We start from the raw sequence: 144,179 nt of genomic DNA, 5'->3' as shown, positions 1-144,179 counted from the left end.
GCTGGCCGTTGTGCCATATTCTTGTTGAAGATGAACTGTAGCACCAGAGCCCATTCTTCCTTGTCAGTCTTGACTCAAAGATGTCACCTTTCCTGGTTATTTGTCACCATGTAATTGGTGTTGATTGGAAACTTTTCCTGAAATGGGGCAGAACTGCTTGGTTGTCCTTTCCGTGTAACTTAAGCATAGTAATATAAATAAAGTAATAGTTGAATGTTAAAAAAAAAATTTTGTGATTTGAGCATGCTCACTCTTCGTAGAGCATGCCTGCTCAAATCTTATCTTCAGGTGTTCTTTGCTCTCTCTCTCTACTAAGCACCAAGGGCCCTTCTTTTGCCTTCGTAACTTGTTTCCTAAGCCCACGCTACCCAGTTGGCTCACTTCTTTCATGGCTCACTTCTTCTACTTCTATGACTTTTTTCTTCTTCTTCTTTTTCCAAGTGAGAGAAGAGGAGACAGACACACTCCCGCATGCACCCCAACCAGGATCCACCCAGCAACCTCCATTTGGGGCCACACTTGCAATCAAGCTATTTTTAGCACCTGAGGTGGAGGCTCTAAGGAGCCATCCACAGTGCCCAGGTTGATGTGCTCAAGCCAATCAAGCCATGGCTGCAGAAGGGGAGAAGAGAGAGAGTGAGAAAAAGGGAGAAGTGGAGAAGCAGATGGTAACTTTTTCTCTGTGCCCTGACTGGGAATTGAACCCGGATGTCCACATGCTGAGCCAATGTTCTACCACTGAGCCAGCTGGCCAAGGTCTCTGTGACTTTCTAAATAAACTCTTGCTACAAAAAAATTATGTGATTTGAAATACCAAGTAACAGTAGTTGCTCTGAAATAGACATCGAGACCATCATATTATAAGGCAAAGTAGAGGTGAAATAAAAATGACTTTAGATAGAAAACTGTTAAAGACCATGTCCAAACTATTAGGATATGAAACATACCAAATCATTGTCTATATCCCTGAACTCTGTTTTCCTGATGTTTGGTTATAATTCTACCCCCAGGAACTTCAAACACATTTTTTTTAGCTGATATCTGCACCACAGGAGAAAATACTAAGCCAGGGTCCAGTTCCCAGTAACCACTCCTGGATGAAAGCAGTAAATATCTTACAGACCAGACCCACTGGAGCATATAACACACATAAGAAAGCAATGAGAGCTTCTTCAAACCTTGCATAAATATGTTGAATTTCAAGTAACCTTAGCATTAATATTTTTGGCCCCTTCTAAGAATCAAGAGATTCTGATTAATAATAATAGGGTGTTCATAACATGAAGGTGCTTTCATTATCTCTGAAATTAAGCATTAAAGGGTATTATACATTCAAGGTATTGAAAAAGACTAAATTTCTAATGATTTACTTTCCATTACTTTGAACATTAGGCATATGCTATACTTGACAGAATAATACATTAAAAGCACGTGTGTCTGCACACACGCACACACAGAACTTATTAGGGAATAAATCTTCAAGTAGATTGTATGTACTCCTTGGTGTAGCTCTATAGCATTAGGCATTGTTTCATTAGAATCTCATTATTTTTAGCTCTTGACAATTCTTTTACTTAATTAGTTCAATCAATTATAGATTACTGCCAGTTATGTATGCAGAAACCTGGGCAGTTTATTAACTCTCATAAATACTAAAAGATAAGAGAAGCACTAGAAGACTGGTCATTAAATGCATCTTTTAATTTCTAGGCTGTAAAGGGCACTTAGCTCATGGTAGCTCGCAGGTTTTTGTCAACGTGTGGACTCTGGAAGAGCACCTTCCCCTCAAGTCTAGGCTGTATGTGCCCCAGGAGGGGGAAGTCATGAATTACGGTTAGCTGACTCTCTCATCCCCTCTAGGATACTGTGCCAGACATTGATGTTTTACTGTTCACCATCAATGAGCAAAATTTTAAGATATTTAAAGGAAGATTTTTATTTTTTACTACTATATTGTTACAACCTAGAACACATTTGGCACATGGTAAGTGTTCAATAAATATTTGTCAAAAAGATGAACAAGTTTTTTTTTTTTTTTATTTAAATAATTTTATTTTTTTAATGGGGTGACATCAATAAATCAGGATACATATATTCAAAGATAACAAGACCAGGGTATCTTGTCGTTCAATTATGATGCATACCCGTCACCCAAAGTCAGATTGTCCTCTGTCACCTTCTATCTTGTTTTCTTTGTGCCCCTCCCCCTCCCCCTTTCCCTCTCCCATTCCCCCCTCCCCCCCGTAACCACCACACTCTTATCAATGTCTCTTAGTTTCACTTTTATGTCCCACCTACGTATGGAATAATGCAGTTCCTGGTTTTTTCTGATTTACTTATTTCGCTTCGTATCATGTTATCTAGATCCCACCATTTTGCTGTAAATGTTCCGATGTCATCATTTCTTACGGCTGAGTAGTATTCCATAGTGTATATGTGCCACATCTTCTTTATCCAGTCATCTATTGATGGGCTTTTTGGTTGTTTCCATGTCCTGGCCACTGTGAACAATGCTGCAATAAACATGGGGCTGCATGTGTCTTTACGTATCAATGTTTTTGAGTTTTTGGGGATATATACCCAGTAGAGGGATTGCTGGGTCATAAGGTAGTTCTATTTTCAGTTTTTTGAGGAACCACCATACTTTCTTCCATAATGGTTGTACTACTTTACATTCCCACCAACAGTGTATGAAGGTTCCTTTTTCTCCACAGCCTCTCCAACATTTGCTATTACCTGTCTTGCTAATACTAGCTAATCGAACAGGTGTGAGGTGGTATCTCATTGCTGTTTTTTTTTTTTCTTTTTTTATAATTTTATTTTTTTAATGGGGTGACATCAATAAATCAGGATACATATATTCAAAGATAACAAGTCCAGGTTATCTTGTCGTTCAATTATGTTGCATACCCACCACCCAAAGTCAGATTGTCCTCTGTCACCTTCCATCTTGTTTTCTTTGTGCTCCTCCCCACCCCCTATCCCTCTCCCATTCCCCCCTCCCCCCCCCGTAACCACCACACTCTTGTCAATGTCTCTTAGTTTCAGTATTATGTCCCACCTACGTATGGAATAATACAGTTCCTGTTTTTTTCTGATTTACTTATTTCGCTTCGTATCATGTTATCAAGATCCCACCATTTTGCTGTAAATGTTCCGATGTCATCATTTCTTATGGCTGAGTAGTATTCCATAGTGTATATGTGCCACATCTTCTTTATCCAGTCATCTATTGATGGACTTTTTGGTTGTTTCCATGTCCTGGCCACTGTGAACAATGCTGCAATAAACATGGGGCTGCATGTGTCTTTACGTATCAATGTTTCTGAGTTTTGGGGATATATACCCAGTAGAGGGATTGCTGGGTCATAAGGTAGTTCTATTTTCAGTTTTTTGAGGAACCACCATACTTTCTTCCATAATGGTTGTACTACTTTACATTCCCACCAACAGTGTATGAGGGTTCCTTTTTCTCCACAGCCTCTCCAACATTTGCTATTACCTGACTTGCTAATAACAGCTAATCGAACAGGTGTGAGGTGGTATCTCATTGCCGTTTTGATTTGCATTTCTCTAATAGCTAAAGAAGATGAGCATCTTTTCATATATCTGTTGGCCATTTGTATTTCTTCCTGGGAGAAGTGTCTGTTCATATCCTCTTCCCATTTTTTTATGGGATTGTTTGTTTGTTTGTTGTTGAGTTTTATGAGTTCTTTGTATATTTTGGATATTAGGCCCTTATCTGAGCTGTTGTTTGAAAATATCATTTCCCATTTAGTTGGCTTTCTGTTTATTTTGTTATCAGTTTCTCTTGCTGGGCAAAAACTTCTTAGTCTGATGTAGTCCCATTCATTAATTTTTGCCTTCACTTCTCTTGCCATTGGAGTCAAATTCATAAAATGCTCTTTAAAACCCAGGTCCATGAGTTGAGTACCTATGTCTTCTTCTATGTACTTAATTGTTTCAGGTCTTATGTTCAGATCTTTGATCCATTTTGAGTTAATTTTTGTACAGGGGGACAAACTGTAGTCCAGTTTCATTCTTTTGCATGTGGCTTTCCAGTTTTCCCAGCACCATTTATTGAAGAGGCTTTCTTTTCTCCATTGTGTGTTGTTGGCCCCTTTATCAAAAATTATTTGACTATATATATGTGGTTTTATTTCTGGACTTTCTATTCTGTTCCATTGGTCTGAGTGTCTATTTTTCTGCCAATACCATGCTGTTTTGATTGTCGTGGCCCTATAATAGAGTTTGAAGTCAGGTATTGTAATGCCCCCAGCTTCATTCTTTTTCTTTAGGATTGCTTTGGCTATTTGGGGTTTTTTATAGTTCCATATAAATCTGATGATTTTTTGCTCTATTTCTTTAAAAAAGTCATTGGAAGTTTGATGGGAATTGCATTGAATTTGTATATTGCTTTGGGTAATATAGCCATCTTGATTATATTTATTCTTCCTAGCCAAGAACAAGGTATATTCTTCCATCTCATTATATCTTTTTCAATTTCCCTTAACAATGGTTTATAGTTTTCATTATATAAGTCCTTTACATTCTTTGTTATGTTTATTCCTAAGTATTTTATTTTTTTTGTTGCAATCGTGAAGGGGATTATTCTTTTGAGTTCCTTCTCAGTTGTTTCATTGTTGGCATATAGAAAGGCTATTGACTTCTGAATGTTAATTTTGTATCCTGCGACCTTACTGTATTGGCTTATTGTTTCTAGTAATCTTTTTGTGGATTCTTTGGGGTTTTCGATGTATAGGATCATATCATCTGCAAAAAGTGATACCTTTACTTCTTCTTTTCCGATATGGATGCCTTTTATTTCTTTGTCTTGTCTGATTGCTCTGGCTAGAACCTCTAGTACCACATTAAATAAGAGTGGAGAGAGTGGACAACCCTGTCTTGTTCCTGATTTAAGGGGGAAAGCCTTCAGTTTAGTGCCATTTAATATGATGTTAGCTGATGGTTTATCATATATGGCCTTTATCATGTTGAGATATTTTCCTTCTATACCCATTTTGTTGAGAGTCTTAAACATAAAATTGTGTTGTATTTTATCAAAAGCCTTTTCTGCATCTATTGATAAGATCGTGTGGTTCTTGTTCTTTGTTTTGTTGATATGGTGTATTACGTTAACCGTTTTACGTATGTTGAACCATCCTTGAGATTCTGGGATGAATCCCACTTGATCATGATGTATTATGTTTTTAATATGTTGTTGTATTCGATTTGCTAGTATTTTGTTTAGTATTTTAGCATCTGTATTCATTAGAGATATTGGTCTGTAGTTTTCTTTTTTTGTGCCATCCTTGCCTGGTTTTGGTATGAGGGTTATGTTGGCCTCATAAAATGTGTTTGGAAGTATTGCTTCTTCTTCAATTTTTTGGAAGACTTTGAGTAGAATAGGAACCAAGTCTTCTTTGAATGTTTGATAAAATTCGCTGGTATAGCCGTCAGGGCCTGGACTTTTATTTTTGGGGAGGTTTTTAATGGTTTTTTCTATTTCTTCTCTACTGATAGGTCTGTTTAGGCTTTCTGCTTCTTCTTGACTCAGTCTAGGAAGTTTGTATTGTTCTAGGAATTTATCCATTTCTTCTAGGTTGTTGAATTTAGTGGCATAAAGTTTTTCATAGTATTCTACAATAATTCTTTGTATATCTACGATGTCCGTGGTGATTTCTTCTCTTTCGTTTTGGATTTTGTTTATATGAGTTCTTTCTCTTTTTTCCTTGGTAAGTCTTGCCAAGGGTTTGTCAATTTTGTTGATCTTTTCAAAGAACCAGCTCCTTGTTCTATTAATTTTTTCTATAGTTTTTCTGTTCTCTAATTCATTTATTTCTGCTCTGATTTTTATTATCTCCTTTCTTCGGCTGGTTTTGGGTTGTCTTTGTTCTTCTTTTTCTAGTTCCCTAAGGTGGGAAGTTAAGTGGTTCACTTGGGCTCTCTCTTGTTTGTTCATATATGCCTGAAGTGATATGAACTTCCCTCTTATCACTGCTTTTGCTGCATCCCATAGATTCTGATATGTCGTATTGTCATTTTCATTAGTCTGTATAAATCTTTTGATCTCTGCACTTATTTCTTCTTTGACCCATTCATTTTTTAAAAGTATGTTGTTTAGTTTCCACATTCTTGTGGGATTTTTTTCCTCTTTTTTGCAGTTGAATTCTAGTTTCAAGGCTTTATGATCAGAAAATATGCTTGGTACAACTTCAATTTTTCTGAATTTGCTGATGTTGTTTTTGTGGCCCAACATATGGTCAATTCTTGAGAATGATCCATGTACACTGGAGAAAAATGTATACTCAGTCACTTTGGGATGAAATGTCCTGTAGATGTCTATCATATCCAGGTGCTCTAGTGTTTTGTTTAAGGCCACTATGTCTTTGTTGATTCTCTGTTTGGATGACCGATCTAGAGCTGTCAGCGGTGTATTGAGGTCTCCAAGTATGATTGTATTTTTGTCAGTTTTTGTTTTAAGGTCAATAAGTAGCTGTCTTATATATTTTGGTGCTCCTTGGTTTGGTGCATATATATTAAGAATTGTTATGTCTTCTTGATTCAGTGTCCCCTTAGCCATTATGAAATGGCCATTTTTATCTCTGAGTACTTTTCCTGTCTTGTAGTCAGCATTATCCGATATGAGTATTGCTACACCTGCTTTTTTTTGGATGTTATTTGCTTGGAGTATTGTTTTCCAGCCTTTCACTTTGAATTTGTTTTTATCCTTGTTACTTAGATGAGTTTCCTGTAGGCAGCATATAGTTGGATTTTCTTTTTTAATCCATTCTGCTACTCTGTGCCTTTTTATTGGTGAGTTTAATCCGTTTACATTTAGTGTAATTATTGATACTTGTGAGTTCCCTATTGCCATTTTATATCTTGCTTTCTGTTAGTTTTGTGTCTTGTTTGATCCTTCTGTTTCGTTTTTCTATCTTTTGTTTTTATTTGGTTGTATTCCATACATCTTTCCTCTGTTGCTATCTTTTTTATCTCATGTGCTTCTGTGGTGGTTTTTTCAATGGTGGTTACCTTTGAGTAATGAAAAGGGACCCTACCCTGTTCATTGTAGCAAACTATTTTGTGAGTACTTTTGCACTCCATCGTCCTTTGCTACTGTTAATCTCCATCTTCTCCCCCTCTTTCTTTTTGTTGTTGTCACAGTTTAAATTTGGTTTTATTGTGTTCTTCTTGGAGCTTTTACTTGTGGCTCTGTTTTTTTTTTTGTTCTTTGTATCTGATTGGAGAACCCCCTTTAGTAATTCCTGGAGTGGGGGTTTTCTGATGATAAATTCCCTCATCTTTTCTGTATCTGTGAATGTTTTTATTTCTCCTTCATATTTGAAGGATAGCTTTGATGGGTATAGTATTCGTGGCTGAAAGTTTCTCTCTTTCAGGACTTTAAATATTGGGGTCCACTCTCTTCTAGCTTGTAGAGTTTCTGCTGAGAAATCTGATGATAATCTAATGGGCCTTCCTTTATATGTTGTATTCTTCTTTTCCCTGGCTGCCTTGAGAATTTTTTCTTTGCTGTTGGTTTGTGTCAATTTCATTATGATATGCCTTGGAGTAGGTTTGTTGGGGTTAAGAAAACTTGGTGTTCTGTTTGCTTCTTGAATTTGAGGCTTTAGTTCTTTCCACAGGCTTGGGAAGTTCTCATCTATTATTTGTTTGAGTATGTTCTCCATTCCATTTTCTCTCTCTTCTCCCTCTGATATACCTATTATTCTTATGTTATTCTTTTTGATGGAGTCAGATAATTCTTGTAGGGCTATCTCATTTTTTTTAATTTTTGAGTCTCTTTCTTCTTTTCTCTGTTGTGCCTCAAGTTGCTTGTCTTCTATTTCACTAATCCTCTCTTCTATCTGACCTGTTCTATTAGCTAAGCTTGTTACTTCGTTTTTCAGCTCGTGAATTGAGTTTTTCATCTCTGTTTGATTTGTTTTTATAGTTTCAATTTTTTTGGACATATATTCTTTGTGTTCATTGAGTTGTTTTCTGAGCTCCCTAAATTGCCTTTCTGTGTTTTCTTGTATATCTCGGAGGATTTTTAGGATTTCTATCTTGAATTCTCTGTCATTTAGCTCCAGGGTTTCCAATATATTAAATTTTTTCTCCATAGATTTTTCCTCATCTAGCTGTGTTACCTCTCTTTCTTTTGTATCCATGATATTCGATTTTCTCTTCCTTAATGGCATCTGAGGGTGGTTTTGTTGATAGTATTAATGAGATTTAATAAAGAATAAAAAGTTAAAAAAAATAAAAAATCAAAAAGAGTTGTTTTTTTTTAAAAAAATTAATAATGAAATAAAGAAAAATAAAATAATAATTTTTAAAAAAAGGAAATTATTCCCCCCCTCCTTTTTTCCTCTCCTCTCCCCTTTTTCTTGAGAAAATCTTGTGGTGAACTGTGAATTATAACAAACAATGCCTGTGATGGAGGTCCTGAATTGGGGAAAAGTAATAAAGGGGCAAAAAAAAAAAAAAAGAAAAAAAAGGAAAAAAAAAAGGGGGGGCGGTATGGACCCACAAAAAGCAAATAAGGAAAAAATTTGGGTCAAGAATAAAATGATTTGCTTTTAGGTGTTGGTGTTGTCTAAGAGTTATGATGAGAGGAATAAGAGAACAGAAAAATGGGGGGACAAATTAAAAAAATACTATTGTATTTAGTGGAACAAGAACTAGATAAAATGGAGAGCCAGGGATGGGAGCACTGCTAGTGAGTTAAAAAGGTGAAGTAAAAAACCCCCAAAATGCCACAAACATAAGTTTGAGTCCCAGATAAGATAATTTGTTTGTTATTGAGGTTTGAATGAGAGGAGATGTAAAGGAGAAAGGAAGAAACTAATATAGAGGGAGAAAAGAAAGAGAGAGAAAGAAAAAAAGAGGGAACCAGTAAAAGAAGAAAAAAGAAAGGAGAGAGAGAGAGTTAAGGGTTTTGGAGTGCAACCCTCATAGAGAGAAAGGAAGAGGAGAAAAAAGATAATGGGAGATGTAACACTTATGGGTAGTATAGTTCAAGGAGAGGAGAGAGTAAGACCGGCAGAGAGTTAATCGGCCAAATTGGAGGAGGAAAAAAGTATCAAGAATGAAGATAAGAGAAACAAATGAACAAATATAATAAAATGGGATAGGTTATAAAGTCTGCAGATTATTCTTGATTTTGAGAGGTTTTCTTGTTTTTTCTTTTCTCTCCCTCTTCCTGGTCGGTGACTCTGTACCCCAGGTTCTGCCCCTTTGGCACGCTCAGGTAGAGGTTTGCAGTTGATAAGTCTCTATGGCAATGTCATGTATTGTGCTTTAGTCTCGTTGGGAGTCAAGGCTCATTAGCTTTCATAGGCTCCGACAGTGAGAGAGTCCGTGTTCCTGGAGCCTTTCTCCTAGTCTTTCCTTCCTCAATTAGTAGCCTGATAATCCAGCTATGGGGTTGTTGCTGCCTCTGCCTGGATAGTAAGAGGTTCAAAGAGCTGGCAACTCCCCACTCTATTTCCACTCAGCACAGGGTTCTGGGTAAGGCTCAGTCAGTCAGAGCTGCTAGCATAATCAGGCGGGCTTTCCGCCCACTCAAAGACCTCTGGCTCTGCCACTCTGTCCGGTAACACAGGCGGGCACCCACTTCCGGGGTGCTTGGAGGAAACTCTCATTCACTATCTGTGCGCGCAGACCAGTATATCCGGCCAGTAGTCTCACGCTCTGAGTGAAACCCCCAACCGCATGGAAATTTGCAGCGCTGGAATTCGCTCTCGCTCTGTCCCCGTGCACGGCTTTTGCAAGGCGCTGGGGCGGCCCGAGATTCCTCTTTTGCCCACACAAAGGCCCCTGACTCTGCCCCTCTGTGCGATAACATGGGCGCGCCCTGCCGAGGCACTTGGAGGAATCGCTCACTACCTATCTGCGCGCGCACACCAGGATATGAGGCCAGCCGCGTTTCCCTGAGTGAAACCCTCACCAGCACGGAAAATTTCCACCGTTGGAATTAGTTCTCGCTCCCTCCCGTGCGCGGCTTTCCCAGGGCGCTGGGGCTGCCCAGAGATTCTGCTTTCGGCCCACAGAAAGGCCTCTGACCCTGCCTCTCTGTGGGGCAACACGGACACCCACTTCTGGGGCTTCGGAAGAGATCTCTCGCCCACTAACTGCGCACCAACCAGGAGAACGGGTAAAATGGCTGCCCTGCTTGTCTTTCTTTGTTTGGGTTTGGCGCGAGTGTTAGCTTGTATTGCCCGGCTTGCCACAGGAACAGTTTTTCCTCCGCTAGGATCTCCGTGCCACAGCCTGGTTCGGCCTTTTGTGCGCGGCCTAGATGTATTCACCCCCTTTGCCCGCCTCAGTTTCTATATTCACAGTTACCAGAGAAAGCCGCCCTGTTTAGGTTAGTGAGGAAGGCGGAGCATTTCTTACTCCCTATTTCCTTCAGGATTTGGTTATATATTTAGCCAATTTTTCACTCGACCATACCTTCGGGTGTATTGTGAAGCATCTGGAGGCTCCAAGTATAGGTTTTTCTGTTTCTGGTTGAAGATCTTGTTGAGTTTTGGGGGAGATTTATCGGTATCGCTTCCTACTCCGCCATTACTCTGACGTCATCTCACAAGTTGTTTTTAGTTCTGTCTTTGAGAGGACATTTATATATTTGGTTTCCAAATATCACCTATCAGATATTTACTGAAAGTAAGTGTTTATTATCCAATGAATAATAATAATACATGCAATTTGTTACTAGAAAGATTTATTCATCCAGTCTAAAACTAAACTCAAACAATAAAAAATTACTTTTTTTGGTCTTTGATTCTTAATATTCCTTAAGCCACAGAAATTATGGGAAAAAAACTAAATTAACCACCCTAGACATTTAATAAAAAATATATTAGTTTCTTTTTTCCTCAGAATAAATTATTCTAAGTCTGAGAATAGATACATCTTCATTAACCTTAATGAAATATTGATGGGCCTTAATTTTCAAGATGCAGAATCATACTTAGCACTCCTTGGTATTCTCTTCAAAGCTTTGATGATGGGATGGCCATATAAGCCAAACACGTGTCGCATGCAAAATATAAACCAGCAAACTCACTGTGGGTTTGCAGTAATTGCTGGTTGGAAGTGCGTATTGTTTGTAGAAGCCATGATTAGTACTCTACCCATTTCCAAGTAACATGTTGATTTACTGAATGAGTTAAATGGGTGTTCTTAGATCAGAACCTGTAAAAGGGGAGAAGAAAGACAATCACATTCTTGTGTTCAAAATGAAAAAATAATTCTTTAGGGAGATTATATTATTACAGAATTTAGAGAGTCATTTTAAAACTTACATATGGGGTGTATGGGTATGGTTTGGGAATATTAGTAGACTATTCTGTTAAAAACATATAAAGGGGCATCTCTCTTCTCCAAAGTTGTTATATTATTAATTAACTTACTGCTATTTTGATTTTGTGCTATTTGATACATGCCTAGAACAATTTGAGTTTAAGGCAGAGTAGAGACACCTATGTCCCTTGTGATAACACAAAGAAGGCTTGAGTTATCAAATTAAACTGTCTTGAATTCTAGCTCTTGACTGATGATTCAAAGGTCCGGCAAACGCCAGACACAAATAAAGCAATCTTTTCTTGGAGAAGTCTGAAACCACTCAGTACAGTTTCCTAAAATGCCCCTATTCTCGTGCAGTAGGATGAGCTTTGGTTTTAGATTTAATAGACACATTTCTCTCTAAGCCATGTATGCAGATTCATTGTTCAAACAAAGGGAGTAATTTTGGCGATGGAACATCGCTTGTTCATACCCCACTGATTGACTGCATGATCAGCCTTCATTTTTAGCAAGCCACACACGCATAAATCTGTAAATTTTATTTATAATAAACAACATACATAGTCAAGATATATCCACATAACAACACTTTACTGATAGACTTTCCATCCTTAAAGACCATCAGTGTGTTTATTGGGAGGTTTGGTCATTAGCATGTGCGCAGGAAAGGGTTAACTCAGCAGGCCTGGTTCTCTAAGACCCTGCACATTCCCAAGTAAATCCAGTCTTAGGACGGACCCTTGGCTGGCTCCTGGGAGATGACCTGAGTCCTTGTAATATTCTGCTGGATAAGTGTTTACTGGCCTCAGTTTGACCAGATAATTTGCACTAACAGTGCGATCTATGGTCAATGTCTGTTTTTGGTTAAGGTGGGGGTGAGCTAGAGCAGGTGAGGTCAACAACAACCTTGGACGACAATGCCGGATGAGCTTCCCTGGTTGGTGGTGCTTCACACAAGTGGCCATGCATCACTGCTGAGAGCTGTAAGCCGGGCACGTAATTCCACTGGAAGCTCATGGCTGGTTTCTCCTGCACTTTACTCCATGTGCCTTTCCCTTTGTTGAATCTGAACCAGAGCCAGCAGCATAACTCCTTTTGAGAACTATGAGTCCTTTTTAGCAAATCATCCAGAGTGAAGATGGACTGGGATTCTCCCCATCCGGCATGTTTACAAGGAGATCTGAGGTTTCTCTTTCCTCTTTGATAGAGAAGTTTGTAGGCCTGCTGCTCACCTTTTCCTGCCTAGCATATAAAGTGGAGCTCCAAACCTCTGCTAATACTTCTCCAGCCCTTAATATTGATACTTTGTCTCTGGAGGCTTAAACCTTCATTAAAAATAGCATAGAAAATAAAACGTCATTTCCATAGGTCTCCAGTTAAATCACTTGGAAAATGAAACTTTTCCTTAGTCTCAAGCTGCTTTCTTTAGTTATTTGACCTATTCTGTTTTTCAGATAACACTACAGTTTATAGCTTACTAAAATAAATATTAGATTATAGTAGTTCTATGTCCAGAGACAAGTAGAGTACTTGTTTATTGCAAACAATCTAAATAGTAATCCAAATTCTTCAAAATACAAATGTTAGAATTGATTTTAGGTTTTTTTTGTAATATTATAATATCCCGAGAAACAGCCACCAAAAAATTCTACCCAGTTATTAAATTAATCATCAGTACTTATCTTTGGGACCACCTAAAATGAAGGATATATCTATTTACTGTGCAATGGGATATTCTTATTCTTGTAGGAATAATAGTAAGTGTCTGAATTTCTCATTAGAACATCTTTTTTTTTAAATGTCTAATCTGATTTAAAATAGCAACTATGATCACTAAGAAATGATTCAGAATAAATTTTATTGGTGGTTACTTTGGTATTGGGTTCATTATATTTTCTATAAACTTTTTATAAAGATTCTATTGACTTAATAATTTAGGAAAAATTATTTTAGACATGATAAAATGAGATAGTAAATTTTATCTAAATATTTTCCAAATTAGATCAGAGAGAGTTCAATATGTAATTAAGAACAGTTTCTTCAGCCAAAAAGCCCTTCAATAGAAGACTGGATTAAGAAGATGTGGCACATATACACTATGGAATACTACTCAGCCATAAGAAATGATGACATCAGATCATTTACAGCAAAATGGTGGGATCTTGATAATATTATAAGGAGTGAAATAAGTAAATCAGAAAAAAACAAGAATTACATGATTCCATACATTGGTGGAACATAAAAATGAGACTAAGAGACATGGACAAGAGTGTGGTGGTTACCATGGGTGGGGGGGGAGAGAGGACATGGGAGGGAGGGAGGGAGAGAGTTAGGGGGAGGGGGAGGGGCACAGAGAACTAGATAGAGGGTGACGGAGGACAACCTGACTTTGGGCGAGGGGTTAGCAACATAATTTGATGACAAAATAACCTAGACATGTTTTCTTTGAATATATGTACTCTGATTTATTAATGTCATCCCATTACCATTAATAAAAATTTATAAAAAAAAAAAAAAAAAAAAAAGAACAGTTTCTTTAATTTCTAAAGCCTATTTTTGTTTTATTGAAAACATGATGCATGTGTGTTAACCAACATAATCTTTTATCAAAAAATACTTGATATCTAGACAAATATTGAACCAGATGTATTTGTATTTCTTGAACTTTTCTGTACAAGCAAAAAAGTTTTGTGGGGAAAATAAAAGCAAATTTCATAGTAGATCTTATTAAATATTTGGTAAGTGTTAACTTCATAGTTCCAGAATAGAAACTAACTAGATGATTTACCAGAGTCAGTAGATCTAGTTTACCAACATTATGCTCATTCATTAGTTGTAATCCAAATGTCTGAAGGAGGTGCACGTAGGATTATGACATGCGTACATTAAACGTGTGTAACCACACGTTCTTATGAGGAAATCATTTCGTTTTCACACATACTGAATTTCTTCAAGTAATTTATCCACTGATGTTCTCAGCTTCCACTTGTATCTGGACTATTCCTAACTGTCTTCAGTGCTTATTTTAACCCCTACTTTCCAATGTCACATTCTATTTAATCCCCAAACTCTCCCCTACCTGCCGCCTGTATGTTCTAATGTTACCTGAAATGCGGAAACGGTAGCTGCTAACACTATTTCAATTCTTTTGATCCCAAGATTTGCAGAGGGGGATTTTTTTTTAAACCCCATCATCTCTTTTACCTCCCAATGCCAGTCAGTGACCAAGTCCTGGTAATATGTATATATTTTCACATTTTCTCTCAGCTCTCTCCCTTCCTGTGTATTCCCTATCTATCATTTTCATCCTCAGGGTTTGCAGCTGAACTTCCCCTCCTCCTCGCAACAGACGTTCCGGAGCCCATCACGCTCTCCACACCGCCCTCCCTGTGCGCATGCTTTTCTTGCTGCCTTGAATGGCCTCTCCACGTCCTCCATAGACTCACACGTAGTCGCACTTCACACTCAGTTCCCATGTTTCCCCTAGAAATCTTCGCTCACCTCCCCACCCCCCAACACACACACACACACACACACACACACACACACACACACACACACACACACGGTGAATGGACTTCACCGTGTCTGCTGTTTCCTCTTGGGAACACACTGGGAACAGGACCGCATTGTTTCATCTGAAGTCGGGTGCCCAGCTCAGTCCCTGCTAGGTAGTTATTATTACACGTTGTCCTTTTACATAGCTCCCTGGTTCCTCCTCACCATGGTTGTTCTACACAGGGCAAACAGAAAATACTATTTTCTGCAAAAACATTTTCATGTGTCTGTCAACTTTGCAATTTGCATGACTAGCCACCACGTAATTCCAAATTCCATATCTTTGCCAGGTTACTGGGCTCTCAGCTTCTGTTCCTGCTCACTCTTCCAGTCTTACCAGCAAGGCAATTTTCTTCCTGTTTCCTTATAATCATTATAGAATATGGCCATGTTATATATTGTAAATATTCATATAATACACCTGGCTTCTTGGTGAGTTCCTGCCGCGCCAAACACTTAAATGCTCTCTCTCTCTCTCTCTCTCTCTCTCTCTCACGTCATCTCACGTAAGAAGCTTTGGACGTCTTCCCACCTCCTGAAAACCTCTTCAAGTGACCTTGGTCCCCAGTGATCACTCCCTCACTCTGCAGCCTGTGGCTATTTCTGTAATGCCTTATTTTGCCAATGTTGATATTTTGCTTTGTTGTAAAAATTCTTTTTTTTTTAAACCAATATCTACCGGTACTTCTTAGAGTAAGCTTTGGTGTCTAGATAGTACCTAGTATAAATTGCTAACAAACTGACATGGTTTCCTGAGTCTTAAAAGTCTTAATCTGAGGTTTCTTGCACTTAACTTTTAATAGAAAGAGAAACAACTACATTGAAATTTTCAATGTTCTTTCCTAATCAATCCCTCAATTAAAGTGTCATTCCTTTTCTTATCTAAGTTAAAGCTCTCTTCTTAGTGTAATTTGGTATATTCTTGGGAGCATATGGCTCCCTGTGCTGAAAGAAACAAAATAAATCAACCAGAAATATGTCACACTGCCTGAAATGTGACTAATTCTTTGGTTTAACTAGAATTTTTTTAAAAGTGTGATTCTATTAGGAAGTTATCTTTGTGGGGTAATAAGAAAATGGATGAGAAGACACTCAGTAGATCCATAAAGTTCCCTACGAATGCTGAAGTGTAGGCTGTATCAGGGTAGGATAGGATAGTAAGAAAACTGACAGATTTGGACACGGAAGACTTGAGCTGATATCTCCACTTGCTGCTGTGTGTCCTTCTGCAACTCACTTAGCTTCTGAATTATAGTTTCCTTATGTAAATGGATACCATCATTAAAATGGGTACCTTAGTGTTCCTATCTTTTAGAGTTACTTGGGGGACCAGAATATTTTGCTGACCCAAATATTTTGCAGATTGTAAACCACTATAAAATATGAGTTATTGTTTATAATAATATATAGTCATCCAATTATAGCCTTTTAATCCATGGTATTGGTTAGTTCAATCAGATGTTTTCCATGTAAATTTCACCACCTGCTGGAGTAGTGAGATTTTTATCATTAGAATTATTTTTACAGTGAAAATGTGGCTGTAAATTTGTAGGAGTGATTTAATTATTGGGAAGAACCTGAAAGGTTTTTTCACATACTAATATTCTATGATTCTACGGCATTTTTAAAGAATCACAGGTTTCAGAAACATTTGACAGAAGAATGAGTCAATGCTGAGAAAGCTGTATCATTTTGGAAAGAAAATAAAAAACAGAGTTATAAGAGCAGAAAGGGTTTCCTGTCCAGTCACCCTTTGGAAAGAATTGAGTTCTGATCACAAGTGCACAAACAATTAATGAAACCAAATTGTTCTCATCCTACCCCAACAGTTAGATAAGGAAATTTTTTTAAAAAAACTTATTTTTTAAAAGCAATTTTAGGTTTGCAACAAACTTGAGAAGAAGGCACAGAGATGTCTCCTACATCCCCTGCCTCCATATATGCATAGCCTCAGTGAAGTCTTTTTGGGATGTTGACCATTCTAATAGGTGTAGTGGTATCTCACTATTGCTGTAGTTTGCCTTGCCCTAATGACCTATGAAGTGGAGCAACTTTTCATCTGCTTATTTGCCCTCTGTATAGCTTCTTTGCTGAGGTGTCTCTTAATATCTTTGGCCCAAATTTTAATCGGATTGCTTGTTTCTTATTGTTGAGTTTTAAGAGTTCTTTGTATATTTTGGGTAGCGGTCCATTAGCAAATGTGTCTTTTGAAATATTTTATTCTGGACTCTTGCTTGTCTTTTCTCTTGGTATTATCTTTTGCAGAACTGGACTGTGTTAATTATATTGAAGGCCAGCTATTGATTCTTTCTTTCATGGATTGAATCTTTGAAGTAGAATCTAAAAAGACATCAATGCACCCAAGGTCATTAAGGTTTTCTTCTATGTTATTTTCAGGGAGTTTTAGAGTTTTGCAGTTTTCATTTAGGTGTGTGATCCATTTGGAGTTAATTCCTGTAAAAGGTACAAGGTTTGTGTCTGTATTCATGTTTTGCATGAGGGTATTCAGCTGTCTCACCACCATCTGTTACAAAGACGATCTTTGCTCTATTGTATTGCCTTTGGTCCTTTGTTAAAGATCAGTGACTATATTTATGTGAGTTTATTTCTGGGTTCTGTATTTTTTCCCATTGATTAATTTGGCTATTCTTTCACCAATATCATCCTGTCTTGCTTACTGTAGCTTTATGGAAAGTTTTGAAGTCGTGTAGCATATGTCTTCCAACTGTCATCTTCTCCTTCAATATTGTATTGACTATTTTGGGTCTTTTGCCTTTCCATATAAAGTTTAGTAGGTGAGATTTTGAGACCACAGAAATAGTAGTTTGATGGTGAGATAGTGTCCAGTTATTATCGTGGCATAATACTACCCCAAAACTAATGACTTAAAGGAACTACAACCATTTATTAGCTCAAAAATCTGTAATTTGGGCAGGGCTCATCTCTGTTCCACATAGCTTTAGGGATGCAGCTCAACTTGGGCTAGAGGATCCATTTCTCACATAACTACTGAGTTGGAGCTGGTCGCCACCTGGAATATCTGCTAGGGTTGAGAGTTGAGATTCTCAGTTGCCTCTCTGTGAGCTTCTCTATAGGACTTCCACAGAGCATGGTGGCTAAATTTCCAGAGTGAAAGTGAGTCCCTGTTAGTGGAAACTGCCGGTTGCTTAAGGCTAAGGTTTGTTCTTCTGTATTTTATAGGTCAAGCAGTCAAAGAGCCCGGGATGAAGAGGAGGATACATAAACCCCTTCCCCAACCCCCGGGCATCTCTCAAAGGGAAGATTGTCAAAGAATTTTGGAGACATGTTTTAAAATCTCTACAGATAGACAATGTGAAGAGGGAACAGAGGTCAGAAGGGTTGAAGGGCAAAGTTGAATTGTTAGTTAGCTATAGTAGAAAGAGTTTGTATCTAATTACTCAAGAAACACTGGGTAGTTAACAAGCCAGGGCAAGTATAGATTTAAGGAGAAGGAAATGGGATGATGCCAAATACATAATTATCCAGCTTCTTAATTTTCTTTTGGCTTTATTGTGGCTGAAGTGGGTCCTGCATTTACTAATTATTTTCTTTAATCCTTAGTAGGAAAATGTTAAGATTTGCAGTTGTTTCTTTTTCATTATTATCCTTTAAGCTGCCAATTAATTACTGAGTATTTTATAATAGGCTTTGCATATTAACAATCATGCATTGAATTTGATAGTGTTTATGGAGGTAGTCTGTAAATACCAAACTTCCTGTCATTTGTGTGCTTCTGTACAGCCGATAAAAGTTTCTTTGACTTTGTCTTTATCTCATTTAATTTTTACACAAACACTGTGAAGTGAATCTTTATTATTAATAACAACCCTTCCAGATTAAGCAGTCAGGAAAACTACTTACATATGAGACACTGCATGTCAATTTGGGGTCCAGACAGATGTTCTCTACATGTGAAGCACCTGCTCCCTTCTGTGATAGTTGATAATTGTATTTAAATGGTCAGGCTGTTTCCTGCTGCTGTCTGCCTACTTCCTGAATTTCAGCCAGGAAGCCCTTAAGATTGAGCTTTGGAGGCTAATTTCTTATAGATTTTAAGATTTAACAGATATTCAGAAGAAACATTGCCAAGTGTTTGCATGCGCCCTTTGACTTTGGGTTTGATGAGTAGGGTTTGGGTAAAATGGACAGATGTTCACCACTGCCGACCCTGCTTTAATTTCTGAACCTCTTCTAGCACGGCAGCCTGTGTGGGACTATGTTGTGATTTTAGAGCCATCAGCAAACTTTTCTTCTCTATCTCCCTTCAAAATATCCTCCCCATTAAAAAGATGGCTTCTTTAATGAATGATGCAAAACTTGTGAAATCACCATTTAAAAATCAACACTTTAACATGTCCAATTTTGAAATAATAGAAAAGAACTAGAAACAAAATCTGATGGAAGATATGCTAAGTTTTAGAATTAATTTTCTTTCTTGGCTTCAAAGCTAAGGAAGAAACTATAAAAGATTGATGTATTTAGATATATAATATTTTTTTAAACCTTCTGTACTGATTAAACATTGCAAATGTTTAAATGGACAAATTAGACTAAAAGTAAAGTTGGGAAAACACTTTGGTATTTATACTGGAAAAAGATGTGATATTCTAAATACAGGCAGTGTGTTTTTCTATGTAAAGAGGAAACATTCGAACTCAACACATACAATGTGGAGCATAGTTTCATAAACTATGATCACAAGACTAAAATCATTTATAACAACAATAATAATCAAAACAATGCTAATCATGATAACTAACATTTTAACATTTCCCCCAGACAAGATGTTCTTAGTTCATTATATTTGTTAATTAACTCATTTAATTTTTCCAACAAATTTTTGAGAGAAGTACTCTTATTTTCTTCATTTTATAATTGAGGAGATTAAGACAAATAAAGGCCATTCTATATATAATTTTCCCAGAGCTAGAACTCAGACTCAGGCTATCTGACTTTACAGTGTGTGCTTCTTTATTCCTTCCCTCAAGGCACAAATGTAGGGAATTTTAAAAAGAAGTGATAGAAGTGATACAGTCAGCCAACAGATACATACAATAGTTAATCTTATTAATAAGCTAAAAATTAAAATAAAAATAATAGTGGTGTGTCATTATTGTTAAATAAACAAGATTCTAAGAAATAATACCATTGAAAGCAAGAGTGCCAGGAAGAGACTGTAAATAGGTTAAATTTCTAATATCCATAATAAGCCTTAAATCTGAGCATAGTATTTGAAAAGGTCATTGAAAGGATGTGACCACTGGTTGACCTGAAAGCTGGACCTGGGCAATCACAGGCTCCTCAGTCCTCTCCTGTCCTTTGAGTGGATATTCTGCCCACCGTTCCTACAGTGGCGGCCATTTCAAGGGCACAGCCTTGAGAAGGCTATGTGTTCTCGAGACCATCTGGATGGTCTATGTGATTGATTCCAGGGAGAGCTTCTGTATAAACTTTGAAGATTCTAGCAGGCAGGTATGGAGACCTACTCATCTTGTGGCTGCTCTAACAAGCCTCCTAGGCAAGTTCTCTTGCATATTAAACCTGCCACCTACCAATCTGGAGTGGTCTGCCTCTTCCCTTGGTCTCTTCTCAGCCTCTGTTGCAGGGGGGTCAGTGTCTGATTTCACCCAGGGCACTCCTGTGGTTGTGAACCAACACAAAACTTTCAACTTAAGAAACTTATCTCAAAACAATATTCAATGAGATACATAAAAGCACACATTCAAGAAAAGCCATCGTGATGATTTCTTTTTGTTTTGTTTTCAGATTATTTTATCACATAATAGACATGTAGAAAGTATAGAAAAGTTAATAAAACTCACCTAGCCCAACATTCTCATCAAATCTGTTTGTTTCTCATCCTTTAAAATATTTTATATACAGTACAAGGTCAGTTTTGCTTTAAAGTAATTATGAGCAGACAAAAGATTAGGTAAAGGATATTTGACTCATTTATATTCTCCTCTTTGCCATTTAATGCATTTCAAAATTTCTTTTGAAACATGTATTATAATAAAACAAGTGACGAAGAATTTTTAAAGATGCATTTTACCCTGGGTTTCCTGAAAAGGATGAGTCTTAGAATATACATTTGTTTCTACTTCCTATTCAAAGTCCCACTGAAATTAGAAAAAAAAAGTATGTATTTTTAAATAATCAAACTGCATTATATTGTAAAGTATCAAAGAATGAGATTGGTTCTCTAAAATTTTTGAGAAATTCCTGGAATGTTAAAAGCAGACACAAACATACTCCAAATGTACTCACAGACACGCACAAACACTCACAAATATACACACACAGACACAGACATCCACACAGACACACACAGATATGTTCATTCACACAGATACAGACACTGACACACTTCCAGACACACACTCACAGATATACACACACAGACACAGACATCCACACAGACACACACAGATATGTTCATTCACACAGATACAGACACCGACACACTTCCAGACACACACTCACAGATATACACACACAGACACAGACATCCACACAGACACACACAGATATATTCATTCACACAGATACAGACACTGACACACTTCCAGACATACACTCACAGTCACAGACACACAGACACATGTACAGGCACACAACAACAACAGCTGCCATCATAACCACGCTTGGGATCAAAAAGTTTGAAAGGACTTAGAGAAATTATCAAGGCAGTTGAATTACATTGATGATTAATTAATCTCAAATTAATTAATTGATGTTAGCATTTCACTTACCCTTCCCTCAAATACAGAGCAGCTGATAGCAGGGATCTTTACTCTCAGAATAGAACCTTCCAAATTAATGTGTAGAGACAGTGGGTGGTCTGCTCAGGAGATGCTCAAGAGGGGATGCTGGAGCCTGAAAAAGAAGTTTCAGATCCTACAATCCTCCCCAACAGAGACACAGAAAGAAGCACAGCATTAAAACAAGGAAAGATATCTATCCTCAGAGATGGAAACAATACAAACAAAAGCAGTCTCAAAATGCGATCGTTCATCTCTAGTCGTGGGAGGTTGTCCTAGCCGCTTGCTTGTCCCCATGTCTCCGACTCACAGACAGACACCACTGCTCTTGCCCCTGGATGCAGAGGATAATGAACTTTTCATGGAAGGAAGCATTAGACTAACAGACCTTACGACTGCCCAAGAAGCCCATGCTAATTGAGTGTCTCAACCAGTCTAGACAGCGGTGCCAAACTTTATCTTTTTATTTTTTTTTGTATTTTTCTGAAGCTGGAAACGGGGAGAGACAGTCAGACAGACTCCCACATGGGCCCGACCGGGATCCACCTGGCACACCCACCAGGGGCGACGCTCTGCCCACCAGGGGGCGATGCTCTGCCCCTCCGGGGCGTCGCTCTGTTGCGACCAGAGCCACTCTAGCGCCTGGGGCGGAGGCCAAGGAGCCATCCCCAGCGCCCGGGCCATCTTTGCTCCAATGGAGCCTTGGCTGCGGGAGAGGAAGAGAGAGACAGAGAGGAAGGAGAGGGGGAGGGGTGGAGAAGCAGATGGGCGCTTCTCCTGTGTGCCCTGGCCGGGAATCGAACCTGGGACTTCTGCACGCCAGGCCGACGCTCTACCACTGAGCCAACCGGCCAGGGCCCCAAACTTTATCTTTTAAGAGTACCACTCAGGAGCTTGTTAAAAATGCAGATTCCTGAACTCAGCGGTGGAAAATGGGATCCAGCAAGTGTGAGGTAAAGCCGAAGAATGCACATTTTAACAAGCATGCGAGCTAATTTCAGAAGTGGGTGGTCAGTATGTGACATAGTGGACCTACTAAAGACTATACTGAAAAATAAATAAGCCATAAGGGGAAAAAAACTTCACCAGAAAGGACCATAATTTCCTTGGGGCTATGCTTTGCTTGGATTGAATCCCTTTATCATCCAGTTTTTCATTTACGAATGAGGATGATCAAAATTGTTACCTGTCTTTCATTGATTATAAGAATTGATGAGATGTCATTTGAAAAAGATCTGATAACTTGGCACAAAGGTTTCTTTTGAAGTTGTCAGTTTGTAAATAATGTTAAGTAATTATTCCAAATTTACCCATGGTGTAAGCAATTATATATTTTAAGGCATGGGTCACAAATATCTTGATGATATTACAGCAATTTGTGTAATTATTTTTAACTTTACCTGTCATTATTTATTTACCATGGTTTAATATGGCTTTAAACCATCTACAGTCCCTGGAATTATACCTGTTTGTATGAATGGAATATTTAGATAATGTATGTTTTACAAATAGTGATTATAAGTTCCAGTATATAGGCTTATCTAATTTTATGGAATGTCTAGTTAATAAACAACTAATAGTTTTGGGTACCCTATTTGCTATCATGCAGGGTTTTTCAGTATTTATCTGTCTCAAGAAGCTGTGGATTGTAGGATGTTTAGCAGCACCCCTGGTTTCTAGCCACTACATGCCAATAACATGTAATGTGATACCCAAAATGTGACACAACCAAAAATGTCTCCAGATATTGCAAGATGTCGCCTGGGGGACAAAAATTGCCCTAGCTCCAAACCACTGCTGTAACACAGAAAATTATTCTTGAGCTTTGGGAAGGGGAATAAACAATGAAAAGGAAAAACTGGCTGGAAAAGTGTTCCTTGTTTTGTATGGCCTAGGAAATATGAAAAAACCCCTGTAATAATACTATTGTATAAGTAGGGGAACAGATGATCTATAGTGCTACAATGATAGAGTATCTGCACCTCGGCAAATGACTTAGTGTCTATTTCTACACCTACAAATATTATTATATTTATATAATATATAATGCCTACCTCACAGGATTAATATTAAGATTAATTTATGTAAAGTACCCTAGAAGACTAATGGAATGTAATAAAGTGCCAAATAAATGTTACCAATCAGTATTATTACCATTATTTTCTTGCTTGAGTAGGATAATGTAACAGGTAATCATTTTAAGTAATTTAATCAAATGGAAGATTTTAGATAACAGTGACTATAGAGAACTATATTTTGAAAAATAGCACACACACACACAAACTCGACAAAACCTAAATCTTTGCTAGAATAAGTGTAAAGTGAACTCTACCTGGTAAATTTGCAGGTGTATGCCTATGGATTATGTTGTATAATTTAGATCTTGCTACTTTCAAAAAGCATATGAGCTGACATAATACATGCAATATATAATATAAACAATGTTATTATATTAGAGATAGGTGTAGATATTTTCAGACATGTAGAAATAGAAATAAAAAGTCATTCTTTTCTAGTGTTTTAGAGCTAGCCAGCCATGAATAATTTAGACGTTTGATAAGCAAACCCAGTTTTCACTTTGACACACAAATGAAAGCTGACGGTGACAGATTTCAGATCCTCATTGTCAAAAGGAGATGAGGAAATTGTGCCTCACTTACCGGCATCGTTCCTTCCTAACTGTATCAGATCCCGGGAGACAGAATATTCTTCAATTCAAATGTCTGTAAAGCATCAACCCAGATGTCTCTGGCATCTTGGTGATTTTGCCCCTAAGAAAAATAGAACCGACCTTGCTCTAAACGAAGGTATTTATAAAAACAACCTTTTAAAGAATATTAGTTGTGTCCAATGCCTGGCGTTAAAACTCACAGAACAGTACAAAGAATTTTGACACAGATTTCTGGTGGAGTAGAATCTATCTTTTTATCTCCATCTCTATCACACACAAGCGCCCGTGCACACACACAGTATTATTGCAGTAGTTACGAGAAAAACAGAATTTTAGAGGGCTGTAGAGACTGTTGAGCACACAGCCGCAGATGCAAAACGCGTTTGGCCTCAAAACATTTAACCACATGGGTCCAGTGCCTCTGGTGGCTGGTCAGCGCACGTCTGGACAATAGGGAACTTTGGAAACACTGCCGGAGGGCCCAGGGCATTTCTAGAGACGGGACGTTGGGACGAGGACAGAGTGGAGGATGACAGAGATGGTGCGACTTGCAGGTGGCGTCAGCAGTGTTCTGGGTCGGTTGCCCTCTGGGCTCCTAGGCTGCTCGACGCGGTGACAGGGAGGAGAAGGGCGAGCGCCTCCCGGCTTCTCCTGCAGGGGGCGCAGGGGGGCGCAGGCCCGCCCCCCACGCCGGGGATTGCGGGCCAGAGGCAAGGCTGGATGCGATCACTTCTCCCCGTAAGACCCAACCAAGCGACCAGTCGCCGCGCGGCAGGACCTGGGTCCGAGACGCCCGCGCGTTGGCAGACCAGCTCCGGGCATCCTCAGACCGGTGGCCCCGGGGCCGGCCACCCCATCTGCGCCGCGCTCCCGGCCACAAAGTTTGCCCGGCGCCCGCCAAGTTGCGAGCGCGGAGCTTCTCCCGGGCTGCGGGAAGAGCGTCCTGCTTCTCGCGGGGGCTGGTCCAGGCATGGCCGGGCCGGGGGCGTCGCCCCGCGTCTGGGGGTGGCTGCTGCTCGGCGGCTGCCTCCTCGCCGGAGCCCAGGTAAGAGCCCGGGACCCGCGGCACCTGCTTCCCCGAGCCTCCGGCTGGACTGGGAGTAAACTGAGGCGCTCACAGTAACACACACACACACACACACACACACACACACACACACCCGCGCGCGTTTAGTGGAGCCGTGCTTTAGGGGAGTGATGTGATGGGGCGGGCACTATTCAGACCAGCATCTTGACATCTGCTATGACATCTGTAAAGTAAGGGGACATTTAAGAGCAGCGGGTTTCTGGATCAGGAGGGCGAGGCCGGGAGGAGAAGAAACTTTTCTTATTCATAGTCTCTTTCGTCCCCATTTAATCAGTCCAAATTATTTTTGTCTGCTGGCAATTTACTTTTGAGAATTTCAACTTCTAGGATCGGATTGCGACCACTGTCTGAGAAGATAAACGGCTCTCCTTGACACAGAATCACGTATTGTCAAAGCAAAGAAAGTAGTAGGTAGAAAAAATATCGCTAAATAAAGCTCAGTTTTTAGGAATAAGTGGTCGTTGTCATTTAGAACTGCTACCGATTACAGAGTTTTCTGGGAACTCTTTCACAATGGAGCCTCTCTCAAATGTGTAGGTCAACATTTTATCCACACATTTTTCTTGTGCCAAATAAAATCTAGATTTTACACTCAGCTCTTCGGATGAGCTAGGAAGAGATGTGCTGGTGGGTGCAATGCAATTTAAAGAGCGCAGTGAATTTAAACTGAATCAATGTTATTTCTCCCTTCCGTTCGGTAGGGGGCGCATCTTGATCATCAAATGAAACCCCGACTTTTTTTTTTCTTTTAAATTCTTTCATTGTGAGAAAATTAATCACTGATTTATGTACTGCTATTATCTAACCTTAATTCTGTTATTGGTTGTCAGATGATCAATTTAATTTTCAACTATTCTAAAAGTACAACTGTTTTTTAAAACTACATTACCACATAAATGAAAGGAAATAGTGTCCTGCTAATTACTGGGCTTTACCTAATGTGACCAGGCTGTTTCTGTGAATTTACTTTGTTAAAAACAATCTGTATGTTAAACGTTGACTAATGGATGCTAAAGACTAGGGTATGCTTAAACTTAAAGAATTTCATTGACAAAAGTAATATGACTGAATGGAAAAAAAATCCTAAGAATTTGGTGACAGTTATAGAGCTCTGGTGATCTTTAATGTACTTCCTGTATCTCTATCTCATAAGATATTTGAATAATACGCTTAAAAACACTGCTTCCCTGTATAAGAGGCAAGTAAACTCTAACCATTTATTTTACTCTATGTTCTAGATTTCTTTTTCTAAAGAAATGGAAAGGTATTGATTAATACAATAACAAAAAAAAACACTCAGGGATTATGGACAAAATATTTCCTTAATTTTTAGATTTTAGTAAAACAATCAGGATATTAAACATTCTTTCTTATAATATTAAACCAAGGTTTCGCAGCCTTGGCACTACTGACATTTTGGACCATGTCATTCTTTCTGGTGGGGTTATCTTGTACTGCTTCTTTCCACTAGATTCCAGTAGCATCCCCCCACCCCTGCCCAATTATGATGCCAGAAGTGTCTCTAGACATTGCCAAATGTCCCTTTGTAGACAAAATTGTCCTTGGTTGAAACCCATTGCTTTAAACTGACTTCCATTTATGTTTATAGACTAAGAATTGAACGATATGACAGTTTGTGATAATATATTACATTTTTGGCGCTTCAAACAAAATCTAAAGGTTAAATTAAAGTGATTTACATTGACACATTGACACCTTCTCTGATCTTCAGTTTTCTCATTTCATTCCCAGCTAATACATACATATATATATTATTTTTAAAATTAATATATTGACATAACAACAAAGAGAACTCATTCAAGCAGAATGAGCTTATATAGAATAATTCTTTAATATTCAATAAACACTGGACCACATCACAAAATAGATAACATAGGCTGGTACTTGTCAATTATTTTAAAAATTTCTGTAGTTTTTGGTTGGCAAAGATGCTCTTTTGACTCAGTGCACAGTTCAGAACTCATTCCTTCATGCATCAGGTGTCATTACAGAGCCCAGCAATATATTCTCTAAAGAAGGGTTATCACATGGCAATGAGGGCCACTGTGTGCACGTGTTTAGTATTTTCTTTATTGTGTCAGTGGGTCCTCCTGGGAAGAGACTCCAAGATGAAATTAGGGGTGCAGTAGGTTTATTGGTGGGTAATGCCTCTGAAAGATAAAAGGATGAAGAGGCAGGACTGGATAGGGAGAACCTCCGACCAACATGCAAATCTGAAAAGGGCTTGGCTAACCCCATGGAGAACTCTGGGATAGAGGTTGCCTTTCACTGTTGATAATCTCATTCAACGCACAAAAACTTTTATAGGGCATGGCAACAGTAGGTTTATAGTGTTTGTATGGAAAACTATACAATAATAAATAATAATACAAGAATCAACTCTGTTTTGTGTACTCACAGCTGTAAGCATACTTTTGCCCCACCCTGTATGTGTCACATAAATGGTGGCATATGGGAGGGTAGGGAAATAGGAGTGGAGTAGAGAGATAAAAGGGGATAGATGGGTAATAAATAAAGCGAGTAAACCTACACTCTGTACCTCAATCTCTTGTGTTAATTGGAAAATATGGTGATAATAGATGGAATTACCCACAAGTCATTATTGGTAGATTTAGAAAGAAGCCACAACTGGGACATAGGCAGTTTCTCCAGAATGGTGAGTTTGGGGACTAACTTTAGCAAAATAAAGTTGGAACTTGCCTGCTGGATATCTCTCTGTTGTGCATATTTATTTCCACCAGTCCTGTTTGTTCTTCTTTCCTGTTGACAGCCGATACTGTTTCCACCTGTCCTCTAATTATGGGGAAGCCTTGTGTGCCTGCGGGGTGGCCTTGGTGACCGCACTAACTGTGTATAGGCACTTCAGCCCTGGGAGCCCAGAAGCAGCTGGGTGGATGGGAGCCACATGTGGCCTTTTCTTGGCAATGTACGAAGAGTAGGTCTCATCTCCTCAGACCTTTCTCAATTCACTGTGAAGAAAAATAAAGCATTTTCAACTGACATTCATACGTTCCATTTAATCTCCTATCTTGAGCTTCAATTAGTTTTGACACCTGCTAGAAATCATCTCCTTTCTTTCCCCTCTGTTTAGTTTTGTATTTTCTTTGAGTTATTCTCTAAATCCTTTAATGGCAATGTGACTTTAGCCAGTTCATTACACCTCTTTGAATTTCCATTTCCTCCATTCTAAAATGGGGACAATAATGGCTTTTACCTTACAGACTGTGAGACAGTATTGAGTTTGAAAATGTAAAAACAAACTAATTAAGAAAATAAAAATATACAAGTAGACAAAAGCCTTAAGGTGTCTGATAATAAAAGTATCAGCTCTCTTCTTTTTTTTCTATTAGACTTTTTAAAGTCGGGGCACATTTAAAATCCTACAAATAATTGTAGGTACACTATATACAAATTTCTGAGAAATATGTTATCATTATTAAGTCAAATATTAAAGAAAAAATATAAAGGCAAAGCATGCTTTTATGGTGATTAAGTGAAATAAATATGACACAATTAAATTTATTCTGACATTAAAAAACATTTTTATGTTACATTTTTGAGTTAATGCTTTTTAGAATTCATAAAAAAGAGGGGTTAAAAGTAAAAAAAGACAAAAAGTTATCTTTTTATATATATAGATACATTCTTAGTAAGATTTAGTAAATCCGGCAGGTCCTGGTGCAAATGTGTTAAGTTTTTTCATTCTTGTGTTTATGAGAAACATGAGCCTGATGTGTCCTAGCTTTTTCTTCAATGTTTGGGCATATATTTGAAAGGTAAACTTTCATTTCCTCCTCAATACATTGAAGAATTCCTCTCTTTTTACTCTTAATTGTGTTGAGTGCAGAAAACCCCCACCATACATATCATCTTAACTTTACACCAAACAAAGGATAGAAGAAACTTGCCTCCAGTCTTTCTGGGGAACATGGGGAGTGGTGTAAACAATCCAGCACCACAGCTTAATAGCCTTTTGCAACCTAATCAGGCAAGTGAGGTGGGGGGTTGGACAGATTGTCAGTTTACAGCCAATTCCCCACACCTCTGTCCCCCCAAAATTCTAAACTCCAAAAACCCTGTTGGTTTTTTGGTCCCCAACAGGCACATATTTCTCTGGAATACCATAGGGTGCACCTGGAAATCTTCTAGGGCGCACCAGTGCACCCTGGTGCACACTCTGAGAACCACTGTATTAGATGGTTAATAAAGGGCTTTTTAATGAAATTATTATTAGAGTGAGATGATATATAAACATGATTTGGAGCCACTGAAGGATTTTAAATGGTGTGTGTGTGAATTTTGCAAGGCTATTTTGTCTCTCTGCTACACTTTTCCTTCAATTTCTTGTGGTTTCTCCTTCAGAAAAACCTAATGTCTAATGTCCTATTAGACATTTTATCTATAGTGTTGAGAAAGGTTTTAATTTTACCTTTATTAATATAAGCACCTGATTACAGTTTATCTCCCCCTTTGAAGAAGTCATTTGAAGACAGAACAAGTAATCAGAAGGCAGCTGCAGCCATCTTAATAGTCACTGATGTGTCCTTGTTCAAGTGGCACTACAAGGAGGCAGGTGGAATCCAGGGACAGTTAGAAAGTACGTTCAACTGAAGGAAGAACAGTCAGGATGTCTGATAGTAAATTTCTAGGTAAGCTGAGCATGAGGAGCCTGTGATATATTTAGTAGGTTGGATATTGCATTGTGGAGCTTGAGAAAAACATCATTACTTTACAAGGAGTGCCTGAAGCCACATGTGAATAATACTCTCAGTGAGAGTATAATAACATTAAAGGGGCCAGTTAACTTGATTGGAAAATAACACATAGATGGGTTTTTATAAGATTATGTCTCAATTATAAATTCACAGGGAAAAGGGGCTAATAAACAATTTGGAACTCCCTAGCCCAATGAGCATGGTGCCTCTGGGAGGTAGGTTCTCCATAATTGTTTGAATCAGCTAATTTGTTTTTCTTTCATGCCAAGAAAATTTATCCTATTTGATCCTACTTAGAACTCAAGTCTCTAATCATTTACTCAAGTTTTAATTTTAAAAAGGTCATTGTATTCTGAAGGGTAGAGATGGCTGCCGTAGGACACACAGTGTAAGGGAACCTGCATCTGGTCATGAAGATGGAGAGAAAAGAGCAGCTGGTAGATATGCTTCTGAGAGTTCATGTTCTCAGTGCTCTCTTATCTTAGTCACTGACCAGCAGGCAGGCTAAGTGTTGAGCTTGGAAAACATTCCATTGGCTGATGGAATTTTGTCGACTCTCAAATAAAGAAAATCATAGCTTTCTGGAGCGGGACGTTAGTATACAAAATGGTTAAGGTTATGGACTTTATCAGAAACAGAATTTGGAATCTATTTCCTACTCATTTAGCTGTTAGTTGACATCTCAAAAATGCAGTTTCTTCATTTACAAAATGAGGAGGCCCTAATGCCAAACCCATTGGGTTGGGGTGTGGATTACATGCAAACCTCAGGAGAAGCATTTGATGTAGTGCCTGTCACGGAGTTTGCTTATTCTAAGTGCAGCCATCATTGTCATTATCATCATCATCATCATCATCATCATCATCATCATCGTTTTTGTAGTTTTTATTACATTTTCTAATTCATTATGGCTGGTATAGATGATCACTATTATTTTCAATATTGATTCATATCTATCAAGTTTATTCTTTATTTTTGTGGGTGAGAGGAGTGGAGATAGACAGACTCCATGCACCCTGACTGGGACCCACCCTGCAACCCCATCTGGGCCGATGCTCAAGTACCAAGCTATTTTTAGCACCCAAGTTCATGCTCAAACCCAACGAGCCACTGGCTATGAGAGGGGAAGAGAGAGAGAGAAGTGGGAGGGAAAGAAGGGAGAAGCAAATGGTTGCTTCTTCTGTGTATCCTGACTGAGAATCGAACCCAGGATGTCCATACGCAATGCTGATGCTCTATCCACTGAACCACCTGCCAGAGCCCCAAGTTTATTCTTGAACAGTAACAATTTTCTCCAGTATCTCCCTATGTTATTTCCTTTTATTTTTGTCTCATCATAGTGCATTAGATAGATCTCCCAGTCTGACACTGAATGGTAGTTATTATTGCAGGAATCTTATCTTGTTTATTATTTCATTAGGATGCTAAAGATTTATTATTAAATATGATATTTACTCTAGGTTTTTAATGGACATAACATCATTGCTAATTTTGTTAAGTTGTTAAATGTAGGCTAGAATAAGAGTTTTGAATGATAACATGTATGATTTTTACTTTAAAGTCATAAGTATGTTGTTTCTTTTAAAAATGTCATATTAGTTGTATTGAACTCCTGCCACAGATACTGGGCTACCTGAAAAAAAAGAAGTGATTCTTAGTAATTTTTCTACAGCATTATGGTACCTAGAAGATGTTCATTAAATATTGGTGCTTGCATGATCATAGGTAGGAGGGCTATAATATATTGCTACTTGAATTAGCAAATAAATCAAATACTTTTGTTAACAATAAGATGCGGATTAGTAACAAATTAAAAGATCTAGCAAACAAAAATGTTGTTTAATACTATTTGGCCAAATATTTTTGTGACAAGATTGGAACACATATATGTAGTGAAAGGTCCTGGCCCTACCTGGTGGCTCAGTGGATACAGCATTGGCCCAGCATATGGATGCCCCAGGTTCCTGATCAGGGCACACAGGAGAAGTGACCATTTGCTACTTTCCCCCTCCCTCTTCCCCTTTTCTCTGTCTTCCCCTTCTGCAGCCATTGTTTTGCCTGGTTCTAGCATGGCTCTGGGCACTGAGGATAGTTTGATTGGGCAGAGCTTGTCAGCCTCAGGTGCTAAAAATAGCTCAGTACCGGAGCATCAGCCCTAGACAGGGTTCCTGGTTGGGGTGTGTGTAGGAGTCTGCCTCACTATCTCCCCTTCTCTCACTTAAAAAAAAACAACCACAATGAAAGTTCATGAAGGTACACTTCTGCCTCTCCTTTATGAAACTATTTATATCAAATTGCAAACTGCCTAAATTCTCCTAAATGAGAATAATTTATACTACTTGCCATTTTCCTACTTATATATTCAGGGTAGCTCTAGCTCTTTTTTTGATGAGAAAGTTTTTTTTACTTATTTTTTAAAGACATTTTTCAGAGTAAGATTATGTTTAACAATACATTTAAACCAAGATTGTGGGCATGAGATATGTCTAAGTTTGGATATTCTCCTGCCTACATCCCAAGAGAATCTGCCTTCAGAAAAGCATTCATGCCTATAATAAGTTCCAAGGTGAAATTTCTCCTTCAACATATTCTGGCATCTTATTTTCTAGACAACTAAAGTCTGTAAGATGCAACATCTGGAAGTTTTTAGTGGTTACATAAGCAAAACTTCTGAGATTGGATGAGATTGGGCACATTCAGTGTGTTGGCCAGACACATGTAAGCAAAACTTAAGTGTAACTTTCATGTTGATTAATTGAATTTAGAGATGTCTTAGAGACATCTAAGAACTAGATGAAACCTTGAGTAGACACGTGGGACTTTCCTGTAGCCTAAAAAATGTCTTTTAAAGTCAATTGAAAGATACAACAGATTTTTATTTTCACCAGATTGGTAACATATTAGTAATGGCATTTTGTTTGTGAGTCTATTGCATTCTTCTTTTTTTTTTTTTTTACCACTCATGGTAAATGTGTACTGAGTGCCCGAGAACTGTACTGTTCTTCTTACCTACCCCAGGGCCAAACCCATGGCTTGGGTTTCTTTTGTATCTATCTTCTGCCATAGTGTCTGCCCATAGTGTCTTCCCCCGGTCAGTCTAAACAAATACTTGTAGAATAAATATGCTCAACAGTCCTTGCTGCTAAACCAGCACAAACAGTGTAGAATGAGCAGAAAGGAAGCTTTTTCTGTGAACATAAGGAGGCATCCTTCAATTAAAATTCTTCCTCCCCAGGTCTCTTTATTTTCAATTCAGTAAAATTGCGTTGGACTACTAAGACCCTCACTTGGAGATGGGGAGAGCCTGCCTGATTTATATCTAACTTTTAAGTTCAAGATTTTCTTTCTTTTTGCTTCAGTAAATTAATTTTGATCAAATATACTTAGAAGGTGGTAAAAGAATAGACTTGGTGATAATAATATATAGTTAACATTTACACGGTTTCCATTGTGTAAAAGCACTTAGTCTTCCTTCCTTCCTTCCTTCCTTCCTTCCTTCCTTCCTTCCTTCCTTCCTTCCTTCCTTCCTTCCTTCCTTCCTTCCTTCCTTCCTTCCTTCTTTCCTTCCTCCCTCCCTCCCTCCCTCCCTCCCTCCCTTCCTTTCTTCCTTCCTTCCTTCTTCCCTCCTTCCCTCCCTCCCTTTCTTCCTTCCCTCCTCATTCTTTCTTTCTTTTTATTTTTTGAGAGACAGGTAGAGAGAAGGGAAGGGGGGAGAGAGAAGCATCAGCTCTTTGTTCCACTTAGTTGTGCACCCATTGTTTCTCATACGTACCCTGACCGGGGCTAAAGCTGGTGCCCTTGGGAGCCAGCAACCTTGGAATTGAGCTGGCAACCCCAGGATCAAACCAGTGATCTCAGTGCTCCAGGACGATGCTCTATCCACTGAGCCACCAGCCAGGGCATACATTAGTTTCTTTAATCCTCGCAATTACTTTATGAAGAAGACAATGAGAATTTTTATGCCTCTTCAACATCCATTCCATTCTTCACTGATTGTGTGGCAAACACAGACAAGTAAGTGGTAGAATAAGGATACTCTGAAAAAAATGCAAAACCCCAAATCCCTGCTCTTATAAATTTTACATTCTCTCATTCTCCAGAAGCCTGCTTTACTGTGGATTTACATACATGTGCCAAGAAATTTTACTCTGTTACTTCTCAGTGGAAGTAGAAGGTTAGGTGCCCCAGCCAGATGTTGTTGACACCCAAGGTGGGGCATTCCTTGTTACTGATGGGTGAGGGTATGGGTTCTGCTCTCACCTACACCACAGTGGGGGTGACTTGTCGCTGCTAGAGACTGACTCTCCAGTAGGTCTTCTCTGATACCACCCTGGCGAGGAGATGGAAGGACACTTTGTTACTGCCAGGCTGGAGTTGAAGTCCAGGCTCCCTACATGGCCTCCAGTGACACCTGGGGTGGGGGTGGGGGTCTGTGAATGGCCTTGTTTCAGACGAGTGTGGATGAAAGTCCTGCCTCTCTACTTTGTTCTGAAACCACACTAAGGAGAGTGTAGGGGCACCTCCTTACAGCACCTCTTTAAATTGCCATACACTTGGCGTTTGCTGGTGTGGATTTGGGTTGGACTGTGGTTTACTTCTGTGGTGTCTGGGTTGAACTGTTATCATCTTTGTGTTGTCAGATGCTCCTTTTATTTCTTTGCTATAGAAAGTAGGGTTTTCCTCGGACTTTTTTTTTTTGTCAATGCCTGTTGGGATTTTAGAGTTGCCAGTTTCTAATAATCCAAGCTGGGAATATATGAAACAAAAAGAAAACCCAGAGAATTTCCCAATGTATTGTTCTTTAGGATCTGAGGTCTCTACCTGGTCTGGTTCCTGAGAACTTCTCAGAGTCATCTTAGGTTCATTTTATATATGATATCCAGGAATTGTAGTTGCACTCATCGAGAGAAATAGAAGAAATAGGTCTACTCCATCACACCAGAATTAGATGATCCAGAATGCTTCCTTTTAAGTATATCTAATGTATGGATTCATGTTGACTTTATAATGGAATAAATGTGAATATTGTAATTATGAGTATTCACATACTCTGATATTAACAATTACTGACAACTGTCGGTACTTTCAGTAAGATACACATGATCAAATTAAAGCTTCTTTTAGCTATCAAATATGTGACAGATTGGAATTCATCATTTTATTTCAAATTGCAAATGATCACTTACTCAGATAAAATTACTAACATCTATTTTTCTAGAAGTACCATTTTGTTTTGGATGCAATTATTGCTTTTGGAATAATATTGAATACGAAACATTGAAATAGGCATTGGGTATGAAAAGTGCTCTTCTCTTTTAAATCAACTATGATTTTAATGTCTGTGGGGAAGAGCACTTGTATCTGTAACAAAGGAGAAAGGAAAAACAATATAAAAAGATGTTCAGCATTTTCTTATTTTCACTTGAATGACTAAAGATCAATTTAACAGACATGAATTAGTACATCCTAAGCAAACTTGCTCCTGGATTAAACTGGCCACATTTTTTAGAATAAAATATATTTAGAAGTTATAGTTTGTCTAATGTTTATGCTCCTGAAAAGGTCATCACAGTAAAGGAACACATACACACAAAAGGAACACAAAAATGTATTTATTCAAGTAAAACTGGTACAAGGAATGATTTGAAATGTTCATATTTCATATGAAAGTCAGATTTCTCTAAATCAAATTTATAGTTCTGAAACTTGGTTACAGTATTTTCTAAGATTTAAATCAAAGAAAGTAACTCTTGAGCTGAAAAAAACATCCAGGGGATAAAAAAGCAAACAACTTGAATGTTGCCTCACTTTCTGGAGAATGAATAGGGAAGTAGACGATTTTGCTTCAGTGCCCACTCACAGATGACTCATCTGTTTTCATTTTACTTTCCCTTTATGATATGTGTGATTTTGTGGCTCTTTCAGTGTGGTTACTTCTAACTCAGAATCTGCATTGTGTTGGCCTTAGAGTTAAGTGCTGTTGTGTTTGCCAACCCTCCCCCTCATTCATTTTTAATTGTTTTCTTTTTTCATGAAAAAAATTATTAAAATAAATATGGGCATTGAGTTATGAATATTATCCAGCAATCTCCAAAACAATATATCTACTAATTTATTGAGCTACTCTGTATATTATAAATATATTAGAAAATAATACACATGATTTTCAGGACTAACACATATTTTTATACTAAAACTAGTTCTTATGATAGATTTTCTTTTCTGTGTCCTTCATTTTAGTTTAATTTGCCAGTCTATAATTTTGTGTCATTTCAAACCATAATTCTTTTTTTTAATAAATAAATTTTTATTAATTTTAATGGGGGTACATATATTCAAAGAAAACATGTCCAGGTTATCTTGTCATTCAATTATGTTGCATACCCATCGCCCAGAGTCAGATTGTCCTCCGTCACCTTCTATCTAGTTTTCTTTGTACCCCTCCCCCCCTCCCCCTCTCCCTCCTTCCCTCCCCCTGCCCCTCGTAACCACCACACTCTTGTCCATGTCTCTTAGTCTCGTTTTTATGTCCCACCAATGTGTGGAATCCTGCAATTCTTGTTTTTCTCTGATTTACTTATTTTACTCCGTATGTTATCAAGATCCCACCATTTTGTTGTAAGTGTTCCGATGTCATCATTTCTTATGGCTGAATAGTATACCATGGTGTATATGTGCCACATCTTCTTTATCCAGTCCTCTATTATTATTATTATTATTTTTTAAATTTTATTTTATTTTATTTATTCATTTTAGAGAGGAGAGGGAGAGACAGAGAGAGAGAGAGAGAGAGAAGGGGGGAGGAGCTGGAAGCATCAACTCCCATATGTGCCTTGACCAGGCAAGCCCAGGGTTTCGAACCAGCGACCTCAGCATTTACAGGTCGACGCTTTATACACTGCGCCACCACAGGTCAGGCTATTATTATTATTATTATTTTTTATTTATTTTTTTTACAGTGATTAAAGTCTTTAAGCAAACTCTTGGCCAATACAGCAAGAATCCATAAAAGAGTAGTGTCCTTGACAAGTTCACCAAGTCCAAGTTGGCCCCAACACCATGCCAACTCCCTGATAAATGCAACCCAACCCCAGTTCAGTCTGTTAGGAGCTGTCCGAAGGAGCAGGAGTCCAGGAAAAGTCCACATCCAGGAAAAGTCTACATGGTACTGAAATTGTAAAACCACAATTCTTAATCTTAACTGTACTTCCTATGGATAATGATGTCAACATCTTTTGATTTCCAATGTTCAATCCATAATGTCATATTATAAACCTAATGTTTATTATATTAAATTTATATATGAAACATCTTGCTTTTCCACTTTCCTTCGCTAATAGTTCTAGAGAATAAGTGTATTTGCAGCTGGAATGAAAGATTTGGGATTTACAAAGGATTGTATTCTAAGAAGTTTGTCACTTAGGTAAACTAATAGGTTTTATCATCTCATTTGATTTGAGAATCTCTAAATCTCTAACCGAAAACAAAACTGCAAAGCTCTGGACCCTATTATTGCTGATAAACCCACAGAACACATCATATCAGTATTTTTCTAAAAAATAAGTTGGTTAAAAATATATTTACAAATTTTTTAAAAAAGTTTATTTTATTGATTTTAGAGAGAAGAAGGGGGAGAACAGGAAAGAGATAGGAACATCTGACCAGGGAATCAAACTGGCAACCTCTGCACTTTGGGACGATGCTTTAACCAACTGAGCTATCCGGCCAGGGCTATTTACAAATTTTTAAATAATTCTCTTTAAGAGGCAGAGATTGAGATACCACCTCACCCCTGTTAGATTAGCTATTATCAACAAGACGGGTAATAGCAAATGTTGGAGAGGCTGTGGAGAAAAAGGAACCCTCATTCACTGTTGGTGGGACTGTAAAGTAGTACAACCATTATGGAGGAAAGTATGGTGGTTCCTCAAAAAACTGCAAATAGAACTACCTTATGACCCAGCAATCCCTCTACTGGGTATATACCCCAAAACCTCAGAAACATTGATACGTAAAGACACATGCAGCCCCATGTTCATTGCAGCACTGTTCACAGTGGCCAAGACATGGAAACAACCAAAAAGCCCTTCAATAGATGACTGGATAAAGAAGATGTGGCACATATACACTATGGAATACTACTCAGCCATAAGAAATGATGACATCGGATCATTTACAGCAAAATGGTGGGATCTTGATAACATTATAAGGAGTGAAATAAGTAAATCAGAAAAAAACAAGAACTACATGATTCCATACATTGGTGGAACATAAAAATGAGACTAAGAGACATGGACAAGAGTGTGGTGGTTACCAAGGGTGGGGGGGAGGGAGGACATGGGAGGGAGGGAGGGAGAGAGTTAGGGGGAGGGGGAGGGGCACAGAGAACTAGATGGAGGGTGACGGAGGACAATCTGACTTTGGGCGAGGGGTTTGCAACATAATTTGATGACAAAATAACCTAGACATGTTTTCTTTGAATATATGTACCCTGATTTATTAATGTCATCCCATTACCATTAATAAAAATTTATTAAAAAAAAAAACAAAAAACGGCAACAACAAAACAAACAAACAAACAAAAAAAACTACTACAGGACTTATTTAATACTGTTTAAAATTTTTCCTTCAAATCCAATTAGATTCTTGAGTCCAGCACGAAATAATCAATATCAAGTGTTAGTCCTTTTTATTGTCTCATTATAAGTACCCAGACCAGAAGAAACTTTGAAACGTCCTTTGAAATGGTGTGACAGATTGTTGGCAAATGTCTACACGGAGCGCCTAACCATCCTTTCTATCCCGGTACACCGGCTTCTTGCCACGTGACTTGGCGACCTCTCCCAGCCAGAGGGGGGGGGGGTCTGTTTCTCCACCCTTAAATCTGGGCAGGTCTTGTAACTGGTTTGAACCAATTGGGCTGGGAGTGACATTGTGTGAGTGACATTAGAGTGTAGGCCTTAAGACACCTTCTTCATCCACCCTCTTGGAATGCTGGAGACGAAAGACCACTTAGAAGGAAAAGCCAGGAAGATGGTCAGCACCTAAGTCCAGACACGTTACGACCTTGGACTGAACAGCTCGAGGAGCGCTTCCAGAACACTGGGACCACATCAAGGGCTCTAGGCAAGATCAGCAGAGGTCCCCAGCTGAGCCCGACCCAGATTGCTGACACACAGACTCATTAAGTAAAATGGGCTAGTTTTTTTTTGTTTTTTGTTTTTTTTTATTTAAATGGGCTAGTTTTTAATGCAGCCATAGACACCTGGTACAAATGGGTTTTGTTTGTTTTGGGGTTGTTTTTTTTTTAGACAAATGTATAAAATTCAAAAATAGAAGTACAGAAAAGGAAAATATCCCCCAGAATATTATCTCCAATGTTAACTATCATTAATATGTTGGTATTTTTCTTTCAAAGGTTTCTTTTATGTTTGCTGTTTACAAGAATAAAAGCACATTAATATTGTTTTATAAAAAAAAAAAAAGAGGCAGAAATTAATTTCTCTCTCATTGAGTAAGAGTTGGTGACTTGCTTTTAATAAACACACGATGATGGGACTGATCATGAGTGACATCTGAGACTAGATCATAAAAGGTGTTGTGGTTTTCTTCTTGCTTTCTTTCTTGAATCACTTACTCTGTGGGAAGCCAGCTGACATGTTGTGAAGACACTCAAGCTTCCTGATAGAACCATGTGGTGAGGAACTGAGGCTTGCTCCCATCAGCCCCTGAGGAACCAAGGTCCCTGTCAATAACCATGTGAGTGGGCTGTCTTAGAACTGGATCTCCTGGTTCCACTCAAGATTTCAGGTGACATCATCTATGGCTGAAGTCTTGACGGCAATCTCATAAGAGACTCTCAGCCAGAAACTCCCAGCTATGTCTCTCCCAAGCTGTGAGATAGTTATTGTTTGTTGTTTTAAGCCACCAGTTTTGGGTTAATCTGCTATCCAGCCAGAGAAGAAAAATACAGAGTTTCCCTCCTTAAAATTCTGGTCCTCTAGAATCACTCTTGGTATCAAATAAATTGTATCATGTTAGCTAGAACCATGACTTGGTTACCGAATATTTTGGAATATTAAAAGAGATGTGTACAGTGTCAGGTTGACAGAGGTAGGTATTGTGACTTTGTTACATGTAAACTTGGCTGTGTTAGACTGCATTTTCCAGAATCCCCTTCCCTTTACGTTTCTGGGTACAGTGAGCCACAAGGCATACTTTTTCCTGAGCTTTGGAAGGCAGCGGTGGAGCCACAGCATTTTGTTTTTTACACTCAAAAGGTCAAGGCAGAAACTTCTGTATCTCACACAGGTTTTTCCTTCTCTGCTGGTTTAGCTCATGAGAGAGGGGCAGGAGCCAGGCCTGCAACTGCTCTACTTTTCCCTGGGTCCTCCTTTAATTTCTCTGATTCCTGGGCCACTTACATGTCTCGGTCTATAATGAACCTAAAGATGTTGAGTGATTTGCCCAAGGTTTCATGGTAATTTTTTTAGTAGAGCTAAATTTGGTCTTCTAGTCCAGTCTCTTTCTATGTGCCAGAACTGAATACCAAAACAGAATTAATAAAATATTGAGTCTCCATAACGTTCGAGGAAATTTCCTATCTGTTGACTACTTTTTTTTCCTAATTATATTTTATTTATTATAATTATCTACTTACATTAAAATATTCTAGTATGGGATTTTTTTTCTTTAGGCAAATCAAGTAAAAATAAGATTATTCTTAAATCTTACACATTGGTGGACTTTGAATTTTGATTCAAATAAAGGACTATTTCATATAGCCTGAGATCAAAACTCTAATTATATTAGAAGGTAAAATATGAGAGTGTTTTTCATGTTTATGTTTTGTTCCTTTCTACAGCTGGATTCTGATGGCACCATTACTATAGAGGAGCAGATTGTCCTGGTGCTGAAAGCTAAGGTGCAGTGTGAACTCAACATCACAGCCCAGCTCCAGGATGGAGGTAACGACGCTGAAAACATTGTGTCCTCCTTGGGCCTCTACCTCAGTCCTCACCAAGATGACAAATTTCCCTCCTTTTTTAGTATTGGGAGACCCTCATTAGTCATTGTGGTTCCATGTGGAAGGGAGTTTAGCAGAATAAGGCTGTTCATCTCTTTAACCGCCTAGCTTTTCCCTCCCTGTGGGAAGAGTTGTTTGCCTGATTGTGAGTTTGGGAATAGCAGCTGTGCACATCACTCCGTTCCTCTGGCCTCTCTCTGGGATCTATCCGTTTGCAGAGAACGTGCATGCTGGTTTATCCTTGATCACGCAATAAGCTTGGAGGGGTAGGCTCCGTCCTTGTGGCTGTTGCCTGCAGTTTTTGGTAGTATGTACAATTCAACGGTGCAAATAAACAAGCCCTTTTATTTATACCTAGGCTATGTTCTCCAAAAAACCTTTTTCTTAATAAACTGATTATTTTATCTCCATCAGCCTGACTACGTATATAGTTTCTCAAATGGTTCCAAGTCCAACTGGGAAGAGAACTACTGTTTACTGACTCCCTAAATTCCCAACAATCTAAACGCAGCGATAATGCCCGTAAAGCTGTGCCCCATAATAAAATGTATGGTTTGTACCTGCTTCATTTTAGTCCCCAAATATTAAAAATGTTTTGTGATTTATTCCTCAATTGGTTATCAAAGAATGTGGTCTTCATGATACTGATTTTTTTTTTTTTTTTTACAGAGACAGAGAGAGTCAGAGAGAGGGACAGATAGGGACAGACAGACAGGAACGGAGAGAGATGAGAAGCATCAACCATCAGTTTTTCGTTGTGGCACTTTTAATTGTTCAGTGATCGCTTTCTCATATGTGCCTTGACCGTGGGGCTACAGCAGACTGAGTAACCCCTTGCTCGAGCCAGTGACCTTGGGTCCAAGCTGGTGAGCTTTTGCTCAAACCAGACAAACCTGCGCTCAAGCTGGTGACCTCGGGATCTCAAACCTGGGTCCTCTGCATCCCAGTCCGATGCTCTATCCACTGTGCCACCACCAGGTCAGGCCATGATACTGATTTTTAAAAATGTATTGTGACTTTTTGTTATCTATTCTGATAATTTTGCTGTTAACTGATTTATTTAGTCCAATTACATTAATTGTGGTTATAATTTACAGTCCTTGAATTTAATTCTACTTATTTAATTCATCTTATGTGGGCTTTAGCTTTTCCTCCCTTCTGCTCCTCACTCCCACTTTCTTTTAGCTTCTTTTGAATTCCTTGAGATTCTTTTTTTCTTGTTTCATCTTTCCTTCCCCTCCTAGCTTGGAAAATATATATTATATTTAATTCTTTTAATGATTAACCTAGAAAAGCCTCAAATGGAGTGCTTGCTGACCCTGTAGAATAATTTCTTGCCTCAGATTCAGCCTTTTAATTTACAACCAGCTAATACCATGTTTTAAGAAAAAATGTTTTTATACTGGTTCAGACTTTCTTGGTGTCTTGTACCAGGAAGCAATTGCCTGAATGGCCAGACTAATAGTGTTGAAAAGGGGAATCAGCCCTGCTACCTCTGAAGAACACCGAAGGAGCAATACTTCCTGAGAAATTTATAAGACTTAGTATCTATTGGGGCTGACTGATCTACCTTCTATGAAGTCTCATGAAATTTTGAATTGGAAGATCTCTCAGGAGTTGTCTAGTCCAATGTTATCTTCTTCAGGGTCCCTTTAACAGTCTGACAAATAGGTGTCCATAGTGTGTTCTTTCTGTACTAAAGCACTGGAGAAAACTTATCAGATTCTATTGTTACCTCTGTGAAGATAATAATAGAGTGAGGGAGATGGATACTTTTCAGTATGGTGTTATTAATAACTGAGGCATCACAGCTATGGACTCACTAAAAAGGCCCCTTAGTTCATTGGGGAGGGATTAGAGGAGGCTGCCTGGAGGAATAATCATCTGATCTTAAAGTGAAAAGAACAGGAACTAGATGCATAGAGGAGGACATGAAAGACACTCCTGGCAGAGGGAAGAGGATGGGTAAAAGCCAAGCGGGAAACAGTCACACAACACAGGAGTCACACATAAATAGAGTAAGTGATCTGGATGTCAACTTATATAGCATCTAAATTTCGTGAAGATATGAAATAAGTCAATGAATGAATTAATATTAAAAGAGAAAAGACACTTTCTTTGAGATCGTTCTTTATACAATTAAATGTGGTCAAACTTTGGTTTACCTTTAATAAAAAAATCTCTAATTATATGTAAATTAACTCAAGATGTATTAACTTTGTATATGGAAAAGTAGAATGATATTTTGAATTCACTAGCTAATTTAAGAATTTTTTATTAAAAATTTTTCTAAAATCAAGAGATGCATTTTAAGTATTTTGGAGTGAGCTGTTATGCTATCTGCAATTTAATTTAAAATACCACCACAAAAATATGTGAAATAATATTACAAAATATTAACAAGTGTTAATTCTAGATGATGGGTATATCATATTTTTTATTTTTTTATGAAAAAAATTATAATAAAAATAAATTTTTCTTTATGTTTGTGAATGAAAGAAAAGAAAATATAAGTGCAAATACCTAGTTATAAAACTATTCAAGTATTTAAAAACACAAATTAAAATATTATTGATCCTGGTTCTACTCACAAACATGTGGTTACATTGTATAATAGGTAATTATAATTGTAGTAAATAGGCAACTGGAGAACTGAAAGAGACCAAGTTAGAGTTTTCAAATTTTAGGTTGTTCTGTGAAAAATATCGTGGATTGACAGGCTTCACTAATTTGTTTTTGTCCTGGCACATATAAAAGATTATAGGGAATGTACTTAATGCTATTAATTTATAAAGGGAAATTGGTGAGTCATCAAGCAATTATTTTCTTGTTAAATGATGAAAGTATTTATTCACATAGGATGTGAGATGATTATCAGAGTGGATGTTAATATCTCTGTATTATTTGTGAGGCATAGCTTCCTTAACTTTTTCCCTTTTGTGAATATTTTTCATTCTCTTTTTCAAAGAACCACCAGAGAGATGAATACGATCTATAGAAACCTTATTTTGGGGAGTATTGGTGTTCTGATTTTGGGGGATTATGTCTCTGTGTGTATGTGTGTGCGCTACCTCGGAGGGAACTAGAAAATTGTCTCTCTCAGAACACGAAGAATCAGCAGCTTTTTCTCCATAACAGTTGAAAGACTACATAACTATAGAATAAACCTGTCATTAGCTTTTAGACTTATATGAAGATCTTACTCCATAATGTGACTAACTCTTGCTATACCATCCCATATAATATTCACTGCTCTCTACGTTTTAGAGAGACAACTAGTTACAAGGACACGAGAATGTGTGTTCTCCTTCAATTTATGTAGATTGCACAATAGACATCTCCCTGGTAAGGAATTGAGCAGTGCAGACAAGCAAGGTTGCATGACTTGTTAAAGACAAAATAAATGGCCGGGATGCCATATGGGATGCTATCAGGATAGAATGTCTAGGGCAAAGTTGATGAGAGATGGATTTACTACACTCTGTTTAAACAAGAAGGGAAACAGAAGCCGGTTATGGTGGAAAGAGGCAGGTAAACTGTGCATCAGAAGCAGGAGCCCGTGGGATGACTTCCTGGGTCGCTGGTGATATGTAAAGCCCAGACTTTTATTATGGGAACAGAGTGAGGCCGTTTCCAGGAAAAGGTTCTGTTTATAAGAACAATGCTGACAAGAGATGACTTTTTTTTTCTTCATCAAATATTTGTTTCCATATGATATAATGGACACTAATAAGTTACTTTTAGGTTTATGCTGAATTCTTTTTTGTAGAAATCAGTGTTTGTGTGAGGTTCTGTTATGCTTACCATTCAAAACTGAACAAACAACTTCACATAATGAACATTAGCCAGAACAAAAATCCTCAGCTGCAATTAGTGTAATTGGTAACTAAAAAATTGAGAGAGCCATAATGGATAAGTACCTATGGTGACAGACTAATGGAGCCCCAAAGATGTCCACTCGGTAATATCTGCTGTTCTGCCTGTGTATGTCATGTTACATGATAAAGGGGCATCATGGATGGATTTAAGGTTATGGGCCTTAAAATAGGGAGAATATCCTGAATTATTTGAATGGGCTCCATGTAACCACATGGGCCCTTGAAAGTGGCTGAGGAAGGCAAAAGAGTCACAGAAAGGAGAGTGGAGGAGAGACTTGATTTGTGACAAGGATTCAACCTGCTTTGCTGACTCTGAAGATGGAGATAGTGGGTCATGAGCTAAGAAATGCAGTGGCTTCTAGAAATTTGGAACAGCCCTCAACTGACAGCCAGCAAGGAAACAGACCTCAGTCCTACAACTGCAAGGAACTGCAAGGAGACAAATTATCCCACAGGTCCTCCAGAAAGGAATGCAGCCCTGCCCAGACCTTGATTTTGCCTTGTGAGTCTATAAGCAGAGATCTAACCAAGCTTGCCAGACTTTGGAATAACAGAATAATGAGATAATAAATAATGGGTTATTTGAAACCATTAAATTTGTAGTAATGTGTGAAGGTAGCAATAGAAAATGAAAACTTCACCCATTAAAAGAGGTCTCCTTTTGGGAAGTTGGAGTGTGACATGGCTGATATGCTGTCTTTTTGGAAGTTCAATACACAACTAATGAAGAGGAACCCTGGCGAACAGAGTGCTGACACTCATGAGTGTTTTGTTAAGCCCCTACCAAGTGCCCGGTGGCTGATGCATGAAACAAAACAGATAAAATCCCCCACCCTCAGGGTCCTGCAACCCTGTGATTTAAGGAAATGATAATAGAATAACACAATATTGGAAAATAAAAAAATAAAGCAGGAAAGGTAATAAGGAGTGCCATGATGTAATTTCAAATGGGAAAAGTTTACTCAGTAGTTGAAGTTTGGGTAGAAATCTGTAGGAGGTAAGGGAATAAGCCCCGAGGCTCTCTGGGGAAATAGTGGTGGGTTCACGGGAGATGGGGGGGGGGGGGGGGGGGGGGGGGGGGGGGCCCTTACAGCAGATGAGGTTGGGGAGATGATCTAGGGGAAAGGGCAGTCCTGTCTGGGCCTTCTGACATTGTAAATACCTGGCTTTTGCTCAGAGTGAGGTGGGAAGACTTTGGAGGATTTGGAGCTATTGTGTTAAGAATAAATAAAAGGAGTCTCACCAGGTGGTGGTGCAGTGGATAGAGTGTTAGACTGGGACATGGAGGACCAAGGTTCAAAACCCCAAGTTTGCTGGCTTAAGCTTGAGCATGGGGTTGTTGGCTTGAGCATGGGATCATAGACATAACCCCATGGTTGCTAGCTTGAGCCCAAGGTCACTGGCTTGAGCAAAAGGTCACTTGCTCTGCTGGAGCACCCTGACCAAGGCACATAGGAGAAATAATGAACAACTAAGGAGCTGCAATGAAGAATTGATGCTTCTCATCTGTCTCCCTTCCTGTCTGTCTGTCCTTATCTGTCCCTCTCTCTGACTCTTTCTCTGTCTCTGTAAAAAAACAAAAGAATAAATGAAAGGACATTTCACTTAGCATAATGCCCTATAGACCCATCCATGCTGTCACAAATGGTAAAATTTTATTCTTTTTATTTATGGGCAAGTAATAGTCCATTGTGTATGTGGACCACATTTTTTTTATTCAATGATATATTGGAGGGCACTACAGTTGTTTCTATGTCTTGGCCACTGTGAATAATGCTGCATTGAACATAGGGGATAGCTTTTCAAAATAAATCAGAGAAAGATAAATACATGTGATTTTATTTATATGTATGTTGGTCAAATAAGTTTGTAAAATATGATTTTTATGTTTGCTCACTTATAGTTTGTATTGGGGGCTGGGCAGCACCAGGTATATGTGGCCTTTAAAATTACAAATTACCTTCCTGCTTGTGAAGGGCTATTGTTTTGCTAATGTTTGCTGGATGAGGGGTTTTCATGCCAGAAAGTTTTGAAAAGAGATAGAAGGAGAAGGAGAGAGGGAGAGAAGCCATGTTTGCAGAGTGAGAGCAGAGAGAATGCAGGGTGCTGAGGAAGAAGCCATGATGGCAGAGAAGTGAGAAGGTGTGCAGATGGGGAACAGAGGGGAGGGGCTTTTGGGAACTCCACTGAGACTAGTGCGGCCTTCGATTCTAGGAGGAGCTGGAGAAGATTCTCCTTCCTGTTTGTGGAACCGGAGAATGTGTTAGTGGCTTTGGGAGCCCTGTGTGTTTGCTCGTCGGCCAGTGTGAGACTTTAATAAAGGAATGGCCCACCATTTTTTTGGCTCCACTGTTTCTTTACTGTCTGTCCAAATTCAATGAGGACCTGCATGTGCATGGCCATGATGGTGGCTGCGACTACTGGCCATACAATGTGGAATCTAAAAAATCCCCCCCAAACTAAATAGAAACAGACTCAGATATAGAGAACAAATTAACAGTGCCTGATGGGAGTGGGAGTTAGGGGACTGAGTGAAAAGGGGAAGAAGGGATTAAAGAGTACAAATTGGCAGTTACAAAACAGTTTCAGGGATATAAATACAGCATAAGGAATATAGTCAATACTATTAAAATAACTATGTATGATGCCAGGTAGGTACTAGACTTATGGGGTTGGGGGATCACTTTGTAAATCACATATGTCTAACCACCAAACTATATACCTGAAGCTATTATAGTATTGAATGTCAACTATAATTTTTTAAAAAAGAATAAGTGAGAGGCGAGCAAGAACAGAGTTAGGAAGACCAGGAAGAGGCAAACTGCAGTCGTTCGGGTTGAAGATGAGGGGCCTGGACCATGCTGGTGCCATTGGAGGCTGTGAGAAGTGATAGGGTCCTAGAAGCATTATGAGGAGGGTAAGGCTTATGAGGATTTTTTTTGAGATGAGTGTTAGACTCAAAGAAATTACTGAAATTATTGGTAAAAGGCAAACCCAAATCTTGGCGCTTACTTGTGAAGCTCATCTGTTTTTATGTCATATTTTTAAACAGCAATTAAAGAAAATCTAGGGTAAAAAAAATGTAGCTACAACTAAATAGTTAGAAGAATTTTACCACAGAAGTTGTTCACAATGAATTCTAATGTTTCTTATATATTAATTGCTATAACTCACTCATATTGGAATCACTATAATATTTTAAATTTATGCAAATCAAATGTTTCTGTCAATGGTCTTTTGTTGATGCTAAGTGGATGAATTTTGGGATATTTGCATTCTACCCACCTCATTCTAGTTTCCCAAACTACCATTTTGTTTTACATTTTGGTACAAGCAGTGGCTTGGCATTTTGTAGTTTGAGTGAATTTACTTTCTGGTTCCAATAGCATTTTTGTTCATTTGCTTTTTAATTTTTTTTTTCTCATCAGAGGGAAGTTGTTTTCCAGAATGGGATGGACTCATTTGTTGGCCCAGAGGAACTGTGGGAAAAATATCAGCTGTCCCATGCCCTCCTTATATTTATGACTTCAATCATAAAGGTATTGGGATCTTCTGAAATAGTTATTTGGAACAGAAATTTACTATACACACACACACACACACACACAATGTAATGAGCTCTAAGGGACTTGAGCAATCTCACTGTATTTCTTCATGTCTTTACAGGCGTTGCTCTTCGACATTGTAACCCCAATGGAACATGGGATTTTATGGACAGTTTAAATAAAACATGGGCTAATTATTCAGACTGTCTTCGCTTTCTTCAGCCAGATATCGGCATAGGAAAGGTAGTGGTAATTTTATATTTGTGAACCCTGAAGGGAAAGCAGAATAATGATTTTTATGCACTTTTTGATTGTCAGCCGTTATGCACGAAAACCCCTTTATTCTATAACACAAACATCATAAAAGAGAAAAGTTGGAATCTTTTCATATACCTGGTTAAGGAAAGGTCTAGAACCTGAAATATTCTGGTATTTTCTTTAGATTAGAGTTACCTGGCTGAGATATAAACATATGTAATTATAAATATGTGTCTCTCTGTGTACTGCTACATTACATTAGGTTTACATTATTTTATATGCAAAGATTTAAATAAGTAATCAGCAACATGACTCACAATTTCTTTTGATTACCTGTAAATGGCAGTATCTCATCTCACTCTATATTTCAAAAGGAGCTTTGTATTTTAAAGATGTATTTTTCATTTTCTAAGATTTGCCAGTAGTTGATTTCATTAGTACATGAAAAATTAGAGTTGTAGAATTAAAGAGGAGCAAGGTGCATCCTACAGATCTCCCAGCACAAACCTTAATTTAATACATGAAATTTAACCCAGAACCAGAGATCAAGTGTTGGTCAAAGTGACACAGCTCATTGATGGCAAGGTTGAAAGCAGAGCCCTGATCTACAAATTCCTTGTCAGTGCTGTTACTAGGATAGAAATCATATGTAAACTTTGAAAACTACTAGGTGGTTACCTTTAAAGTATATGTGGTGTTTTAAAAGTCATGCTTGGGCCCTGGCCGGTTGGCTCAGTGATAGAGCATCGGCCTGGTTGCTGAAGTCCCGGGTTCGATTCCTGGCTAGGGCACACAGGAGAGGCGCCCATCTGCTTCTCCACCCCTCCCCCTCTCCTTCCTCTCTGTCTCTCTCTTCCCCTCCTGCAGCCGAGGCTCCATTGGAGCAAAAGATGGCCCGGGTGCTGGGGATGGTTCCTTGGCCTCTGCCCCAGGTGCTAGAGTGACTCTGGTTGCGACAGAGCGATGCCCCTGATGGGCAGAGCGTTGCCCCTGGTGGGCGTGCCGGGTGGATCCCGGTCGGGCACATGCGGGAGTCTCTCTGACTGCTTCCCCGTTTCCAGCTTCAGAAAAATACAAAATAAATAAATAAATAAATAAATAAATACATAAATACATAAATAAAATAAAAGTCATGCTTGAACTGTCACTAAGCCCTGATGAGTAATATGCATTTGATGCTAGGAGTGAACATGATAGACTGATGCATCAGTGACTCTTATGAGGACCCTGAAAACAGTCATTATACAATACATAAACTCTCCCAAGTTAGGCTTTTTTTTTCTTTATGCTTGATGATTTTGCCGAGGAGGGGGGTTGAGGGAGATAGTGAGAAATGGCGAGTTGAAGATTTCTTTGATTTTGCTTTAATAGTCAGAACTTTCTTTCTTAATTTTTCTTTTCTTTCTCTTTTTTTGTATCAGAGATAGAAAGAGATATAGAGAGGAACAGATAGGGACAGACAGACAGGAAGCGAGAGAGATGAGAAGCATCAATCTTTGTTGCGGCTCCTTAGTTGTTCATTGATTGCTTTCTCATATTTGCCTTGACAGGGGGGCCTACAGCAAACTGAGTGACCCCTTGCTCAAGCCAGTGACCTTGGGCTCAAGCTGGTGAGCCTTGCTCAAACTAAATGAGCCCACGCTCAAGCTGGCAACCTCAGGGTTTTGAACCAGGGTCCTCCACATCCCAGTTCAACACTCTATTCACTGCACCACCATCTGGTCAGGCTATATTTTTGATTAAAGAGATATAATTATGCTAACAAAATTCTTCATATTTTTTCATTAACTTTTAAGCAATATTTATATAAAATTATAAATATCTTGGGTATATTACAATTCTTAGGTATCTTGTTTCTTGAAATATCTAATAATCACACACAAAAAGGTCATACAATTAAAGTTCAGTGTAAATGTAACCATGATTTAAATTAAAGGCCATTTAAAACCTGTGAAAGAGCTGCATTTGTCATCATTAAATGCACAAATAAATTCATCACAGAGTACACAAAATATTGTGAATGTTTATTTGTGTCAATCAAGTTATAATAACGACACATTTTATACTGTTATTGTTGGCTTTAGTTCAATTGTAGATTATATAACAATCTTACATTGACTAATTTTATCTAAGTTTGTCAACAATGAAATGCAAACTAAAGATCTTTCAGCAACTTATTAAAGCTCATTTGGGTGATAATACTTATGTTAGAAAAAAAAATTAAGCCTGACCAGGTGGTGGTGCAGTGGATAGAGCATCGGACTGGGACGTGTAGGACCCGGTTCGAAACCCCGAGGTCGCCAGCTCGAGCAGAGTCTCATCCAGCTTGAGCAAGCGTTCATCAGTTTGAGCATGGGGTCGCTGGCTTGAGCAAGGAGTCACTCGCTCTGCTGTAGCCCCCTGGTCAGAGCACATATGAGAAAGCAATCAATGAACAACTAAGGCACTGCAACAAAGAATTGATGCTTCTCATCTCTCTCCTTTCTTATCTATCTGTCCCTATCTTTGTCTCTCTCTGTCTGTCAAAAAATATATATAAAGCATTTCTACAGTTTACGACCCTTAAGCAATAATTTGAGAAAACATAAGAAAAGTAAATATCCTTTAATAAGAAAACTGGATATCTCCTGAAATTTTGATATACTGTAAGAGAAAATGATATTACATATGAGATATTAATTATTCATAGTTATAAAGGAAAGTTTTATATAAGAAACATAAAGTAAATAGAAAGTATGCATTTAGAGTAAATGCAATGTCTTTGCAGGGAAATAAGACTAAGATTTTTAATCATCTATTATTTCAATCTTTAAATAACTTTCATATTATTGGCTTGACAAAATGAGATAATTACTTTTAATAAAAAGAAGGAAAAAACTCATGTTAGATCATAAGGTTATTGAATTCCTTAGAGTATGATATTTAAAACACCACTAGCATATTATATAAATTGCCTTATAATATATCTCATGTCTAAATATGCACTTCTGGAGAGCAAATTAGCCATATATATATATATATATAAACTGCAAGGGATCATATCTTTTGATCTTATCTTCTTCTAAGATTCAAGCATTGAGTGGGAGGAACTAAATGAAAAAAATGTTCATTGAATTGCTAATAATGTGGGTATTCTAAAGAATCAAAATTTTCAATGATGAACTAGTTAAAGAAGCTCATTTTTTTGGTAAAAAGTTTGTGACCTTGGGAAATTCTCTTCTTATATTTAATGAAAATAATCATGCAATAAGTGTATATCAATTGGGGATGAGATACTCAAAACAGGCAACGATGCAAAGAAACAGAATGGAAAGAAACACATGGAAGTGTTTGTTTTTGGTTGGTGATAATTTGGGAATTTTCCCCCCCTTCTATTTTGTATTACACACATTATCCAAATATTTTTCTATAAAAAGTTGGAATATTTTATTAACAGAAAATAATATTTCATAAGTGATTAAAAAAGGAACAAAGAGCAAAGTTTTCAGTTGGCAGTCGGGCTGTAGAATGTGTGACAATACGTGGAGTAAGATGCAAAATCACTAATTTGTATAAATGCATGAGTGAGCTAAGGATGCCAAGAAATTAGAATGAGCCAAATTCCAGAGGTGGACAAGCCCTTCCTGCGAGAGAGGAGACCCATGGCTGTAGCCATCCCTGAGTCTGCAGCGGAAGAGGGGCAACCAGACACCGAAAGGGATAAAGAGAAGAGCCAGACTTCTAAACCCACTTTTAACAGACAAGGTTTAGCATGAGGGGTTAGAATTCCAAGGAGTGAGTCCCAGTCACAGTGAACTATCACCAGCAGCCAGTTGTTTCCCATGGGACGTCCACTGAGTGCCTGGAGGCAGTATGCCAAAGGCCGGGGACAGGACCGACCCGGTGGGCTAAGAGAAATTCCCCAGGATGTGTGTGGGGCCCTTAAAGAGTGAGGGCAGCAGTTAGCTGAAGGCATGGGACAGAGCAGAGGAGCCGAGAGGCATGTTTTGAGGCACATGGGATCCCCACTTAGTGTATGATGGTTGTAGCGCACAGGCCAAGGAAGGAAAGGAAATCCTCAAGATACACAGTCTCATTGCTTGAAAGGCAGCAGCAGCCTGGAAAAGTAGGGTTGAGAAAGATTGTTCCCAGGCACAGAGGTCTTCCTAAAGCAAGGCAGTGGCTAGCTGAGGACTGTGGCAGAGCGTCAGGGTGGAGTAGACTCTCCTGAGATGCAGGAAGAGCTGGAGAGAACTCTCCCACCAAACTAAAGAGCTGATGGATGGTTCAAAAAGCAGAAAGAGTTCTTCTGTGGTTTAGAAAAGTGTCAGATGAACTACAGCCCATAAATGGTCACCAGAGGCTGCTGGTGCTCAGAATCTGGGATCTATGAAGGAAATGTCTTGATTTCACTCTCAAAACCTAAAAGCAGAATAAAAGAGTTGTAAAAAACAAATAACAAAATAAAAATGACAACAAAGCCCAATTTCAGTTTAAGAACAGAGTAATCCAGTCACTCTACCAAGATGCCTGATAAAAGAGAGGTCTGTCCTTTTCAGGTCGTTGATATTATATTATTTAGCCTACAATGCCTGGAATATCATAAAAAATTACAAGGCAGACCCTAAAATCTAGAATAAAAATAAGAACAGAAAGAAACCGATGATCCAGATGACTACTTAATAGTACAACCCAGTGTGTGGATGTCCTGGGTTCAATTCCTGGCCAGGGCACACAGGAGAAGTGTCCATCTGCTTCTCCACCCTTCCCCCTCTCCTTTCTCTCTTTCTCTCTCTTCCCCTCCTGAAGCCAAGGCTCCACTGGAGCAAAATTGGCCCCAGTGCTGGGGTGGCTTCATGGCCTCTGCCTGAGGTGCTAGAATGGCTCCAGTAGCAACAGAGCAAAGCCCCCGATGGGAAGATCATCGCCGCCTGGGGGGCTTGCCTGGTGGATCCCGATATGGCACATCATATGGCACATGCGGGAGTGTATCTCTCTGCCTCCTCACTTCTCACTTCAGAAAAATACAAGAAGAAAAAAAAAGAACAAACCTGTACATGCAACAACTTAAATAGGTCTTGAGGTCATTATTCTATCTGTATGATTCCACTTATAGAATATTTGTGAAATGACAAAATTATAGAGATAGAAAACAGATTAATGGTTGTCAGGTGTTAAAGCAGGTGGGAGGAGGAGGGTAGGTGTGACAGTAAAGTGACAGGACAGCACAAGAGAGATCTTTGTGGTGATGGAATAGTTCTGTTTTAATTGCAATGATGGGCATAAAAATTTACATATGTGTTAAAACGACATAAAACTATAAACACACATATTGCACCAATGTTAAATTTCTGGTTTTGGTATTTTAGTATATTGGATGTAACCACTGAAGGATACTGGGTGAAGGGTACATGGGACCTTTCTTACTATTTTTTTTCATTTCTTGTGAATTTATAATTATTTTAAAATGAAAAAAAAAAGGAATGAGTCATTGACTCATGCGATGTCACTGAGTATCAAAACAGTATGTTAACAAAAAGAATACATGCTCTAAAATTCTAAGAACTCTAAGAACAGTGAAGACATCTATGAAATACATGAGCAGATACAGCTAATTTGTGGTGACAGGAACGGGAACAGGAAGGAGTTGGCTGGGGGTGGATGGTGGGTGTTCTCTGGACTTGCAAGGGGCACAACAAACTTGGTTTATCGAAAACCCATCAAAATCATTTAAGATTTGTACATTTTAGTTCCTGTAAATTATAGCTCAATAAAAAAGTTAAAGAAAATGAAATTACATTTCAAAAATGACATTCTTTTTATGAGTGTCCTCTTAAAGTAGTCCTGTAACATGTGTCTTGTTTACTCCATACATCATGGATCAGATATACAATTCCAATTAGTTAAAATGAACAGTACAAAAATATATGACGTAAATATTGCAATATTTAACTTGACCTCACTTAAGCAATAAGAAACTCCAAATATTATTATTACACCTTTAACCCTGACTTAGATTTAGGAAATACAAGGAAGACCAGAAGAATATTCTATAGTTTCTATGGTTACACATTGCCACTGTCTAAAGTGGTAAAAGCATGATGTTTAAGTTCATCTCCATTGACTGATGATTTGTTCAAACCTGCTTTTCTAATCAAATCTCTTCGCCTGCAGCAAGAGTTCTTTGAACGTCTCTACGTCATGTACACTATTGGATATTCCATCTCCTTCGCTTCCCTGGCTGTGGCTATTCTCATCATCAGTTACTTCAGGTGAGTGGTTCCCATTCACACTTTTATCCATCAAAGACACAGAGGTCTCACAACTTGTGTCCTCAAATATTTTTTCCAACACGGGATTTTGAATCCAGCCTAGTGTTATCTCCTTTGACTTTGACAAATTATTTTTTATGAGAATTTAGGGTTTTGTTTGTTTAAAATCTTAAAGTATAGAAGCAGCTGACATCATTAGGCCAATCGAGCTGTACTGCAGTGCATTTGTTTGCCCAGTGATACAGGATAGAGTTGAATGAGTTACATAAATTTTTATTCATGACTTATGTCACTTTTCCCAAAGGATCTTAGTGCCATTGGATAGAAATGTACTTTAAATAATTTCCCAAATTATCTGATGTCATATATCAAGAAATACTGTTTATTACATTTGCTGTGGTATTTTTATTTACTTATTTGTCCAAATTAACTCAACTTAATCTAAATCAACACAAATTTTTGATTACCAATAAGGAGATAAAACAACATATCTAGGCTATATATGGTCATGATGCATGCAGCTGGTTTGTGATGCAAACAGCAGAGGCAACAATTGGTGCAGAGTTTGAGAAGCGCTGTGATCCAGTTGGTGTGCAGTCATTTGGGAAAGCAGAAGAGGGAGATGGAGGAAGACTTCTCAAATGAAGTAAAATCTTGCCTGACCTGTGGTGGCGCAGTGGATAAAGCGTCGACCTGGAACTCTGAGGTCGCCGGTTCGAAACCCTGGGCTTGCCTGGTCAAGGCACATATGGGAGTTGAGGCTTCCTGCTCCTCCCCCTTCTCTCTCTCTCTCTCTCTCTCTCTCTCCCTCCTTTGTCTAAAATTGAATAAACAAATAAACAAATATTTAAAAAAATAAATGAAGTAAAATCTCAACTAATACATGAGTACAAAAAAGAGGAAAGTAGGGGAGAGAGTTCGAATGCTATATTAAAGAAAGGAAAAGCACAGCATCATTGAGAATTTGGAATTTTGGTGTAGGTAAGTGACGGGCATCGAAAGAGAGGTAAGCAGGGCTGAGAATTGAGACCGGTAGGTTATAAGGAATTGAACATTACACCAAGAGCCATGAGGAGCCATTGAAGGACTTTAAGCAGAGGAGTGACCTGGAAAGTTACTTGCATTGTAAAGGGGAGTGTGAGCTGGTGGGAAACAAGACAGGAAGCCCATTTGGAAGAGACTATTAGAATAACCCAGGACAAGAAGATGGCGCCTGGTCCAGGGCCGTGGCACTGGGGGTCGGATAGATATGGAGGGTGTTGAGATATATTCATGATGATAGTAGAGTTTAAGAATTTAGTGCTAAATTATGGGTGGGAAAAGAAATGAGGGGAGATGACATAATTAGAAAGCTAAAATGGAGATTTTAGAAGCTAATGGAAACTGCAACTAGCAAAAGTTTTATATATATATTTTGTTTCTTTTCATCTTATAATTATCTCTTCCTTGAAACATTTCTTACCTATTTCCTGCTTTATTTCCTTTGGTTTATTACTATTTAATGTACACTACCTGATTTACTTATTGATTTTTTTTAAATTTTTTGTCTCTCCTTCTACAGTGTAAAGCAACACGAGTAGGTATTTTTTTTTCCTGTTTGTTCATTGTTGCATTTCAGTAGCTGATCTGTACTTGTTATGTACTGCTACTGAATTAACAAACAAATAACTAGTTCTACTATTTAAATAAGTTCTCCTAACACAATTACCTACATTGTAGTGGTACAGTTTATATTTCCAAAGCTTTTTCTTTATTGATTCCCTAGTCCATTTATTCAACAAGTATATCTCTCTACCATATTTCTCTACCATAGACCCTTTTTGGTATTGATGGAGGCCAAGTTGAGATGTAGAGCAGACCAGAAAAGTAGAATACACACCCTTGAGAGAAAGCAACCCATTAAATGATTATCAAAGAAAATATTGTTAGTACTGTAATGCCAGTTTCTATAAGGAGCTTTGAGAATACCAAGGAGGCAGGCCAAAACTAATGAAAGGAGAGAAACTTCCCAGAATAACACTGAAAAATGAGAAGAAATTCAGCGCATTCCAGAGGATGGAAACACAATGTGCAAAAGTCAGAGGCACAGAGCAGCAGAGTAAGCTCAGGGAACAAAGAGAGATCCCATACAAATGCAGGATTTGGTGCATAGGGAGTAGTGGCCATATAGGAATGTCCAGGAAGAGACTAGATATTGTGGCACTAGGTTTTGCAAGCTTTTTTTTCCTTTTCTTTTTTTTTTTACAGGGACAGAGAGAGAGAGAGAGTCAGAGAGAGGGATAGACAGACAGGAACAGAGAGAGATGAGAAGCATCAATCATCAGTTTTTTTGTTGCGACACCTTAGTTGTTCATTGATTGCTTTCTCATATGTGCCTTGACCATGGGCCTTCAGCAGACTGAGTAACCCCTTGCTCAAGCCAGCGACCTTGGGTCCAAGCTGGTGAGCTTTTTGCTCAAGCCAGATGAGCCTGCGCTCAAGCTGGGGACCTCAGGGTCTCGAACCCGGGTCCTTCCACATCCCAGTCTGACGCTCCATCCACTGCACCACTGCCTGGTCAGGCTTTGCAAGCTTTTTAAAAGAGCTTTGAATTTTGTCTTCTAAAAGTAAGTAATGAAGGGAGACAATTGTAAGATTATAAAAGGATTCTTCAAAATAGCCTTGTAAAATTGGCTTGGCAGGTATATTTTAGAGACCAAAAAACTGAAGCTCCATGTCCAAGGTCATAGTTGATAGGTGGTCCAGCTGGAAACAGAACCTTCATTTTCTGACTCCTACCAAGAGGTCATTCCTTTACACCAAGCTTAGCTGTGCTTGTTCAGAATAATAGACAAGTATTGATAAGGAACTTAAAATTTCAGGAGGATGCACATGACTAATATTTCTTTCTTTTTTTTTTTTTTTTCTTTTTCAGAGACAGAAAGTGAGTCAAGAGAGGGATAGACAGGGACAGACAGGAACGGAGAGAGATGAGAAGCATCAATCATTAGTTTTTCATTGTGTGTTGCAACACCTTAGTTGTTCATTGATTGCTTTCTCATATGTGCCTTGACCGAGGGCCTTCAGCAGACCGAGTAGCCCCTTGCTGGAGCCAGAGACCTTGTGTTCAAGCTGGTGGGCTTTTTGCTCAAACCAGATGAGCCCACGCTCAAGCTGGTGACCTCTGGGTCTCGAACCTGGGTCCTCTGCATCCCAGTCCGACGCTCTATCCACTGTGCCACCGCCTGGTCAGGCACGACTAATATTTCTTTGATTTACCTAATAGTTCATCACAGTATTTAACAGTTGATTCTTTCTACATAATTACTTTATATGTAATTGCTATATACACATATATAGAAAATGTTACACAAACATTTCAGAAATTGTTCTGTTTCAAAAACAAAATACTCTTTTGTTAGGATAGTAAATAGTGTTGAGTCTTTGAAAAATCAAAACTTACTTATATACGGTGATGGCACTAGTTACAGTAAATAATTGCCACATACACTTGATAAACTATCTGGCCAAATACTGCTCATCTGTGAAGACACTCCTAGGGAAGTCAATATGAGAGGACCATCTGGGCACAATGGACACGAATACATGTTTCTAACATATTAACACTGGAATGATTTCAGAATAGCTAAATGTAGCTTATTCTTATTTGACCTCCCTATCCTATGTTATGAAATAAAAAAATAAGTTATTGGGTTGAAATTTTTCCTACTCCCTATACTTAGGTGCTTTGTCTTCTGGAAGAGAGGTAGAATTAGGAAGTTGTGCTTTCTCACAATTAAGCAATAGCAGAACTGGGCTGTTAGACCAAGTTACACACAGTTTTCCTAGAGTTTGTATTTATTTATTTATTCTAAAGTCAAACTTGAAGAAAAACTATTTTATGTAATAGTTAGCTTTCTGTTCTGGAAATTAGTGTTATTATATATAACACAAACTATGTTACTAATTTAACTTGTATCTATGATCCTTTTATAATTCTAACACTTTTTTGTTGTTAAAATAAGCTTGTTTATTCTTTAACATGCCTAGAAAATAAAATTATGTAATACTATCACAATATTTTATTTTTTCTTATAGAGGATGTATTGAAAATGTTAAAGTTTCCGTTTTAATAATGTTTATCTCTGTTCAAGTTAACCATTTACCATTTTTTACTTTAATATACAGTATAATATAATGCTATTGTATAATTTAGTATAATATTCAACATTTCAAATTCTGGATGAACATGGTAACAGATAAGAGTAAATTTGAAATTAATTCCCCAAAAGTTACATTTTAGTTTTTGATCCCAGTTGTTTCTATTGGAAAGATATAATGAGTTTCTATCTTTCTTCAGTTTTATTATATTTTTTTCTTTCTTGGGAGGAGTTTGGGCCCATTTATGTATTTTCTTTGCTTATTTTTATTTTTTAAAAAATCTATAACTTTTTATTTTCTCTCCATAGACGATTGCATTGTACTAGAAACTATATCCACCTGCACTTATTTGTATCTTTCATGCTGAGAGCTGCAAGCATCTTCGTCAAGGACAGAGTGGTCCATGCTGACATAGGGCTAAAAGAGCTGCAGTCCCAGATGATGCAGGATGACCTGCAGAATTTCATAGGTGTGCCTTCTATGGACAAATTACAATATGTAAGTGTTTCCATCATATTCTCTCATTATACAAGGGAAATTTTACAATCCACTAAATTTTGGCTTATTTTATTCCTGGACTAACTGAAATAGGTGACCAATTCATGTATCAATGCTTACTATCTCAATTCTCTCCTCAACTCTCATGCATAATCACTCATTCAAGAATGTTTTAGAATGGAAACTTTAAAAAAGTGTGTGATTGGGATTGCATTTGATATATGGCTCATAGCAGCTGTCACCACAGAAGTAAAAGCCTATGCATAAAATCAGAAACTTGGGATTTAAAAGGCCATGACATTTAGTTCCTTTATTGTAGACTCACAGACTTGTTTCAATGTAAGATTCACAGTACAGTACTTGAGTCTGCTGTTAATTATCCTGGTATTATTTAGCAAATAGAATCACCCAATATTTCAGTTAATTAGATCCTTAAAGGAATATATCTGGAAATTAAGTATAGTCGGTTAATTGTCTTGTTGGTGTGAATTAATGCCCTCTCTGTGTCTTTGCCTTGTGCCTTATAGCATTGTCTTCCCTGCTGATTCTGAATCTAGACTGGCTTTGCGACTTGTTTTATACAATAGAACAAAGTAGAAGTCATAGTGTGCATGTTGAGGGTAGACCATTATGAGTGAGCCTAGCCAACTAAGATCAGTTGAGCTGGGTCCAGATCAGCAGAATCACCTAGCCTAGCCAATCCATAGTCATAGGATCTATGAAATGTTTATTTTTTTTAAGTCATTAACTTTAGGAGCATAAACAAAACCCAGAATGAAATAGATTTATGGTAGAATGATGGCTAATATTTTTTTCTTTTTGATTTTTTTGTACTTTCTAAATTTTTTCTAATGATCATGGATGCTTTTTAAAAACAGGAGAAATTAAGGAAAAGTGATTTTTTTGGTAATTTTTGAAGGAAAAAAATCTTATTTTAAAAATAGAATTAAAACTATAATCTTAAAAATGTTACATTAAAATAATTTTGTTCTAGTCTCTTTCAACAGCCTTGGCCTTCTTATGTAGAAGAGACATAGATGAAAAAAAAACAAAAACGAGAAGCTGTTTTTTAGTTGTCTGATGTTGGCATTCAGCACAACTAGGAGTTCTAATATGATGCAATTCTGGTTTATTTGTGACAGATTGGGTGCAAGATTGCTGTTGTGATGTTTATTTACTTCTTGGCTACAAACTACTATTGGATCTTGGTGGAAGGTCTCTACCTGCATAGTCTAATCTTTGTGGCTTTCTTTTCTGACACCAAATACCTGTGGGGCTTCACCTTTATAGGCTGGGGTAAGGAAATTATGTCTCTTTTTCCTTTAAACTACTTTACGGATTTCTGGGCTTTCTGTCATGCCTATCATTAACATTCAGCCATTTTCCTGAGGTCACTCCTCATCTTTTGTTTATTACTCCTTCTTTCTCTTTCATTGTTCATTGAGGGGAATTATAAGAGCAAGTCTATAGTTCTACCAGTGGCAACAAACTTTGCATGGTTAACGTCTGGCTGGTGTTCTTAGGCCAGATTCTTGAGAAGGATTTTTGGTGGAAACATAAGAGAACACATTGTTGGACATACACATTTACAACTACTCTCTTCATATCTTCTGCCAGTGTCCTGATTTAGCAATAATTTTATCTTAAAAATTTTGACTTTTCAATTTCTAAGCTGTAATGGCTCCTTGTTGATTTGTATTTCTGAATTGTATGATGAAAAAGCCAGAGAGGAACTTATAAGACCATTGTGACTCCATGTGACAATACAAATTACAAACTAATTACGTAGATTTACCATGTCTTTTGGGTAGAAGTAATTCAAATAACTTATGGGATAAGTAATTTTAAATAAAGATATTCAGCCCACATTTTAAAAATGCCTTATCAGTACTAGAGGGATTACCGGACTAGCACTAGCACAGCATGATATGGAGAGAGATTGTGTTTGTTAAAATTTAAGAAGTATTAAAACTCATATGTGGTTAAAATTAAGAAGTTTCAAGATTAACAGTCACTTATTGCACTTGTTGTTTTAATATTTAAATTATGAGATGCTCAGCATAGGAAAAAAAATGAAGTGTCTTAAACTCAAATTTAAAGGGTTTCTCCCTCTCTAAAATCAGAATATTTCCTGGCCCATTTTGCCTTAAAATTCTTTTAACACTTGAAAATTTGAAGTGAGAAACATTGAATTTCCTGCTACTTAATTACTAATGTTTAAGAAGACAAATGGTCAGTTTACATAACACTTCATTTATTATAATATAATGATTGTTATGAAAGAAGTTTTATTTCAGAAGGCAGCTTGTCTGTTTTTAAGGTCTTCTTGTATCTTTAACTAGCAGTTACTAAATATACATCGCATTTTTTGGAGTACCTTGGAAATTTCTTTGACAGTTTTTGGTACTTTGACTTCAAGTCAAAATTATGCCTGTGTACCTACATAATTACTAGACATTGGTAAAAGTGTTAATAGAAATCTTAACAATATATATAGACATTTGTCTAAATTGTATTTTATTCTTTTTATTTCTGCAGCACCAGTCACATTTGTAATAAATTTTTTTCCTTCTATTTACTTATTGGTTTGATAGCCAACTTCTCCATCAATTCTTTTTTTAAAATTTTTATTAATTTTAATTTATTGTGTTTATACGGATTCAACTGTCCCACTGAATACAACACCCTCACCCCCACCCCCATGTCCTAATTTATACCCCCTTTGCTCCCCTCCCTCTAACTCCCCCCCCTCTTCCCTCTGGGATTTGCTGTCTTGTTATCTGTATCAATTCTTATTTAACTATATCCATTGATTCTCCATCCTTATAGTCAGGAATTTATTTCACTGAAACCCAAGAAACTAGTTTTTAAGTCTTTCTATAAAAGAAAGAATTTTTAAAAAATCAAGTGAGCTTCTGTGTAAGTATGAGTTTCTGACTTTATTTTTACTACTTTTATTATTAATTTGTCCACAAAAATTTTGGCTTAAGAATAACTATAGTAGGTAAGCATCATTCCTTGAAATCATTTGATCAAGTGGTTGAAGAACATACATGAAAGCAAGTAGGATTTATATGAAAGCTCTCTTTGAAAACACATTTTACACACAATATTATGCTAACTCAATTAACCACAATCTAAAACACTAATAACCAATATTATGGAGTTATAATACTAGAGTTGGGCTATGTTTTGACTCCTTCTCTTTTAAACTTGATTTTTTAAAACCATATATGCTCTAGTCTAGGACATACATAATTAAGAGAATAGTAATATTCTTTGAAGAATATCTCTCTGCTACTCAAACACAACTACTATTTAACAAAGTAAATACTATTTATTTGATGACTAGTCAACTTTCTCTCATCTCAACACCGAGAATACGATTTTAAAACATTTGTATTTCTTACTCATTTTTAAAAATCCCTATGAGAAAAATAATGGTCAGAAACATTAAAGCTGCTTTGCCAGGATCTTTTGCTAGAATAATTCATAGTGAACCCAGTTTTATACCTTCTTTCAATGATGCAATTTATTGCCTTCAGTAGAGAAGAGAGCTTGCTTGGATTCCTTTGTTATTCATTTGGGCTCATTCATTATAACATTCAGCTCTCTTCAGCTGGTTGTGGAGTTACATTATTTATATCGATTTTGCTGATTTTTAACAATCCGTTGGAAGGGAAGGAAATGAGTCTAAAGAGGAACAGATGCCACAGTTGACCTTTAGTAAATTGAAGGCAAGTATTTAAAATGACTATTTTTTTGCACTTCTTTATTATAAAGCAAGATATGTAGAGGAGTAAAGGCAGATACTGACGATGACTATGTTTCTTTTCTTGCAACCAACCTCATTCTTCATTTTCCCCATCACGGCCTCAGTCTTCTCATAAAAATGGCACTTTATCCTTGGTTCCATTTTGTTTCTTTTCCACTGCACATTAAAAAAAAACCGTAGCTAGTTCTGTATTTAAAAGGTGTTAATCTTATTTCTTTATCCTTGTTGAATGTAACTTACATCTATATGAACAGCCCTTCTTAATTTTCAGTTGTCAAATGAAATGTCTGAATATGCATATCATATAAAAACATCTTTTCTGGTTATATTATATAGTCATGTCCCTATTGCCAGGCTTTTATGTAGAATATTTTCATGTTCTATATTCTCTGAAAATAATCAGGAGATGGTACTACATTTCCAGTTTAGTTATTGCTATATAAAATGATCTTGGCCTGACCAGGCGGTAGTGCAGTAGATAGAGCATTGAACTGGGACATGGAGGACCCAGGTTCAAAACCTCAAGGTTGTCGACTTGAGTGTGGGCTCATCCGGCTTGAGTGCGGAGTCGCTGGCTTGAGTGTGGGATCATAGACATGACCCCATGGTCACTGGTTTGAGCCCAAGGTCGCTGGTTTGAGCAAGGGGTCACTAGCTCTGCTGTAGCCCTCAGCTTCCATCAAGGCACATATGAGAAAACAATCAATGAACAATTAAGGTGCCACAACAAAGAATTGATGCTTCTCATCTCTTTCCCTTCCTGTCTGTCTGTCCCTCTCTTTGACTCTCTGTCAAAAATAAAATAAAATAAAATAAAATAAAATAAAATAAAATGGTCTCAACCCAGTATGGATTATTTGATCACTCATTTGGCACTAAATAGAATTGAATGTGAAGATACGTATGGAGTCCCCACACACAAGAAACATGCAGTCTGGCCCTTTACGTTATTCTGTTTCTTGTTTGCCTGTTTGGATGGTATGTGTTATATTTAAAATATTTAATTTATAAAAAATGTATTTATATAATTATTCATAATAGTTAGTAGAACACCCTTGCATAATTAAAAATCTCATTGTTTGCTGAAAACATAATTTAAAGGTCTAAAAAAATGTTCTATGTTTTTAATGTCATTATTAATTCTACTGAAGGTTACTTTAAAGTAAAATTATACCTACCATTAGAGCCAATAAAAGATCTATATTTTGGCTCTACTTGATGAAAAATAATAAACTTGATTCTCTCTGCTGATCACTTTTTCCATTTTGTTAAGACGTAATTTGGGGTTTTACTCAATCACAAAATTATATAGATTATGAACTCTTTTAAAAAAATGATAGTCCACTTTAAATTCACATTTGTAACAGTTATGTGGCTTTATCTCTGTAGATTTACCTGGTTTCAAGATTCTACCTCCTCTCCACCAAGTTGATTTTCTACAGTTTCTGCTCACTGGCAATATTTAACTAGTAAAAACATTGTCTTTTCCATTGAGTTCTTCTGTTTCAGACTGTTGTGGGTTTTTTTTTTTTTGTTTTTTTTTTACAATGCCCTGTTTTACTCTTTTAGAGTATTTTGTGGACTATGCATTAGATATATTTTTTAAAGATTTCTTCTGTTTCTATAGTAATTCTATCTCAGGAAGAGGTAGCTTTTCTATATTTTTTAAAATAAACACATTTCTATGTAACAACAGAAGACTTCCAAAGGCTCTGCAGTCTTCCTGACAGAGAGATGCATTTATTCCACAGTAACTTAGAATCCCATGAGGACAATCCTGCCAACACTATATAGAGAGTCTTCTAGGTTCCTTAAAGAATGAAGCCACAGGCAATGCTTTCCAGCCTACTGCCACGAATAGTGAGGGACGTGGAGGCACAGGCTGGAACTTCCTGTCTGGGAAGCCGCTACAGACTGGGTTCTCAGGGGCATCAAGATTTCCGGTTTCTAAAACATTGTACATCTGTAGCATATCTAGGAATCCTCATCATGATGGGTTGCTAATTTTTACAACCAACTGTATACTTTATGATCAATCTATGACCTCACAAGACTCCAATAGCAAGACAGGATTAGGACAAGGCTGAGGTAGGGCTCTGTGAAGCCGTTGAAGTGTCTAAAACAAGATGCAACTACATAGATCGAGATGAGGAGACCCTATTCCCCCTCTTTGGCTTCAAAACATGGCGGTTTTATGCAGTGGGATACTGCATATGTTTTTATTTGAAGAAAGGGTTTGATTGCTAAAGCATTTTTGACTGGTAGTTTAGTCCAAACCTTCATCTTAAAGGAGAATGCTGATGGGACCACACCAGAACCCAAGTCTACTTATTCTTAGGCCAGAGATTGCTTCCCTCTCAAAGTCAGTTATTTATACTGACATATTTTATGAAAATAACTCAGGTCTCAAGATAAATGCATATATTGAATAACATTTAAATTTACATTAAATTGAAATTGAAATTGAAGACATCTGAATTTCAAACATTTTTTTCTATATTTATGTGTTCTCAATTATGTAATCATGTGCTACTAAGACTGGTGGTCGAAAACTCTCAAAGAGCCCCACAGTGGTTTCTGTTCTTTATTCCTCCGTGATTGTCTCTATGCTATTTGTGAATGAGGGTCTTTCAAGAGTATGAGAAAAGCAACTTTTATTAAGACATCATGCCTGATACAAGATATTTGTTCTAATTATCATCTAAAACATAATTCTAACTCAAATAACATTAATCAATGCATGTAGAACATCATTCAGGAACTTGCCTGGTCAGGAGATTGTAAAGGAAGCAGAAGATAAAAATCTGCAAATGCAGCCCTGACCGGTTGGCTCAGCGGTAGAGCATCGGCCCAGTGTATGGAAGTCCAGGGTTCGATTCCTGGCCAGGAAACACAGGAGAAGTGCCCATCTGCTTCTCCACCTTTCCCCCTCTCCTTTCTCTCTATCTCTCTCTTCCCCTCTTGCAGCCAAGGCTCCTCAGGCGCTGGAATGGCTCTGGTTACAGCAGAGCAAAGCCCCAGATGGGCAGAGCATTGCCCCCTGGTGGGCATGCCAGTTGGATCCCGGTCAGGCAATGCGGGAGTCTGTCTGTCTGCCTCCCCTGGCTTCTCACTTCAGAAAAATACAAAAATAAATAAATAAATAAAAATCAGCCCTGGCCGGTTGGCTCAGCGGTAGAGCGTCGGCCTAGCGTGTGGAGGACCCGGGTTCGATTCCTGGCCAGGGCACATAGGAGAAGCGCCCATTTGCTTCTCCACCCCTCCACCGCGCTTTCCTCTCTGTCTCTCTCTTCCCCTCCCGCAGCCAAGGCTCTGTTGGAGCAAAGATGGCCCGGGCGCTGGGGATGGCTCTGTGGCCTCTGCCTCAGGCGCTAGAGTGGCTCTGGTCGCAACATGGCGACGCCCAGGATGGGCAGAGCATCGCCCCCTGGTGGGCAGAGCGTTGCCCCTGGTGGGCGTGCCGGGTGGATCCCGGTCGGGCGCATGCGGGAGTCTGTCTGACTGCCTCTTCCCGTTTCCAGCTTCAGAAAAATGGGGGAAAAAAAATCTGCAAATGAGAAACTGAAAACTTAGCTAATGAACAACAGCCACCCTTTAAAGCTAGCCAAGGTAGCAGAGCAACAAAGGGACTATGTCAGGCCTTTGAAACATCCTGCCAGAAGCAGACATGCCCTCTCCATTACATGGTGTCATTCTTGTTTTAGTTCACAGGGTATTGATAACTGAAAATGTCTTATTAATTTTGCCTCCCCATTAAAATAAGTTTCAGGAAGACAGGGATATTGTTTATCTGTTCATTGTTTTAATCTTCAGAGATTACAACAATCCTTGACACATAAATAGGCACTTAATAAATGCTTACTTGATGTATGGATAGACGATGGATAGATAGGTAGATGATGGATTGATGGCTAGACAGATAGTGAGATAGATAGATAGATAGATAGGGTATGTGAGCCAAACTTAAGAAATAACTAATTTATTTTGGCAAAAACTAATTTGTTTTGGCAAAAAATTTATCTTCTATCTAGAAGATAGAATTCAAGAATATTAAAAAAATAGAAGTTATATATAAACAATAAATAAAATTTGAATATAGAATTATAAAATTAAATAGTCTCATAGTCAGGTTAAGGTTAAATTCCATTAGGTGATAGCTGAGGAGAACTCTGTTGTAAGGTATCATCTTATTTTCATTAAAGTTTTTTCCATTTATTTCTTTGTTGACTTTTTTGCTAAGAAGGAATATCTGAAAAATTACAAATCTGCTTTTAAAAAGTAAAGAATTTAATATTGTGTTTAATAAAATATGTTCTAAGTTAGACTAGAACCTTTTATCTTACTCTTTCGGGTGCTTTCTAGCTTCTGTAGTGTTTTTATTATGGTTCCTCTTTCTTACTTTCTTTATTTTTAAACTACCTTTATAAAGCCCACATATTATTAACTCCTTTGGTTCCCTTATTGCAATGTTCCATGAAAGTTACGGTTTGCAATTTCTTTTTGTGATACAAAGTCTCATCAACTCTAGCATGAACTGAATAGTTAACCTTTCCAGGTGGCAAAGGACTTGTGGAAACTCAATGCAATAGATTTGATGTTGCAGACTCACAAGGGATTTTCACTTGTGAAGGACAAACTCAGCCAACTAACATAGCAACCTCCCTTTCTAAGCTTTGCATGCTTGCAAATGCTTCCGTCATGAGCCAATAGGAACAACAACAAAAAGAAGCTAAACTGATCAAAACTTCCCAGTTTTGTAACTTGCAGAATAGCCTCCCTAGGCCTTCTATTTTTAGAACGAAAACTTCTTTTTGTAACAATAGCCTCCCTGCAGCTCTTCATGAGTCACTCTTGTTGCTTCACTCTTCCTTGAAACCCTGGGGCTGTTAGTGAACGTGGCAAGAGTCACACTTGAATGCACCAACTACCACCTCTTCTTGGCTCCAGGTCCACTCCCAATATAGCTTCACCCTCGATTTCTCAAATGAAGATTGGGCTAACCTTCATCTTCAGACTTTTGGGACCAAAAGCATCCCTATATTGGCTCATTTCTCAAACGGACAAGATGAAAATGAGAACTTTTCTTGTTCACATATTAACATTTTTTCAAGTCTGTTTTTTTCCTCTCTCAAATTTTAATAGTATATTTTTAATACTATTAAAATATACTATTTTCTTATTTTTATAAAAAGTATAAAAAGGAAATCCCTTAATATTAAAAGAAATACAGCCTCTGAATCCTTCTCTGATTGCAGGGTTTCCAGTGGTGTTTGTTGCAGCCTGGGCTGTGGCGCGAGCGACTCTGGCTGATGCAAGGTGAGCGAAAAGGAAGAGGGAAGGAGGGAGCCTCGGATTTTCACCAGACTCAGACTTCCTGCATGGAATTCGCACTTGATGGCATTGCCCTTCAGGGATGTCATGTGGGAAACTACCTCGATGTAATGGTAGCTTCTGATACATTACCAGCAAGCTGTCCATCCCAGAGGTCATGGGACAGAAAGACCCATAGACTAGATTAGGATGGCTAAACTCCATGCCTTATGAAATCAGTTTAAAACATATTGTGATTCAAGGGGAAATCGATGGGTAAGTTACCATAGTTCCCCATGTATAAGACGCACCCCTTTCCCGAAAAATTTGGGGTCTAAACACTGGGTGTGTCTTATGCAGTGGTTGTAGATTTTTTATTTGCATTTCCTGCTTTTTCATGCAGATGAGGAGTTGTATGAATTTTATGATGAATAAAACTTGAGTATATAATACTTTTTTTTTTCAAATTTCGGGCCCCCAAATTAAGGTGTGTTATACACGGGAGCACCTTCTACATGGGGAAATACGGTAACACATGTAGGATACCATGCAAGCAGGTGCAAAGACCTGACTGAGTCCTGGGTTAGGCATCCTGTCTGGCAAACCAATGCGTCCGGTTTCCAATTCTGGCTGCAAGAAGTCCTACTTTCTAGTCAGACCTTTGGACCTCATACTCTACCATTCACAGCCACATATTTACTAAGATTCATTCCTGTATTTTCTAAAGTGTTAAAATTTATTTTTAAAAATCTGAACAAAGGGTACTTTACGGGTCATGTTAACAAACACAGTGTGAGCTGAGGCATTGAAGAATTAATAAAAAATAAGGATCAATAGCATTTTCTTAAAAAAATCTGAAATCTCTGTTGCCTCTCATATCAAAGGGCAAATTTGAAACTTTGACATTGAAAATGATCAAAGTCAAGATTTTCCTACTTTTAGAGGAAGCTGGTTTTGCCCTGCTTCCCAATCCAAATATGGTGTGGAGCTGGAATTGTGTAGAGATTGAATCCCACTGTGTTACCAGACACCACAATGAAATGTCATTGAGGCAAAGAAAAAAAGACTGTGGATATATTACCAAGCGTCAAAATAAAAAAAGATGATTTATAGATTCCAAGAGTCTTTTAGCCTGTGAATCAATGTTCAATTTATATTCACATAATATAAGCCACTTTTCTTAATGGTAGAAAGCCTTTCTATGGTAGTGTGATAGACATTCTATACAACTCAGTAACTTTAAAAAAAAATTTTTTCTTGTTTGGTTGAATAATATGAAAATTAGATTCATACATCTAAGGCTAGGAAATGTTCAATAACGTGCAAATCTAAAATTTTCTTGTGTTTGCAGTGGTAGAGCATCAGCCTGGTGTGCGGGTGTCCCAGGTTCGATTCTGGCCAGGGCACACAGGAGAAGCGCCCATCTGCTTCTCCACCCCTGCCCCTCTCCTTCCTCTCTGTCTCTCTCTTCCCCTCCCGCAGCCAAGGCTCCATTGGAGCAAAGTTGGCCCGGGCACTGAGGATGGCTCTGTGGCCTCTGCCTCAGGTGCTAGAATGGCTCTGGTTGCAACAAAACACTGCCCTAGATGGGCAGAGCATCACCCCATGGTAGGCATGCTGGGTGGATCCCGGTCGGGCGAATGCGGGAGTCTGTCTGACTGCCTCCCCATTTCCAACTTCAGAAAAATACAAAAAAAAAATTCCTTGTGTTTGATTTTCATGTTATTCAAACTTCAAGTCTATTGATTCTGCAGATTTTAGTGTGGCAGAATGACAGTTTGGTCTAGAGGTCTGGTTGATTTACTTGTGGTACATGCTTCCAATGGAATGCTGCTCTGCTGAACTCTCTTTGTATAGAAAGAAAGAAAAAATATAATGTTGAAAGGAAATAGCACATTGCAGAATAGGGTATACTTTGCATTTTTTTGTTACACAAGGGAAAATAAGATTATAATATTTGTATTTGTGTATGTGTAAGGAAACACTGGAAGCACACACAGTTGCCTTACAGGTAATAAAAGGTATTACCTATAACGGAAAGGCCAGGGACAAGGTGAGGCAGGAATATGGGGAGGACTGAGATGTCTCAATGTCCGTCTTTTGGTAGAATTTGGTGTTTGAAATAAGAATGTATTGCCTATATAAAAAATAAAATTAAAAAATTTGTAGTTATTACATATGTACTGAAAGTGTTTTGCCTTCAAAGAATAGTTGAAATAGGTTCTTATTATCTACAACTTGTTTATTAATTTAAAAGTAACTTCTTTATAAGTTTATCACATAGAATGAAAAAATTATCATTATATCTTTATAACATATTTAAAAGATTTCATTTACTGTTGCCATAATCAATACTGGGTTTTGTCTAAGAAAAAAAAAACAGACTTTTATATTTGTATATTTAGTTAAAAAAAGTCTTCAAGGTTCTACATTAAAGTTTTAAGTGGAATAAGTTCTCATCAACTCTTTGCTAATTATTCTAGTGGAACACATTTACTACACACCAGATTGGGTGAGGTCGAATCAAACTTATTTTGAATTCAATTCAACCCAACAAATATTTATACCTACATGCTATGTGTTATTTGGAGCACTTAAGACACAACAGAAAACAAGAATCAGTTAGTCCTTGCTCGTGTAGAACTGAAATTCTAGTTGGGGTAGGAGGGAAGTAAAAGGTAAATATAACAATTAGGTAAATTATATAGTGTTTCATTAAATACTGCTAAAAACTAACTTTTAAAAATCAAAGATAACAAAAAAGCAAAAAGATTAAAAGAGAACATTATGGATCTTATACAAATATAGATGAGCACCTCTCAAAGACTTTTTACTCACTAATTAATGATGGAATCGGTAAGATGTTATAATTGACTCAAAGGAGAAATAAAAGAAACACATGTTTATATTTAGTAAAATGAATGCTGAAATAAATTTACAGATATTTGCATAAATTGGTCAATATTCACAGGACACTAATCAATTATATTTCACTGAACACAGAACACAGCTAATTTTCATTTCTATGGACAAAAATCATTTGCACTCACATTTCTTTTACATTTTTATCAATAAGAATCATTTGTATTATTGTAAATTTTATACTGCATTCTTTTAAAAATTTTCTTTAAATGGTTGTTTTATTGAGAGACAGGAACATCTATTCTTGTATGTGTCTTGACCAGGGATTGAACTGGCAAACTCTGTGCTTCGGGACAATGTTTGAACCAATCGAGCAATCCAGCCAGGGCTTTTCCTGTATTCTTAGGGATAAGAATGATTTGCATTACTGTCAGTGTTTTACAAGATGAGAAGTTATACTATAGAATTGCTGTAACTTCTGAAAGTGAGAGGTCATTATCATTCCAATGATAATAAAGTATCAACTGCACGACATTTAGAACACTAACTTTTTGTGGTTCTGGAAATGTGGTTTTGGACTCTTGTTACTATAAAAAATAATTCCCCAATATTTATAATACTCTATAGCTAATAATATGGAAACCAGGACCTATTACATATTCTTTTCCATTGGTTTGGGAGTTTTATGAGATTTTTTAAAAAAATCTATGTTTCTTAAAAGCATAGGGTTGGAGTTTTTGGTAAAACTTAAAATACTACTTAACACTTACTGCCTGTTTGCTTTGCCAATTTATTCATGAAAGCTCTTTTCAATGTCTCAGGTGCTGGGAACTTAGTGCTGGACACATCAAGTGGATTTATCAAGCCCCAATCTTAGCAGCTATAGGGGTAAGTTTAAAACCTGGATCCTTTTTCTTTTTTTAATGGATACATAGTTAAGCTGCTGCTGAAACCCAGAGAAAGTTTGTCACTTTGTTCTAGGAAGGCTTAGAAACTCTCACATTACAGCAATAGCTGTTGGGAGAGTCTAGGTTTGGGATCAGACCCTTATCCATGGCTGACACCGAGAAATTTATTTGCTGAGATTTCTAACTTGCAAAGTGAAACAATAAGGTGATTATAGAGGTTCTAAAAGATTCACCATTGATGAAGAAAAAGTACAAATGGAGGTACATTCAATAAATTTGGAAGGAAACTTGGATAGAAAAGGCCATTTCATCTTCTTGAACATCTTTAAAGCAAGAATTCTTAGATATTTTCCCAATATTACAATGCTTGTTTAATCTCCAGAATCAGAGAAGAGATTCAAAAGCACCTTTCTGTTCACTGAGAGTTGTCTTTTGTTGCCCTATTACAATTTAGGGTTGTCACAATTTCCGTTCTAGTCCCTTCGTTTTGCTGTAGAACCAGTCTGAAGAGAGGAGACAGCGCAGGAACGGACGTCAGCACGGGGCTGTGGCGCTCCTTCCTCTGAGCCGTTCCTGTCCTGAGCTGGAAGGATGATGCTAATGATAACAAACTTTGCCTAGTGCTCACCAGCCTGGGCACGGTTTCAGTGCTTCGTTATATTGATTTTTCTAGTCCTCTCCAACACTCTAAATGAGGAAACTGCCCAAGGTCACACGGCTAGTAAGTGGTGGAGCTGGGATTCTAACTTTAGGGTCATTGTCACTGCCCAATAAGCTCCCTGTACTTATAACAAAATCAAACATCCCTGGTACTTTAAGAAGACCCTGTCACTCATGCCTCCGCCCCTCTGCAGCTGGGCTTTCCTTTCAGTTCCTTGAACGTGTCCACTTCTGTCCCTTTCACTCTACACTGTCACCCTGCAAGGTGGGGATGTTCTTCTTTCTATTCCTTGCTCTACATGCCACTTCCCTGTGGCTTCCTTGATGCCCCCAGTTTAATTTAAGTCACCTGTTAAACCTGCAGAGCACAAGGGGGATTTTTCTTTTCAAGATCATCACAATGTATGATGCTTCTGGTGGTTGAATGCCCATCTTGCTCACTAAATTGCAAGGCGAAGTGAACAAAAAACCATGCTTTTTCTAAACTGTATTCCTAGTGCCTAGCAAGTTTCCTGGCAAATACTGGTCACTCAGTAAAAAAGTGTTGAAAAAATAAAGCATGCATTTGAATAAGATATCCTGGGGAACAATAAGAAGGAAGAGGAGAAATAAACGCCCAAAGCAAGTATAATGATAGAACTTCTGAGTCCATTTCATGCAGCCTTTTCATTTCCTGGAGAAGGAATCTGAAACCCAAGCAGATAAAATAAAAGTCCCATGGCTGGTGTGGCAGAACAAAGAATGTAACCCATATTTTTTTTTTACCATGTTCTTTTCACTTGCATTCCAAAACATTAACGATCTTTTTTTGCTCAATATATTCAATAAAAATAAAAAAAAGAGATTGTTTCTTGAATCTATAAAAAAGATTTCCCAATCTTTATAGAAATATTTGTAGTGTTTTATATATTAACTTTAAGATTAATGGTTTGTTTTTTAGTCTTACAGGACATATCACATGGTTGTATGTAAATGAATAGACTCCATACATGCTGTCAAAAATGATCTCCCATTTTAAGTAAAAGTTAGATTCCTCACTTAGCTTTGGTTTTGGAAATTATAACAGCATAGATTCTATTAATTGGATTTTTGCACACTGGGAATAAAAACTGATAAAATGTGGTCAGAATTACTAAGCAATATATGAAGCAAAATAAATTTGGGAGAATAAAGGAGTTTGTAAAGGATGGGTATTTATAGGTTCTAATGAAAATAAGTCATGATAAAATAACTGAATTTGAGAAATAATCACAGGCTTCAGTAGAGATTTGGAAGAAACCACTTGATTTTGGAATCCTAGAATACAAACTTGTAGCACTGTTTTTTTTTTCTGTGTTTTGTTTACATGTTTAAAATTCTGTTAAAGAAGACTAGAGTCATTAGAAAACATTAGTTTTTTTGTTCTGAAAATTAATCTCTCCAAATATAACTATTAATTATTCACCTACAACATCTTGATGTTGATTTTAGTATGAGCTTTAAATTCTTCTGTATAATATCAAAATATGATAGGTATATCTCCTAGCTGACCACAGAGCATGAAGCACTGTTTTGGTCCTGGGCCTTCAGTGCATCATAAGAAGGAACAGGATGTTCTGCCCCCAAGAACAGTAGAAGCAGCTAGCAGGGCAGTGCGGTCTAGAAGGGGTAAAGGTGAACTTGACAGATTTGATCAATCCTGACCAAGCAGGGCACTGTCCCCTGTGGTGTCAATTAATAGAGACTCTAACAACTGAAAAGAAATAAAACCACAGACATAAGAATGTAGATTGGGAAATTAAGCAGATTTGCTCGTGAGTACTTAAGAAATACCCTGAAGATGCCACTAAATTGGGGTGGAGAGAGGTTTGGTACTATCAGAAATCTGAGATCTTGAATTGATCAGTTAAGGAAAATAAAAAGAGGAATTCTGTGGTATTTGTCTTAATTAGTTGTTTCCTTCATCCCGTGTTAGTCTGCTCCATGTATCGATTCTTTCAACCACCATCCCTTGATAGGAAATCAAACGGTCTTCTCAGCCCCTGCTCAGTTTTCTCCTTACTAAAATTTTTTTTCTTTTGTCCCTTGACAGAGTTAAATCTTATTCTCTCTAGTCATCATTTGATGAATAAAAAGTGTGAGTGCCTTTTTTCCTTCAGGAATGTCTCAGAATCTTATTTGCATCACCCTTCAAAGAACTTTGAGATAGGTCTTTTCATTATTCTCAGTTTTAGTCCAAAAGAAGTTTTATAACTTGCTTAAGGTTGTACATTTAGAAAGTGCTGAAGCAAGAGCCCAACCCAGGTGGTGTGGTTCTGGAGCCCACAGTTTTTACTATTAGTGCTGATTGTATTTAAGCTAGGCCAGGGTTTCCCAAGGTGGGGACATGCTTGGTGCATTAGAGGATTTAGATGGTACGTGCAAAGTCATTAAGTGACATTGAGTTATACATTGAGAACATTGGTCCCTTTTCTACCATTCTGAACACATCAAGGTGACATTCTCATTTTGGTACTTGTTAGGGTACACAACCCTAACATGTGTGATGTGTTTCTTTCTTTGGGGGTTGAGGGTGGGGGATAGGAAACCCAATCTAGATAAAATTCCGCATGACTTGTTTCTATTATATTTATTTTTAAAGTTGCCTTTATTTATTTATTTCTTTAGTGAGAGAGAGAGAGAGGAAGAGAAAGATGAAACACTTGTGATTGAGGCACTTTTTAAAATTGTTCATTAATTGCTTCTCTTATGTGCTTTGATTGGGGATAGTAGTTCTGCTGAGCCAGTGACCCCTTGCTCAAGCCAGGAAAATTGGGCTCAAGCCAGTGATCTTGGGCTTCAAGCCAGGATCATCATGTCAGTGATCCCATGTTCAAGCTGATGACCCTGTGCTCAAGTTTTGTGAGCTTGCGCTCAAGCTCACAAGCTTGGGGTTCGGAACCTGGAAGCTCAGTGTCCCAGGTCAGTGCTCTTTCCAATGCGCTGCCAGTGGTCCAGCCCAGTTGCCTCTTGTTTATAGCAGCTTCTACTGGTTTTTCAGTTATGGTAATGATATGGAATTTAAATTTCAATAATTTAATAAAGGTAGACTGTTTGAAGAAACTATTAAGCAAATAATAGTAGGTAAATAATTGATATGACAAAATCATGGTGGCACCCTAAGTAGCTGCCTTTTGGAGAACACTGAACTAGACAAATTTCTTTAACAATGAATTTGCACAAGGCCTGATCAGAGTAACCAGTGAATGAATATCTACATGGTTGTGGGAGGCTAGTTGGGTTTCATGTGATCAGGCACTTTAAAAGTGTATTGTACACACACACACACACACACACACAAAACTAAAAAGAGAATAACAACAATAACAAACAAGAAAAGCAAAAATGCCAGCAACAATTAAAAAAACATACCCTAGAAAACAAAAGTATACTGCATTTTACTTACTGTCTTCATTTCCCTGTGAGCTTCTCTGGTGGTGGGGGCCATTTCTTATTCGTTTAACTTTCCAATGCCTAGCAAATATCGAGTTGAATGGAAAATATCCATATATGTTTGATAATGTTACTTATGGTGCATCATAAGATTATTTGATAAACATGCCCAAATTTTAAAGCATTTTCCACATTTAAATACCTTATAATCATTTAAAATGCAGCTTCCTTCACAGAAGTCTATAATAAGTATATCAATGTTGTTGTTACAGTTGTAGGTATGACTGGGGATGATGGCATACAAGAGAAATATCTGACTTAACATCATAGGATTCAGAGCTTGTGGGGAGGCTCTTAGATTTAGTCTAGTCTTATGACTTGTCATTCTATAGGTAATACAATTCATAACCAGTCATATAGCATGTTAAGGCAACAGACACAAGACAAAATAGTGTGCATAATGCCCTTGGCCTTGGCAGAGCTGTGAACAGACACATGAATTCTGGTGCTCTTTCTAGCTTCTGAATTTACTATAATTTAGCCCCTGTGAGCTATAGCTTTCTAAAAAGGAAATGGAGGATTCTAATGTCTACTTCATAGGGCTATTTTGAGGCTTCAATAAGATAATTAAGGTGTTTAACCTATGACAAGCCCTCAGTGAACAGTAGAGTGGAAGTAGCATTAGGAGTAACACTAGTGATAGAATGGCATGGTAACGGCAGAGGAGGTAATCATGGCCATGATGCTACGTGGATATAGCCATCATACAGGCTGTCTGAGTGTTTCTATGGCTGTCAGGGAGTCAGGAATGAGGAGGAGAAATCACCCAAGTCTATTTGGGGGCTTAGTTTAGGAAAACACCATGTAGATGTGATTTGAACGAGAGTATGAAGGAAAAGTAGAAACCACCTAATGGGCAGAGAGGGAAGGGTTTTCTGGACAGAGGTGCGCATATGCCAAGGTGTGCTAAAACATGGACAGGTCATGTTTTCTGTAGCTGGTATGAAGGGTGCATCTGCAGGAAATGCAGACCAGACTGGAAGGTGGGATGGGAGTTAAATCACAGTTGGACTCACATTCTGTACTGAAGGACACTGGAATTTTTTATTTTTTAATTATGGTGAAGCACTAAAAAAAATTTAAGCAGGATAGAGATTTGACTAGACTTGGGTTTTGAAGAAAACTCTCAAGGCCTTATGGTGATGGGTTAGAAGAATTAGTTGGACATGTGGATATTTGTTAGAGATGTGATAATTATACACTTTTAAGTTCATAATCCTATCTGATTGTCTCAGACTTCAATTACTATATTTTAAAGGTCCTCAAATGTCTATATGAGAGACCATATTCTTGATGCAGGCTTCCAAAGAAAGACACAGGAATTGGAGTTGTATTAACACTGGAACAATGTCAGCTGTTAAGATGAACAGCAAAGGGACACTTGGTGCTGCAGCAGGTGACCATGGGCAGCGTGATGGCAGTATCTGGCTTTTTTCCATTTTGATGCAAGTTAATCCCATGTATTCCATTTTTATGAGTCTCTCTTTTGGGGTATGCCAGGAAGCCTCAAAAATTCTCAGTGCAATATGTAGCTTTATCTTAGCTGTTAAAATGTGAGTGTACAATATAAGGAGGACCATATATTTGTATGGAACCAAAGAAAGGTATATAAAGAAGTTAATTAATACCTTTTATATTTGAAGAATAAAAATTTCTTCCGGGCCCTGGCCTGTTGGCTCAGCGGTAGAGCGTCGGCCTAGCGTGCAGAGGACCCGGGTTCGATTCCCGGCCAGGGCACATAGGAGAAGCGCCCATTTGCTTCTCCACCCCTCCACCGCGCTTTCCTCTCTGTCTCTCTCTTCCCCTCCCGCAGCCAAGGCTCCATTGGAGCAAAGATGGCCCGGGCGCTGGGGATGGCTCTGTGGCCTCTGCCTCAGGCGCTAGAGTGGCTCTGGTCACAACATGGCGACGCCCAGGATGGGCAGAGTATCGCCCCCTGGTGGGCAGAGCGTGCCCCTGGTGGGCGTGCCTGGTGGATCCCGGTCGGGCGCATGCGGGAGTCTGTCTGACTGTCTCTCCCTGTTTCCAGCTTCAGAAAAATGAAAAAAAAAAAAAAATTTCTTCCGGAGTCACTTTTCTTATAGCACATATGTGAAAGTAATGTTTATACTATGGAGTCATGAAAGAGAAAATCCTAGACTCAGAGCAACTCAGAGCTTTTATTAGAGAGACTTGAATTGGAAATCAGGGCCAGTCACTCAGACATGAGAATCCATGTACTTGTTCTTCTTCTGCAGGTAACCTCAGGGTTTCCTGCAGTAGTTTATTTTCTGGTTAACTCCTCAAAAATAAGCCACAGAATCAAAGAATGTTGGGAAGCCTTTTGGGGGTCTCTTGCCAATTGTTCATCTGGTAACACTATTGCAAATATTTTGAACCTTAAATAATCCTACAGAGAGCTGATCTTACTATGAGAGTTTATGGTTTGTATTATATTGAATAAATGTTGATGGATTTTAGGAAAATATGAGGCAATCGTGGTTACTTCTTTTTTTGTCACTTTTTATTGGTATAATTACTTGATTTTAAATATTTATTATGACTCAGTACCATTGTGTACCCAAGCTAAGAACTACCCTCTGTGTTGAACATCGTTTGCGGTATGTGTCATGGGCTTGCGCACCGTGTGAATAATGATCTAGTTTGAATGACTAACCAGCTAGTGGCTCTCCGGGAGGTTGCCAGTCACTTTGAGTGCATTAAAAGGAGACCTCCAGCTTTTCAGTGTTTTCCCTTATAAATGTTTTTTTTCCTCCAAATACCTTTCAGAACATCTGAGGAAATTGCAGAAGAAGGAATAAGACGGTCCTTCTAATAAAAGCCTGTAAGAAAAATTTTAAGTGATAAGTTTTAAAATCTATCCAGTGCATTTTGTAAACTATGAAAAGAGGGAAACGAACAGGATGCAAGCTTCTGAGCTGCTGTTGAGCAGATGACTCATCTCCCCCACTTGTAATTAAAGGAGGCACACTCGTGAAAAACAAGGGGTGGGGAGCAGTGACTGGTCAGAGAGGAAGGGAAAAAGAATACCATTTAATCTAGTCTTTGATGGAATTGCAAATAGGGGCAGTCCCCGGGTTATGAACAAGATAGGTTCTATAGGTTTGAAAATCTTTAAGTGTTTATATGCGCAGAAAGGTAAAAATAAATACTATGTTAAGACAAACATTTGTCTAAGTTGCATTTAATAGGTCAGTGTACTTGATCCAATTTACATACCACCAATTCAGCTTAAGAACAAACCTGTAGAACAGGGGTCCCCAAACTTTTTACACAGGGGGCCAGTTCACTCTCCGTCAGACCGTTGGAGGGCCAGACTATAAAAAAACTATGAACAAATCCCTATGCACACTGCACATATCTTATTTTAAAGTAAAAAAACAAAACAGGAACAAATACAATATTTAAAATAAAGAACAAGTAAATTTAAATCAACAAACTGACTATTATTTCAATGGGAACCATGGGTTTGCTTTTGGCTAATGAGATGGTCAATGTGCTCCTCTCAATGACCACCAATGAAAGAGGTGCTTCTTCCAGAAGTGCGGTGGGGGCCGGATAAATGGCCTCAGGGGGCCGCATGCGGCCCGGGGGGCTGTAGTTTGGGGATCCCTGCTATAGAACCTGTCGCATTCGGAACCCGGGCTGCTTGTGTCAGACTGATTTCTTCCTCAGAGGAAGCTCGCCACTCCAGAATCCCTTTCCTCTGTTAAATCAGACACATTTAGAACTTCAGATGAAATAAAAACTTCACCATTTACCATAGATGCTTGTCCCTAAGTTATAAATTCAGTGCCAACTGATAAAAATGAGCCGTAGATTTTGTCCTCATATCTATCATATAGACAATGAAATTGTTAACAGTTGGTATAGATTAAGGATTTTATTGTCTAAATTCAATATTTAGCATCAATATACATATAGACAAAGCAAAAAATTCCTTATGTTCATGATATTGAAAAGTAAGCCAATATGTGGAGTGAGACGTGATGTCTTCAGAGGGTCCTGAGGGGAACTAATACCTAGCTCCCCTCTTTGCTGCTCAGATTCTAGGTGAGCAGAGTTATAAAACCAGGGGTGGGGAGAACCCAAACCAAACCCTTAGAGCCGCTGGAGGCTGGTTTGGAGGGTGTGGTCTCAGGTCTGCTGGCCTGGTGGTCCTGCTGAAGACCCTGCGTTAGTCAGAACCACCCGAGAGGGGCCCCAGTTAATCCTCACACAGCTTAAATCCAGTGGGTGAGGCACACATTGAAAAGTAACAAGTGCTGCCCTGGCCGGTTGGCTCAGCGGTAGAGCGTTGGCCTGGCGTGCGGGGGAGCCGGGTTCGATTCCCGGCCAGGGTGACATAGGAGAAGCACCCATTTGCTTCTCTACCCCCCCCCTCCTTCCTCTCTGTCTCTCTCTTCCCCTCCTGCAGCCAAGGCTCCATTGGAGCAAAGATGGCCCGGGCGCTGGGGATGGCTCCTTGGCCTCTGCCCCAGGCGCTAGAGTGGCTCTGGTCGCGGCAGAGCGACACCCTGGAGGGGCAGAGCATCGCCCCCTGGTGGGCGCATGCGGGAGTCTGTCTGACTGTCTCTCCCCGTTTCCAGCTTCTAAAAAAAAAAAAAAATTAAGGAAAAGTAACAAGTGCTATGGTGGGGTTGGGGTGTCAGGAATAGTTTGTGAGAAAAAGTGGCGTCCAGCCCGAGGCTGAGGACGAGCTAACCTGTTCAGGGTGGGCCAGCGGAGGGAGAGAAGGTCCCGCCAAGAGCACTCTGGGAACGAGGGTCAGAGACTGCCTGAGGGGAGAGAGAGTTTGTGCCTGAAATTTTGAGGGATTTTTTTTCTCGTCCAGAGGAGAAATGATTTTATTCAACACTTTTTAACGAAAGGCAATTTATTGTTTGTTTTTTTTTTAAATATAAAACTCGTGATATGACCCTCTAGAGAGGGCACTGAGGTATAAGTGGGTTAATGAATATTGTTGATTGAAGTATATCTAAGACTAATCATTGAACAAGAACATTTTGTGACCTAAGACCTCATATCTTTAAATGAAAAAGACAGCAATTTTCTCCAAATGAAAAGCTGAGATTTTTTTTAAATCTGGCTGTTTATATTTGCATTATTTTTAAAACCATACTTGCATAAAATTCATTCTATGTTACGAGCTCTAATGCTTAAGAAAGGTCATTTTATTCACCTTCTCTATGTTTGAATTCTTTGTTTTGCCTTACCAGTAGTTTACCTGAAGTTTATCTTTACGCAACATTTTTCCTCCAAAGTACATGAGCTATGTAAAAACTGTAAATGATTTCCTCTTAGAATTATTTCTTCATCTTTAAAAAAAGTTGCAAGAAGCTTCTTCTCAGTTTTGTCCGTTTTTGTTCCATTTGCCCACTAAATAGAATGCCATTTTTCCATCTGTAGACTCATTTTTCTTATTAGCACAGGAATTTCTCTCTCCTGTGTCTTCAGTGATTGGCGCAGTGTATCAGTAGCTTTTATTTAGGTAGAGAAATAATCTGTGTGAGGCCTTTCAGGTCCGTGCGCTCCGTACAGGCGGCGTATCCCTCATCGTACAAACCTCTGTTCTTCGTCCCTCCATTTGGGGAGATTCTTAGGGGTCTCCTAAGTAAATAGCTGAATCTGTTTTCCTGCTTAGTCAGATCTACCATTTGCTGTTTCTGTGTTTATTTTATTTTATTACATTTTAATATTTTGAGAGAGGCAGGGAGACAGGAACATAGAGCTGCTCCTCTGTGTGCCCTGACCAGGGAATTCCACCGGCAACCTTTGCTCCAAAATGGTGCTTCGACCAACCAAGCTATCCAGCTAGGGCTTAATTTTTTCTTTTCTTTTCTTAATTTCTTTCTCTTTCTTAATTTCTTTCTCTCTCTCTCTCTCTCTCTCTCTCTCTTTCTTTCTTTCTTTCTTTCTTTCCTTTCTTCTTCCCTCCCTCCCTCCCTCCCATCCTCTCTACCTTCCCTCCTTCCTTCCCTTCTTTCTTCCTTCCTTCCTAACTTAATTCCTTCCTTCCTTCCTTCCTTCCTTCGTTCCTTCCTTCCTTCCTTCCTTCCTTCCTTCCTTCCTCCCTCCCTCCTTCCCTCTCTCCCTTCCTCTCTCTCTCTCTCTCTCTCTCTTTCTTTTTTAGAGACAGAGAGAGAGGAAAGGAGAGGGGAGTGGAAAGGGAAGCATTCATTAGCTGTTCTATTCAGTCCTGCATTCACTAGATGCTTCCCATGTGTGCCCTGACTGCGGATCCAACACTCAACCTTGTTGTTTTAGGACGATGTTCTTAACTGACTGAATTAACTGGCCAGGGTCTCTATGTTGACTTAAACTGTACTTATATTTCAGATTCTTTAACATCTTTTTTAAATCCATTCTGCTCTTTAAGAAAAAAATTCATTCTCCATTTCAATCTGCTGTGGGCAGTGTAGTGCAGTGGTTAAGTATCCACACTGTATCCAGGGTGCATGGGCCTCGTTAGGGCTGTGCAATTTGCCAGCTGTGCGAGTATGCATAATTTATGTAAGTTGTGACTCAGATCTATAGGGATAATATGCCTGTTTCATATATCTGCTTTGAGGACTAAGAGTTAATTTATGTAAGAAACTTAGAACAATAAGTAGTCAGTAACTTAGATTCCAGTTAACCTTTATTCTATAATTTCCGAAATTACTCAGAATAATTATTTGGAAATTGGCCCAACTACTGTTGCATGTATCAATAAATACGTGTATGCATGTATGTATTTTTGTTTGCCTGTTGTTTAAAGCAACAAGTTTTACTCAATCTTAGTTTTTCTTAATTCTTTCTATAATTCACGCCATTGTCCTTAAATGTATCTTCTTAGTTATTAAACCAGTGCATTGGTTGAATGTATCTTCTTTAGTCAAATTTCTGAGGTTTTTCAGGATTTATTTAGTGTGGTCTATTGACCTGAGGATGGAGTCCCTGGTCACGCTCATTTTAATGTGGATGGAGCGTCCAGGTGGCCCATCTGAAGCCACCTATAATTCTTCCTTTTCACAGGAATAGGGAATGACAAATGCCAGTTCCCGGCTGGCACTGCTTCCACGGCTCTGCCAGCACCCGCTCCTGCCCCTGCACCCTTCATGCAGAGGTCACACAGCATCACTGCCCACAGTTTCACTCCCCGCTGCGTCGTACTGCCAGGGACTGTGGTCTCAGGGGGAGAGGAATTAACGGGGCATGGACTGACCGTTTAGAAAATAGCACTCATGTGATAGAGGAGCAGCTTATCGTCCCCTATTGAGAAAGATTCTGTGTCTGTGAGCCAGGTGTTGTAGTTACTGGGGAGGAATGGGAATCCTCAACTCTCATGTTTTGTCTCTTTTTATCCTCCCTAAAAGAAGTACAAGGTGGTGGTCAGGAATTCGCAGTACAGGCTCACATAGACTTGGTTCAACTTCCAGCTGATAGTTGAGTAGCCAGAGTTTCTTCGTTTATAATAGATGGACATAATAAAAAATGCCTGTTCCTTATTCATGTGAGCATTTGAACTAGGGAGGGCTCAATAAACAGCAGCTCTTATTGGCCTGAAAATATCCTTCTTCTTCTGCCTGCTCACAGCACACCTCTGTCCTTCCTCCAGGGTATGGGGCTCAAGACCCAGCCTCCAGTTCCTGTAGACAGCTGGGCAGTTGGGGAGAGGTGCCTACAAGGTGGTCAGTGGTAGGTCAGTGGCAAACAAGGTGGCAGGGGCTTAAGGGCTGGTACAGATGATCAGCTGGACCAGGGAGTGGGACACATGAATCAGCCAATAACTAAAATTCTCCAAATTCCAGAGATGATTGAAGACTGTGCGAGACAAGGTATCCCCGTGCATGCAGCATGGGTCTTCCTCTGTGACTGTCAGCCCTTCGGCAATCCACATTTCCACTAATTCTAAATCCTAGCGCTTTCTGGACTATAGACATCTCCCTGAATGAAGGACTGACTCAAGAGGTCAAGCTTCTACTTCCTTATGATCCCAGACCTGGAGACACTATTCTTTTTCTTCATTTTGAATCTCTTTACTGATTCTTGAAGCCATCAGACACAAACCAGCTTATCCTACCAATACCTTCCCTCTGGTTTTTTTTTTTTTTTTTTTTTTTTGCTATTTTCTGAAGCTGGAAACAGGGAGAGATAGTCAGACAGACTCCCGCATGCGCCCGACCGGGATCCACCCGGCACGCCCACCAGGGGCGATGCTCTGCCCATCCTGGGCGTCGCCATGTTGCGACCAGAGCCACTCTAGCGCCTGGGGCAGAGGCCAAGGAGCCATCCCCAGCGCCCGGGCCATCTTTGCTCCAATGGAGCCTTGGCTGCGGGAGGGGAAGCGAGAGACAGAGAGGAAGGCGCGGCGGAGGGGTGGAGAAGCAAATGGGCGCTTCTCCTGTGTGCCCTGGCCGGGAATCGAACCCGGGTCCTCCGCACGCTAGGCCGACGCTCTACCGCTGAGCCAACCGGCCAGGGCACCTTCCCTCTGTTTTTAAAGACAGAACTCGATTGTCCCTGGTGATGTCTACACCTATAATATTTCAAATTTAATTTAATTGCCTACATGGGGATGGGGGTCTATTCTTTTTTAAAAGTTCTTTTTATTTATTGATTGGTTTTAGAGAGAGAGGAAAAGAGATAGATAGAGAGAGAGAGAGAGAGAGAGAGAGACCAATCTGTTGTTCCACCTATCCATACACTTATTGGTTGATTTCTGCATGTGGCGATCAAACCCACAACTGTGGCATATCAGGACAATGTTCTAACCAACTGAGCTACCCAACCAGAGCAGGGGGCCTTTTCTTATACAGCATCTTATTTGCCTTAAAAAAATTATAATTCACCTAATATTTTTCATATGTTATGAGACAGCATCCCTCAAACAACTCTATTATTTTTCTTCCTCAAATAGAGACAGAAGCTGGGACTTCATCGCAAAAAGGGCATCTGGTCTCATATAATTACTAATACCTTTTGTCCTGCCAGTCTGTTACGGGACTTGATCTGCACTTGGATTTGGAAATTCCCGGTGGAATCTGGCAGATGATCTCCTTGTATTTCTAGTTTCCAGTGCTATGGAAACTTTTTCTTCTGTTTCTTTATGAGAGCAAATCAAGAGACATTAGCTTTCCAGTATCTTATCTCAGAGTCCCTCTGAAGTGGACTTCTTTGTATACAAAGACTAAAATAGGTAACTTTCAGTTTTTGAATACAAAGAAGTTCAGTTTATGCAAGTTTTATAAATATTTTGAGGACAAACTTAATAATTCTTTGTAATCTTACCTTCTCTTTCAGCTGAATTTTATTCTGTTTCTGAATACGGTTAGAGTTCTGGCTACCAAAATTTGGGAGACCAATGCAGTTGGGCATGATACAAGAAAGCAATACAGGTAATTCCAGGACAGGTGTCCATCAGAGGAAATATTTTGGTTACTATTTGGTGTAAAAAACAGTTATCAATTGATCTGAAATGTCTCTAAAAGATAAATTTATAAATGTGTATTTTCATTTGGTTCAATTTGTGATTTATCAGAAATATATTTTATTTATTTATTTAGGGGAATATAAATAACCAAAATCTTTCCCAATATGCTTAAATTTGGAGAATAATAAGTATACTTATTATTAGCAAATTGGGGTTCTCCTATAAACTATGTGACCCTCCAATCTCTTATTGATGATCTTGGCAGACAATTTTATATGCATTCTTTTTGTTTGTTTGTTTTTCTTTCTTTTTTTCTGCAGCCAAAAAAGTAAAGGTTATTAAGGAGATAGCACCATGCCCGCAGTCACAGGTAGCTAATGATCAAAGACCTGCTTTTATTTGCATTCTTGAAATAATGTATCATAACTGAAAAGAATCAAGAACATGGATCGTTGCATTGTTTTCAATCTTTCCATCAAATTGGCACCTACCAAATAGAAATTTTTAACTTTCAAATATACTGAGTGTGCAAGGTCCATTATTTTATCTTTCATGAAGAAATAGGCAAACTAAATGTTTATGATTATCAAACTATGTTTAAAAATTTGAATTACTCTAAAACCCTCTAACAAACCATAGTTTTGCCACAGACTAAAAAGAAACTACTAGACTTCTTTTGGTTGTGTAAAAAAAAAAAAAAGAGAGAGAGAGAGAGAGAGATTAAGAGTGTGTCCATTTTTTTCCAATGATTAGTTTGTAAGTTCTGGATAATAGGGGCCTCTGTCCAACTAGATGTGCATGTCCTGTAGTCTGGTGGATTGGAATTGATCTTTCTACCTTCCAAACAGGTAACTATTTCTTCCTACCTTAGATTGTTCCGAAATGCTGCCTCAGACACAGAAGGGAAGGAATCACAGTCAGCATTTTGATTCTCTCACAAATGTTCTGTAAGGTCTTTGTTGAATTATTCCCCTTCAGCATTTAGGCAGCATTTACTGTTCCGCTGAAGAGACTACAACTGTAGACAGGAGTTAAAAAAAGGACAAGCCAGCAACTGCTAGCTCATTTTCAATGTACTGTAAGTGAAAGTATGATAATATAAATTGTGTATAAGAGTTTACAGTGGAGGACCTTTGCTATTCTAATATAACTTGTCTCATGCCACATCTCCTCGCTGAAGACAAAGGCCAAAGGATGCTAGAACAATGGGAAATATAAATAGCCTTTTATTCTTCTTCTGAAAGTGAAAACTTAAAAGGTGTTGGAAAGCTGCTTATTTATTTACTTCTTAATAAAAGCAACTTATTTCTATAATTCTGAATGATGTGAACATGTCTTTGCAGTAAAAAGTTGCCCAAGAGATTTGAGGAACTGTGGAGAGAACCAAGAGTGAATTATCTTAAAAACAGGACAGACAATACTCTGAGTTTATTCATGGGGATTATTTCTCAGAATAATTGAAGAGAGTCATTTATCAAGGATCGAAAGTATCTACTATTAAGAATTCAGGGTTAATTAAAAATAATCTGGAAGTGATTAATTAGAACTCGCTCTAGGCTAATAGTTGTCAGGGAAGGTATTTTTCAGCCAAAATATATTTGTTCATACATGAAACATATTTAGTATTTTTTATAATGTCCAAAGTTGAGCTAGAGATAAAACTATAGTGGGAAATGAACTTGCGTTGGGAGAAAAAAAATGTGGGAACCTACTTGGTGGGGATTTGGAAATTCAATTCATTATGCAGTTTCTGAGTCCTTAAATTATCAGGTTTAAATAACAGAGACGTAGGAGAATGTAATGTGTCTCTGTCACAGTGATATTCCACCTATGAGGATTAATTGAGAATTTAAATTTACAGCCACTCATTTTTGTACTTTTAAATTTATATTTCAATTGGTTATTACCTTTGTCAAACAGATATTCAAATATTCTTGTTAAAACAAAACAATGAAAAAATATATTTCCAAATTGTGACATCTAAAACAGTTTTAAACATATTTCTATGCATTACTGTTTAAGAAATAGTTTTTGTATTTTTAAAGCTAAGTTGACTCTCAAAAGACAAGTAGAGATTTTCCAGAACTTTTTACTGCGGGAGAGATCAGGAGAAAGACCGCAACATTTGAGTATCTGGTTTCTACATTGGACACTGAGTTCAACAAACAGTTTGATTTTTGTATTCCTCTCATGCCTTTACCCTTGGCCCCAGAGCCACCACCATGTTTCCGACAAACCAGAAGGCCCCATTCAGTTCTGCATCCCTGAGTCATCTCTTTAGACAGCTGTGCCTTTTCAGAGAGCTGGGCTGCAAAGGTGTACAGCATGCATTGGTGACCAGGAGAACCCAGAAAGAAATCAGTACCAAGACTGCTGACTGATCTGATGTGTGGCAAAGTCCATCTCTGTAGCTGAAAAGGCAGACAGATGCACCGCTATGTTAACCTGTTCACTGTCCTTGAAGGATAAATTTTTAAAGAGTTGTAATCGTAACTCTTATACCAATATAAATGAACACATTTCAAATAAATGTTAAATAAAACATTTCAAAAGTTTTATTTAACTTAATAATGAAGGACCTGGTAAGTAAGATATTACATATATTTAAAAGAGAGTAATGAGTGCTGAAATGAATTTACAAATGGATGTAAATTAGCAAAACTTGTTTATACCCATAGGGCTATAATTAGTGGCATTCCATTAGACAACATTTGCATTTCTACAGACAGGAATTATTTCAACTACTGTGACAGATGGATTTCTAAAATAGATCCCAGAATTCCTGTCTCCCTGGTGTACATGCCGTGTATAACCCCGGTGTACAGCCCTGCATACCCCCCACCCTCGCACTCTTCCTTGAGTGTGGGCAAGGTCTCTGACTGGTTGGTTTCTCCCTTGATTAGGTTACGGTATATGGTACGTGTTAGGTAAGACTCCATCCTGACAGCCTGGAGAGAAGTTCTCCCGCTGGCTGTGAAGGGGTAACCTGACATGTTGTGAGGGCCTCTGGCTGGGGCCTGAGGGCAGCCTGAGAGCAGTCTGTAGGAACCGAGTGACCCCCAGGCCGACAGCAATCCTACAACTGCAAGGTACTGAGCTCCGCTAGCAATCTCAGTGAACTTGGAAGAGAACCTTGAAGTCCAGATGAGGATGCAGTCCTGGCCAACACCTTAATTCCAGCCTTGGGATACCCTGAGCAGAGGGCCCAGCCACATTGTGCCTGGCCTTGTGGCATAAAGAAACTGAGAGATGATAAATAGGTTTGGTTTAAGCTTCTAAATTTGTGGTGATTTGTTACATAGCAATAGAAAATGAATTCAATTAGTATCCTTTTTCTCTACATTATTATAGAGAAAAATGAAAATGACTATAACAAACCAAAATGCTGCCTATCAAAATCAAGACAGTTAACATAGATAGAGGTAATGCTTATTTAAGTCTCAAACATAGACGTGAAAGAGAACTTGGGACAGATACCGAGGCATTTCACAGCTTTATGAAAATAGTGTCCTTTATGCAAGGAGAGCAGAAATGAGATTAGACAGGCTTAGGGGATAATGATCATGGGAGGTGAGAATAAACTACCTATTTTAATATAAAAGTGACAGGAAGAGGAGGGAGGGCCAAACTAGCAGAAGCTGTGAGATCCAAAGCGATGGGAGAAGTCAGCCGCCGCCGTTAGCTCTGCTAAGCTTGATTTTTCCCCCCAGCAAGATGCCCCTGCTGAAAGGCACTCTAAATGGATTAGTTAAAAAGACTTTGCATTCTCTCTCAGGAAACTCGCCAAATCGACGCTGGTCCTGGTGCTGGTCTTCGGAGTGCATTACATCGTGTTCGTGTGCTTGCCCCACTCCTTCTCGGGGCTCGGGTGGGAGATCCGGATGCACTGTGAGCTCTTCTTCAACTCCTTTCAGGTAGAGTCCACCCACTAACTTGGTTCTCCTAGGTTCCTTTCCCCTCCCTGCGTCCTCCTTCTCCGCCCCTCTGGCTCTCATGCACCCATCCCGAGGGCCCTGAGAGGGCGCTGTTCTCTGGCGCTGTGTTTCTTACAGAAGTCAGGTGACCCTGTGGCCACAGCAAATGCTGATCCTCACAGACAAGCCTGGGTGGCAAGACAAGAAAGCACGTTGTTGTAAACTGGGTACCTGCCACAGAACAGGGACCTCTGTGTGTGTACAGAAGATGAATGAGAGCAAAAGAAGGAGAAGGCAGGGAAAAGGAAAGAAAAGAGGCAAAACAGGGTTAGAGGTGGCGTCTGCACATTTTATCTTGTTTGCAAACCGCACCATCACTCCTCACACGGATTGCTGCAGACGTCACCTGACCCTGCCTCACGGGTGTGCGTTTGCTGCCACTGCCTGCTGCCTCCAATCTTGGCTCCACACAATAGTCTGAAGAACCTTAAAAATAAGTTTGATTGTGCCACTTATCTGACAGAAGTATCCAGAGGCTCCCTATTGCACTCAGAATAAAATCCCAGTGTTATTTCCTGGTGTGCACTGTCTCCTGTGGCAGGGTTCCTTAAGCTCATTCCTGCCTCACGGGGTCATACTTGCTGTTCCCTTTGTGGAGATTGTTCTTCTCCTTAACATTCATAAGGCCTGGCTTCTTCTTGTCACTCAAATCGGCTCCACTGTCACCTCCTCAGAGAGGACTTCCTTGAGTTCCTTATCTGATACGTCTTCATTCTTCTATGTCGACATCACTTGTTTTGCCTGCATAGCTTTTATCATCTTACATATTTTTCATATGGCTATTTTGTTTATATTTTATCCATCTGTATTCCCTTCTTGACTGTAAGGTCTAAGAGAACACGTCTGTCTTAATTAAACTGTTTATCCCTGGCACGATGAGCAGTTCTCATTGGATAAGCTCAATAAGTATATTTGAGCCTGACCAGGCGGTGGCGCAGTGGATAGAGTGTCGGACTGGGATGCGGAAGGATCCAGGTTCGAGACCCGGAGCTCACCAGCTTGAGAGTGGGCTCATCTGGCTTGAGCCAAAAGCTTACCAGCTTGGACTCAAGGTCGTTGGCTCGAGCAAGGGGTTACTCGGTCTGCTGAAGGCCCGCGGTCAAGGCACATATGAGAAAGCAATCAATGAACAACTAAGGCATTGCAACAAAAAACTGATGATTGATGCTTCTCATCTCTCTCCGTTTCTGTCTGTCTGTCCCTATCTATCCCTCTTTCTGACTCTCTCTCTGTCTCTGTTAAAAAAAACAAACAAGTATCTTTGAATAAATAAAAAGACATTTTGTCTTTTTACCATACAATACCCTATGTCTGTAGTTTCCAACGTTCACAGTGCATAAATATCTCTTACTGATCAGGCGATATTCAGTGATCCTTGAGTGGCAACGTAAATGAAACTATAACACAAATCAGTTCTTTGTGTATCTTGGCATGCTTTATTCACTTACTTGCTTGGTTCAGCTGACACGAAGGAAAGGTCTAGTAAAACTTAATGTAAACTTCAGGATTTCTATACATTAGAAGAGAACAATGTATAACGTTTTCTGAAGGAATTATTTGATGCAAGACACTGTCGTGCTGTGATCTTCGTGAATGGTCAGCACCTAATGTGCTCTTTTGTCCTCCAGGGTTTCTTCGTGTCTATCATCTACTGCTTCTGCAATGGCGAGGTAGGTTTGAAGGAACCCTGGACGTCCCACAGGCATCTGTCACAATGTGACCCGACACTCTTTAAAATCCCCAAGAGTTGCAGGACAAAATGGGCAGGGCAGGGAGAGGAGAGATGTTTTAATCATAAATTATTTTAAGAAAGCAAGAATTAACTTCAATAAGCTAAGGTCAGTTTAGTTGTAAACCCAACTAGTTGGAATGAAAATTGAGACTTGGAAAGAAAGTGAACTTCAGAATGTCCAGTTAATGCCTAAACTTATCCATCAATTTCAAGTTCCGTAAGAAACTCAAATATGTGTTCTTGGGACAAATCCATTGGAACATTTTGACATTTTTTAAAACTACAGGAGTTGGCTGGAGAGAAATAGTTGCAGTGTTTTTTTATGTGACATAAACTTACCGGGTTCCCATTCTCCCACAGAACTTCCAGATGAGTTTCCCTCTGGAAGGTGGCACCGGCAGGAGCATTCTCCAGCCGGAGGAATGGAAACGAGCCCAGCCCAAGAATACATTTGCGGTGCCCGCTTTTCAGTGTACAGTCCCCTTTCTCGTTCTCCCCCTCAGTCAGCCTCTGCCAGGTGCTGGAGCGGCAGTCACAGTCACGTGGAGTTCCTTTCATGACATTCCTCTGCCACCGCCCCATTTATCTCTCTCCTCCAACCCGAGTCCTCGTTTATAAGCCTGATCTTTCTATTGGCTGTATTGCAGCCTCTATGAAAATATATAGTAACCTTGGACAAATCCCTTTATCTCTTTCCAATAGAGGTAATAACACCTCCCTTGAAGGTTTTTTGAGACTGAGAGAGAATATATATATGCAAAGTCCCTGGCACACAGTGGACCCTTCATTAATGATTATTACTATCACTGAAACCGGGGCAGACGTTCTCCTAACAAAGCTGCAGGGTCTCCCTGATGGTTTCTGAGGCACGTTCTGGCTCTTGTGGTTTAGGTTCAGGCTGAGATGAAGAAGAAGTGGAGCCGGTGGACTATCTCCGTCGACTGGAAAAGGACGCCCCCTTGCGGCGGCCACAGATACGGCTCCGTGCTCACCACCATGACGCACAGCACCAGCAGCCAGTCGCAGATGGCGGCCGGCACTCGCATGGTCCTCATCTCTGGCAAAGCGACCAAGAAGGCCAGACAACAGCCCGACAGCCACGTGACCTTACCGGGCTATGTCTGGAGTAACTCAGAGCAGGACTGCCTGCCACACTTGATCCATGAGGAGACCAAGGAAGGTAACGGGAGACAAGGACGTGAAACTCCAATGCTGGTGTCTTCCAGACCATTGGCATGTACCCTAGACCCTGAAGGAAGCAAAGGAGAAGCAGAGGATGGTCTATGAATCAGCAGCTATGGCTTAAAAGAGCTGATCCATCTGGTTGTCCCAGAGCTGATGATCCACGGGCTTGGCCATCACTCCTCTGCTTGCGCTCCAGAGCTGAAAATTCAGGGTTCAAGTGTTGACAAAAGTTGTCAGGCTCCATGACTTGGCTCCTATAAATACTGAAGATACAAAAGACGTGTCAGTTGGTGTAGTTTATTACCTTATTTTTGGCATGAGTTTTTCTTCTAAATTGGTACGTGGTCCTTGCTTGGTGATTGCTCATTTTTCTTCTGCTTTTAGGTAGAAAACATTTTAATTGCTTGGCTCTGATAAATACCACTCTAAGTATGGTAGAGATTTATTTAGGATGTGTCAGTTTCCTGTTAGGAAATTGGTATTCTCTTTGTCTTGTCCTCACTTGAATATCCTTCTCTCACTGCATTCATTTCATCTGTGTGTAGGAGCAGTTAGGGTCTGCAAATGTATATTGGAAGATTAAAGATTGAAGAACATGTAACCACTGGAAAGTAGTTAGCTGGACTTCGTTGATGACAATTAAACTGTTTCTTTCTAGGAACAAGGAAAATACCTTAAAAGAGACTATTGTACATCATCCTCCTTTTGAATGTCTCCTTCTGTGAACAGGTCGCAGGGTTCACCCCTCTGTAAACCTCGACCTGTCACAAGGCTTTCTGTCAATGAGCTTGTGTCTACAAACTACTTTTGTTTGTAATCATTTATATTGATCGGAAGTCACACTGCACCTATGATTTTCTCTTCTTTGTTCTATTGCTATGTTCTGAATGGCATGTGGGATAAATTAAAAGTTTCTTTTAAAGATACATTTGGGGTCATTTTTTACAATTTTCTCCCAGCATTACAGTGTGTTTTGGGGAACCAAGCAAATGTTCCTTCTCCACATCTACAGTAGCTCCAGATCTTTTCTGAACTTGAAATTTCAGTATCTTGCAGTAGTAAAACATTTAGAGTGCATGGCAGACACCCAGCATCCTGCTTGGTGTTTATAAGCATTAACTTATTTAATCCTTACTACAGACTTAATGGAGTAAGTCTTATCACTGTCACCCTTTTTATAAATGATATTGTGACTCACAGAGGTAGAGTAACTTGCCTAAAGTCACACAGCCGGTCCTTGACAGAGCATGGTGTCAGACATAGAACTACTGATGTCAAGTTCATTATGCTATCCTGCCACCAGTGTATAGGTCAGTCACCAACCAATCAAAGATTTTGAATTACAGTGGTATCTTGAGATACGAATAGACCAACATACAAATTATTATTATTATTTTTTTAAGATACGAGCTGCAACTCAGTCCATATTTTTGTTTGAGATCTGAGCAAAATTCCGAGATACAAGTTGTGATTCAGGAAGCTGCCACTAGTTGGCGCGTTCAGTTTGATATATGAGTTGACTGATTTACGAGCTCGGTTACAGAACGAATTAAATTCTTATCTCAAGGTACCACTGTAGTTCTTTCTGTGTAGAGAGTGCTTCAGGAGCTCTTATTGTAATGTGTTTTAGTCTCTGACCCTCATGAAGTGTTCACTCTAGTGGGGGAGACATAGGAAATGAAAATATCACAGAACAGTGCATTTTTAGGTGAGGTGACACAGAGTCAGCTGATGGATCTCATTTTGCTGAATGATTTAACCAACATGCGAATAATGTCCTCATGAATATCTGGTGTCTACATACCCTCTTGACAAATATTACACTCTCATCTCTCTCTTTCCTTCCTCCTCTGTGCCAAAGTGTAGGTCGTTTCCTTCCCTTCCTGTTTATGAAGGTGCCATTGTACATATTTAATTAATCGGATTCAGTTCTGCATTTTTGCATCTCCATGCTGTTTCCCTGTTAGGAGAGAGCCATCATGGGCTGATTAAGAACAGCTCCATTGTTAGCTTTGTGCAAGGCTTTGTAAAATCAATTAACTTTCTTTGTAATTCAAATTTTTTAAAATGAAATATCTGTCAACCTTAGAGAGATGAGAAATCACATATTGGAAGGATGTTGTAACATAAACATTTCACATAGATACTTGGTTTGGGTTCTTGTTACATTATTGTTCTCAGTTAAACTCCTTTTGCCCCATTATATTATAGAAGGCCTCCTTGGTAATTGCAACATGATCATTGTTAGACTATATATACCCATTTGATAATATGGAAAATATTAAGGGTTTTAGTCTTTAAGACAACCCTAAATTCTAAGGCTAGAGCACTACTCTTTATATTAACAAGTATGAATAAAGCCCATAGAGTTACCAAGGTTTTCCTTAAAGTTTAATCATCCATTGATTCAACAAACATTTACTTTGATCCTATTATGTGACAGACACTATACTATGTGCTAGGGCCACAATAAAAAATAAGATGCACTCTGGTTCCTGAAGAAGCAAAGAACCCCTTAGTTGCTAAGACTCTTGATCTTCTTCTAGGTTTTAATAATGTTGGCATCCAATTAGAAAGCTAGGACAATAAGGTAGACTAGTCTACTGATTTTATCAAGTAAAGCATCAGACAGTTATCAAGGATTGGCTGATCTAGATCCAAAGTGCAAACTACTGGCTGATAAGCTAAATTCTGTCCACTACTGTGCTTTGTTGCTCTGTCATTGGATTGCAGTATATTATTTAATTGCCAACACGGAAAATTGAAATGATTATACATAAAAATTATACTTTATTAATTATGAAAATAGTAGAGGACCTTATGTGATAACAATCAGCTATTGCAACCAAGTGTGACTGGTGGCTGGTGGCTGGCCTCTTCAGAGGGGGCGGAGGGACTCCAGTATGCCCAGTGCCTTCCTAGCCACGTCCAATTATTTCTATTACCTTTCTGAGCTTTATGCCCTGATCTAGACAATATACTTACATATAACTGTAGCAATTTTTCTAAAATATTCTTGGAGGATGTGACATCCTATATAATTTAAAATTTTTTCTAATAAGTTAAACAATTAAGAATTTTTATATATAGTTGTTTAACTTAAGGTTGATATAATAACAAATATTCCGTTTATATGAACCTGGTAAGAGAAAAATTTATCCCACAATGTCTGTGCTTTCAAATCCCAGCCATACTGTTCAAAGATTCACTTTCTAAGTCACCGCGCAGAGGTGCTTATTGCTAACACAACAGATATTTTTCCCTTTGGAAATAGAGCAATTTCTAGATGCAAAAGATGAAATGGTATGATGGGTTTCAGGAGTGTGTGAAGACAGCCTTATATGGCTTGTTGACATGGATATTACATTTCAATACCATCTTTCCTGGAGCCAAGAGAAAGCCTGACATCAGTGATAATCGATTTTCACCATCTTAGTGTAAAGAGGTCACATAGCTCTTACTGTCATAGCATGCCTCTTTCTGCTCTTGTTAAATAACGTGGAACACCTTTGCTTTGCAGGTTCTAATGAATGCATAAATAAGTAGAACAAATTGATATTTCTATCTCTCTCTCTCCCTACCTCTTTCCCTCTTAAAATCAATCAATAAAAAAATCTTCTGGTTTTGAATTATTAGAAGAAAATGAAGAAGGTATGTGTGAGTTGTAGTATATTATTTACACCTAGAGATTAATGTTATATAATTCAGAGGTGATCTCTCCCTTGGAGATTAAGGCAGGTAGAATAATGCAACCCCCTTCTTCAGAAACTGCGACTACAGTAGGTTAATTGGCAAAGAGGAAGGTTGTAAGTGGAATTAAGTGTTGCTAATCAGGAAGATTATTATCCTGAATTATCTGGGTGGGCCCAATGTAGTGGCAACAAAGGTCCTTAAAAAAAAAAGGTGGCAGTAGAAGAAACCAGAATGATATATATAAGGACAGCCACTTGTTGTTGGCTTTGAAGGTGGAGGAGAGGCCATAAGCTAAGGAATGTGGGCAGACTCTAGAAGCTAAGAAAAGCCAAAAAAATGAGCCCTCCTCTGGAGCTTCCAGAGAGGAATACAGGCCTGTTGGGTGAGACCCTGTTGGACTTCTAACCTACAGAATTGTACAGGAATACATTACTGTGGTTTTAAGCTACTGAGTTTGTGGTAATTTGTTATGACATCCATAGAAATCTATTACAGAGATTTATATTGACTGATTATGTGAAAAGAATTGCGATGGTTGATTAGTTAAGTATATAATTGCTTTTGTCTGGTTGCTTCATGGGGATTAATCCTTTTGCTAGTTTTTATGGCATTTTTTGTGCTGCATTTACATGAGGGTATGCTGTCTAGCTTGCCATTTAACTATAATTCACAGTCTTAACAGCAGTTGTTTCCTTTTAGAAATGTAAATATTTACATCGTTGAATTTATTTGCAAAACTGTGAAGGACAGTCTCGTGTTTTCTAAAGTTATTAAATATTGTTCAATGAGTTGGACTTCAATCTTTTTCTCTCATTAAGCTTGCTCTGCCTATGTCCTCCACGTGGACCCTCTCCCTAAGACACACAGGTAATCAACTGCTCAGGTAAGCTCTTACCTGCTCATCTTGGAACATTCTAGAAAAAGATGGCCTCCTGTGAGTTGTCAGGAATAGTATAGGTAGACAACAGATGTACACCCACCACTTTGTTTTAGGATTTGAGCTCAGTATTTTCAGCATGTTTTATCATATAATCTTTAGAACACACTTGGTGTAGTTGTTACCATTTCAAAAAAATGTTGAGATGATCAGAAGTGAGATGATTTGCTTCAGATCAAAGTGGCTGAGTCAGGATTTGAACCCAGTCCAGTTTGACTCCAAGGCTCCTAATTATTCTCTTACTCATATGACCCTTGTTTACTTTTTTTATCAAGAGCTTAATGGTATGCTAAGGCAATTAGGAAGCAAAAAAGAATTAGTTTCAACTATTTTGATAGTAGCAATAATTATGGGAATGTAAAAAACAGTAACATGATTAAATTGGACTAAAGCATTTTTATCTCACAGTATTTCATTACTATCACAATGAAAAGTAAGTTTTTTTTTAAAATAAATTTTTATTAATGGTAATGGATGACATTAATAAATCAGGGTATATATATTCAAAGAAAAACATGTCTAGGTTATTTTGTCATTAAATTATGTTGCATACTCCTCGCCCAAAGTCAGATTGTCCTCCGCCACCCTCTATCTAGTTCTCTGTGTCCCTCCCCCTCCCCCTAACTCTCTACCTCCCTCCCTCCCATGTCCTCCCTCCCCCCACCCCTGGTAACCACCACTCTTGTCCATGTCTCTTAGTCTCGTTTTTATGTTCCACCAATGTATGGAATCATGTAGTTCTTGTTTTGAAAAGTAAGTTTTGAATCTAAACTCTTTTTAAAAATTCTACCCAAAATATCTAATTAAAGATATAAAGACATAAATCCTGTTCTTAAGTTGCCTCATGAGACCAGGGAAAATTTGCCTATATACTGTTGCAAAAATGACTTTGAACAATTTAATCTTTGATTACTCATCTTTATGGCATTTAAAGATAGCTTTTATGTAGGACTCCATTTATTCACTATTATAAAAACCACTCAGAGCAATGGAAGTATCTATAAATGGTATAGAACCAGGAAAAATGGTAAACCTATTTATCTGTCACTGACTCAATTTAATGCTGTTAGCTTTTAAATTCAGCTCCACCTTAGACCCCTAATCTCTTCCAAAACCATATTCCATATGGTGAGTTTATACAGCTTATTTGCTTAATGATTGAAACAGTTAAGTAGGAAAAAAAATTCAGTACATGAAGTTGTGAGTTTGTGTAACATCTAAATTTTTAAAAAATTTTATTTATTTATTTAGCAAGAGAGAGAGGGAGAGAGAGAGAGAAAGAGGGGAGAGACAGAGGGACAAACAGGAAACCTATATACACTTGAAAACTATATAATCTTATTAATTAAGTCACCCCAATAAATTAAAAAGGTGCAAATCAATAAACAAAAAAAAAGATTATATAGGTTTTAAGTGTAGCTTTCTACAATACATGAGCTGTATATTGCATTGTGTGGCCACCACCCAGAGTTAAATCATCTTCCATCACCATATATTTGGCCTCCTTTGCCTTTACTATGCCCCCACCTCCTTTTCTCTGGTAACCACCATACTGTTGTCTGTGTCTGTGAATTTCAGTTTTTATATCCCACACATGAGTGAAATCATATGGTTCTTAGTAGCTTTTTCTGATTGAGCTATTTCACTTAACATAATATTCTCAAGGTCCATTCATATTGTTGTTGTAAATGGCAGTATTTCAGAAAATGTACTGTATCTTCTTTATCCAGTCCTATTGAAGGACACTTTGATTGTTTCCATGTCTTGGCCATTGTGAATAATAATGCAATGAACACAGGGGTGCACATATCTTTGAAAATAAATGTTTTCAAAATTTTCAGGTAATTACCCAGCAGAGGGATTGCTGGGTCACATGGTAACTCTATTCTTTTTTTTTTAATTTTAAATTTATTTATTAATTTGAGAGAGAGAGAGTGAGTGAGAGAGGGGGAGGGAGGCAATGATTTGTTGTTCCACTTAGTTGTGCATGCATTGGTTGCTTTGACTGGAGATAGAACCTGCAACCTTGGTGTATTAGGATGGTGCTTTAACCAACTGAGCTACCTGGCCAGGGTAACTCTATTCTTAATTTTTTGAGGAGCCTCCATACTGTTTTCCATAGTGGCTGTACCAATCTACATTCCCACCACCAGCAGTGAATGAAGGTTCCTTTTTCTGCACAACCTCTCCTACACTTGTTATTACTTTTCTTGTTGGTAAGAGCCATTTTAATAGATGTGAGGTGGTATCTCATTGTAGTTTTGATTTGCATTTCCCTAATAACTAGTGAAGTTGAACATTTTTTCATATATCTGTTGGCCATTGGTATGTCTTCTTGGGAGAAGTGTCTGTTCAGTTCCTTTGACCATTTTTTAAAATTACATTGTTTGGTGTTGAGTTGTATGAGCTCTTTATATATATATGTTCTTTATGTCTTTTGGATATTAGCCCATTGTTGGAGCTGATGTTTGCAGATATTTTCTCTTATTCAGTTGGTTGCCTTTTTATTGTGTTGGTGGTTTCTTTCTTTCTTTTTTTCTTTCTACATCTCTAGGACACACAGCAGAGCCTTGCTAACCAAAAACATTTCCAAGTCTACGCACCTTGACCTCTCCAGAGCATGGCAACAGAAGGCCTTAGAAACATGCCAACCTAAGCAGGCAAAAGACAGGCATTCCTCTTAGTGGAGGGGCACTTCCATTTCAATTGGCAACTAGAGTGTCTAACATTCTCAAAGTTACTGTAACTTGAAAAGAATGTATCATTTAATCATAGGAACTCTTTAAAATGTGCACATGGGTTAAAATAGCCATGTCTGCTTTAACCTCGGTGGATCTTGTTTTGGGGTCTGATGAATAAACCAAGACAGTTTCCACAAGAATTTTTTGCACACAGCATAGCCTCTGCACTCCTTTCTGTTTCCCCTACCTGATCAGAAATAGAACTGTGTAAAGCTAACTGACATTCAAATACAAACGTAGATTTGAATTAAACTATGATTGGTGGAAATTAAGGGATCAGAAGAAAGATGCTACTGAGGACATCTTGTTATTGCTGCCCAGTACCCAATGCTTTCCTTCTGGTAATAAAATTCCACATTAGGAAACCACCACTCCCCCATTCTGAGGCACATGATATGAGTGGGATTGACTCCACTGATACACCCAGGTGGGACCTCTGAGGCTTCAATCAAGTAGCTTAGTTTTCCCCTTTGGCCAGCTATTGGGTTGGTGATGAGGACATGGCCACTTCCACCAAGCGCTATCATTCCTGGTCCCCACTCTGTCACATCTTTCATGTGACCTTCTCAGACCTAAACCTTTTCTTCATTACAGTTGAGCTCCCTACTTTATGAGTGGTAAGCAGTTTTATAATGTAAACCTTTATGTGTTACCAAATAGCACAGATATCATCAAATATGGAATATAATCTGTTGCTGTATTTGCTGGTGTTCTTAGCCCATGCATACTTGTCATTATAATTTATATATATGTGTATATTTTTAAGGTTGCTTCAAGCTTGTAACAATAAATTCAGAAATTCTGTACAGAATCTTAGACTATTCAATGATGTTAATGAAGATCATGTGCTTAGGAAATTTTCCATAAATTTTCTTAAGAAACTTAAAACCAGACTGTTAGATAGATTATGAAAAATAACTAGAGAAATTTGCATATGCACATAAATCTGCCCTCTAAATTAGGAGGCCCTGGGAGAGTCTTACATTTTTATCAATCTGCCTGAAGATGCTCCATGTATTAGTATCAGAGAGAATACCAAAAAAACAAGGGTAAAGGCAAATAAGATAATCTTCGTTGGCAAATACAGGTATTTATTGATAATTATTTTATGAAAAGCACTGAAGCAAGATTAATTGACTTTGGACTTTTCAGCAGACATAACTTTTTTTTTCAGCAGACATAACTTATAATTATAAAAATAATATTTGAAGGCAAAATGATGAGAATAGATTTTGAAAATGTTGAAAAAGTTTGCAAGCTCAGACATGCAAATTTTATTTAGTCACTCAGAATGCTGAGGCGAGTCTTTCATACCACCCCTAACCATTGTGCAAGTGGGAAAAAATGAATATAAATTTAATTAACTTCACTTTACTTTTCCTCATTTATTATTTTGTCTTCCTTGGATTTCTATGGCAATGTCATCAAACAGCAATGTGAAGATAGTTATATAGCTATTAATTTTATGTGTATGTAGATAAATGTATATAATGAATAGTTGTTTTTTTTTATTTAAGTGCCACCTCCTTTATTCTTTAGTCTGGTAGAATTGCATGAATTTTGACAAAACCACGTGTCTGAGTACTACAACTACAATCACAAATATTTCCTCATCTCAAAAGTTTATTTGCCCTCCTTCACTTCTGACCAACCACTGTTCTCCTTTCAGTCCCTATACATTAGATTTGCCTTTCTAGAGATTCATGTAAATATAATCATACACCATGCTGATTTCTTTTGTTCAGCATAATGCTTTTGAGATTCATCCATGTGGCTGACCTATCAGTAGTTTGTTCTATTTACTGCCAAGCAATATTCCATTGCATAAAAATGCAATAATTTTTTTTTACTAGTTCACCTGTTGATGCATATAGTTTGTTTCTAGTTTTTGGCCATTATGAATAAAGCTGCTATTAACATATGTAAACAAGTCTTTGTGTGAACATGTGTTATTTCTCTTAGGTAAATACCAAAGAGTGGAATGGCTAGATAGCATGTTAAACTTTATAAGAAACTGCTAACCTGCGTTCCAAATTTGGTTATATTATTGTACACTCACCAGTCATATATTAAAGATTTTAATTTTGACCATTCTAATAGATATATAGTGATAGTTCAGTGTAGTTTTAATTAGAATTCCCATGAAGCTTGGTAAGGTTGAATATTCTTCTTATTTTATTTTGGCCATTCATATACCTTCTTTTATGAAGTATATGCTCATATATTATTTTCCATTTATTTTAGGTTATTCATCTTTTAACTGTTAAATTATAAAAGCTCTTAACCTATTCTGATATAAACTTATTTTCAGCTATGGTTTTGTGAATATTTTCTCCCAGTCTTTTTGCTTGTCTTTTTATTTTCTAAATGATGTGTTTTGAAGAACAGAAGTTTTCAATTTGATGAAAAGCAAGTATGTAAATTTTTTTAAATGATTCATGGTTTTTGTGGCCTAAGACATCTTCGCCTATTTCACAAGGATTTTCTCCTGTGCTTTCTTCTAGAAATGTTAATGTTTATTTTTAGAATTGTAATCCATTTTGAGTTCATATTTGTGTATAGTGTGAGGAAATGTGCAGGGTTACTTTTTCCCCCATGTAGATATACAGTTGTTAGAAGAACATTTATTGAAAAATACTTTTTCCCTATTGAAATACTTTAGCACTATTGCATAAAGTCAATTGACCATGTAAATGTTGGTTGATTTCTGAATTCTGTATTCTGTCCCATCAATACATCTATCCACTCTTATCCTAGGATAAATTTTATTGATAAGAATTAAATTATTAATACTTTACAACATATTAAAAGTCCTAAAATTTGGTTCTTTAGTAATTGTTTTGGCTATTTGATATCCTTTGCATTTTCATATAAATTTTAAGACTAGCTTCTGATTTCTAAAAAAAGCCTGCTCAGATTTTGAATGAGGTAGTAGAGATTAATTTAGGTAGAACTGACATTTTTACAATATTAAGTCTTTTGATCCAGCAATGTGTTATATTTTTTCATTTATTTACCTCCTCTTTTTTAAAAAAATAATTACATTATTAATTTCATTTAGCAATGTTTTATAGCTTTCTCTGCATGGATCTTTTATATATTTTGTTAAATTAAGCCCTAAGTATTTTATGCATTTTGATGCTATTTTTAATAGAATTTAAAATTTTGAATATTTAGATGTTCATTGATAGTTTAAGAAAAAATTTTGCTACAATCTAGTCAGCTGTGAATAGTGCTAGTTTTACTTCATTCTTTCTAGTATGTATGCCTTTAATTTTCTTTTCTTGTCTTATGGCATTAGCTAGGATTTCCAGCATGATGTTGAAAAACAGTGATGAGGAATGATTATATGAGTTTTATCTTTTAGCCAAGTGATGTGATAGGATTAACAATTTTCAAATGTTGATCTAGATTTGAATACCTGAGATAAATGTCACTTTGTTGTGGTATATAATTCTTTTATATATTGTTGAATTCTACTTGTTAATACTTGGAGATTTTCACATCTATATTTATGAGAGATATTAGTCTGTATTATTATTATTATTTTTACTTTGTAATGTCTTTGTCTGGGTTGGGTATTAGAGAGTTGCTGATCTTATAAAATGTATTTATTCTTTTCAAAATATTTTCTAATTACTCTTCCAATTTCTTCTTTGACAAATAGATTGTTTCTTAAAATATACTGTTTTAATTTCCAAATACTTGGGGGACTTTTCAGATATTTTTCTGTTATTTATTTCTAATTAAATTCCAGTGGGATAAGTTAATATATCTTGATCTACTTTTACTCTTTTAAATTTATTAAGACATTTTATGGAATATTATGTGGCTTATCTTTGTCAATGTTACATGCCCATTTGAAAAGAATGTATATTCTTTTGTTGTTATTTATAGTTAATATAGAGTTAGACTAACATTTATATGGTTAATCATAGAATATTGTAATACTAGTCGTTGAGGTACACATGATTAACACAGTTGATGAGAGGTTTTTTTGTTTTTTGGGGGTTTTTCTTTGTATTTTTTTCTGAAGTTGGAAACAGGGAGGCAGTCAGACAGACTCCTGCATGCGCCCGACCGGGATCCACCCACAATGCCCACCAGGGGGCGATGCTCTGCCCATCTGGGGTGTTGCTATGTTGCAACCAAAGCCATTCTAGCACCTGAGGCAGAGGCCATAGAGCCATCCTCAGTGCCCGGGCCAACTTTGCTCCAATGGAGCCTTGGCTGTGGGAGGGGAAGAGAGAGACAGAGAGGAAGGAGAGGGGGAGGGGTGGAGAAGCAGATGGGCGCTTCTCCTGTGTGCCCTGGCCAGGAATTGAACCCGGGACTCCTGCACGTGAGGCTGACGCTCTACCACTGAGCCAACCAGCCAGGGCCAGTTGATGAGAGTTTTGAGGATCTAACATGAAATACCTTTTAACCTTATGATGCATCCATGCTTTAATTAATGATCCATGTAATTTTTCATCTGGAAATGATTAAGGAAGCAGGTGTGATAGTCACCCTCAATTTATACACACATCCACCACAGCTGCTAAAAATAATTTAGTTCTTAATTAAATTTAATTTGAATGGAAAAGGTTTCTTTTCTTTTCTTTTCTTTTCTTTTCTTTTCTTTTCTTTTCTTTTCTTTTCTTTTCTTTTCTTTTCTTTTCTTTTGTTCTATTAACCAGGGAAAAGCTCAGGCCATATGCTTGGAAATTATGAGTATCCTTTATTTTAGGTATCAATAGAAGAAACAATTTCAGATGGTATGTGCACTAATATAAGTCATATAAAAAACAAACAAACAAACAAACAAACAAACAAACAAAACCCAGAGCCAAACAGTGCTCTGGAGGAGGGGAGAATGACAGGAAATGGGTATGAGGGGATTTGGGGAGGATGTGGACATATTTTATTAAATGATAAAGATAAAAGTTATACAGGTGCACACATTTGTTAAAATTGTACATATAAGATTTCTTTAAAATATATTTGATGTTCAGAGAAAAATATAATGTATTACGAGACTTATTACATATGCACAACCTTACTTCATAACATAGATATGAAAATGACTTAAAATGTGTTTTAAAACCTTAACTTGCCACACTAATTTTCTGGGTGCTTGTTAATTATTTATATTACCATATTCCACAGCAGAAATTCTGATTAATGAGGCCTCTGGTGAAGCCTAGGGAGCAGCATGCTTAGCCACCATCCCAGGTGACTTTTTTCTGAAGAGACTTCAGCAGCTCGTACTGGGAGAAATACTGGACAGAAAAAATCCCAGAGGGGTCCAGGGAGAGACGTGTTAGGTGTCTTGTAGTTAGGAAGATCATTCTGAAAGTAGGATTTAGAATTGGCATTGGGGAATAGGAATAGTTACATTAGCAACAAGCAGTAACATCCATTTTGTAGAGAAACAGTCATTCTCTGCAAATTCTAAGATAATAAAGATATATTCATTTTGTAAGTTTTGGTCCTATTGTTATTTGGTTTATGGCAAGTTGAAAACAAACTGAATGAAAAAAGTAGAGGATTATGCAAATAAAAGAAAAATTCGTTGACACAGACAATAGTATGGTGATTACAAGAGGGAAAGGAGGATGGGGGAGGTAGAAGAGGGTAGAGGGGAGGTAAATGGTGATGGAAGATGACTTGGGGTGGTGAATACACAACACAATATACAGATGATGTATTATAGAATTATACACCTGAAACCTATATAATTTTAATAACCAATTGCCGGGGTCCAGCCCCGGGGGGGATCCAGGGGTCCCACAGGAGGAGACGGCGTCGGCGAAATCGAGTGAGAGAGCCGAATTCTTTTCTTTCTCTTTATTCTCTAGTTAGCATTTACTGCCAGGCATCTCCCTCAATGGCTGGTCTAACATTACTTTTTATGCACAGACACTAAGTTACAATCACATGGTATTTTGAATACATCATTGTTTTAGTTTCACTATGGTTACATATTTTTAGATAACAGTCAATTCATATCTATAAGCTACAAGTCAGGTGGTAAGTTATTCAAAGTACAGTTATACAATAGTAATAATAATATTGGTACAAACTTCTAAAAGATTAGTACTAATTAATAACTCTATTTTACTCTTGTTGTGAGTCAAGGGCGCAGAAAGAGATAGGAGACAAAATTATCAAGGACTAGCAAAGGACCACCGCTTGCTCAGGCAAATAGCCTTGAGTTCATGTAGTGTCCTAATTCTTTTCTCACAAGACTACAAAAGGCTTGCTATTTAAGAAACTGACATAGTATTAAGGGTAACTTTTACTTAAAGATACATAGAGTGCACCTGCAAGATAGCTAGTAGCAACATAATATCAGAAGGCATTAGTTGCTATTGCTGCTATGAATCCCACCACATTCCTCTCCTTATTCTTGGAAAATACAAAAATCTCATGAGAATGTTTTACTGAGAAAAGCCCAGCAACTGCCTTCAGTGACAAAACAAGTCTTTTAACAAAACATTCTTTACTAGCCAGCTGCACTCCTATCCAAGGCCACGCAACAGGCCACTCTACTACACTTTACCTAAAATTCTAATGTCTAGTTAAACTTTATTTATTTACTATATTCATATACTAGCTAAGTTCTAACTTTATTCTTTCTAACATGATTAATAAGAAGAAATTCTCCTACAAACTTAACCCTTTATGAGGGATATCATGGCCAGCCTCTTATGTTTATGAGCCCAGTTCAAGGGGCTTACAGGCTTTTCTGTGGAACTTACACCTTCTGTCTCATTTCCAAAGAAATTACTACAAATCTACAGGGAAAGCACGGTACTATTATCCCTGTGCTACAAATAATAGCACACACCCAGAAAAGGGGGGAATATAAGGCCAGATTAATTCAAAAGATTAAAAGGGGAAGTATCGTTGTGCCTTTCCTTGCGGTGACTTTGTCAACCCGCAGCTGTTGGTCTTTACTGCGGTGACTCTATCTTCTTTTGCTGTGACTTTGTCAACCAGCAGTTGTGGATCTTCTCCTGCTGTGACCTAGTTAGCCAGCATTAGTGGATCGGCTCCCGACAGCCAATGTCACCCCAATAAATTCAATAAAAAACAAAAAATTCCAATACTGGTCCATGTGTGTCTATGGTAACCTGTTTAAAAACACAATTTTTCTGAATAGAAAATAGCAAAAATGACTATGTAACCAATCGAATATCTCTTTTAAACATCCAAAACTAGGTGAAGAAAAGAATTAAGCCTGACCTGTGGTAGCGCAGTGGATAAAGCATCGACCTGGAAATGCTGAGGTCGCTGGTTCGAAACCCTGGGCTTGCCTAGTCAGGGCACATATGGGAGTTGATGCTTCCAGCTCCTCCCCCCTGTCTCTCTCTCTCCCTCTCTCTCTCCTCTCTAAAATGAATAAATAAAAAATTAAAAAAAAAGTTATCTCTCCTAAAAAAAAAAAAAAAGAAGAAAAGAATTGAATGCAATGAAGCATGGAATTGCAAATCAAGAAAATATATTACAACTTAATTTCCATTATATACAGGGCACAATCTTCTCTCCAAGGGAATAGGCATGCTAAGATAAGGCGTGGTTTCTTTTTTTCTTCAAATATATTGTCGCTATAGTGATGGATTAGTAGTAAGTTAGAAGCTGTCCTGAGCTACAGTGAGATGCAGAATTGAGCTTTGTACTGATGTAATTAGAATTTGAGGATAAATATGGATACATAATTCATATATATGTGAGGTATAATTCACATTGGAGTAGGTATATCATATATTGAAACTGAATGGTGATTTCTGTATCAGTCAGGAAACTAGGCGAATAAGAAGTTTTGGGAAACGTCAAGGAGCATCCCTTTGCTCTGCATATGTAATGCTGTCTCATAGGCAAAGTCCATGCACTTATTCATGAGTAACAAAAAAGAACACATAATCATTATAGTAATGAAAAGAAGTCATGGCCCTAAATTAGTAAGAACTAAACTCAGATACCAAAAAAGGAGGCGTAAATCATTTTTCTTTTCTTTATTTGTACCATGTGTGTATGTATAGGTAGAGGTGTGTGTCTGAATTTGTACAAAGTTGGTGGAAAGTTATGGGTATAGATCAGGGGTCGGGAACTTTTTTGGCTGAGAAAGCCATGAACGCCACATATTTTAAAATGTAATTCCGTGAGAAGCACGTTCCAAGTTTTGACAATCAGCTGGTCCGCGGGTTGAAGTTTTTTCATTTCTCCCCACTTGTGTTTGCTCGTCAACTCTGCTTCCTGTCGTGTAAGTCTTTCCAAATATTCATTCAGTGACTTGAACTTATTCACCCACATGACTGAGGTCTTCAGGTCAGCAGCTTGTAGCTCAAAATCTCTGACAGAGACCACCAGGGATGTAACTCAGGTCGGCGCTGTCCACTGCACACTCGTGTGGATGGGTGATGAACTTAAAAAGACAAGTGCGTTCATGAAATTCTCTAAAGCATGCTTTTAATGACTGCAGGAGATTAGATGTGAAGCCTACTAGCTGCTGGAGATCAAGATGTTGAGCAGGGTCACTTGCTGTGCATGCATCTTTAAACTCTCCCAGTTTTTCAAAGTGTAGTAAATGACCTGTTTCAATGTTGGTGACGAAGAGTTCCAGCTTGTTTTCAAATGCAAACACTGCTTGTTGAAGGGATAAGACTGTATTTCCAATGCCTTGCATTTTCACAGTGAGCTGGTAAAGATGTTCAGTCATGTCCACGAGATAGTAGAACTTCAGGAGTCACTCAGTGTTAGCTAACTCAGGATGCTCGACATTTTTCATTTCAAGAAAAGTCTGGATTTCGCTCAGACAAGCTGCAAAATGGCTGAGCACCTCCCCCCTTGACAACCAACGCACATTGCTGTGCAGAAGCAGACTAGGATAATTATTCCAACTTTATCCAGCAGTGTTTTAAACTGGCAATCTTAAACAACAATAAAGTTGACTGCCCAAATGACCAGCAACATCACCTCACCAAGCTGCTCGCCACACATCTGAGCACAAAGCGCCTCCTGATTTTGGATGCAGTGAAAACTTAGGATGAGTCTCTTTTCATGTTCACGAAGAAGCACTACGAATCCTCTGTTTTCCCCACCATGCACGGAGCACCATCAGTACACACCGAAATAAGTTTATCCATCAGTAGATTTTTTTTCTTTAGCGAACTCAGTGAAAGACTTGAATAAGTCCTCCTCTCTGTTGTCTCTTTCATAGGCAAACAGCAAGACTTTCTTCACGTAGTGTGTCACCGACAGCATACCTTGCAATCACACTGAACTCAGATAAATGGCTTACATCTGTTGACTCATCCAAAGTGAGAGAAAAGAATGGTGCTGCATTTATGTCCTTCATTTGCGTTGCCTCAATTTGATTTGCCATCATGATGGTACCATCGTGAACAGTTCTTGCTGACAGAGGCATATCTTTCGATTTGTTTGATTATCTTGTCTTTATCTGAAAAGTCGTCAAAAAGTTCATTGGCAACATCAGGCATGAATGTTTTGGCATACTCCCTGTCTGTGAATGACTTTCCGTTTCTCACAATTGCTAAAGCACCAGCAAAGCTAGCCAAATTCCAGTCACCTTGTTGGGTCCAAACACGGAGTTGCTGCTGACTAGCTTGCACTCTGCACAGTAGCTCCTGACATGCTTTCTTCCTGCTGTCCCCACTGGATATTTTGATGCAAATGTAGTTGGTGTGTGTCGAAGTGCCACTTTATATTTGACCGTTTCATCAATGCAATTTTATCATTGCATATTAGACACACTGCAGAACCTGCTCTCTCCACAAAGGTAAATCACTCTGTCCATTCCTGCTGAAAAGTATGATACTCCTCATCCTTTTTTTCTTTTAGCCATCTTCTTTGTCAAAAGGGTTTCTGCAATTAGCTAGCTGACTACTTGATTAAAAGGAGGGAAGTTTACTTCCTGACCTCACAATGACCCATGTATGTTATGCATTATCCAATAAAAATTTGGAATTGTCCTGGAGAACAGCTGTGATTGGCTCCAGCCACCTGCAACCATGAACATGAGCAGTAGGAAATGAATGTATTGTAATACATGAGAATGTTTTATATTTTTAATGTTATTACTTTTTTTATTAAAGATTTGTCTGCGAGCCAGATGCAGCCATCAAAAGAGCCACATCTGGCTCACGAGCCATAGTTTCCTGACCCCTGGTATAGATAATAAAGTTGTAAGTAATTTATCAAATTCAGTATCAGGTAGATAAACATAGTAAATATGTATAGATTTTAATTAAAAATTCAAAACTAGGAAAGCTTAACACAAAAATACATCTAAATTAAGAGCTGTCACATCCAGTGAGAATATTTCCGTAGTAACAGTGATTATTTTTTCCATTTATTGGACAGAGAGAGAGAGAGAAGCATCAACTCATTGTTCCACTCATTGGCCCCATCTGGTTGTGCATTCATTGATTGCTCTCATGCATGCCCTGACGGGGATCAAACCCATGACCTCTGCATGACAGGACGATGCTCTATCCACTGAACCACTTGCCAGGGCCAACTGTGATTATTTTTACAATTTTTGCATAGATTTAAAATTCAGAAGCTCTTGGGCCATGTTTCAATGACACTATATAGGGAAACAATATGTTCTCCTCAGAAAATGGGCATAATGTTAAATAATTGGCTTGCTGAAAGATGCTGTTAAATATAGAAAGGATATTAAAGCAGAATACCGAAACATATGTGCATGTTCACACACAAGAGCATTAAGAATCTGTAAAAAATAAAGTCATTATCTCTGAATATGAGTAATGGGAATTAATTAAGACACTTCAGAATGATGAGGATATAATGAGAAGTGGTCAATTACTTCTTTTCTTGTACTTTCAAGAAAATGATGAAACCTTGGTGAAATGAAGAGCCTGAACATGAATGAGGAATATAATATGAAATATATTTAAATAGAAGAGATTTGACTAATGAGTGCCCAATGCAGAAAGTCCCTAAATCATATAGTTTATCCAAATGGAAAGGAAAACAATTTATTTTATCATCTTGCTTTAATCAATTCTTACTAGATTCTCACTGGGTTCTTAATGAAATCGATGCCCACAATGTAACCAGTCAGGCTTTAAAGTTCATTATACACAGATTATCAATAATATTCACATTGATAAATGATTAGCTATAATTGCTAATTCCCTGTTTAATGGGAATCAAACCAGTCAATGAGGGGACTAACCTCATTTAAGTGGAAGCTATACAGGGCTGGAAGCCAAAGGGCTTGTTTCAATTCAGCCCTGGCACAAGCTTGCCATGCAGCTCCCATAAGGTTGCAAGGTATTCTATTTTAAAACAGGTGGGCAAATATCCAAGCTTTCCACCTGAAATCTTCATGACTAAAGATACTGGATAATACTTAATCTTTCCATCTGGAAAACAATCTAAGAAAATCACCAAATTTAGCAGCATATTTTTCTCACTACCCTTTCTTATCATGTTATGTCGTGAGTCCTGGGAGACTATTCTCACTCGGTGCTTTGATTTTCACTATTACTGTGGTGGGGACCTGCTGAAGGGAATAAAAGGGTCGGCCAGGAATTCAGAGCAGGAGTCCTCATGCAGCACAGACTGGTGCACCCCTGAGCAGTTGGCTCTGCCAAGCAGTGGGTCATGGCACAGGTTGTAAATATATTGCTCACAAAAATTAGGGGATATTTCAAAATGAATATGAAGCGATAAAAAAAAAGAAGCATTTGATTTTTTTTTTACTAAACAAGAACATCAGAAAAGCAAATGACAAGTCAAATGAAGTTGTTCGATTATGCAAATAAGATGCAAAACCAACTTTTATTTTATTGGTGAAAGTGCACTAGACAAAAGGCTGAACGTACTGGAGTATCTGCATGTTCCCTGATCCCCTAATATTTGTGAGCAGTGCTTGGCTTACTCCCATGTCGTCATTTATCCAGTTTTTAGATTACTTAGTGCTTCATAGGTGAGGAATAATGAACCACTTTGTTAGAAACAGTTGACCTTAAACCAGTATAACACAAATTTAATGAGAACATTTCTTAATAAAAGAATTAATGTCATTTTAAAGGTATGTGATGTTATTAGTACATATAACTGATACATTTTCTGTTGAAGCAATGGTTCTATTCTTTTGATAGCAGCACATAGGAAACAATTTCCTTTCAGAAAGTCACTGACAGTACCTTTGACACCACTTTCTGGAATATGGGCCATCAAGATTCTATTTTGAAGCAAAGTGGTCATGTTTAATATTAGGTTAAAGGGGATGAAGAGAAGTTTGGTTCCCTTTATTTTTGTTGTCAATTTGAATAATACCCCAATCAGCATTTTACTCAGTCCTTGGTAAATAAAAGCTTAGTATTTTGTAGCTGGATTAATAAGACCAAGTTCTATGTGTAATTATATGTGTTCTGTGTTATAAATAAAATCGTTCATATTTTGTGGTGTTCTCCTCATTCAGTAACATTTTATCAAAAATAAAGTACAATTAAATGTATTCATCTTTTAAAAGCTTCACATTTTAAAATGAGCTAGATGTTTTAAATATTTGTTAAACCAAGGAAGAAAGTGATTTTAAAATGTAAGGGGAAAATGGACAGTCTCCAAATTAGGGCACGTGGATGTGGGCTTTTAATGGTCATTTTTCTAAGCATATGTTAATACTTTAATTTTGTTTTTCTTACTATGAGTCAGCTAAAGAACTCTTAGGTATGATGCTGTTCATATCACTCTCAGCAGAAGTTGCATTACAAAGAGCAAATTGTGATATTTTGATGGCTGGAAATATTTATGTATATTAGCATAAATCTACTACAGTCTTTTATCATGCTCCTAAAAACACTTTCTCTAACAAGTAAAATTGTCCAGTAACTCAATTTATATTTTCTTTTCCCACGGATTGTTTTGTTTCTGTGCACTTTTCTCCTCTTCAATTCCTCTTCATACAGATGCAACAACATTGCTTTCATTATTGTGAAAGTTACTGAAACTAGAAGTATAATGTAAGGGCAGGAATTAGGAAAAATTGCTCCCAACTAACAGTACAATGTGGGCAAATACAGGGCCTTCCAGTTTTCAGTCAGTAGCACAATTTGTTCTACAAGCGAGGATTTTAAATGGTTATTCAGAATGACAGATACAAAAAAACATTCATTTATTTTGTATAACTAGGGTAGTTCCTCCATTTCAGCTGACCTGCTTTAGAGTAGCTATTCTGAAAGTGTGTTTTGGGGACCACTAGAGTGTCCCCAAGACCTTTTCTCAGGGTTCACAAGGTTCCTTTTCCAAGAAAGTGTGTGTGGGTGAGGATGAATTGTCTTCCTACACTTCAACCAAAAACAATACATCACAACAAATTGGATGAAAAGCAGCTTTGAAAATCTGGCTGTAATTCTGTTAAACCAGACTTTAGTTAGATTTTTACAAAAATATAAGGCAATGCTGTTCTCATTAGTTTTTGAAATGATAGCTATTTTTCATAAAACTGTTCACAGTATGCACATGATATATGATATATACTATTGTTATTTTGCAATGACTTTATAGATAAATATATTTCAATACCACATTTTACATTTCTGGTATGGTAAATACTGATGAATATTACTAACACAAACAAAAGCTTTTTTGAGTTTTACTTTTTTAAGAGTGTAAAGGGATTCTGTTGATAGAGGATCCCAAAAGTTAGAAATTTGGCTTCAGTAATAGTAACTTTTCAGCTGCAATGAATAGGAGATTATGTAAGGGGTTATTATTTCTTGTAAGGGCCAAGTCACAGAATTTCCTGTAAGGGGTGAAGGCACTGTAGATAACTAGAAGCTTCATTCACAAACCTTAATCTTTACTTGTTGCCTAAGAAATACAGGGAGTTCTCTTGCAGAAAGTTCAAAGAGACATGAGACCCTGGCCGTTCTGAAGCAATCAATATCAGGGATTCCAGAGTGACCTATGTTGGTGTCAGAAGACATTCCGGAAGGCACCCTGCAAACTGGACTCTCGCCTCCTGCACATTGTTACATGACTAACTGTGAGGACTTTTTTCCCTTTACACATTACTAACAGCCCCTGAACCCTACAAAGACCACCAGCACCAGGAGAGTGTTAAGGCAGTTCTTTTGGACAGGAGTCCCCTGCCTTCTCAAGTTGCTGCAATTTGAATTAAAGATGCTCTTATACCTACTCAGCCCCTGTCTCTCATGAAATTGGCAAAAAGGGGTGACAGACAACACGAATCCAGGTTTGTTCCGATGAAATTGGGACCAAAATATTTGAGAACCGATGCTACCAATTAAAGCAGATGGAAAATGTATTTTTCTCCTTAAAGTAAAAATCTGAGTAAGTATGAATTCAAACATATATTTTAAGGTAGCCTTCACAGCACAAAATGATATGAGGCTTTAGAATATCATTGCTAAAAATCAATTGAGACCACATCAGTGCAAACCCTGTATCAGAGCCTGCTGGTTCTCTGTGTGGGTCTGCTCTGGGGTCAGCATTCCTCTGCGCACCCATCCTATGGCTTCCAACCGGCAGCGCCTGCAATTGTTGGCTTTCAGACTTTCTCTGGCTGCCAGAAATCGGGGGAGTAAATTCACCTAGGGAGCAGCACTTAAGCACAGACAGACAGAACCTAGTGGATACATACTCAGCTCCTTCACCTTTCTGGTAGAATAGTTTCAAGGTGTGTTGTATAGTCTTTCGCAGGATCGAGCTCAGTTGACCACAGTGATAACCTGCTAACGACACACCTTCCATCGGCCTCATTCCCTTCCCCGCCACACTGCCTTCCCCACACCCATAGACATGTTTTCCTGGAATCATCTCTAAGAAACTATTTGCTCTCAAATCCTTTGCTCAGGGTTTACTTCTGGGAGAACCCAACATAAGACTACAACTCGTCCCAAAACACACTTCTGAGAGAGAAATAAAATCCCCAGGTCTTTTGATTACAGATTTAGGAATTCTTTTGTGTAACTCTTAGTCTTTCTCTAAAACAAAATATACTTTAAAGCAGTGGTCCCCAACCTTTTTTGGGCCACGGACCAGTTTAATGTCAGAAAATATTTTCACGGACTGGCCTTTAGGGTGGGACGGATAAATGCACAAAATAAAATTATGCGACAGGCGTAAAAACTGTGGTATTTTTAAATTTAATTGTCAAACTTCAGAGACCAGCATCAAGAGTGAGTCTTAGACGGATGTAACAGAGGGAATCTGGTCATTTTTTAAAAATAAAACATCGTTCAGACTTAAATATAAATATAAATAAAACAGAAATAATGTAAGTTATTTATTCTTTCTCTGCGGACCAGTACCAAATGGCCCACGGACCGGTACTGGTCTGCGGCCCAGGGGTTGGGGAACCACTGCTTTAAAGGACTAAGACACCATTGCTTTTTACAAAAATAAGTTATCAGTAGTCAAAATGTTCCAAAGCTGGATTATCTTGACATTTCATTATTAGAAGAGATCTTGTTTTCATTTCTCTTAAAGATTTTTAAATCAAAATCTTTTTACCCTTGTTGTTATTGACCTCTCTTGCTAATAAAGCACCACCTCATTATTTCAGATGTTGTTTGTATTAGGTAAAACTGTAATTATACACTGCATTAATTACATGTTCTGCCACTATAATAATTAAAAACCCTATTATTTACTTTATTATTGTTTGATTGTGTTGAGCAAATATAATTTATGACAGCCCTCTAGCCAATGTGATGTTGTAGAATGTTTCTCCTTGATTTTTGTTACTAATTATTTTCATGATATGTGAAATAAAAATTATGTAAAATTGGAAAGATAAAGCTTTAATTAAGTGCATTCTTGAAAGACACAGGGAAGGTATAGCCCTTTTCTTGTGAACTTTAAGAGAATTTGAATGATTATAAGACATGGTTACATGATAACTTGAGTAGTATTAAAACTTATGTTGTATTTCTTAAATTCCTTTTAGTGTTACTGTAATATGTTTAATTTTCAAAGTAAATTCATATGAAACTTGAACTTACTTAATATCAAACCTTCACATGATTAACTTAGATACAGGCCAGCATAGGGCACAAATGAAATTGTTTTCTATAGAAATCTGGAAACATCACTCAGTTCCTAAAAATGTCCTCTTACTTTACATTAATATCTCTTATTGTTTGAGAATTTTTGAGCAATATATATAGAAACACTGTTCCCCAAAGGAGTCATTATAATTTTGGAGTCTCTCTACTCCATTCGTTACACAGCTTGCGTAACTCCAACATTTTCCAACATACTCCATAAATCTACACATTTTAGGTTTATTTACAAGAAGAAACTCAGGAATACTGTGGGAGACAGGCTGTAAACTGACAAAGCCCTTACAGCCTAGGCTTTGTTCAGTGGTTCTCAGAGTGTGAGCCAGGGCACACTGGTGCACCCTAGAAGATTTCCAGGTGCGCCCTATGGTATTCCAGAGAAATATGTGCCTGTTGAGGACCAAAAAGCCACCAGGGTTTTTGGAGTTTAGATTTTTGAGGGACAGAGGTGTGGGGAATTGGCTGTGAGCTGATAGTCTGCCCAACCCCCCACCACACTTGCCTGATTAGGTTGCAAAAGGCATTGAGCTGTGGTGCTGGATTGTTTACACTACCCCCCACGTTCCCCGGAAAGACTGGAGGCAAGTTTCTTCTATCTTTTGTTTGGTGTAAAGTTAAGATGATATGTATGGTGGGAGTATCCTGCACTCAACACAATTAAGAGTAAAAAGAGAGGAATTCTTCAATGTATTGATGAGGAAATGAGAGATTGCCTTTCAAATATATGCCCAAACATTGAAGAAATCGCTAGGACACATCAGGCTCATGTTTCTCATAAACACAAGAATGAAAAAACTTAACACATTTGTGCCAGGACCTGTTGAATTTACTAAATCTTACTAAGAATGTATCTATATATACAAAAAGATAACTTTTTTGTCGTTTTTTTTTAACCCCTCTTTTTTATGAATTCTAAAAAGCATAACTCAAAAATGTAACATAAAATGTTTTTTAATGTCAGAATAAATTTAATTTGTATTTATTTCATTTAATTACCATAAAAGCACTCTTGGACTTTATATTTTTTATTTAATATTTGACTTGATTATTATAACATATTTCTCAGAAATTTGTATATCGTGCACCTACAATTATTTGTAAGATTTTAAATGTGCCCTGACTTCAAAAAGTTTGAGAACCACTGGCTTCAGTTAAGACTAAGCTCTCCCCACACCGTTGGCTGTTGCATGGTAGGGGGTGGTGCACTCTTAAGAGGGATCCTGTTTATGCCTCAGATGTGTGACTTTGTATCAGAGACTTTCTTGTTTTAAAAATGGATTTGTTCTTTGCACTATATAATAAAGCTGGCCAGGGTTTTCCCCCCATTCTTTTTTTTTTTAAAGGATCTTATTTATTCATTTGAGAGAGGAAAGAGAGAGAGAGAGAGAGAGAGAGAGAGAGAGAGAGAGAGAAGGGAGACACAAGGGGGGAGGAGCAGGAAGCATCAACTCCCATATGTGCCTTGACCTGGCAAGCCCAGAGTTTTGAACCGGCAACCTCAGCGTTCCAGGTCAACGCTTTATCCACTGCGCCACCACAGGTCAGGCTTCCCCCATTCTTGTATGTCATCAGCCTACACGAGGCCTCCTGATCCCATTCTTTTTCTCTCTTTGTTTATTTCCTAATCTCGCAGCGTTCACACTGGAGACCTGCACAATTATGAGTTGCGCTGGTTCGTGGCAGAATACTATGTTTAAAAGATATTTTATAGATGGACATCTTTCACTAGTAAGTAGTATCAGCTCTTTATAAAGGAGTTTGGTCAAGGTCAGTCATTAAAACTTGTGTGCAGGTAGGGAAGGTCGATAATGGCCAGTTAATGGGACAATTTTGAAATAAAAGCAAGGCTGTTATTTCCATCATTTACCTATCACTTCTGAGACATTTGCTTTTCTTTATTTTTTATATTCTCTAACAAAGCAGAGATGCAGCTTCTATTTCATTTTCTAAAAGAAGCAAGCCAAATTCTATATCTCAAGACATTAATATCCACTTTATCTCATTGGCATCTGCTCCTACAAGACTAGTAAGTTTTTTTTATATCAAAGGAATGATTTCTCATTAATTAATGCCACTGTTTTACTTGAAATTTAATTAGAAGTTCTCTGTATAGAATACTTAACTGGTGTCTAAGAGCATTATCTTTCAAAAGTCAGTTTGTTGACCATCAACCTTAAGATGTCTCCAGAAATTTCTTCTTGGAGTGTGTACACTTCTAAATACATGAGATAAAATGTTAGTGCTCATTTGGGGGGACCGAATGGTAAGATGATTTGAACCCTTGGCCTGGACCCAGAGCCCATTTTATATCTGCCACTGAATTATTTAGACAGCTTGCTTAACCTTGAAGGGCCTTGTTTTTACAACTAAAAAATGGCAATGATGCCAGGTTTGAGATCACTTATGCGAAAGCATTCTTTCATATAAATGAAGGATCCAAATTAGTTTGTAAGTAGGGAAAAAAGAAAAATGTTAGGGAGAAAACTGAAAGAGTAAGCTAGATCTGATGAGAATGATTTTTTAATTATAAAAACTATATGTTATATATTATAAAGAATTATATAGAATTATAAATTATATTATTATAAAGAATGACTTTTGAATAAGGGAAATCATTCATAGAAACTCTAGTATATTGCAGTAAGTACCCCAACTCTTCATATTCACTCCTTTGCTATATGATTTTTCAGTTCCTCTTACTATATAAACTGTTTTCTTCACTCCTTTATCTGTTCTGACCTTGTGAATATCTGTGACCAATAGAATGTAACAGAAGAGACTTTATTCTCTAGGTAACAGTAAAACTATTGATGATATCATTTAAGAGAGTGACTGTCTACTCATATTTGATTATACTCGTATCTTAATAATTGAGTCAACAAATTAAGTTATTCTATTTGAACTGTTTATCTTAATCAAAAAACACAAAGATTCCAAATCTCTCGAAATTATCTCTATCCCATTCTTTCTTTTCTTTTTCCTTCCCTGATGTGTTTTGCATATCTACATCAGCTATTTTTTATTTTTGTTTGTGTAGAGAATTGGACTTCAGGCTAATTGAGAACTATTAGCACATTTCTTTCTTCCTCGTCATTATTATCCAGTATACTATAATCTATAGCCTAAAACTGTTTCAGATATCCCAAAACAAGATTAATCAGAGAAGCTAATGGCTTATCTCATTTATTAGCATTTATTATCTCATTTATTTCTGAGCCAAATATTAGGTTAACATGTTGGAGGGAGTCTGAACAAGTTCAAGAGTATCTCTCCTGTACATAATTATAATGCCATTTTCAGTTTCCTTGTAGAGACAATGCAACTACTATTTTTTCCCTAGTATAATAGATTACCCTCACAATGGGTAAAGTAGGTCATATTATGATCTCCTCTTTTCCCTCTTCTAAGGAAAATAATGGAATTCTTATTAGTCATACTTGCATAATCTCATGTCCTCGAACAATTCTTATTCTACCTCAGCATCCCTAAGGTTAGTCTGTTTTGTGGCATATTAAGCTTTTTTTGTAGTGGATGTTTCTGAGTTTGATGAGACTCTCAATAGTGTGCTGTGCAAAAGCACCCCCAAATCCCCGGCTGGGGGTAAGGTTCTTTATACTGATGTCCTCAGACTTTAAAATAAAACCCATCCTCAATATTGTATCAAAAGTTACCCAGTGATTTTTATTTAAAGCAGGGGGTACAAATAAGAAAAGTGGAAGTAGTAGTATTTAAGCTTAAAATACTTATTGGCCCAGTCATAACTGGCAATGTCACCTGGATCTCAAAACCATCTGACTCATGCCCCACTCCTTACCACTATACTTTGCCATTGAGAGTCCTTGTGCTGTTGACTATTTCAATTTCATTTGTTGTAACTCGGTCTGCTCAGGTTTTCTGATTCTTCCAGATTCAGTTTTGGAAGACTGTATGTTTCTAGGAATTTATTCATTTTTCCCAGATTGTCCAATATTTTGGCATATAGTTTTTCATAGTGTTTTCTTACAATCCTTTGCATTTCTGTGACATCAGTTGTTACATCTCCTCTTTCATTTCTAATTTTATTTATTTGGGTCCTCTCTCTTTTTTTCTTGATGAGTCTGGTTAAAGGTTCATCAATTTTATTTACCTTTTCAAAGAACCAGCTCTTGGTTTCATTGATCTTTGTATTTTTTTTTTTAGCTTCTATGTTATTTATTTCCACTCTGATCTTTATTATTTCCTTCCTTCTACTTCCTTGGGCATTGTTTGTTGTTCTTTTTTCTAGTTCCTTTAGGTGCAGGGTTAGATTGTTTATTTGAGATTTTTCTTGCTTCTTAAGATATGCTTATAATTCTATGAACTTCCTTCTCATGACTGCTTTCGCTGTGTCCCATAGATTTTGGGTTGTTTTATGTTCATATTCATATGTTTCATTTTTTTTACTTCTTCTTTGATCTAATTTTAACCCATTTTTTATTTAATAACATGCTAGTTAGTCTCCAAGTGTTTGAATGTTTTTTCATTTTTCTGTTGTAGTTGATTTCTAGTTTCATACCATTGTGACCAGAGAAGGTGCTTGATATTATTTCAATCTTCTTACATTTACTGAGACTTGTTTTGTGTCCTAACATGTGGTTTATCTGAGAAAATGTACCATTAGCACTTGAAAGAATGTGTATTCTGCTGCTTTAGGATGAAATGTTCTGAAGATATCAATTAAATCCAGTTGTTTTAATTAATTTAATTTAATAGTGTGCCATTTAAGGACACTGTTTCTTTGTTGATTTTCTGTCTGGAGGATCTATCCATTGATCTTAATGAGGTGTTAAAATCCCCTACTTATTCTATTACTGTTGATGTCTTTTTTAATCTACATCAAAATCTGCCCTATATATTTAGGTGTTCCTATGTTGGGTGCATACATATTTATAATGGTAATATCCTCTTGTTGGATTGCTCCCTTTATCATCATGTAGTGACTTTTTTTTTTGTCCCATACTGTAGCCTTTGTTTTAAAGGCTATTTTGTCAGATATAAGTATTGCTACCCCAGCTTTTTTTTGTTTGTTTCTATTTGAGTGGAATATTTATTTTCCCGTCACTTCACTTTCATTCTATCTGTATCTTTCATTCTGAGGTAGGTCTCTTGCAGACAGCATTTGTACAGGTCTTGCTTTCTTACCCATGCAGTTACCCTATGTCTTTTGATTGGATCGTTTAATCCATTTATATACAAGGTTATTATTGATATGTATTTATTGCCATTTTTTTTAAACCTATAATCCTCTTTCTCTGTATTTCTTTTTTTATTTCTTCTTTTCATATCAGGTCCTTTAACATTTCTTGCAGTACTGGTTTAGTGGTAATGAACTCCTTGAGCCTTTTTTTTTTTTGGTCCGGGAAGCTCCTTATTTTCTCTTCCATTTTAAATGATAGCATTTCTGGATAGAGTAGTCTTGGTTGTAGGTTCTTATTTTGCATCACTTTGAATATTTCTTATCAATTCTTTCTGGCCTGAAGTGTTTCTGTTGAGAAGTCAGATTTCAGCCTTATAGGGGCTCTTTTGTAGGTCAGGAGCCCTGTACAGAGAAAGTGGCCCTTACTCTAGCGCCTAGTCCCTCAGCTACTGCTGGATACTCCAATTCTATTTCTCCCTAGTGAGGTGAGCAGCAGGTTCAGATTGAGTGGGGCTGAGAATCCCCTCTACAGAAGTTCTTCCAGCTGAGGAGTGCCTGGTCTCAGGGAGGAAGATTGAGAGAGTCTATCACTGGGGATGACTGTGCCCCCCCTTCCAAGAAGGTAGCTAAACCCCTTGACTGATCCCAACAATAGGTTCCAACGAACTCACCCTTTGTCTGCTCTAAGCCTCTCTCCCTTCCCCTGTGGATCTTAGCCCAGTGGGGAGGATATCTGGGACTTGGGCCAGCTGACTATAAAGCTATACCTTGTCCAATGAGTGTGAGCTGCTGTGCAGGTGTTGACAACAGAAAGCAGAATCTGCCTCCGCTGGGTTTGGTGCCTGACAAGCTCTCTCTTTGGATATACTGCTAGTAAGGTTAGTTGAGTCCTGCTCTGATGTAGTCTGTAGCTGGCCACTGGATGTGTTGGTTCTGGACCTCTTTGGAGGAAACCTGGTGCAGTCTAGTGTAACACAGTGCATATGACTGGCCCTCAGTAACCTTTTTTTTGAGCTATAAGCAATCCAGAGTTTGTGGCTGCCTCTGCTGAGCTTAGGTGCACATGGAAGGACCAAGCTACCTACTTAAGCTAGCTTTTACCAGCCCTGGGTTTGGAGGCAAGTAAGCAAAAGACCCAAGTTTCCCTGAGACTGCCTCCTGTTGTCTCTGCTGGCTGCTTATTGGGTTTGGCCCCAGATAAAACCTCTGGTAGACTCTCCTACTGAAGGATCTTGCAATAAAAATGCCATTACAAATGGCATCAATGCTTGATTCTCACTCCTGGTTCTTAGAAGTCAAGTGGAGAAAAATAAGCAGTCTTGCCAAATGCCACAAAACTACGGTACATGTTCATGTTCAAAGTATTAAAGAGGCTCTCCATCCTATCAAACTAATCAGAACAAAAAAGAAAAAATACCGTAAACTTTTTATAGCCTAAGAAGTGACCAGGAAATAAGAATTTAGGGCAGCCTGACACTTCCACCATGAAGTAAAGCCCCAGGGATAAGGTTGAAATCGTGAATAATTATTGACCAGAATTCCTTCATGAATCCTAAATCTAAAATACTGTTTGCAATATTTTAAAAAGCTGGCTAAATTATGCCTCTTCCTTCTGATTATTTCTAAGGGTAGAGGGATCCTATCCATCATATAATTACTCTTAAAATGTCATCCTGGGCTTTCACAAAATAGAACCACCTAGTCCACCAGCCCCAACTCAAGCTTACCGCTTTGGAACTTGCTTGTGGCGCTTGGCAATCTTTCCTCCTTTCAATCTTTCCATGTGACTGTTTTGAATACTGCCACTCCAGTTTAAGGAATAATCATGAGACACTAGCCTGTCCAATCAGAATTATAGTAATTAGTTCAGGAGGAGTTGGCAGGTCATCCAGTTAGAACCAATGTAAATTATAACATTCGGACTTTACTAGGCACTGTTTTGAAAGAGGTCTTGTCTTTTTCTTAGCAAGGTGCATCAGGTAGAATGCTAAGGTGACCAATCGTCCTCCTTTAAGGAGGACAGTCCTTCTTTTGTAAGTTCCATCCTTCTTCGAAAAGTGTCCTCCTACATGTCCTCCTTTTCGATATTGGAAGACTGATCTGTAAATGTCTGTATTCGATTGATGCAGAGTCGATCCATTGCGTGTGATGTGACATATTTGTATTTGACATGACAGTTTGTCAAGGATCAGTACAGTGCAGTGAGATGCAATTATGAGATGCATGCGCTCCACATGGGAGACCTTGAGAGAGTGCGTGATATACCAAGCGCACAAATGGCTTTGTGTACTTCTTACTGAAACACAACAAGGCACATACGACATTGTAGACTCACGATTATTTCTTTCTCAGTGAACATTCAATCATAGACAGGTAAGCATAATTCACATAAAATTCAATAGGAAGGATATTTTTTGTTCAGATATTTCCAATATATTGTTACAAGATAATACATTGACAAAAAAATTCATTCAATGGATATTGAATGAATGTTTTTCTTAAAAATATTTCTGTTTTTTAAAAATTATTATTAAAAATTAATAGACATGTAAGCATAATTATAATATAAAATATTACAAATGTTTTTATTGTGTATTTATCATATTATAATGTATTATTGTTGCAATGAATAAAATGTTTCTCTTATTTACGATATTATTTTCTTCAATTTATTTTTGTCCTCCTTTTCATTGTAAAAAAGTTGGTTACCTTGCTCTTTGCCTCATCTACTGCGAGGATGAAGACCATTTTCAGCAATCAGATGGTTGACATCCCAGAAAATGTCGATGTCACTCTGAAGGGACGCACAGTTATTGTTAAGGGCCCCAGAGGCACCTTGTGGAGGGACTTCAATCACATCAATGTAGAACTCAGCCTCCTTAGAAAGAAAAGGAAGAGGCTCCGGGTTGACAAATGGTGGGGAAACAGGAACTGGCTACAGTTCGCACTATCTGCAGTCATGTACAGAACATGATCAAGGGTGTATCACTGGGCTTTTGTTACAAGATTAGGTCTGTGTACGCTCACTTCCCCATCAACATCATTATTTAGGAGAATGGTTCTCTTGTTAAAATCAGAAATTTCTTGGGTTAAAAATACATCCGCAGAATTCGGATGAGGTCAGGTGTTGCTTGTTCAGTCTCTCAAGCCCAGAAAGATGAACTGATTCTTGAAGGAAACGACATTGGGCTTGTATCAAATTCAGCTGCGTTGATTCAGCAAGCCACAACAGCTAAAAACAAGGATATCAGAAAAATTTTGGATGGTATCTATGTTTCTGAAAAGGGAACAGTTCAGCAGGTTGATGAATAACATCTAAGTTGTCGAGCTATAGAAACAGCAAAATGGCGCATGATTTCTCGGACTCATTTCTTATGTTTTAAAGATGCAATAAAAATAACTTCACACAAACATACACACACACACACACACACAAGTTGGTCACCTTAAGAATGCAAACCTGGACCATTTTTCCTGTCACTTGTCAGACTTTCCCTGGGAATGAAACCAACATGGAAGGGGACAGGGGGACACATTTTTGACAATACCATTTAAAAACTTGGTTTCTGTCATTTATGAAGCTGTGTTGATTCCTGTACTATTCATTTTGTAAGGCTGAAATTTCTCTTTTATTTCAAAATGAGTTTGGGATAGCTTCTACTTAGTTATAAACATAAGGCTTCTGACTAAAGTAGTCACCTTATCTGTAGGTAGACAAAGGTGGGGTGTGAGCTGTTCAGCTGATCTAAGGTGACATTGGCTGGTGGCTCTGCTAATTAATCTTAGCTGGGCTTTCCCCACTCATTTGGGAGTTGGTTGATCTAAACGGCTTGACTGGATTAATTTGGCTCTGCTCCATGTGTCGCTCATCCTCCTCATGACACCAGCTGGCAAGAGCAAGCATATGTTTCTCATAACAATGGCATGAGTGCCAGGGTGCAGGCCTGATCACAAAGGCGCTTTTCCAGGCTCTGCCTGTGTCATGTTGGGTAACATCCCATTGGCCAAAGCAAGTCAGATGGCTCAGCAGAAATCAGAGGGAAGTATGCCTCCTCCACAGTGGAGAGGCACCACAATCTTAGGTGGCACAAGGGTGGGGGGAGAGGAATTGAAACATTTATTTAGTCTATCACGTTATGACGGAGAGAAATAACTTTCTAACAGCCACCCCCACTGATTCTAAGCACATTAACATTGAGAACTACTAGCTTAGTGCAGTGGATCTCACAGCTGTCATCACAGGGCTGAAAAACTCTGATGGCTAAATTATACTGCTATAGATGTGACCTGGGCATTGGTATTTTCAAGAAAATGATTCCTGGTAAAGAACCACTTTCCTAGAAGAATTTGAATTTCAGGGGAATCACTTTATATTTCTCCCATCTGCTGAAAATTTTTATAGCGATGAAATCAGGGGAAAAGTATAAATAGAAAACCAAGTTATAGAAAAGCAGCTTTTAAAGACCAGTTTATAAACAGTCTTTATTGAACATCTCATCTATGCTGGGTGTTTTGCTGGGCACTGGAGAAGTTATGGTAGATACCAGAGAGTTGGGCTTGCTTACATGAAGTTGAGAGTGTTCTTAGAAAGATGAATGATAACTAAATATTTATAAATTATTAATTAACAGGTATGCAAAATGCTGCAAAGGTACAGGCTATTATGATAATAACAGACATCTTCACGTGCAAATCCATTTATAACCAATACACTCATAAATGTGGCACAGGCGAGAAGGGAAATTTTATTTATTTATTTATTTAAGATTTTATTTATTTATTTTAGAGAGGAGAGAGAGAGAGAGAGAGAGAGGGGAGAAGGAGCAGGAAGCATCAACTCCTATATGTGCCTTGACCAGGCAAGCCTAGGGTTTCAAACCGGTGACCTCAGTGTTCTAGGTCAACACTTTTATCCACTCTGCCACCACAGGTCAGGTATTTATTTATTTGTTAATTGAAGTGTAGTTGATATACAATATTATATTAATTACCTTAGTTTCTGGTATACAATAGAGTTATTCTTCTTCACCTTTTCAGCCTGCCCTCAGCTCGCCCTTGTGGTAATCATTCCTTTGGGTTTCTTTCTCTGAGTATATTTTTGTGTTGTTTGTTCAGTTTTGTATATTATATTCCACATATAATTAAAACTATACAGCATTTTTTTTGTCTGACTTATTCAATTTAGCATAATACTCTCTAGGTCAATTTATGTTGTTGCAAATGGCAAGATTTCATTATTTTTTATTGTTGCCTAATACTTCATTATATATAAATATATATGTTTATGCATGTATGTTTTCTTTATCCATTCATCTATTAATGGACACCTAGTTTGCTTCCATATCTTAGCTATTGTAAATAATGCTACAAGAAATATAGGGATAGACCTATCTTTTCAAATTAGTGTTTTGGATTTTTTGGACAAATACCCAGAAGTGGAATTGCTGGGTCAAAAGGTAGTTCTATTTTTAACTTTTTGAGAAACTTCTATACTGTTTTCCATAGTAGCCACACCAATTTGCAGTCCTATCAACAACGCACAAGGGTTCTCTTTTCTCTACATCCTCTCCAAAACATGTTACTTGTTGACTTTTTAATAATAACCATTCTGACTGGTGTGAGGTGGCATCTCAATGTATATTGATTTTGTACTTCCCTGACAATTAGCAATAGTGAACATGTTTTCATTTCTGTCAGATAAATTAAAAAACCCCCAAAACAATCTGATCAAAAACTGGGAAGAGGACATGACAAGACATTTTTCTTCAAAGAAGACAAACAGATGGCCCAATAGGGAAATTTAATATTAAAAAGTCTGAGTCACAGCTTTATTTTATTTTTCCTTCTTTTTTTTTCTTTTCTTTAATTTTATTTATTTTTTTTAGAGAGGAGAGAGAGAGAGAGAGAGAAGAGAGACACAAGGGGGAGGAGCTGGAAGCATCAACTCCCATATGTGCCTTGACCAGGTAAGCCCAGGGTTTCGAACCGGTGACCTCAGCATTTCCAGGTCGACGCTTTATCCACTGTGCCACCACAGGTCAGGCTCCACAGCTTTATTTTATAGCTAATGCTTCCTCTTGAATTTTCCTGTGTCATTACTACGAGGCCTGTCTTAAATTGAATAGATTCAGCAAGTGTCATTGCTTAGAACCATTCTAAGAAATGTGAAAGCGGGGTCATAACAACATCTTCAATTAGATCAGGGATCTCAAACTCGTTGCCATGCGGCCCACCCACCAATTTCGTGCGGCCCGCAGACTAATCAAACTTCGTGGATTAATCTGCGGGCCAGTCTGCGGGCCGCACAAAATTGGTGGGCGGGCTGCGAGTTTGAGACCTCTGAATTAGATCATTAGATAGAACCTGGGCAGCCCGTCAAATTAATTTCCTTGCTGATCCTAATGGGATCAAATTGTCTAGAAAGTAAAAGCTTTTTATATATGTAGTGTAATGTCTGTCACATGCACTGCATAGTACATAATTATATAATTCAAAAATGGACTCTGATTCACAAGTGAGACTTGTTAAATGTTAAAAATTTTAAAGATTTAAAATTTGAAGAATTTATAGTGAGATGGTAATGTTTTAAAAAGATTTAAATTTAAAAATTTTAGAGAAGAAGTAGGGTTATAATTTATTCAATATGGCAAGCCTGCCATTTTGGGTTGCTATTTCACCAGGTGAGGATACTAATATAAATTCTGCTAAAAGGGAATTACATCCAGGAAATAAAACTAGTTTTCTTTAGTCCTGGGATAGTGTATCTCTCCTGCCATTTATTCACAATTTATTATGACTTTTATTTAGTTCTTATTTAATCAAATCTATAGTGTTTTTAAATACATTAGAAATGAGTTCATTGACATACTGATTTATTAGAGGCATTGTAATTATTTAATTGACTTTTAAAATATTTTACCTAATGTGAGCATTTAAAAACTATTTTAATGTTTAAAATCAAAAGATGTCAATGTTTTCAATTTTGCCTAATCAATAGTCAGAAGATCTATAGCTGGCTGTTCAATAGTTAATCTAAATTTTAAATTAGTTTTTTGCCACAATTATAACTATTTTTTTTCTCGTGGAACCATAAACTTTTAAAATTTTCAACTGTATGGCCAGCAGTCGCCACCGTTGTGGCCATGCACATGCAGGTTGCCGTTAGATTTGGGCAGACGGTAAAGAAACAGTGGAGCCAAAAAATGGTGGGCCATTCCTTTTTCAAGACTGGCACCGGCCAATGAGCAAACACACAGGGAAAAAACACTTCCCTTTCACTCAGGGCTCCCAAAGTCACTGACACAGTATCCGGTTCCACAACCTGGAGACTCTTCTCCCGTTTCTCCTCACCAGTCCCAAAGCCCCTCCTTCTCCTTCAGCACTCTTTAGCAAGGCAACAGTCCTTCCCAAGCAGGAAGGTAATTTGTAATTTCACAGACCATATACCTGGCGCTGCCCAGCACCATTTTTTTTAACAGTAAAGTGAGCAAATTAAAAAAAATACAGACTTTATTTGCCCAACATCCATCCTATTTTTAGGCTGCTGCACTTATCATATTTAACATTTAAATTTGACCTGTGTGTTAGATTTTTATTGCTGCACAACAAACTGCTACAAACTTAAACTTAAAACAACACATTAATTATATCATAGTTTCAGTGGATCAGTGTCCCAGTAGAGCCCGAGCTCTATGTCGAACAGGTGACCCCAATTCGACTTCCCCGCACAGTGGGACACTCTTGCTTAACAGCAGGGCTGGCAGCCTCTTCGAGACTACTCTTAAGGCTAGTTATGGCATTCTACTTACTGGTACTGAGACCAATCGCCACAGGAGGAAAGACACAACCAACACACAAGTTAGTTGCAAGAATTACACAGGCAGTTTATCACTTACAAATCTTTTTGGCATGCCTGGGTACAGCTTAAGGGAGCTCCGTCAGCATGCTCCTCTCGGCTGTCTTTGGTCAGAGCAGTGTGGAGACAGTCCGTGTTCATGTTGGAGTCTGGGTGATTACCGCAGCAGGGGGGTCCCTTAGCTTTAGTACCTTTTCTGGCCAACCCCTTCTAACAGGTGTCAGTTTACAGGATTATCACCTCTAACCACCTTTTTGGGAGTTCTTCCCAGGGACCCCATTATATGTTAATGTACTGAAATGTCACATCGAGCCACTTTTAAACACTTTTAGACATTACTAGGAAAGTTTCTTGTTTATGTTAACCTACAGAGTCATGACATCAAGCCACTTCTTATCTATGTATAACTTCACACACACACTAACTGGGCCCTGAGTGAAAGGCAGAATCTGCCTATTATATTTGTATATACTAGATTAATTCCTATCCAGATGGCATAGCATTATTTACTTTCCTTAATTGCTTTTAATATTATATCTTAATTATTTCTATATATCTTCATATTTTTCTATATTTCTATATATTTAATTACTATAACATTATATTACTGCAACAATCAGGGATCCTGTTATGACTTAACTGGGGCCTTTGGGTTGGAGCTTCTCACAAGGTTGCAATCAAAATGTTGCCTGGGGGTTGGGCTCATATCTGTAGCCTGTGCCCTCTTCTATGCTCACATGGTAAAATATATTTCTTGAAGCTTGTAAAGCCAGTAGCCATGGCCACCATGACAGCCACCTGGCCCAAGCAGGTTTGAATTTGATTTGGACAGATGGCAATGAAACAACGAAGTCAAGAACTAGTGGGCCATTACCTTTAATCCTAGCTTGCATCTGGTGGGCAAGTAAAAACACACACTGGGTTCCAAAACCCACTCATTCAGTGCTCACAAAGCTACTGACTTATCTGAGTTTCCTAGAATCAAAGGTTTCTAGCTCACTAGCCTTATTCACCTCTGTTCCCCATCTCCTCTCTGCACAAACTGGCTTCTCCTTTAGCATTCTGCCATCTTGGCTGCTTCTCCTCTCCTTCACGTGGCCTTACTCTGCTCTCTTCTCTAATGCTAATCTCAGGAACTGAGAAAGAGCAAGCTCCCGGTCTGCCTTACTTTATAGTGTAGAAACCAAAACCTTTAATCCAATATACAAACATGGAAGTCTCTGATACAAAGTCACTTATCTGAGGCATAATGAGATTCTTTATGAGAGTGCACCACCCCACATCAAAAAAGGTGGGAAAGCTTAGTCCCAAAACCAAGCCCCAGGCTACACGGATCCTACCTGCCCACAGCTCGCCCCCAACACACATTAATATAATCACACCCATCCCAAGCAAGAAGGGCAACCAATACCATCACCTGGGTGATGGGTTTCCACATGTGCAGCACCATCTTTAACAAAGTGAGCATAATATAATTTATCTTCCCAACAGCAAGAAGATACACACAGTGGGAAAACACTTCCCTTTCCATTCAGGGCTCCCAAAGCCACTGAATTATTTGAGTTTCCTAGAATCAAAGGTTTCTACCTCACCAGCTCATTCATCTCTGTTCCCCATCTCCTTCTCTCTGCACAAACAGGCTTCTCCTTCAGCACTCCGCCATCTTAGCTACCTCTCCTATGCAACGCTAATTTCAGGAACAGAGAGAGAGAGAGAGAGAGAGAGAGAGAGAGAGAGAGCCCTCGGTCACCCCATTTTATAGCGTAGAAATTAAAACCTTTAAGCCAATATACAAATAAGGAAGTCTCTGATACAAAGTCACTTATCCAAAGCATTAATGGGATTTCTCATAAGAGTGCACCACCCCACATCATAAAACAATCAAGGGTGTGAGGAAAAGCTTAGTTTTGAAAAGATCTTAGTATTAAAATGGCAGGAAAGGCTTAGTCTTAAAACTAACCCTTAGGCTATAATGATTGGCTTACAGTCCCACAACCAATGCAAACTTTAAGTAAGCAAACATATACATCCTATTTATAAACTTATTTGACCGACAGGTAGGTACTTAGATTATGAAGGTGGAGCTTCTTTATAAAAGAAGCTTGGGGAGGTCCCTTGTCCTCTCCAACATATAAGGACACAGGGAGAAATCTTTCCAACCTAAAGAAGAGCCTTCACCTGATTGTGTTTGTGCCCTGAGCTCAGACTTCTGGCCTCCCAAGCTGTAAGCAGTAAACTGTTCTTGTTACAAGCTGCTGCTCAGTTCATGGTATTTAGTTATAGCAGCCCATAAGGATCAGGCAGGGGCTGTCTTAAAATTCTGCCTACCACAAAAATGAAACTAAGGGTTTTTTTCTTCTTCTTCTTCTTCTTCTTTTCCAAGTGAGAGGAGGGGAGATGGAGAGGCAAACTCTTGCATTTGCCCCAACTGGGATCCACCTAGCAACCCCCAGCCACCCATCAGGGGCAATGTTCTGTCTATCTGGGGCCGTGCTTGCAACTGAGCTATTTTTAGTACCTGAGGCAGAGGCTCCAAGGAGCCATCCTCAGCACCTGGGGCTGATGCACTCAAACTCAAGCCATGGCTGTGGGAGGAGGAGGAGAAGGAGGAAGAGAGAGAGAGAGAGAGAGAGAGTAGGGAGAGAAGGAGGTGGGAAGAAGCAGATGGTCACTTCTCCTGTATGCCCTGACCAGGAATCGAACCTGGGACATCCACATTTTGGGCCAATGCTCTACCACTGAGCCAGATTTTTAAAAGCATCTTTATGAGTGGTCTGAAGTTTACTTAGAATTCTCTATATCACAGAATAAAAATTGATACATTTTGTGGACAAAAAAGGGGCCATGTTGGTCAAATAAGTTTATAAATTGGTATATATGTTTGCTCACTTATAGTTTGCATTGTGTGTGTGGGGCAGTGTAAAGCCAGAAGCCATGGCCAGGGCTGCCACTATCAAAGCAGCCGCCTCCCAGCCCATGCAGGTTCGCATTGGATTCGGATAGTCGGTAAAGAAACAACGGAGCCAAGAACTGATGGGCTGTCATCTTTAATTCTAGCTTGCACCCGGCGGGCAAGTAAAAATACACACTGGGCTCCAAAACCCACTCACATTCAGTGCTCACAAAGCCACTGACTTATCCGAGTTTCCTAGGATCAAAGATTTCTAGCTCACCAGCCTTATTCTCCTCAGTTCCCCATCTCCTTCCTTCACCAGCATCAAACTGCACAAACTAGCCTTTCACTCAGCACTCCGCCATCTTGGCTACTTCTCCTGGCCACATGGCCTCTTTCAGCTCTCTGCTCTGCTCTCTCCTCTAATGATAATCTCAGGAACCAAGAGCCCAAACTCTTGTTCCGCCCCCATTTTATATTGTAGCTTCACAACCTCTAATCCAATATACAAAATAGGGAAGTCTCCAATACAAAATCACTTCTCCGAGGTATGATTGGATTGTACCACCCCACATCAAAAAGGGTGGGAAAGGCTTAATCCCAAAACCAAGCCCCAGGCTACAAGGATTCTCAACATACATTAATATCACCTGGGCGACGGCCCCACGTGGGCACCGCCATCCTCAACAAAGTGAGCATAATACATTTTATCTGCCCAACAGGCAGGCTGTAAGCAGGCAGGGTGGTTATAGCCTAAGGCAGGGGTTGGGAACCTATGGCTCGTGAGCCGGATGTGGCTCTTTTGATGGCTGCATCTGGCTCGCAGACAAATCTTTAATAAAAAAAAATAACGTTAAAAATATAAAACATTCTCATGTATTACAATCCATTCATTTCCTACCACTCATGTTCATGGTTGCAGGTGGCTGGAGCCAATCACAGCTGTCCTCCGGGACAACACCAAATTTTTATTGGATAATGCTTAATGTACACGGATCATTGTATGGCTCTCACAGAATTACATTTTAAAATATGTGGTGCTCATGGCTCTATCAGCCAAACACGTTCCCGACCCCTGGCCTAAGGCTTAGTTTTAAGACTAAGCTTTTCCCCACACCCTTAACTGTTGCATGATAGGGGGTGGTGCACTCTCATGAGGAATCCCATTATGCCTCAGATAAATGACTTTGTATCAGAGACTTCCTTGTTTGTATATTGTATTAAAGGGTTTGGTTTCTACACTATAAAGTGGGGCAGACTAGGAGCTTGCTTGCTCTTGGTTTCTAAGATTAGCATTAGAGAGGAGAGCAGAGAAAGGCCATGAGGATGAGGCCAGGAGAAGCAGCCAGGATGGCAGAATGCTGAAAGAGAAGCCAGTTTGTGCAGAGTTTGTGCAGAGTTTGTGCAGAGAGAAGGAGATGGGGAACAGAGGTGAATAAGGCTGGTGAGCTAGAAACTTTGATTCTAGGAAACTCGGATAAGTCAGTGGCTTTGTGAGCATTGAATTGTCAAGTGCCCAAAACTACAGAATTGATATTAATATTTTAGGAAATTTAAAGAATATTTTATTAATTTGGGCTAGGCGTGCAGAAAGATATTGTGAGTGTGATTTCCATGCTTGTGTGATTAGCATAAGACCAAGATGGCATTGTGTTGTAAATGCAGAAAGAGGAAGGAGACTTGGATTCCCTGACCTTCCCCTATAGATATCCAGAGAAAGGAATTAAATCTTTTCTTAGGCTGATTATTTGCAGGCATTTGTTCCCATGGAAACCACCCCTCCCCTCCTGAAAGCATGTAATTAATGTATGTATCTCTAAACAAAGGTATAAATTTATGCCGTGATGTCAGGTTTTCTCCCCTCTCATGTATAATTAGGAGTATATAAACAGCCCCTGAACAATTTGGGTCTATTGCCCTGTGTCAGCCATAGGTGGCAGGCATATTTAATAAATTTCCTCCTTTAATAAAACTTTTCAAAAATTTATTTGTACTATATACCTCTCCTAACACCTGCGGATTTGTGGATTTAGATACCTTACAACAGAATGAGTGGGTTTTGGAGCCCAGTGTGTGTTTTTACTTGCCTGCCAGGTGCAAGCTAGGATTAAAGATGATGGCCCACCAGTTCTTGGCTCTGTGTTTCATTACCATCTGTCTGAATTTAATGCGAACATGCATGGGCCAGGCTGCTGTGATGGTGGCCGAGGCTACTGGCTTTACAGGCCACATGCTGAACCTGACAAGCTCAGGGAAAGCCTGCACGATGGCCTTGAAAACTCAGAGCCTAAAGTAACCACAAAGGATGGTCTGAAATGAAAACTTTCTAACTAAAAGCAGAAAGTTTGATGGATAGTCCTATTTTAGGGAAGTATTTTTCTCTAACAAAGGTCAATGCTTGCCTTAATCTAGGCTGTCTGTTGTCTTTTGCACCTACAACGATGTACCTAATAACATACCTTTGAAATGTAAAGTAATCCCCCCCCCAGGGCAGGAGTCCCACCAGAGCAGGAACCAACAAACCCCCTTATTGTTATTATCATGTTAATTAACTATCTTATTTCTCCTCCTGTAAAAGAAGCTTCAGTTTATACATTTTTACTTTTATCCAATCCCAGAGATTTTCCACTTTTGCTTTCTACCTCCTCCCTAATGTAACAGCAATCAGTTTCATGTAACCCTCTTACATCTTCCGCTTTGATTCTGATGTATGAAATAAGTGGTGAGGCCGCCATTTTCTGGAGCACTTTCTCAATCAGTTGAGATATTGTTTCCCAGCAACCGTGGACAGTTTGGCTCAAATAAACTAAAAAAAAAAAAAAATTGTTACAAGTTTGGAAGTTCCTTACACTATAATTTTAATAGTTCCCTCATTTTTTTATCATGAAATCTGACCTATGTCCTGGTGATATTTTATAAATTTAGTGAATGGAAATAAGGGAGGTAGTGTGAAGTCAGCAGCCATGACCACCATCACAGCCGCCTGGCCCATGCAGGTTCGCACTGGATTTGGACAGACGGTAATGAAACAACAGAGCCAAGAACTGGTGGGCCATTACCTTTAATCCTAGCTTGCACCGGGTGGGCAAGTAAAAACACACACTGGGCTCCAAAACCCACTCATTCAGTGCTCACAAAGCTACTGACTTATCCGAGTTTCTAGAGTCAAAGGTTTCTAGCTCACCAGCCTTATTCACCTCTGTTCCCCATCTCCTTCTTTCTCCAGTGTCAAACTGCACAAACTGGCTTCTCACTCAGCACTCCACCATCTTGACTGTTTCTCCTGGCCTCCTCCACGTGGCCTCTCTCTGCTCTCTCCTCTAATGCTCATCTTAGGAACCAAGAGAGAGAGCAAGCTCTCGGTCTGCCCCATTTTATAGTGTAGAAATTAAAATGTTTAATCCAATATACAAATAAGGAAGTGTCTAATACAAAGTCACTTGTGTGAGGCATAAAGATTCCTCATGAGAGTGTACCACCTCACATCAAAGAGGGTGGGAAAGGCTTAGTCCCAAAACCAAGCCTCAGGCTACAAGGATCCTACCTGCCCACAGCTCGCCCCCAACACACATTAATACAATCACACCCATCCCAAGCAATCACCTGGGTGACGGGCTTCCATGTGGGCAGCACCATCTTTAACAAAGTGAGCACAATGTATTTTATCTGCCCAACAGGTAGCAAGAATTAATATAATAAATTTATAAAATAAAAATGTTAATTAAAAAGTAATAACAGAAAAATAAAAAGAAGAGATGAAGCTTGGGTTGAAAATAAAAGGAATCTCAAATATGGCATTGGTACACGTTCTAGAAACCAGGAAGAAGGGGAATGGGATTCTAATAGGAAGACGGAGAAAAACTGTGGCCTTGATCTTGGAATTCCCAGCCTCCAGAACTGTGAGGAAAATGTTTCTGTTGTTCACAAGGTGCACAGTTGACGGTCTCTGTCGTGGCAGCCTGAGCAGACTAAGACGCCAAGCTTCTGCCTTCCCGTATTCCCCTCTCCTCTGTTCTGGGAACTCTGTTTTATTTCACTATGCTAATGGCTAGTTTACTTTTCTCAGAAACTGGTAGTTTGACTTCCAAGGCAACTTGCAATTTAAAGTTAAATTATCAGGCAAGTGTTCGTGAGGGTGTGGAGGAAAGGGAAGCCTCATGCACTGTTGGTGGAAATACAGATGGGTTTAGCTGCCTGCGAAACATTATGGAGTTTCCTCAAAAAATTAAAAATGGAACTGCCTTATGATTCAGCAATTCCACTTCTGGAAATATATCCTAAGAAACCCACAACACTGATTCAAAAGAATATATGCACCCCCCCCTCTGTCCACTGCAGTGTTATTTACTATACATATATAGCCAATGTCTGGAAGTAGCCCAAGTGCCCATCAGTAAATGAGTGGATTAAAAAGCTATGGTATATTTACACAATGAAATACTACTCAGCTATGAGAAAGAAGGAAATCTTACCTTTCGTGACAGCATGGGTAGACCTAGAGGGTATTATGTTCAGTGAAATAAGTCAGTCAGAGAAAGACAAATACCATATGATTTTGCTATAAATACCAAATTTATAGACACAGGCAAATGTATGATGATCACCAGAGGGAATACGGGTTGGGGCAGGTAGAAGAGGGTGAGCGGGGGACAGACGGTGGTGGAAGGAGGCATGCCTGCCCCCAGGAGGGTTCCTAGCCTTTATCACAGGTGGGGTTAGCCTTGAGACACAGCTCTGTCCAGTAAGATAGAAGAGAGTGTTTGTTGGAACTTCTGGACAATAAGTTTCTTACTGATAACAGGGTATACTGTAGTAAAAAGAGCTCCTCTTTCCCCCTCATCTCCTACTTGCTTCCTGTTTGGGAGTTTGCTGTGCATGACAAGGGGTTTGGATCTGCGGCAGCCAGCTTGACACCATGAACACAGGGACAAGACAATTGTAGAGACACTTATCCAGGATCCCCATATTGTTGAGCCTCTGAAATGATCTAGAACTACCTTCATATTTCTTGTAGAGAGAGGTAAGTAGTATCTTTTGGTATATAATACTGTTATTTGTTGCTAAAACTATCCTAACTACAGAGGTGGATTAAGGTTGGTTGAAGCCCCAGGTGCAGAAAAAAATATTGGGCCCCTTACATTAGAAAAAAGTATAAAGTTGGGGGTTTGCAGGGCCATTCAGAAGTCAGGGCCCAGAGTATGTGCCCGGTGCACCCGCTGTTAAATCTGCCTTTGCCTAATTAGCTTTGATATATATCTTTTTAATTTAATTTAATTTTTTTTACAGAGACAGAGAGAGAGTCAGAGTGAGGGATAGACAGGGACAGACAGACAGGAATGGAGAGATGAGAAGCATCAATCATTAGTTTTTTGTTGCGCATTGTGACACCTTAGTTGTTCATTGATTGCTCTCTCATATGTGCCTTGACCGCGGGCCTTCAGCAGACCAAGCAACCCCTTGCTCGAGCCAGTGACCTTGGGTCCAAGCTGGTGAGCTTTGTTCAAACCAGATGAGCCTGCGCTCAAGCTGGCGACCTCGGGGTCTCAAACCTGGGTCTTCCGCATTCCAGTCTGATGCTCTATCCACTGCGCCACCACCTGGTCAGGCTAGCTTTGATATTTTATCTAGAGTTTATTCTGTAGGAAACTGTGCAAAAAGGATTTAGGTGCAGAGAATTGACTGACCGTAGCACTTTTTTATTTTTATTTTTTGCAAAATCAAGAAAATGCAAAGAAGCAAAATGTTCAACAATAGGGAATTGGTTAACTAAATTTGGATTATTCAACACTGAAATTCTATTGTGATTAATCAAAATGAGAAAATTCCATATACTAACATGGAAAATGTTTAGGATACAAAGCTAAATTTAGAAAGAAGTGAAACAATTTTTAAACAGTGTACTTTCACTTTATTTTGTAGAAACTTTCATGAATATGTAAATTACTATAAATGAAGAGACCAAAGGATGTTTGCTCCTCCCTCCTTCCTTCCTTCCTTCCTTCCTTCCTTCCTTCCTTCCTTCCTTCCTTCCTTCCTTCCTTCTTTCCTTCCTTCCTTCCTTCCTTCCCTCCTTCCTTCCTATATATTGAGCTGCTTTCCTGTGTGAGAAAGTCAAGTCTGCCGGCTCTTCCATAGGGCACAATCTGAATGTTAACTATAAATATCGTGATGATCACCTCATATTCTGTACAGTGAGAAAACGAACCATCTTGGACTAGACTTCGCCCTGCCTTCCTGTGGCCCAGGCTCAGAGCAGGGCTGCAGTAAAGGAAATGCACTTTGACTCTCCTCTCAGAGCACATTAGAGGGTACTGCATTTCTCACACCCCTCAGCGGCTCCTGCTGAAACCCCAAGTCTCATTTGCCCAAGCTGCTGTGAGGCTGCCTCCCTTTCTAACTCCTTCTTAACTCTCCTCCTCTGCCTTCGGCAGCCCAGGTGGCCCTTGGCATTTCTCTCCCTCTCCCTGTTCTCTGCACTCCACAGTCCTGTCTTTCTCTTTCTCTCCCCCTTATTCTGTGCTACAAAAGACCGAATCAGGGGAGAACTGTAGGACTCTCTTTATAAGGTGAGGCGTGTAAGAGGCCGAGTAATGACAAAATTCTCACAATGGTCACCCCTTTGCACAGCTAATAGCCAGCATCTCCAACAAGCCTGTTACAGAGCCTCCCTCTGCAGTAAGCATAAATCAGTATCAGAAATGAAGTCCTTTTTCCTGGCACCTCACAGAGAGACTCTAGACCTCAAGTATTATTAGTCTGATAGGAAGAGCTCTTGACAGCTCCTAGTAATATGAATGAGAGAGCAACCCTGCCCAGACAGGTTTCAGGTCTTTAGGAAAAGAACACTGGATGCTGAGTCTTGTTCACTCGGGTCCTGAGCCTTTGTTGCCTCCTATCTTAGCAATGCCCTGAAGTGCCTGTACAATCCCACCTGGTAGCAGAGGGCTGCTGGCACCGAGACAGCCGTCCCCAGGTGCATTATGATTCAACGCCTTAATTGGATGCCACTTGCTAGGTAAATGCTATAATCAAAAGTTAGATGGAATAAATTAGCTATAAACTCTTGGTGTCTTCTGATTCCTGGGTCGCCCCCTCTAGTCTCATGATCGCAGGGAGTTTTGTCTTATATTTATCCCAAAGTACTGATTTTCCACACAAATGATTTCAGATTGTAAACATCAGACTTGATTGTGCTGTTATTTCTCCCCAAATTATTTCCTTTCTTGCACTACAAGTCTTTAAAAAAAAAAATGACTATGCTGAAATAAAAAAATAGAGAAAAGCAAGTAGATGTGACTTCGTTGTTTAATTAATCCAATCTGGATGAACTGCATCATTGTTTAAAGAATTTGAGGAGCAAGGCCGCACACCTTGGAGCCTCCGTTCCCTTCATATCTGTCTAATATTTTTATGATTTGAATTCTGTTTTCTACATTTTTTTTTTTTTTTTGCTCAGTCAAGTTAATAAAAATGATAAGAAAGACAAGAAGATTTTCATTTTTGGTCATACGAGACAGGTAGTCAAAGATTCAACTGAGTGCATTTTAAAGATCTTACAGGCTTTTTCAGTGATTCATAGGTTGGGCAACATTCAAGGAAGTTATACAACAGGTCTTTGAATAACATCGTTTTGTTGGATGTTGTTTTGTTCTAATGTTGATGAGAAAAACAAATCAATCTCTGGCTGGGGCCACGGTCTCTGTGGAGATTGCACATTCCTCCCATGTCTGCGTGGGTTTTCTCTGGGGACTCCGGTTTCTTCCTACATCCTGAAGATGAACAGTGAAGGTAAATTCTCACCTAAATTATCCCTGTCTTTGGAGAGTGGGTGAGTATACCCTGTGGCAGAAGGGTGTCCTGTTCAAGATGGGTCCTGCCTGTGTCTTGGGCTGCTGAGAGAGGCTCCGGCCACCCAGGACTCTGAACTTGAATAAACAGGTTGGGAAATAATGATCTCACATAGTTCTTATTAATTTTTCTCAAATGCATGTGTATCACTCACATTTATTTTAATGTTTAATATTAGAAATGTTTTGGGTCTTCATTTGGAAGTTTGGGGATGTTTTTTTGTGGCCAGTAAAATGAAGTAGGGACTTAATATTTGTTTATATCAATTAGCCTCTGGTAACATTAGTTTCATTAAACATCGTTTTGTGCTTAAAGTCACAGTTTCCAAGAACCTATTGATGGCGTTAAGTGAGGACACACTGTACTGGGCATTAGCTGATTGATTAAAGTAGGGTTCATTTTCTTCTATGGAGCAAAGAGACTTCTCAGAGCTGGGTCTTCTAACTGGTGCTGGGTGGGCAAGCACTGAGTGGTTGACCTCGACCTCCCTGTTCCAGGAGAGCTGAGCATAGGAACCGAGTGACGTTTTGGTTTGCTGATGTGGGGCTTATGATGAGTGACTTCACCTTAGGCCTACTTTGGTTACTCCAACAGCTGTGTTGGGTATTCCTTGGTGAGGCTGTCGCCGAGAACAGTGGGTCAGAAGCGTTTGCACGTCTAGTCCTGATGAGAGGCAACTGATGCCATTTGCTTGACAGTTTATCTTGAGAACAGGCAGGTAAGGTGTTGTAGTGGCCTGGCCACACGAGAAGGTCAGATTTCTTTCTGTTTTTGCCGTCTCTGCAGTTGATTGTCTATGAGGTGCATCACATGCTGGTTTAATGCTTATTAAATAATAAAACTAAAACTGTTTTCTTTCTCTGCTACTTTGTTGAGAGGTTTTCCCGGATGGCCAACAGATTTTGTTTGTCATTCTGTCTTCCCAACACTTTACTTTGTACCTGTTCATTCTTACCTCACTGCTTGCTCAGGCACACATGAGCCACGTTGGCTCCTCAACGTCAAGCTCACGTTTGACGAAGAAGATGTTCATCCGAAAGTTACTAATGTATGACGAGGGTTAAAGAAAAAAGAATGCAGGACGGAGAGGAATACATAACGGAAACCGATGCCAGCCACAACTGCGCTAATGTTCCAAATCTCATTTAAAACATAAAATAGAGCCCTGGCCGGTTTGCTCAGTGGTAGAGCGTCAGCCTGGCGTGCAGAAGTCCCGGGTTCAATTCCCAGCCAGGGCACACAGGAGAGGCGCCCATCTGCTTCTCCACCCCTCCCCCTCTCCTTCCTCTCTGTCTCTCTCTTCCCCTCCCGCAGGGAGGCTCCATTGGAGCAAAGATGGCCCGGGCGCTGGGGATGGCTCCTTGGCCTCTGCCCCAGGCTCTAGAGTGGCTCTGGTCGTGACAGAGCGAAGCCCGGGATGGGCAGAGCATCGCCCCCTGGTGGGCAGAGCGTCGCCCCCTGGTGGGCGTGCCGGGTGGATCCCGGTGGGGCGCATGCGGGAGTCTGTCTGACTGTCTATCCCCGTTTCCAGCTTCAGAAACATACAAAAAAAAAAAAACCCATAAAATAGGTTCCCTCTTTAGGCTATTGGGTGTTTTAAAAACCCACAGATTTTAGTTTGTATTTATGCAGTAAGATGCAGAGAAAAAAAAACAGAAAAGCCAAAAGAGAATTCAGGTGTGCCGGTGCCTCCTAACCACACTTCTTCAGTTCAGTGAGTTCACAGACTAGAACCGAGGGCCAATGACAATCCATCCTATCCTAGCAACCAGATCCTTCTAGGCCCTTCAGAGCTGTCCCCAGTACCTAGCAGGAAGGAAAGGGTTTGGTGAAGGTGGATAAGTCTCTTAGGTCTCAGAGACTATTCATGTGCTCCTTCACAGTGCAAAGTGTCATCGTGTGAATTATTCTCACCAATAAAATGGGATGGAAGCAATTTGAGAAAGAACTCTGTGTGCGTGCCTGCTGGCTCTTTCTTGCTCAGATGGCTGATTAGAAGGATTTCGAGATACAGAGTTACAAGAAGGAAACTAACTGCTGATAACTAACCACTTGAAATAAAAGGATTTAAGAGGACTACCCAACCAACATTAGATTATGACAGGAACAAGGTATGTAATTTTGTTGTGTTATACCACTAAGATTTGTGGTTTACTTGTTACTGCAACATCGGGTAGCCAATTCTGACTAATATAGGCAGGGATTTCTGGTGTTTCACCAAGACATTGGAGTGCTTTATTTCTTACATAAGATTAGATAAAACGAAGTTCTCTACATGCCACTGGACCAGAAATTCACACAAAAGAATCCAAATATCTGATTGTAGCCCAAAGAATTTGAACTGACTTATAATTTTAGAAAAACTTTTAAGACTTTGCCTACTACACATGTAAGTTACCTCCATAAATTGTTAAGTCTAAAGACAAAGCTTTTACATTAAAAAAATTTTTTTTCTTTTCGGTGGTCTCCTTGTGAATTTCCGCATTCAAGAAGTCGATGTGCGTTGTGCACAGAGAAGGCAGCCTTGGTTTTTCATTATACACCCCTGTGTTGGTGCAGAGAACCAAGATTCCACTCCAGTCCCTGTCCTTCCCACTTACAGCAGTGTTTCTAAGTAGCTCTATGTTTTATTACAGCTATGAGAAGACACACAAAGAAAAAGGAAGGGGACCTGCCATTCTCATTTGCTCCTAGCTATGTAATTCCTTTCTTTCTTTCTTTCTTTCTTTCTTTCTTTCTTTCTTTCTTTCTTTCTTTCTCTCTCTCTCTCTCTCTCTCTCTCTCTCTCTCTTTCTTTCTTCTTTCTTTTTTTTTTTTTGTGACAGAGACAGGGTCAGAGAGAGGGACAAATAGGGCAGACAGATAGGAATGGAGAGAGATGAGAAGCATCAATTTTTTGTTGCAGCACCTTAGTTGTTCACTGATTGCTTTCTCACATGTGCCTTGACTGGAGGGCTACAGCAGACCGGGTAACCCCTTGCTCAAGCCAGCGACCTTGGGCTCCAGCTGGTGAGCCTTGCTCAAACCAGATGAGCCCACGCTCAAACTGGAGACCTCGGGTTTCAAACCTGGGTCCTCTGCATCCCAGTCCGAAGCTCTATCCACTGTGCCACCATCTGGTCAGGCTATGTAATTTCTTGATTATTTTAAATAAATGGACATTGAGAAACATGTACATCATTATTCTTTTTTCTTCAATGTCAGTTACCATACTTACCATTATTTTCAGCCAGGTCCTGTCTGTATTTGGTCAAAGGCAGTGTAGGAGAAAGAGAAACTAGAAATCCATTCAAGGATAAATGGATCTCATCAAAATTAGACCTGACTGGACAACGACAAAGTGGACCTCCATGAAGACATCAGTATTGGGGAGTATGATTCCTATTAGAAGTCTGTGTGTGATTTTTCGGGCTCAAGCACAGGCAGGTACTAAGGCTCTGCCTGGCTGGCCCCCACGGGGAAAGCTGCCCTCCATGCCCGACCTGGCACCTGGCCCATGTGTTGTGGTCCCTGAAGGGGATTGCAGGCAGGGATTCAGGCCCATCTGGCCAGCCATGCTCTTCTTTGTTTTCTTTAGGTACTCCTGCTGAGACCTCCTTACTTGGGGAGGCAGGAAAAATCTTAGACACTTCCCCCTCCCTGACTCCAGTACCCAGAACTTTTATCCTCCTAACCCTCCTCCCTCGCTGTCTCCCACACCTCAGGGCCCATAGAACTGCCAGAGCCTTTTGTTTGGGGCTCCCTCAACAATGAGAGGACCCTCATATCTGTTCTCATCCATTTGACCTCGATAAGTGGGCTATTCCTCGGGGGAAGATGGAACAGGGGGAGCTGGCATCTTTTTCTGATTTTAGACTCTTGCTTTTACTACTGCAGTAAGTGACTAAAGGCTTAACTCCTTCATTTCGTCCTGTTGCTTTAATTGCATACTCCAATACCTGGCAGCTGAGCT

The 144,179-nt window shown here is 38.6% G+C and overlaps 1 protein-coding gene, 1 non-coding gene and 1 pseudogene across 3 annotated transcripts; 2 read left to right on the top strand and 1 right to left on the bottom strand.

Annotated features, from left to right (window-relative positions):
* Window positions 1-25,294: 25,294 nt before the first annotated feature.
* Window positions 25,295-93,201, top strand: PTH2R (parathyroid hormone 2 receptor). 2 transcript variants are annotated; one of them, XM_066280820.1, is made up of 13 exons: window positions 25,295-25,369; window positions 41,012-41,114; window positions 48,480-48,590; window positions 48,718-48,839; window positions 55,008-55,105; window positions 59,554-59,743; window positions 60,886-61,039; window positions 68,774-68,834; window positions 72,512-72,578; window positions 86,015-86,109; window positions 89,920-90,058; window positions 91,747-91,788; window positions 92,742-93,201. In XM_066280820.1, the coding sequence occupies exons 1-13, from the start codon at window positions 25,295-25,297 to the stop codon at window positions 93,135-93,137; spliced, it is 1,653 nt and encodes a 550-aa protein (XP_066136917.1). In that variant the 3' UTR covers window positions 93,138-93,201. The 2 variants fall into 2 exon arrangements, with proteins under 2 accessions (XP_066136917.1, XP_066136918.1); XM_066280821.1 differs by lacking the exons at window positions 25,295-25,369; window positions 41,012-41,114; window positions 48,480-48,590; ... (1 more) ...; window positions 89,920-90,058; window positions 91,747-91,788 and having other exon boundaries at window positions 48,762-48,839.
* An 11,511-nt stretch (window positions 93,202-104,712) lies between these two features.
* TRNAV-CAC (transfer RNA valine (anticodon CAC)) lies at window positions 104,713-104,788 on the bottom strand. Its single transcript has one exon. It is a non-coding gene; the product is annotated as a tRNA-Val (tRNA).
* A 19,561-nt stretch (window positions 104,789-124,349) lies between these two features.
* On the top strand, window positions 124,350-125,021 carry LOC136338073 (large ribosomal subunit protein uL6 pseudogene; annotated as a pseudogene).
* Window positions 125,022-144,179: the final 19,158 nt, after the last annotated feature.

The sequence above is a fragment of the Saccopteryx bilineata genome, chromosome 5 (assembly GCF_036850765.1).
Source record: "Saccopteryx bilineata isolate mSacBil1 chromosome 5, mSacBil1_pri_phased_curated, whole genome shotgun sequence".
NCBI lineage: Eukaryota > Metazoa > Chordata > Mammalia > Chiroptera > Emballonuridae > Saccopteryx > Saccopteryx bilineata.
This window is presented reverse-complemented; position numbering and strand designations above follow the sequence as displayed.

Coding starts and splice junctions, on each gene's coding strand:
- PTH2R (XM_066280820.1), top strand. CDS start 25,295: ATGGCCGGGCCGGGGGCGTCGCCCCGCGTCTGGGGGTGGCTGCTGCTC. Junction 61,040..68,773: donor CTTCACCTTTATAGGCTGGG/GTAAGGAAATTA, acceptor CTCTGATTGCAG/GGTTTCCAGTGGTGTTTGTT. Junction 90,059..91,746: donor TCTTCTTCAACTCCTTTCAG/GTAGAGTCCACC, acceptor TTTGTCCTCCAG/GGTTTCTTCGTGTCTATCAT.